The sequence below is a fragment of the Sus scrofa genome, chromosome 1 (assembly GCF_054392235.1).
Source record: "Sus scrofa isolate SSC_HxYL_T2T_F1_AM1 chromosome 1, Sscrofa_HxYL_maternal_Yorkshire_Landrace_v2.0, whole genome shotgun sequence".
In the NCBI taxonomy this organism is placed as follows: domain Eukaryota; kingdom Metazoa; phylum Chordata; class Mammalia; order Artiodactyla; family Suidae; genus Sus; species Sus scrofa.
The window spans coordinates 105,111,346-105,255,524 of record NC_139383.1 but is presented as its reverse complement, the minus strand read 5'-3'; the positions used below and the strand labels follow the sequence as shown (position 1 = coordinate 105,255,524).

At 41.8% G+C, this 144,179-nt stretch overlaps 1 protein-coding gene and 1 pseudogene across 17 annotated transcripts; both read right to left on the bottom strand.

Annotated features, from left to right (window-relative positions):
- Positions 1-54,827: 54,827 nt before the first annotated feature.
- On the bottom strand, positions 54,828-141,189 carry ARK2N (arkadia (RNF111) N-terminal like PKA signaling regulator 2N). Of its 16 annotated transcripts, XM_021092553.2 has the most exons (6): positions 140,413-140,670; positions 102,368-103,152; positions 83,567-83,749; positions 68,637-68,763; positions 65,005-65,072; positions 54,828-59,034 (listed from the first exon to the last, which is right to left on the bottom strand). In XM_021092553.2, exons 2-5 carry the CDS (start codon positions 103,080-103,082, stop codon positions 65,045-65,047), a joined length of 1,053 nt encoding a protein of 350 aa, XP_020948212.2. In that variant the 5' UTR covers positions 103,083-103,152; positions 140,413-140,670; the 3' UTR covers positions 54,828-59,034; positions 65,005-65,044. The 16 variants fall into 16 exon arrangements, 12 of the variants coding, with proteins under 12 accessions (XP_020948212.2, XP_003121464.4, XP_020948205.2 ...); XM_003121416.7 differs by lacking the exons at positions 65,005-65,072; positions 140,413-140,670 and adding an exon at positions 141,023-141,189; XM_021092546.2 differs by lacking the exon at positions 65,005-65,072.
- LOC146406266 (uncharacterized) lies at positions 88,919-94,247 on the bottom strand (annotated as a pseudogene). Its single transcript, XR_014842791.1, has one exon. The product of XR_014842791.1 is annotated as an uncharacterized LOC146406266 (transcript).
- Positions 141,190-144,179: the final 2,990 nt, after the last annotated feature.

Sequence of the window (144,179 nt, the reverse complement as noted above, 5' to 3'; positions counted from 1 at the left end):
GAAAAATGACTTCTAGGAGTTCCCGTCGTGGCACAGTGGAAGCGAATCCGACTAGGAACCATGAGGTTGCGGGTTCAATCCCTGACCTTGCTCAGTGGGTTAAGGATCCTGCCTTGCTATGGCTGTGGTGTAGGCCCGCGGCTACAGCTCCAATTGGACCCCTAGCCTGGGAACCTCCATATGCTGCGGGTGCAGCCCTAAAAAAAGACAAAAAAAAAAAAAAAAAAAGAAAGAAAGGAAGAAAGAAAAATGACTTCTAAGTGCAACTTGAAGAAAGAAGAGTGGGAGAGGTGTGGTCAGGCAAAGACAAAGACAGCAAAAGGAACCACAGCCTGGCTTTGCCAAGACACCTACCATATGCCCAGTGGGGACAGCAGGGCAGAATCGCAGTGTATACCTTTCTGTCTCTCATAAGCACACATATTCCTCAGGCCTCCTCCCACCCCCAACACTCCTGCTGCACCCCCCACCCCAATCCCCAGAACTCAGGGATGAACGTAGTTGGAGGAACATACCAACAATCCCAAGCCCCTCTCTTTTTTTATTTTTTCCAGCCACTGCACGAATTGACTTGATGTGGGATCTCAGCTTCCAGCCCAGGAATTGAACATGGGCCATAGTAGTGAAAGGGCCAAGTCTAACCACCAGACCACCAGGGAACCCCCCACCCCAAGCCCCACTCTTCAACCCACACCTGCCACCAGCTCTTTCCTTTGTTGATTATCTATCAAATAAACATAATGCCACCACTAAGAAAAATTTTCAAAAATGAAAAGTCCTTAAGAAACACCTAACTACTATAATTTTTCCCTGTTCTGTTTCAGGCTTTGCCAATATGCATATATATATATATAAATATGTAGATTCTGATGACAAAACTGATATATATATATTGTTGTCAGAATCTACATATTTTTTACCCTGCTTTTTAAACTTAACATTTTATCAGAAACATTTTCCCATCCTTCTACATAATTATTATCTTAATTTTCATTTTAAATGTTTTCATAGTATTCCAAGTGACTGTATTATGAAATTACTTAATCATACTCTATCCTTGTGTGCCTAATTTTCTCCCAGTTTTTCATTATCACAAATTGCACAATGAACTTTTTCATGCCTGTAGCTTGTTGCTTTTGTTGAACTATAACTTAGAATAAACCTCTAGGTTTGGCTGGCTTTTTTTTTTTTTTTCAGCTTTTTAGGACCACACCTGCAGCATATGGAAGTTCCTAGTCTAGGGGTCAAATCAGAGCTACAGCTGCCAGCCACAACCACAACAATGCCAGATCCTTAACCCACTGAGCAAGGCCAGGGATTGAACCTGCATCCTCATGGATACTAGTCAAGTTCATTACCACTGAGCCACAATGGGAACTGCTTGGCTGGCATTCTTAAGTAAACAAATATGGAAAACTCTATGTCTCTCCACACATTTTAAAAGCTTTATAGTAGTTCTCTGGAAGCCTAGCAGTTAAGGATTTGGCGTTGTCACTGCTGTGGCTTGGGTTACTGCTGTGGCTTAGGTTCAATCTCTGGCCCAGAACTTCTGCTCGCCACATGTATGGCAAAAACAAAAACAACAACAAAACCTCATTGTCAATGCTACTGCCAATATACAGTGTGCCAATTCCTCTGCAACCTGGTTAGCTTTGGGTAAGCATTCTTTATCTGCTCTTTATACCAGAGCAGCTCACAAAGGCTTGTGACTACCCAATCTGACCTTGACAGCAGAGTGGTTTGGGAACACACTCCAAAATCAGATTGCCTGGGTTCCCATTCTGGCTTGGCCACTCACTACCTTAGGCAAGTTATCTCACTTCTCTCAGCTTTGGTTTCAAGAGCTGAAAAATGATCATGATTATAGCAACCTTCCCCATAGGATTAAGTAAGCTAATAGTTGTGGAGCACATAGAATAGTGCCTGGCTCTCTGGCCCTTTGTGTTTCCCCCTTAACCTGCCCATCTCCCTTCCCCACCCCCCCCGCCACCACCTCCTGCCCTCCCGTTGTTATTTATGACTGCCTAGTAAACGCATTCGGTGTACATCATACCAGAACACATCCGTCAGACAGAAGCAATCATCAAGGAACAGACCAGCACTATAACTTGGGGAAATCCACTTACTAACCATACTCTTCATATTCACACATGAGAAAACTGCAACAGGCAGAGGCCCACTCTCACCAACATACCCCATTCACACACAGGCCTTCACCTCCCGCTAAGAGTGAATCACTGTGTCAGGAGGATGAGCTTCATCTGTAATGACACCTACCATCCGTCAGCCTCCATGCACCCGTCTGTCTGATGCGGGTAATAGTAAGCCCTGCCTGACCTACCTTAAAGGTTAGTTGTGAGGATCAAAGGTGAAGATAGGTATGGAGTCTGTAATTATTTACAGAGAATTCTAGAAGCATCAATACAGTAGTGTCTCCAAGAATGAAACTAGATTATTGCCTTGCCCATCTCCTTGGTTTACAGAGGCTCAGAAACAGGCTTATGAACGAGGTCAGAACCATTCAAGGCTGAGTTACGACCAGCATCCATATTTCCTGGCACACAGCCTCACACTCTCCTACTTCCTATCTTCTTCCCGTTATGCCGGGCTGACTGTCTTCACTCCCCCTGGCATTACGTAAAGTCCACAGAAGTGCAATAAAACAGATTCTTAAGAAGAGATTTGTAGAAATATCCCGTTCATCACGGTTTTATCTCCGTATGTGCTTCCTGCCCACCACCAAAATCAGTACTTAGAGAATGTTTGCAGGCTTAGCATTTAAGACATGGGAAGAAATATTAAAAATGTAATAAAAATATATAAAATTTAAAAAAATGAAAAGGAAAGGTCAATCTATAATTCAGGATCCAAAATGGAGAAACATGACTTTATTACAGTCAAAATACCACTGCCACCTTGAACCTTGACCCACCCTTTGATCCCTCACTCTCTTTGGTCTCCACTCTGGCCTCTTGCAGAAAGGGTTTTATATAGCATCATATTCTATAGAAGCATCCCTTTTGAGAACTACTCCTTTGGAGCCCAGTATCAGATCTGGGTTATGAACACCATTGCCCTTTTGTCAGCGAATGGAAACAAATCCACCTTGTCAGTCATAGGGACGTCAGTATTTTCAGGACTGATGACAGAACTGTGTTTCTCCAGGTTGTGTTGGCATCAAGTAGACACAGTTTTCAAAATCTGTGCAAAAGAGCTGTGCCTCCATTAGTGCACCCCCATGCTGGTGTTACAATAGCCCCTGTGCTGAATGAGACAGGAAGTCTAGATGCAGCCCGTGCAGATGGAGACCTGCCCCAGGCATTGACAATCACTGGGGAGTTGGTGCATTAAACACAAGGAAAGAAAGAGGGATTGATCCCATGGCCACTTTGCCATAGCTGTGGTGTAGGTCACAACTGCAGCCGGGATTTGATCCCTGGTCCTGGAACTCCATGTGGCAGGCAGTGGACAAAAAAGAATTTTTTAAAAAAGAGAGAGACTCATTTCAGCACTATTCACAATAGCCAAGACATGGAAACAACCTGAATGTCCAACAGATGAACGGATTAAGAAGATGTGGTATATATACACAATGGAATACTCCTCGGCCATCAAAAAGAACAAAATAATACCATTTGCAGCTACATGGATGGAACTAGAGACTCTCATACTAAGTGAAGTAAGTCAGAAAGAGAAAGACAAATACCATAATATCACTTATATCTGGAATCTAATATATGAACCTATCTACAGAAAAGAAACAAACTCATGGACATGGAGAACAGATTTGTGGTTGCTAAGGGGGTGGGGGGGAGTGGGATGGACTGAGAGTTTGGGGTTAATAAATGCAAACTCTTGCATTTGGAGTAGATAAGCAATGAGATTCTGCTATATAGCTCAAGGAACTATATCTGATCACTTGTGGATGGAGGATAATGTGAAAAAAAGAATGTATATATATGTATAACTGGGTCACTTTGCTGTACAGCATAAATTGACATAACATTGTAAATTAACTATAATAAAAAAAAATTAAAAAGAGAGAGAGAGCTCCCAGAGGGGCTTAACCAGGGGTGATGGTACGTCGGAGGGGGTTCAAGGTGGGCTTGAGTCCTGAGGGAAGCCTTCAGGGTAGAGCAGGGTAGGAGAGGAGCCTAAAGCCTGGGTCCCCTTCTGACAGGTTGATAAAATGGGGGAGGCATCTCACCGAGAGGCAAAACTCGAACAAAGGCCCAAAAGTAAACATAGAAGGAGAAGAAGCTAGAGCGGGGTGGGGAGGCAAAGAGGTGAAAGAGAGGAAGAGGGAGGGAAGAATAAGGAAAAGAAGGGGGCGGGGAGGGAAGGGGAGAGGAGCAGCCCAGCACTTGTGGGGAGTAAGGCCAAGGAGGCCACTCACTCCATGGATGGGAATTGGGCCGAGGGAGGGACAGGAGCAGTGGGGACTGGATCCCTCGCGCCTGTGCTCCACACCCACTCACTGAGTGCCAAGATCAGGTGAGCCCAGAAGGAAACACAGAAGATGCCCAGGGTCCACAACTCCTTCTCCTGAAGATCCAGACCCCCTGGCAGTGAGGTAAGGTCCTGCGACTCTGTGGGGTGGGGAGGGGGGCATCGAAGCAGGAACCGTGTGGGATGGCTTTCCTAGAAAACAGAGCTAGAGCTGATTGGGAGGATGCTCCTTAAAAACAAAAACAAATAATGGATAAATAGAATCAAGAATCTATCGTGCCTCTTCCTCTTCTTTTTTTTTTTTTTTTTTGTCTTTTCTAGGGCCGAACCCTGCGGCATATGGAGGTTACCCAGGCTAGGGGTGGAACCAGAGCCATATCGGCCAGCCACAGCCACAGCCACAGCAACACAGGATCCAAGCCACATCTGCGACCTACACCACAGCTCACGGCAATGCTGGATCCTTAACCCACTGAGCATGGCCAGGGATCGAATCCACAACCTCATCGTTCCTAGTCGGATTCATTAACCACTAAGCCACAAAAGGAACTCCCTACCCTGCCTATTCTTCTACAAATTCTGTTTCAGGATAATGAAATATTGGGTGTTTGTTTGTTTTTGTTTTGCTTTTTAGGGCCACACCCACACACATGGAAGTTCCCAGGCTCAGAGTGCTATTGGAGCTGCAGCTGCCAGCCTACACCACAGATCCCAGCAACGCCAGTTCTTAAACTGGATGAGTGGGGCCAGGAATCAAACCTGCATGCTCATGAATGTGAGTCAAGTTCATAACCTGCTGAGACATGACAGGAACTCCACAAGGGGAAGTTTCTTTCTTTCTTTTTTTTTTTTTGGTCTTTTTTTTTTGCTATTTCTTTGGGCCACTTCCACAGCATATGGAGGTTCCCAGGCTAGGGGTCTAATCAGAGCTGTAGCCACTGGCCTACGCCAGAGCCACAGCAACGCGGGATCCAAGCTGCGTCTACAACCTACACCACAGCTCACAGCAACGCCGGATCATTAACCCACTGAGCAAGGGCAGGGACCGAACCCGCAACCTCATGGTTCCTAGTCAGTCGGATTCGTTAACCACTGCGCCACGACTGGAACTCCGGAAGTTTCTTTTTATAGAAGTATTGACTAATAAATGAAGAAGGGATAGGAATGAGAATACCACTTAACAAGATAACAGTTCTAAGCTATGACTCTCGATGGCTGCTAAAATCACCCAATAAGAGACATAGTGCGTGATTCACCTCCTGGTGAAAGAACAGACCGCCACACATGAAGTAGTCATGTCCAGAAAACCTGAGTCTAATCCAATCTCTGGATCTAATTTCCAGTTGATATGAAGTACAGGAAATAGAGAAACATATTAAAAGATACTATTGCTGTGCGCTTAGCAAAATCTAGATCATAGAAAATCTATGGGACACTTTTTTTTTCCAAACTTAAATCATGAGAGGAAAAGGAGATGGAGGGGGACACTATAGAGGAATAAGGGATACAACAACCAAGTGCAATATTCAGACTTTCATAGGATGTGATTAGAACAAATTTATAAAAATAATTGGAGAAATGCAAACACTGACTACATATTAATGATATTAAGGAAATATTGGGGGAGTTCCTTTTGTGGCTTAGTGGAAATAAATTCCACCAGCATATATGAGGATGTGGGTTCGATCCCTGGCCTCGCTCAGTGAGTCAGGGATCCAGCATTGCTTTGAGCTGTGGTGTAGGTACCAGACACACCTCAGATCCTGAGTTGCTCTGGCCGTGGTGTAGGCTGGCAGCTGTAGCTCTGATTTGAGCCCTAGTCTGGAAATTTCCATATGCCTCAGGTGCAGCCCTAAATCGCAAAAAAAAAAAGAAGGAATTGTTGGGTTTTCTAGATGGACTTGTGGTTATGTTTACACAGCAAATCCTTATTTTCAGATGCTTTACAGATAATATTAAATGATATCTGAAGGTTTTTACTTCTCCCAGGGGAAGGCTATAGATGACACTAGATTGTCATTGAGTTGATAACTGTTGAAATTAGATGAAAGAGACATAAGGATTCGTTATAGTATTCTCTCTACTTTTGTTTATGTGATGGTTAATTTTATGTGACAATTTGACTAGGCTAAGGGATGCCCAATAGCTGACAAAACATTATTTCTGTGAGTGCGTTGATGGAAAAGACCAAGATTTGAATCTGTAGGCTGAGTAAAAAGATCACCCTCCATACGCACACTGTGGTATATGGAATGATTGGCCAACGGGGACCTGCTGCACAGAGAATTCTACCCAATGTTCTGTGATGATCGATGTGGGAAAAGACTCTTAGAGAGAATGGATGTGTGTACATGTATAACTGAATCACTTTGTGGTACAGCGGAAATGATCACAACTTGTAAATCAACTCTACTTCAATAAAACCCTTTTAAAAACAAAAATTTTTTTTAATTTAAAAAAAAGGGGGGGGGGATTTCCCGTTGTGGCTCAGTGGAAACGAATCCAACTAAGAACCATGAGGTTGAGGGCTCAGTTCCTGGCCTCGCTCAGTGGGTTAAGGATCTGGCATTGCCGTGAGCTGTGGTATAGGTTGCAGACGCGGCTCGGATCCTGCCTTGCTGTGGCTGTGGTGTAGGCACAGCATCCCTAGCCTGGGAGCCTCCATATGCCATGGGTGTAGTCCTAAAAAGCAAAAATAAATAAGTAAAATAAAAATTTAAAAAAAATTTTTTTTTTTTAAATCACCCTCACCAAAGTGGATGGGCATCACTCAGTGCACACAGGTCCCCAGTAGAACAAGAAAGCAGACGAAGGGCAAATTTACTCTCTGCTTGAGCTCGGACAGCCAGCTGCTCCTGTCCCGAGACATCGGACCTTGTGCTCCTGGTTCTGTTGCCGAAATTCCGTTTCTGTCCACTGGTGTTGAATAGAAACACGAAGGTAGAGTTTTGGGTGAAGGAGAAAATAGTTTTTATTGCTGCCGAGATTCTTAGGAGGTCCCCAGGGCAGGGCCCAGGAACCTGCATTTTAGCAACCCCCATGCCCCTCCCTGGTGAATCTCCTGCATCTGGGAAAACCCAGCTGTGAGACCTAGACCTTCTGCTCCAAGGCCTTCACTAGGTCTGCTTTGCTCTACTGGCACTAGGGGCTGCTCCAATGCTACTGAGATGGGAAAGCTGCTAAGCCATCCTGGGAAAGAGAGTGACTTTACTGTGGATGCAAACTGTTATATTTGGAATGGATGGGCAAAGCAGTCCTACTGTACAGCACAGGGAACTGTGAATGATGACTGGGTCACTTTGCTGTGTAACAGAAATTGAAGAAATCTTGTAAATCAGCTGTACTTTGTGTGTGTGTGTGTGTTTTAGGGCCACATCCACGGCATATGGAGGTTCCCAGGCTAAGGGTCGAATCAGAGCTATAGCTGCCAGCCTACACCTCAGACACAGCAATGCCAGATCCAAGCTGTGTCTGCAACCTACACCACCGCTCACAACAACACTGGATCCTACACCCACTGAGCAAGGGCAGGGATCAAACCTGTGTCCTCATGGATGCTAGTCAGATTCATTTCCTCTGAGCCATGACAGGAACTCCAATCAACTATACTTTAATAATAACTAACTAACTAAGTAAATAAGAGTGACTTTAAAAATCACTTCCAATGTGGTATATATACACAATGGAATACTACTCAGCCATAAAAAGAATGACATAATGCCATTTGCAGCAACAAGGATGGAACTAGAGAATCTCATACTAAGTGAAATGAGCCAGAAAGACAAAGACAAATACCATATGATATCACTTATAACTGGAGTCTAATATCCAGCACAAATGAACATCTCCTCAGAAAAGAAAATCATGGACTTGGAGAAGAGACTTGTGGCTGCCTGATGGGAGGGGGAGGGAGTGGGAGGGATCGGGAGCTTGGGCTTATCAGACACAACTTAGAATAGATTTACAAGGAGATCCTGCTGAATAGCATTGAGAACTTTGTCTAGATACTCATGTTGCAACAGAACAAAGGGTGGGGAAAAAATGTAATTGTAATGTATACATGTAAGGATAACTTGATCCCCTTGCTGTACAGTGGGAAAATTAAAAAAAAAAAATCACTTCCACTTCTCCTGGCTGTGCCACTCTGGGCCTGCTAAGGGAGAACAAAAGACATTTCTAATCCAAGAGGACTGGAGGATTTTCTTTTTTAAAAGAATCAGATTCTCAGGCCAGCATTTTGCTCTTTAACCTACTTTGTGACTTTGCAGCTGTTGTCTGATGGGCCCGCGGTGAACTCTGGTTAGACTTGCGTGATTCAGGCTTTGCGGGCAGGAAGAGTGGGCTGTGGGGTGAGGTTGGCTTGGGGCCTGAGGCCTCCCACTTGCAGAGCCGTGCTGGCTGGCTTGTTTGTTTTCTTTCTTTTCTTCCTTCCTTCCTTTCTTTTTCTTCTCTGCCAGCCTTTTCTGTCCTCACACCTTCTCATGCGGTGCTCCCTCCAACAAGGCACAGGATGATCAGCCTGTCCTCATTTCATGGGTGAAGAAGCTACAACTCCCAGAGCCTGGGTCACTTAATCCAGGCCCAGGGCACCAGATTCACACCCAGGTGTGCTGCCCAGCCCAGGCGGCTCCCCCACAGGACACTGCTCTTGTTGGCATCTTGTCACTCTCTGTTCCAACCCCTAAAAGCCAGGCTGGTCCCACACCACTTGAGAGATATTGGCCTCACTTTTCAGTGGGACTTGAAGGCCCAGAATTCCCACCTATCTTTTCAACATTTCTCCCCACATCAGGCACAGAGCCTTAAAATGTCCCCATTCCTCACTGCTTTGGCTTGGGGCACTGGTCCTTTCCTGCCTTGGAAAAAAAGCAGTAAATGTTCAAGTAAACATATGCACCAGCCCCCTCTCACCTGTCAGCCTTCTAGAAGCTGTGTCTTCTCACAACTCTGAGACCTGGACTTCAGCCCTCCTTAGCATAGCTTCCCTGCCAGCTGAATTTCCCTCTTGAGACTTTTGCCCCCATTGTCCCCTATTCTGGGGCTCCTGCCCCCACTTCTCTGGAAAGTCAAACTCTCAGAGTTTAATTTCCTCTTGGGCCAGGCAAAGGGATGGATTTCTGGCCTTGGAGGCTACTCCTGGGGAGGTAGAAGCAGGGAGAAAGGTTTAGGGCAGGGGCCCACGCTCTACCCCTTAATGAGGCCTGGAGGGAGATGGAAAGAGGTCAGAAGTCAGTCAAACTTCCTGGGGCTGTCCCTCTGCCAGGCAGATGTGGCCCAGGCTTTGCCCCACATGTGTTCAGGTTGCATCATTAGGGCTGAATTGATGGTTGATTACCAATAATAACTGCTCCAAAGCAAAGCCAGATGGGGAGTGTTCAAACTGAATGAAGACGGAAATGAGCTGCCATCCATAGGGAAAAGGGCTTCGTGGGGGGCCTGGGATCAGGGGCTCTCAGAACCAGAAGGGATGTTTTACAAAATCCAATCCATCCGCCAACTCAGAAAAAGAATGCTCATTGTCACATCACCCACGAGCCATCCCTCAGCCTTTGCAAGAATACTTCTGGTGACAAGGGTCCCCCACTTCACATTTCTGTCCTTCTGGGTCCCATATACACATCTGTACATTGAGGGGTTCATTCGAATGTTCTGAGGTGTCCCTGCCCCCTCCCTCAATCTCTGGCCCTTAGAATCTTTTTTTTTTTTTCCGTCTTTTTAGGGCCACACCTGAGAAATATGGAGTTTTCCAGGCTAGGGGTCGAGTCAGAGCTGTAACCACTGGCCTACGCCACAGCCACAGCAGTTCAGGATCCAAGCCATGTCTGCAACCTACACAGCTCACAGCAACATCGGATCCTTAATCCACTGAGCAAAGCCTGCATGCTCATGGATACTAGTAGGTTCTTAACCCACTGAGCCACAACAGGAACTCTCTCTAGGCCTCCCTTTTGGACTTCTGACCCAGAGGTCTGGCCCTTTCATGAGCTTACAACAGTCATGGTTGAAGAGAGAGTCTGCAGCATATTCATCCCAGTGCTTCCAGGTGACCGTGAGACATCTGGACACCATCTGAGGTGATAGCACAGGTGACCCTAAGCCATTTCCTGGCAGATCACAATCTGGCAGCCTCGTGATGCTCAGGGCGGCAGAGGTGAGAGTTTTGCAGGTGATGGTTCAGCCAGCAGAGCCCTGGTGTTGTTCAGCTTTTCTTGCAAACCTCCTCACCTCATAACTCCACTCCCAGGTCTTCCTCCGGGCCCAGCGTCACTCATGTTATTTTATTATATGCCCGCTACTGAGGGTGCTTGGATTTGGCATTCCTGGTCCATCTCTGCCAGGACCCCCTCCTAGATTAATACCTCCCACAGCTGGCCCTCCCCTGCCCCCAGCATGAGGCTAAGCCCACCTTGGGTTACTATTTGCATGTGTTCTTTAATCCCTTCCTCCAGGCCCAGGCCTGTCTGTATCACTTTTGTTTCTCTACCTAAATCAGTGCCTGGAACACAGTAGGCACTCAATAAATACTGAATGAATAAATTGTGAGTTTATCTTCAATTCCCACAAGGCATAGCTTTTGTTACAAACTGACTGTGTCCCTGTGCCACACCCCCCCCACCCCTGCCATTCATATATGGAAACCCTATACCCCAGTGTGATGGTATTAGGAGGTAGAGCCTTTGGAAGGTAATTAGGATTAGATGAGATCATGAGGGTGAGGCCTTCATAAATGGGATTTGTGCCCTTTAGAAGAATCACTAGAGAGCATGCTTCTTCTCTCTGCCCTGAAGACACAGGAGATTTCAGCCTGCTACCTGGAAGAAGACCCACACCAGAACTCAACTCTGCCACACCCTGATCTCAGACTTCCTCCTCCAGGACACTGAGAAATAAACTTCTGGTTGTTTACAAGCCACCTAGTCTATGGTACTTATTAATAGCAGCCCTAGGACTGTTTTCTCCCAAGCACCAGAAGAATCTGAGACAAGAAACATCATTTGTGAATGTTATTAGTCAGGCTGCTTTTAACTGTAACAAGAGCAGAAATCTTATTAATTTAAGGCCTAAACCATAAGCTCATTGACTGTTGACTTAGCAAGTCCCATAGTGTGAATAAATATGGTATTAAGATAGGTTCAGAGGGTCAACAAAATAATCTAAGGCCCCATACATTTTCTACCTTTGACTCCACTAACCACAGTGTACTTTTCTGGTTTTATTGCCTCATGGTTGCAAAATGGCTGCCTAGCTCAGGCATCATATCCTCACATGGTAGAATCCAAAACAGGAGGGAAAGGAAAAGGAGAAAGGCTTTGTCTCTGGGCGGCACTCTCTTTCATCAAAATGGAAAACTCTTCCCAGAAATTACACCGCACACTATACCATCCCCTAGCCTAGCCCAGATACAACTCATTGGCCAGAATTGGGTAGCATCACCATCCCTGGACCAGCCATGACACGGGAATAGGATTGCTATGACTGGCATTGACCACCCATGATCCATCCTGGGATTGGCCTAACACCAGTCATACCAATCAATATTCTGTTAGGTAGGAAGAGAGGCGTGACTGTGGAGTGGGCACCAACAGTGTCCCATGAATTATACTCCAGACTCCAGAACAAAAGTTGCCAACATATGGCGAGACGTTATCATCACCAGTGGCTAGTTAACCTAACAAGAAAGAGTCAGCCCCAGTTCTGAACAGAAGGATCTTGGGCCCCCAAAGTGATCAGACTTCAGAGGGCAAGCATTTGAATGAAAACTGGAAGAGCAATGTCAGTGTCTTTCCAGTATGTGGTCCATCCTCCCAGCCATCCACAGCATCCAGCCTCGGGGACCCAAAGGCAACTGTGCTGCCCACTGAGGCTGTTGGGTTGGGCTGTCCTTGGCCACACATGCCTGGGCTCCACCTCCCTCCCAGCTCCCTAAGAAGGAGCTACAGTTTGGAGGAGTTCTGAGAGATCTGGACAGGTTGGGGCTCTGTCCCTGGAGAAACTGGCTCCGCCTCCCAGCTGCAGCAATTTGAGAAGCAGCCCGTAACTGCCAGGTGACAGACAGGTGAAGTCAGCAGGTCTGAAGCCTCGAAAAGGATCTGATCACTTGGTCAGATAATTTGAACAAAGTAAGAGAGAAGGCAAAAAGGCAGACTGAACACACATGCCAAAGCTTTCTCCCTTCCAGAATTTACCAAAACTAATCAAAAGACTTTTTAAAAGATATAAATCTACAGGGACAGGGAAGACAGAGGAGATTTCAGCAACAAATTTGATAGGCTGGAAAGCAACTGGACAAATAGTAACTAGAAATGGGCAAGCCCAAAGGAGCTGATCCTAAACAACTGGGAAAAAAACGAGAAAGGACCTGATTCCACTGCAGAATTCTCAAAGGGCTCAAGAGCTGACCTCAGGGGTACCCTTGGAATTAGGAGTAGGTGAGTTAACAAAAATTAGGGGATTTGAGAAGCGGCCAGATCCTCCAAGTCCCCTTCCTCACTCCATAGTGCTTCTGTCCCCTTCTCCAGCAGGGCAGGGCATCTGGAGATCCCATAGGAAACTATGTTTTGGAACTGAACTTGGGTCCACCCAGCTGTGCACAGTAGAGCCACTCTACTGACACTGGAAAAAGGTTTTGTCTCTGGGCAGCACTCTATTCTTTGGAGCTTGGAGAAGGCCCAGGAGGCTAAAGTTTTTCTAGAAACAAGAAGTAGGAGAAGGACATGAGAGTTGAGGGGTGGGTTTCTGTCCTGGAGAGGCTCCTTGGGTCCTGATCAGTTACAGCTATGCTGCCAGAGTTCCTCCTACCAGGACATAGGGACCCCGAAGACAATCTGGTTTATGTTTGGCAACCCAGAGTAGGCTCCAGTGTCTTTTAAACAATTCTGCACCATAAAGACAGAATAGCCCACTGACCTTCTAGCCTAGCGCTGAAAAAAATCCCATTCTAAAGCACTTCAGGAGTTCCTGTCGTGACTCAGTGGTGAACCATGAGGTTGCGGGTTCGATCCCTGGCCTTGCTAAGTGGGTTAAGAATCCGGCATTGCTGTGAGCTGTGGTGTAGGCCGCAGGCTCAGCTTGGATCCTGCATTGCTGTGGCTGTGGCGTAGGCCAGTGGCTATAGCTCTGATTAGACCCCTAGCTTGGGAATCTCAATATGCCGCAGGAGCAACCCTAGAAAAGGCAAAAAGACCAAAAAAAATTATAATAATAAAAAAAAAAAATAAAGCACTTCAACAGGAACTTTTAGAACCCTGAGGATTAGAAGAAAATCCCACAGACTTCCAGGGACAAAAGCACTGGTCACACATGATGGCTCGGTGATCTCAGTGCATTGGAGCCCCTCAGCATCCATACTGGCAGAGAAAATGAAGCAAGGTCATCAACACTCTAAAGGAACATGATTTCCACCTAGAATTCTATACCCAGACAAATTATTAAGCAGGGAGAAGAGTCATATTTTTCAGCCATGTAGTCTCCAGAAATCATCACTCCAAACCCTTTCTCAGGAAGCTACTAGAAATTGTTCACCACTGAAAAAGAATGGGGGACATGGGAAACAGGAGAGCCAACCAAAAGATGAAAGAATGTCCTGGAGGATAATGTCCCCAGAGGGCAGCCAGTCCAGACCAGAGCAGTAGTTATCATGCCCTTGGCTGCTATACCACGTAATGCCCCTGGTGATATGCTTTACGGAGTCTCTAGTTCCATCCATGTTGCTGCAAATGGCATTATTTTGTTCTTTTTTATGGCTGTGTAGTATTCCATTGTGTATACATACCACATCTTCCTAATCCATTATCTGTCGATGGACATTTGGGTCGTTTCCACATCTTAGCTATTGTGAATAGTACTACAATGAGCATTCTCATACTGAGTGAAGTAAGTCAGAAAGAGAAAGACAAATACCATATGATATCACTTATATCTGGAATCTAATATACAGCACAAATGAACATTTCCACAAAAAAAAAATCATGGACTTGGAGAATAGACTTGTGGTTGCCAAGGGGGAGGGGGAGGAAATGGGATGGACTGGGAACTTGAGGTTAATGGATGCAAATTATTGCCTTTGGAATGGATATGCAATGAGATTCTGCTGTGTAGCACTGGGAACTATGTCTAGTCACTCATGACGGAGCATGATAATGGGAGAAAAAAGAATGTATACATGTCTGTGTAACTGGGTCACCATGCTGTCACCATTTGTAGAAAAAAAATTGTATTGGGGAAATAACAGTTTAAAAAAATTTTTTTTAATTGTACTACCCTGAAAAAAAAAGAAAGAAAGGGAGTAAAGCAAAGAAGAGAAAGCCATGAGGTCCAGGACACACACAGCCTCCCCAAACTCAAGAGAAAAGCAAATAAAATGTTAAGGATGACAGCAAAAGAATGTCTCAGGACAGCAACTGGATGGCAATTCTAGAGGATAGCAAGTCCAGACTAGAGAAGAATGACAGTCTCCAGGAAAGACAACTCTAGGGAAAAAATGAGAAAGGATAACTTACCTGCTATGGAGTTTCCGTCGTGACTCAGTGGTTAATGAATCCAACTAGGAACAATGAGGTTTCAAGTTCGATCCATGGCCTCACTCAGTGGGTTGAGGATCCGGCATTGCTGTGAGCTAGGCTGTAGGTCGCAGCTCGGCTCAGATCCTGCGTTGCTGTGGCTCTGGTGTAGGCTAGCAGCTACAGCTCCAATTAGACTCCTAGCCTGGGAACCTCCATGTGCCATGGGTGTGGCCCTAGAAAAGACAAAAAGAAAAAAGGAATTACCTGATATGATTGACCTTAGGGAGAAATACCATGGGGGGGAATATCCTCTTTCATTTTTATCTGTTGTGATTTTTTATAGGTTTTTGATCTATGGTTATCATGAATAGATAAAGAAATTGCAACATAGATACACAATGGAATATTACTTGGCCATAAAAAGAAAGAAACCTTGCCACTTGTGACATAGATGGATCTTGAGAGCACTATGCTAAGTGGAATAAGTCAAAGAAAGATAAATACCATATGATTTCTCTTATATGTAGAATCTAAACAAACAAACATTTGGGTTGTTTCCATATCTTGGCTATTGTGAATAGTGCTGCAATGAACATATGGGTGCATGTGTCTTTTTTAAGGAAAGTTTTGTCTGGATATATGCCCAAGAGTGGGATTGCTGAGTCATATGGTAGGTCTACGTATAGTTTTCTAAGGTACCTCCATACTGTTCTCCAGAGTGGTTGTACCAGCTTACATTCCCACCAACAGTGCAGGAGGGTTCCCTTATCTGTCACTTATGATGGAGCATGATAATGTGAGAAAAAAAGAATGCATACATGCATGTGCAACTGGGTCACCATGCTGTATGGTAGAAAAAAAACAAGGTATTGGGGAAATTTTAAAAATGGAAAATAAAATGAAATTAAAATGTTAGAAAAAAATTAAAAATAAACAAACAGGGAGTTCCCATCATGGCGCAGTGGTTAACAAATCCGACTAGGAACCATGAGGTTGCGGGTTCGGTTCCTGCCCTTGCTCAGTGGGTTAACGATCCGGCGTTGCCGTGAGCTGTGGTGTAGGTTGCAGACGCGGCTCGGATCCCGCGTTGCTGTGGCTCTGGTGTAGGCCGGTGGCTACAGCTCCAATTCAACCCCTAGCCTGGGAACCTCCATATGCCGCGGGAGCGGCCCAAGAAATAGCAACAACAACAACAACAAAAGACAAAAGACCAAAAAAATAAATAAATAAATAAATAAAAATAAACAAACAAACAAGCTCATAGATACAGCAGATTGGTGGATGCTAGAGGCAGGGGATGAAGGTGGGAGAGATTAATTAAAGGAGTCAAAAGGTAAAAAAAAGAAAAATTGAAAAATTCATGGGCAGATCTGAATAGACATTTTTCCAGAGAGGACATACAGATGACCAACAGGTACACAAAAAATGCTCAACATCATTAGTCATCAGAGAAATGCAGAACAAAACCACAGTGAAATATCACCTCACACCTGTTAGAACAGCTATTCTCAAAAAGATAAGAAAATAACATGTGTTGGGGAGGTAGAGAAAAGGGAATCCTCATGCACTGTTTTTTTGGTTTTTGCTTTTTGTTTTGCTTTTTAGGGCTGCACCCACAGCATATGGAAGTTCCCAGGCTAGGGGTCAAATAGTAGTTGCAGCTGCCGGCCACAGCCATGGCCACAGTGACAGCAACATGGGATCCGAGCCACATCTGTGACCTACACCACAGCTCACAGCAACACCATATTCTTAACCCACTGAGTGAGGCCAGGGATTGATGGACACTAGTTGGCTTTGTTATTTCTGAGCCACAACAGGAACTCCCCCTCATGCAGGTGAGAGAGCAAACTGGTGCAGACACTGTGGAAGAGAGTATAGAGGTTCCTCAAAAATTAAAATAGAACTATCATATGACCCAGCAATTCCACTTCTGGGTGCTCATCCAAAGGGAAAAAAAACACTAAAAAAAAATACATGCATTTCCATTATCACTGAGCATTATTCCCAATAGCCAAGATATGGAAATGACATAAGTGTTCATTGATAGATGAATGGACCAAAGAAGATGTGTGTGTATATACATATGTATATACATATGTATAAACATATGAAATACATGCACACACACAATGGAATACTACTCACTCATAAAAAAGAATGAAATCAATCCTACAATTTGCAACAACATGGATGGACTTTGAGGGCATTATGCTAAGTGAAGTGAATCAGACAGAGAAAGACAAACACCATATGATCTCATATGTGGAATCCAAAAACAGAAATAATGAGTTCCTGCCATGGCACAGTGGGTTAAGAATCCGACTACAGCAGCTCAGGTCATTGCAGAGGTGTGGGTTTGATCCCTGGCCTGTGGCTTGGATTCAGTCCCTGGCCTAGGAACTTCCAAAGGCTGCAGGTGGGGCCATAAATTTTAAAATACATACACATATACATAAAAAAATTAAAACAGAAATAAAAACAAAACAAAAGCTCACAAATACAGTGAACATATTGCCACAGGCAGGGAGTAGAGGGCATGTAAAATTGGGTGTAAGGATGTCAAAATGTACAAACTTCCAATGATAAAATAAGTCATGATGACTATGGTTAAAAATACTGCATTGCATATTTGAAAGTTGTTAAGAGAGAAAATCTTGTAAGTACCCATCACAAGAAAAAAAAAAATAAAGGAATCTATTGATAATGCCTAATGTGACTTCACTACCCTTCCCATCCAGGGGTGGCAAAATCTGCCCTGTGGATCTGACCAGCCTTGGGACTTATTTTGACCAGTAGAATATGGTAGAAGTGGTACTGAGTAAGTTCTGCAGCCAATGTCTAAAGAAGCCCTGCAGCTCTGCCTGTGCCCTATGGGAACCCTGTCTGGACCACCTCATAGGAAGCTGGGGAGGAGGATGAGCAGTCCCAGGCAGGGAGTGGAGGCAACCCAGCCAGCCACCAGGCATGTGAATGAAGCTGTCCTGGACCTTCAGTCCTGACCAGCCTCCAGCTGAATGCAGCTGCAAGAGGGAACTTTGGTGAGACCTGCAGAACCACACCAGCCAACACACAGAACCATGAGATTTAATGAGTTGTCATTGTTTTGCACAATGCAATTTTAGGATGGTTTGTTCCATAGCAATAGATAACTGTTATAGCCAGTTACTAGTAAGGACAACTAGAGCTCCACCCTGCTGGGAAATCTGGGAGACAGTATAGAACATGGCTCAGAGTTATCCCAATCAAGAGAAGAGGGAGCTGAGGTATTTATTCACCCACTTTCCATCTGTCATTGGTTGAGATCTGCTTCTAGGGGCATGAACTCTTCAGCACTTCTGTTTGCCCTGCAAACAGGCCAAGCAGGATCCCTGTGGCCGGAGGTCTGTCCGTTGTTGCAGTAAGCATATTTCCAGTGTTCATTTCCCTGGCAGTGAAGGCAGGGGGTCTGAGCAGGGCACTGACAGAGCTTGCTACAGTGTGTAAAGCCAGGCTGCTTTTCAGAAATGTCTTTTCTGTTTAATCAGCTAAAGTCAGTACCTATTGCTTGCACCCTGGTACCCAGACTGATAAACGTGTGTCTCTATTTCAGTCCTTCCTGCTGCCAGCTACCCTGGTGCTTCTCTATTCCACAGTCCAAATTCTGGAAGCAGCCAAATTGGTCAGCTCTGCACACCTCCATCACCCCTAATAGGCAAAGTTTCCTCCTTCAAGATGGTCACCAAGTGGCCTGCACCCAGGCTGCCTGCAATCAGGGGCCCTCTTGGACCAGTCAGGGTTCAGTTACTTCCTTGAGCAAGGCCATTGAATGTGTGCAGACACCATGACTGATCTGCTCCAACAAGGTGGGAGAGGCATGTGTGTCTGAATTCCTGCCCCTGCCCTATCTCACCGTGGGAACTTGGCTTATTGTTACCCAATTCAGAACCTCCGAGGCATGGAACCCACTATGGGGGAGAAGTAAGAATACTCACCCTGTTCCCCAGTCTCCCTAAGAAGTGCCCACCCCCTGATGCCACCTAAGAAGTGAGATGAATGCCTGCACCCCAAATTGGAAACTGAAATACATTTTCCCACATAAACTGCACTATGCATGGTGACCAAGTGCAGTTAGCACTGTACTGCTAATGATAAACTTCAGGAACATTATGAGTTAAATAGAAATTTGTGAACTGGCCTCAAAAACCAACCACCATTTATAACTTGGTTTCTATGGGAAAATGCATTCTGCGTTCCAACAACTGGCTCACATAGAGATTTCTGGAACACAGCCTGGTCACAAAGTAGGGAACTGTAGGTGGCTGCTCAGTATACCCGATTAACATGGTCATTGTAGGTGGTTAATAGTGGGCTCTTGCTCAAGGCTTGGAGACCCCTGGAGAAAGGTGTGGGAAATTCTGGGCAACTTTGGGGAGCAGCCCATACCTTCTTTCTGGAAGCCACTGGAGACAGCACAGGACACCTTGTCCTGTGTGTTACCCAGGATAAGCCTCCTGTCTCTGCTTACATGCTCCCAAGAGCAAGGAGCTCCCTGCTTCACAAACAGAGATTTTATAGGGTCAACTGTCATAGCTAAATAATTCTTTCCTATATTGCACTGAAATATGCCCTCCCCTCCTTCCACCCTGATTCTGCCTCTGCGACTCATCCTTCAAATCTTGCTTGAATTTTAATTTCTCTGTGAAACCTCTCCTAACCCCCACCTCTTCCAGGTTAGAGTGAAACTGGCTTCTATAACAAATAAACCTCAAACATTTCCAAAGATACCTCTCCTTATCAAAGAGTGGGGGTCTTAGTTTGTTTGGGTAGCTATAACAAAATATCATAGATTGGCAGCTTAAACAACAAACATTTACTTCTTACAGTTCTGGAAGCTGGAAGTACCATGATCAGATGGGAGATTTTGTGGCTGGTGGGCACCTGCTTCCTGACTCAAGGACAGCCATCCTCTCCCTGTGTGCTCACATGGCAGAGCAGAAGCATCTCTCATGTCTCTTCTAACAAGGGCACTAATCCCTTTCATGAGGGCACCACCCCCATGACCCAAATAACTCCCAATAGCTCTGCCTTCAAATGCCATCACATTGGAGATTAGGGCTTCTATACATGAATTCAGGGACACAAACATTTAGTCCGTAGCAGCGGGTGTTCCTGATTGAGCAGGCAACATTTCCCTTCTAAGGATTTAGGGCTCCAGCCAACCTGCCAACCTCCCTTAAGCTGGTAAGAATGAAAGAAGGGAGGAGAATTTTAATTTCCATTCTTGTCTTGGAAGGGAGCCATCATTTCAACTCAATGCCATTGGCAAGAACTCACCACATGGCCCCACCCAGATGAAAGCAAATGAGAGGCCTAGAAAATGTCCTCCATGGCTAGACAGGCATTTCTTTTTCTTTTTTCTTGTTTTTTTTTTAGGGCCACACCCACAGCATAGGGAAGTTCCCGGGTTAGCGGTCAAATCAAAGCTGCAGCTGCCAGCCTACACCACAGCCACAGCAATGTGGGATCCAAGCCACATCTGCAACCTACACCACAGCTCAAGGCAACGCTAGATCCTTAACCCAATGAGAGAGGCCAGGGATAGTATTCTTAACCCATTGGATATTAATTGGGTCTATAACCCTCTGAACCACAACAGGGACTCCTAGGCAGGCATTTCTAATGACATCTCCAGACCAAGGAATCAGAAGCACAAAGTTTTGATGGACATCAAGTTGTCTTTTAAACACATACACTCCAAGTCTCTCAGCAAGTACAAGTTCCCAGCCAATCTGCAAGTGTTAAGCTGTGCACTGAGTTCACCCTTATTTTTTAATTTTTATTTCTTTTTCTTTTTTCTTTTTACTGCTGTCGCTTTGGCACACAGAGGTTCCCAGGCTAGGGGTCAAATTGGAGCTGCAGCTGCTGGCCTATACCACAGCCACAGCAACTCGGTATCTGAGCCACATCTGCAACCTAGGCCACACGTTTCAGCAACGCCATATCCTTAATCCACTGAGTGAGGCCAGGGATCAAACCCTCATCCTCATAGGGACTATGTCAGGTTTTTAACCCACTGAGCCACAGGGGAACTCGTGAGCTCAGGGTTATTGAAGCAAAACATCAGTCCAATCTCCCTGTTCTAAACTGATCCATGTGTCCCAGGGTTCTATAGGATACCAGGAGGGGGAAAAAAAATTAATGCTCCAGGAAACCCTTCCTTTAATCGGATGCACAATAGGAATGAACAGAAGACTAGAGCTAGATCTACCTGCAAATGTACAAGCTTTAGAGAGGGCTGAGAGACCCCTGTCCTTTAAATGTCCCCTATTGGAGGTATGTCAGCAATTCCACCATTAGAGCAGTGCAGCTGAAGCCTAAGCCTCTGTATGTGGATAATGGGCAAACCATAATAATCGCTCCCATTTACCAAGCACTTATTATGTGCCAGCCTTGTCTTGAGAACTTAACACTATGAACCCAATTCACCCGCTTTCACCCTGTGGCTGAGTTCTCTTATGCTGTATATTTGAGAGAGACATTGAGGCACTGAGGTTAAGTCGCCAGCCCAGGGTCACAGAACCAGGACATGGAAGAGCTGGACGACATCCCAAACTCGGGCAGAGTTAGGAGTTAAATCACTGGTCTCTACTGCCTGCCTGGACAGCAGGAGACCCTTAGCCCTTGGCAGTTCTTTCTTTGTAAAGCCATCCCAGCTGCCGTCTGTTCAAGGGAAGGCGGGGAGAGGAGGGACCACATAGACTCGAGTTCTGACTCTGCTTGGGTGCCCCTCTTCTGGGGGAGAAAGCAAGTGAGCCTGGGGCTCTAGGCCCTCCCCACCCCAGTCTCTGTCCCTGCCCGGGCACATGCCAATCTCCCCAGTCAGCCACCTGTCACCTGAGCATCACAGCTGCCGCCTGGAGGCCCCCTGGCCCCTCCCAATGCAGGGGCCCCAAGGCAGGGGAAGGGAGGCCAACCCCCCTAATGGGCTTTTCTGCCAGGCTTACAAATCCTCCAGCTCAAGTTCACCAGGAGGTCAAGATGTTCTCCTCCTACCTCCCCACCTCTGCAAACCCCTAACTCCCCCACCCCCACAGCCAGCACCAGATGAGCTCCAGCCCCCAGGCCCCTCGCTGGCCCACAAGGATCCTCCTTCCCCACCCGCAGCCCTGTGGCTGAGAGACAGGAGGAGTGTGGGTGCCGCTGTCCCAGAAGGGGATGTAGCCCAAGCCGAAGCCTGAGGATCAGAGGTGGAGTCTCCCAGGAAATCTGCCTCCCAGAAAAGCCTCCCACGCAGGTGGTAGTGGAGAAGTTCAGAACAGCTGGATTCTAAACTCCTCGGCCAATGACAGAAACAGCTTAGAAGGCATGTCGCCATTGGGGAGGGGGGGGATCCTCGGTTTTCTTATATATTAAATGGGCTTACTGCTCTCATTCAAAACTTCGTGGAGTTTTGCATGGTGTCAGAGTCTTACTAACCAGGTGACCCCAGTGCATCTACTCTTAAAACCCTTTGCCACTGTAGCAAAAGAGCAAAAATGTTTGTGTGTGATATGCTGCAGCCAAGAAAACAAATAGCATTTGAAAAATACCTTATATTGTAGAGAAATGGACACCACATATTGTTAAATGAAAATGACAGGCAATGAGGCACTAGGTTCATATAATCCAAGCTTCATTAATAAATATATGACATGAACAAATATAAAACTAGGAAATATTTACATATCTGTATCCAGATATATAGATATATTAAACTTGGAGATATACATATTTTTTAAATTTTTTGTGCTTTTCAATATTTGTTATCAATTTTTTTTTAAATTTTTGGATACCTAAAGCTTTAATTTTACTCTGTTCACTCCCCTGCTTCCCAAAACATCAAAGGCTCTTTCCAGCCCACATAATTAAGTGAGTGAGAGATTCTTCTTGCTGGAAGCCTCTGGGGCAGTGACGTTTAACTCTTTGGGAACACTGACCTCTTAGAGAGTCTGATGGGAGTTGTGGACCTCTCTTCAGAAAAATACACATAGACAGAAATCTTACATGATTTGGCAGGAGGTTCTTCGACTCCATGAAATCTGTCCATGAACTTCAGATTAAAAGGTTCTGATCCAAGTAAATCTCATGCCAGGAGAGAGAAAGCAACTTATTGAAGGTTGCCACCAGGCTAGTGGCATTCAATTTCTTTTAAGGTGCCTATTGTCTGGCCCCCACCAACCTCCCAACCTTATCTCCCATTATTCTACTACACAGACAAATTGGCCTCTGGTGGGCACACTGGGCCATCTCTGGGCTTCTCCCAGGCATTGCTCTCTGCCCTTCTGTTCAATGCCTTTCCTTTTCTCTACCTTCCACATCCTCTTCATCAGTATCAAGGTTGGCTTCAGGTGCATATATGTGAGCCCACCCTCCCTCCAGTAAGAGTGACTCCAACAGCCAAGAGTATATTCTATCAGGAGTTCCTGTCGTAGAACAGTGGAAATGAATCTGACTAGGAACCATGAGGTTGTGGGTTCAATCCCTGGCCTCGCTCAGGGGGTTAAGGATCTGGCATTGCCATGAGCTGTGGTGTAGGTCGCAGACACGGCTCGGATCCCGCGTTGCTGTGGCTCTGGCGTAGGCCGGCAGCTGTAGCTCTGATTAGACCCCTAGCCTGGGAACCTCCATATGCCATGGGTGCGACCCTCAAAAGACAAAAAAAAAAAAAAAAAAAAAAAAAAAAAAAAAAAAAGAGTATATTCTATCAGCTAAAGTCTAGCGGTGAGCAATCCAAGACTGGTTCCTTCTGTCTTTTCTTTCTGCCATCCTCGCTCAGCATGCACAGTTGAAACCAAGCTTGCCTCAGAGACCAAGATGTCTACCTGAAAGCAGAAAGAAGGAAGGTGGGAAAACAGTAAAGACACACCTCCCCCAGGCTTCCCTTAAGGAGCTTTCCCAAAAGTCCCAGGAACTGCATCCCATTGATAGAGTCTAGACTCCTGACCATGTCTAATCGCAAGGGAGGCTGGGAAATGTAGTCTTTTTCACTGGGCACTGTGCCTGTGCTAGGGAAGAAGGGTGGGATGGTTATTAGCCAGGCAGTCTTCAGCCTCTGCCTCATCATCTTTAAAGCCCACTTCATTCGTACAGCCTTCTCCAGCCATTCCAACTGCCAGGGGTCTCAGCTTCCTGTGCAACTTTCTAGTTTGTATCTAAGCCTTTTATCTTCCAATTCCCATCTCCAACTATTATTTAAATATTTTATTACTATCACATTTGGGGGACTTAATACATTGTAAACATCATTTACATTTGCAACATGGATGCAATTTGTTTTTATAATCTAAAATATTCCAATTTTTTCAACTGTCCCAGTGTTCTTTACACCATCACAGAAAGCAAAGACCAAAAAAAAAAGTTGGTTTGACTAGTGGGGAGAGGGGGGTGGATTTTGTTTTTTCCCACTTTAGACCCAACTCTTCAGCTGTTTCAGGCAACTGGCCTTGCTGTCTTGTTTGGGCCTGAAGACATCTGTGGTGGGTGGGGAGGGAGTGGGAGTGGGGGCTGAGGGGGTGGGGACAGGCCCAGGAACACCCAAGAAAGATGTCATTCATGACCGAGAGGTCATGTTTCCCCCATATGCCTACAACCTGTGGGTTTGCAGTTAAAATTAGCTCTTGCCTTCCCTCTGTCCCCAGAGACTCCTACCATCCCCAGCCGTCAAGGGTTCACAGTCCTGTCTCCACCACCTCTCCACCCCGAAAAGCAGGATGGGACAATCAGAGACGTGGCCTGAAGTGGTCCAGAAGGGCCCTCAGGAAAATATGGGTTCTGAATCAGACTGGGAAAGTGGAGTTGGATTCAGAGAAGCTGGAGAGGCCGTGGGGAGTGTGAACAAGGAGGAAAAGCCACAGATCCAGTGCCTGACACAGAGGGCACAGTGGGGAAGGTCCAGAGCAGCTGTGGAGACAGAAGATGATACAGACCCATAGGGTAAAGACGCCGCAGGTGCAAGCCTGGTGACGCCAGGAGCAGTAGTCAGGGCAGGTGAACCATGGTTATGGACAAACCTGAGCTGCAGAAAGGCTCAAACATTGGTAGAAATCCACTTTTCTCTTTCTGATCTCTTTTCCACTGCCTCCTCTCTCCCTCTCCTGTCCACAGGGCACCCTTCTAGCAGATTTCATATTTTTTACACATGCACATTCTTGTTTGGGCCACATATAATTTTTTTTTTCTCTTTTTGTCTTTTTAGGGCCACACCTGTGGCATATGGAAGTTCCCAGGCTAGGGGTCTAATCAAAGCTGTAGCTGTCAGCCTACACCACAGCCACAGCAACGCCAGACCTGAGCTGTGTCTGCAAACTACACCACAGATCACGGCAGCACCGGATCCTTAACCCACGGATCGACGCCAGGAATCGAACCTGCAACCTTATGGTTCCTAGTCAGATTAGTTTTCACTGCACCACGACGGGAACTCCATGGGCCACATATAATTTTAATGAATGCAAATGGGTTGTGTTATGGATCTCACTCCTGGACTTTTTTTCTCTCGGCTCTGTTTTAAGCTGCTCCATTTGGCCGTCTGTACATCAAATCTGTTACTTCTGACTGCTGCGGGTGGGGACGTATCACCCAGATCCGAGGATAGAATGGGGAGGCTGGTAGCCAGCACATGGGGCTTGTGAGCGCTACCCCCTCCCACATCCCACAGCCCCCCACCGCCCCTGGGGGTGGGGTGGAGCCATCTGAAAGGGCACAGCCCGGAGGCCCTGGAACATTAGATTTGTTTCACCTAATCTCCAGCAGGACCTGGCTCCTTAGCTGTGTTATAAACAGGCGCTATGACTGCCATGCATCTAAGTCCATCCAATTAAGCTCAGATTAATTTCAGAGGTGCTGGCCTTCGTTGGGGGTGAGCACAGCAGAGATGGGGGATGTGGAGCAGGGTGGGGAGGAGGAAAGCAGGAGAGGAGGGGTGGGGGGGTGCAGAGCTCATCTCATCAGCTCTGCTGGGCTCTGAGGAGCTGCATGTAAAGCACGTTCTGTTCATCTCCAGCCCCTGAGCAGGGGAGGCAGGGGTATCAGGGTCACATCTTCAGTGCGTCTTCCTCCCTCCAGCTCCCAGCACCAGGATATAGAAACTTTCAGAGAAGGGCTGTGAACCCCAGGGTTTGGCGCAGAACTTGGCGCTGGGTTCAGGTCCAAGCATCCAGGAGGGACCCTACAGGCCAGGAGCCGGCTGGCAGGTGGACAGCAAAGAAGGCTGCTCCTCAGTCCCCACACTGCCCACCTGCCAAGGCCCCACTGGAGTTGGGGGACAGAATTCTGATTAAGTGCTGACTCTGCCCTCCAGCTTCCGGAGGAGAGGGAGTGGAGGAGACCCTCCCTCCTGGTAGTACAGCTCCTCAAAACGGGCTTCCCCAGCCCTAGGGCCATAGAGGTACCTGGGGGGTTGCCCATCCCCCAGTGCTTGCCCATCTGAGCACCTGACTGAGAGCTTTTGAAGAAACAGCTCTGCTGCCATTTGAAAACTACTCCAAGGCATCGCCTGGTCTTAGGTGAAATGCCTCTGATCCTCAACATCTTGATGAAAATGCATCCTCTGGTGGCTCCATGGGTTAAGGATCTGGCGTTGTCACTGCTATGGTTCTGTTACTGCTGTGACTCTGGTTACTGCTGTGGTGTGCGGTGTGGGTTCGATCCCTTCCATGTGCTTTGGGTACAGCCAAAAAAAAAAAAAATTTAAAAACAAAAGAAAAACAAAAACAGAAAATGAGTCTAAGCACTTTTCTCCTGACCAAGCAGTTTGTTTTTGGGGTTTTTTTGTTTGTTTTTATTTTTTTGTCTTTTGACCTTTTAGGGCCGCACCTGTGGCATATAGAGGTTCCCAGGTTAGGGGTCAAATTGGAGCTGTTGTCGCCATCCTACACCACAGCCACAGCAATACCAGATCTGAGCCGCCTCTGTGACCTACACCACAGCTCACAGCAATGCCAGATCCTTAACCCACTGAGCGAGGCCAGGGATCGAACCCGCAACCTCTTGGTTCCTAGTCGGATTCGTTTCCACTGCGCCACAATAGGAACTCCCTGATCAGGAAATTTTTGGTTGCATAAGGGCCAGAGCACCTTAGGGATGGGGGCTGCCAGATGGGAAGGAAAATGGGAGAGTGGGACACCTGAGAAAAACCACCCCCTTTTGCCATTCCCACGGCCCCTCGCCACCCAGCCTGGGTCCCTTCTCTGTTTCCAGGCTTCCCACCTGTTCCCTCTGAAAAGGGAAGACAGTCTGTGGGCTCTCATCCACACCCCCACCCAGCCAGGACAGCCCCCAGCTGCCCACAGAAGGGACAGGAATGGGTGACACCAGACACTTGTTCCCCCAACCAATCTCCCCAGCCGCAGAAAAAAGCCTGGTCCCAGGAGAGCCGAAAGGAGATTCCAGCTGGACTGGACTTCAGGATGAACTTCTGACCTCTGCCATCTCGCCTCCAGCCTCCTCGGTATGAAGGAGAGAGAGCCTGCCACATATACCTTTCTCTCCACCCATGGCTCAGGTCATCGTAGGAATTTATGAGAGCAATGGCTAACACTTTTGAGCAGTAAGTGTGCTAAGTGCAGAGTTCCTGTCGTGGCGCAGTGGAAATGAATCCAACTAAGAACCATGAGGTTTCAGGTTTGATCCCTGGCCTCGCTCAGTGAGTTAAGGATCCTGCATTACCATGAGCTGTGGTGTAGGTTGCAGACACGGCTCGGATCCCATGTTGCTGTGGCTGTGGTGTAGGCCAACAGCAACATCTCTGATTAGACCCCTAGCCTGGGAACCTCCAATATGCTGCGGTGTGGCCCTAAAAGGACAAAAGGACAAAAAAAAAGTGTGCTAAGTGCTTTCTGGGCATTATCAAATTTAAGGTACGGTGCTCCTATTATTTCCATTTTTTAGATAAGCAGGCAGATTCCAAGGTCAAGCGACTTGCCAGGCTCAAATGGCTAGTGAGAAGGTGGGTCAGGGGTTCACCTGAGCGCCAGTTGTATACGCAGCCCTACTCCATGCCCCTAAGGAAAAGGCTCCATTCAGTGTGAGCCAATCCAGCCCATCTTGCCCCGGCCCCCACCACAGTCTCTGTTACTCCCATGAGCCCCTCAGACTACGTTCTCATGCTGAAAGTGGCTGAATATCAGATTTGCCTGCAAAATTTTCCAAAACACACCTCTCCTCTCCCCACTCTGGCTTGTATCAGAATAGGCTGGGGTCAGGTACACAGCACATAATTGGAAAGAGTTCCCAGGGTGCCTCAGTCCCATGTCACGTTTCTTTCTTTTTTTTTTTTTTTGTCTTTTTAGGGCCACACATGGAGGTTCCCAGGCTAGGGGGTTCCCAGGCTAGGGGTCGAATCGGAGCTGCAGCTGCTGGCCTACACCACGGCAACAGCAATACAGGAGCCAAGCCGCATGTACAAAGTACACCATAGCTCATGGCAATGCCAGATCCTTAACCCACTGAGGGAGGCCAGGGATCACACCTGCATCCTCATGGATGCTAGTCAGATTCCCTTCTGCTGAGCCATGACGAGAACTCCCCATGTCACATTCTAAAGGAGCTACAAGGCTGTGCCAGTTTCCTGCACCTTCCCCATAGATCAGAGGTACTGTCCATTTCCAAGCCAGGCAGAAGACTTGTGGCCACATGATCACACATGTCCAGTGCCAGGAAGCGTGGGGACCAGCATGGAGAGAGAATTCTGCCCGCAGAGACTTAAATTCTGGCACCCACTGCCTAGCCCAGGGCACCCCTCACCTCACCAAGCCCAGTCTGCAGCATGGGCTGTGGTTATTCCACCTGCTTCTGAGTAAATTTGAACATGTCCATATTTTGTTTTCTTTTATTGGTTGCCGCACAGCCTATGGAGTTCCCCAGCCAGGGATCAGATCCAAGCCACAGTTGCAACCTAAGCCACAGCTGTAGTAATGCCAGATCCTTAACTCACCATTCCTGGCCACGGACTGAACCTGCGTCCTTGTGCTACAGAGAGGCTGCCAATCCCATTGCACCACAGCGAGAATGCCTCTGTAGTTTAAAAGGTTTTTTTTGTTTTTTTGTTTTTTGGTCTTTTGTCCTTTTAGGGTCACACCCATGGCATATGGAGGTTCCCAGGCTAGGGGTCTAATCAGAGCTAAAGCTGCGAGCCTACATCACAGCCACAACAATGCCAGATCCAAGCTGTGTCTGCGACCTACACCACAGCTTACGGCAAAGCCGTATCTTTAACACACTGAGCGAGGCCAGGGATCGAACCCACAACCTCATGGTTCCTAGTAGGATTTGTTTGTGCTACACCACGACGGGAACTCCTGGGTTTTTTTTCCTAATGGTTTGCAATAAGGATCAGATGAAATCATGGATATCACATGCTTTGCCTCTGTAGGCCTGAGGGATGATGGCAGGATTATGGGGCTCATCTCCTTAATTCTTCCTGGAAGAGGGTCTGGTGGAAGCTCAGGGCACCAGCCCTTACTGGGAGGGGAGACAGAGGCCCAGTGAAAGTGACCAAGTCACAGATCTGTGCAGCAGGGACAGAGGGGGCCTGAAGCTTATATGTGTGGTTGGTTGCTTGGTTGGTTTTGGTTGGAAGGGGGGCTCTGTAAGAAAAAGAATACAAAATGACAAATACAGAATTAAAATAAGTACAAATCTGAAAATGTATCTAGAATGAGGGAAAAAGCATATTAAATTACAAATATTAAAAAGCTAAGAGGAAGTTCCTGTGGCAGCTCAGTGGTAATGAAACCAATTAGGATCCATGAGGATGCAGGTTCGATCCCTGGCCTTGCTCAGTAGGTTAAGGATCCAGGGTTGCCATGAGCTATATAGGTCACAAACTTGGCTTGGATCCTGCATTGTGTAGCTGTGATATAGACCGGCAGCTATAGCTCCAATTCAACACCCATATGCCGTGGGTGTGCCCCTAAAAAGACCAAAAAAAAAAAAAAAAAAAGCAAAGAAATACCATAAATATCACAAAATCCAGAAAAATAAAATTTTAATTAATTTACAGCCCAATGCACCTCTATTCTACTTTTCTTCTATCTTTTTTTTTTTTTTTTGGCTGTGTACCCTTCAATTACCTCTTCCTGAGACAATTTTGTAACTGTTTTGTTTTCCCTTCCATTTTGAATAGGGGTTGATAAGAACCAAACTTCTGATCTTATGCATTTGGTGATCGGAAGAACGTTCCCCAGGAGTTCGCATTGTGGCTCAGATAAAATGGAAAGATAGTCTAGTCTTTCCTCCAATGTGCTTGATCCAAATTTCTTTTTCATTATGGATAGTTGAGAAAATGTTCACGTTCACAAATTATTATTGGTATTGTCATGTAAATGTTAGGATTGTTGCTAAACTCAAGGGGAAAACTGCCACCAATTTCTTTTGTATGTACACTATAGGAATTCAGGGCTTTTTATATTTTCTTGTTCAGATCAGCCAAAAAATTAAACACAAAAAAACCGACGAATTCTATTTTATGTGATTCCCATTTCAAAAAAAAGTATGATGTGTATTGTTTTTTAAAAAATCACACTGCTATATATAAAATAGATGACTAACAAGAACCTACTGTATAGCACAGAGAAATCTACTCAGTATTCTGGAGCAACCTATATGGGGAAAGAAGCTGAAAAAGAATGGATGTAGGTATACATATAAACGAATCACTTTGCTGTACACCTGAAATTAATACAGCATTGAAAATCAACTATAAAAAATTTTTTTAAAAAAATCATTCATGACACTTGTTAAAAATGGTAAGGAAGACTTTATTTAAGGGGGGCTGGCTACAATAATGGGGTTGGTATCAGGGTGAGGGAATCAGACTCAACTGTGAATACAAGGAAAATGAGAATTTACAGCCAAGGAACAGGGTGCTGGTCAGTGGATGGAAAATTACTAGGAGGAAGCATCGGGGGCGGGGGGGATTCTTGCTGAAAGCAGGCCAGGGTCATCATACATCACCTGAGTGATGCTGGGGGATGAAGCTGATCAGATACAGAGGGGGAGGGATTCTGGCTAAACTGACCAACAGAGCAGGATTCTTGCTAAAATTGTGCAATGCAGAGACCAACACAGAAGCCCAAAAGTCAGGGCCCATTTGATCAGAGAATTCAGAAGACCCTGACTAGAGTTTGTTCAAGGAGAGAATCTTTGTCAGTAATGGGAGTCCACTTCCATTTTGAATAGGGGTTGATAAGAACCAAATTTCTGATCTTTTGCATTTGGTGATCAGAAGAACGTTCCGCAGGAGTTCCCATTGTGGCTCAGCGGTTAGCAAACCTGACAAGCATCCATGAGGACGTGGGTTCAATCCTTGGCCTCATTCAGTTGGTTAAGGATCTGGCATTGCCATGGCTGTGGTGCAGGTTGCAGAGGCGGCTCGGATCCTGAGTTGCTGTGGCTGTGCGTAGGCAGGCGGCTACAGTTCCGATTGGACCCCTAGCCTGAAAGCCTCCATATGCCACAGGTGCCAACCTAAAATACAAAGAAGAAGAAGAAGAATGTTCTCCAGACAAGCTTCTGGCGTCATCATTTCAAAGTTCATTTCTCCTATGGTACCCACACATTCACAGCTCAGCCTCAGGAGACACACTCACACTGTGATATGATCTTTGGCCCTGCACCTTCTGCAGTGAGTGTGGGAATATTCCCAGAAGGCTTTCTACACTGGGATGACCAGCAATAAGCTAACTACAGCCAGTTCTCCATACTTTCAGGCTCTGCATCCATCCTCAAATCTAACCAACTGCAGATCAAAATATTAAAAAAAAAAAAGATTCCAGGAGTTCCCATTGCTGTTCAGCAGGTTAAGAACACCGCATAGTATTCATGATGATGTGGATTCAATCCCTGGCCTCACTCAGTGCGTTAAGGATTACAGGTTGCGGTGTAAGTCACAGATGCAGCTGAGATCTGGAGTTGCTGCGGCTGTGGCGTAGGGTGGCAGCTGCAGCTCCAATGTGACCCCTACCCTGAAAACTTTCATATGCCACAGGTTTGGAATATATATATATATATATATATATATATATATATATATATATTCCAGGACATTCCAAAAAACAAAACTTGAATATGCTATGCACTGGGCAACTATTTACATAGCATTAAATATATTGTATTTACAACTGTTGACATAGCATTTAAATTGTATTAAGTATTATAAGTAATCTAGAGGTGATTTAAAATATATGGGAGGACATAGAAAACAAATTTATGGTAACAAAAAGGAAGGGGCAGTGTGGGGAAGGGATAAATTAAGAGGTTGGATTGAACTATATGTACAATAGATAACCAACAAGGACCTCCTGTACAGCACAGGGAACTATACTCAATATTTTACAATAATCTACAAGGGAAAAGAATCTGAAAAGGAATATATATGTACATATATATGTATGTGTGTGTGTTTGACTGAATCACTGTGCTGTCCGCTTGAAACTAACACAATATTGTAAATCAACTAGACTTTAACTTAAAAAAATTTTTAGGAGGGAGTTCCCATCGTGATGCTGTAGAAACGAATCCGACTAGAAACCATGAGGTTGTGGGTTCCATCCCTGGCCTCGCTCAGTGGGTTAAGGATCTGGTGTTGCCATGAGCTGTGGTATAGGTCGAAGATGCGGCTTAGATCCTGCGATGCTGTGGCTGTGGGTAAGCCAGCAGCTTCAGCTCCCATTCGAACTTCCATGTGCTGCAGGTGCGGCCCTAGAAAAACAAAAAGACCAAAAAAAAAAAAAATTTAGGAGATCCCTGATGGCCTACTGGTTAAAGGATACAGTGTTGCCACTGCTGTGGCTTGGGCTTGGGCTCAATCCCTGACCATGGAACTTTCAAATGCTGCAGGCATGACTGGAATAATACTAATAGTAGGAGTTCCCATTGTGGCTTAGTGCTAAGAAACCCGACTAGTATCCATGAGGATACAGGGTTGATCCCTGGCCTCACTCACTGGGTTAAGGATCCAGTGTTGCTGTGGCTGTGGTGTGGGCCAGAAGCTGCAGCTCTGATTTGACCCATAGCCTGGGAACTTCCATATGCCACAAGTACAGCCCTAAAAAGCAATAGTAATAATAGCAATACAAATGTTAAAATAAATAAAATGTATAGAAGGATGTTCAGAGCTTATATTCAAATATTACACCATTTTATATAAGAGATTTGAGCAGGTCTTTGAATTCTTGAGGGCTCTGGAACCAGTCCCCAAGGATACAGGGGGACAACTGTATACATCAAGTGACTGCAAACCCTTCTTTTACCACATTCCCATTCACCTGCCAAATGTTTGTTGAGTGCCTGCTGTGCACCCTGCTCTGTTCAGAGTGTTGAAAAGAACCCTTGTCAACTGTGAGGCACGCAAAGGCTATCTTGAAGTATCACCAGAACTTCTATTCTCACTACCCCTACTCCTGAGACTCAGAACCTCTCACCTGGATTTGCAGGGACCTACTAATAGGCCGCTCTACCTTCATCTTATCTTCTAGTGCGTCCTACACTCAGCTCCCAAAGGACCTGATTGCATCAGGCAGGCAGCACAGTGTCTGGCATACAGATAGGGCTTAATAAATGACACTCAACTGAATGAATGGATAAGCAAACGAATATCGCCCTCTTAAGAGCCCATAAGGTTTCCTATTTGTAACATTGCTTTTCTGTGAGTTTTGCAGTTTCTGTTCTCTCATCCCCACAAACATGCTGGTATCTGTCAGATAAGAAGTTCTGAATTTGGTCAAATAAATAAGGGCATTTGCTGACCTTGTCACTGCCATTGTAGTGACCTTCAAACCTAAACAGTATGCCTGACTTATAAAATCAACCCCACCCTATATATTTATCTAGCCTATGTTCCCTCTAGCACCCTCCCTAGTTTATTGTTTCGGTAAGGAAAGTAGCCTCATACATGTAAGAGACACATTTATGTTTTTTATCTTCATCTCTTACTTTTTAAAAACAAATTTTATTTATTTATTTATTTATGTCCTTTTAGGGCCACACCCGCAGCATATGGAGGTTTCCAAGCTAGGGGTCTAATTGGAGCTGTAGCTGCTGGCCTATGACACAGCCATAGCAAAGCCAGATTCGACCCATGTCTGACCTACACCACGGCTCACAGCAACGCCGGATCCTTAACCCACTGATCGAGATCAGGGATTGAACCCTAAATCTCATGGTTCCTGGTCGGCTTCGTTTCTGCTGCGCCACAATGGGAAGTCCAAAAAAATTTAAATCAAAGAATAATTGATCGTGGAGTTCCCGTCGTGGCTCGGTGGTAATGAACAAAACTAGTATCCATGAGGATTCAGATTCGATCCCTGGCCCCACTCAGTGGGTTAAGGATCCGACGTTGCTGTGAGCTGTGGTGTAGGTAGCAGACACAGCTCGGATATGGCATGGCTGTGGCATAGTCTAGAAGCTGCAGCTCCAATTCGACCCCTTGCCTGGGAACTTCCATAGGCCGAGGGTATAGCCCTAAAAAGACACACACACAAAAAAAGTATAATTGATTTACAGTGTTGTGCCAATTACTGCTGTATAGCAAAGTAACATTCTTTTTCTCATATTATCTTTCATCACGTTCTATCCCAAGAGATTGGATAGAGTTCCTTGTGCTGTACAGTAGGACTTCATTGCTTATTCATTCTAAATGTAATAATTTGCATCCACTAACCCCAGACTCCCAGTCCATCCCACTTCCTCCCTCCTTCCCCTTGGCAACCACAAGTCTGTTCTCCACATCGGTGAGTCTGTTTCTGTGTTGCAGATAGGTTCGTTTGCGCCATATTTTAGATTCCACATGTAATATGGTATTTGTTTTTTTCTTTCTGGCTTACTTCTCTTAGCATGGTTACTTCAACATGACATTTGTTATATTTTATATAAGTCAATTGTAGAAAAGTTGGGAAAATCAAAACAGCCTAAAGAAGAAAAGCATCTCCCACAGTCCAAGCATTAATATTCATTTTCTTGCTGTCTTTTTCCAACAAGCATATACTCAACTTTATGCTTTCAGCAAAGCTGAGAGCATACTGTTTTGCAAATGCTCTATTCTCTTAGTGCTAACTGAACACATTTCCTTCTGCCTCAGCATCTTCACCTCCCGATACACAAATCTTAGAGTTGAAAGCAAGCAAAACAGGGCAAGGAATCCTCAGTAACATTCAGAGAAGAAAGTGGCTAAGGGCCAGCTTCTGCTTAAATACTCCCAGTTAATGGGAGCCCTTCCCTCCCAAGGCAGCCTGCCCTACTCATGGGCAGAACTGCTTCTTTGAAGGCGCTTTTATTCTCAGTGAGCTGAACTTGGCCTCTCGGAGCCTCTGTGTTCTAGTTCTGATCTCTAGAACAGCACAGGGGAGCCTACGCGTTGTTCCTGTCAGCCTGTCAACCCTTCCAAGACCGATACAGCATGAACCGTTTTCTAGGTTCAGCAGTCCTGAACTCCTCATCATCTTAGGCATCTCCTGAATTCCCATCCTTACCATCATTCTTCTTAATCATGTCTTTAAAACATGCCGTTCAGGAAGAATTAGAGGTATGTTTTAGGTACTTCTTCATGATCTTCTATAACTTCCAAATTTTATGAGCTCATATAATTCCATCAGAAAAAAATTAACATATAATGTTGCTACCCTGCTGTTCTGCTATTTACTTTTTGCTCTTAATTAGATGAGACCTTAAGTGCCACCGTGTGCACTTCCATATACTTCCACCATATACTTCCTCTGGCTCTTCATGGCTGGACCAGAGCCCAGGGTGTGCCACCAAGGACAGCTCTCCAGGTGGATATCCACCCACAGCTCCAGTTCCTGGGGCAAAACTCTTCCTAATGTTATAGACCTCACCTCATTCCCCATCACCCTGCTCTTATCTCTTTCATGTCCAAACGGACAGCATGGGAAGTTTCACTCAGTGCTTGCCAAGATACGCTTTGCTTTTCCTAACATGCTAACAATAAATATGTCAAGTGATTGGGGGGAAAAAATCCATTGACAATGGGAATTTGGTTTGATATAATTTAATGAATTAATTCTAGAATGAGCACTGTTCTCTATAAAGTGCGCCCTGACCATCCGTTTAATAGTTCTTTAGAATGCTGCTGAGTGACAGTAAGCTTACATCCCAGGAATCATAATCTCTTTTTGAAAATCAGGACCTTTTGCTCCCTCTGGCTGGTTCATCCTTCTCCTCTCGAACCCATCCTCCAAGTCCTGTCTCCTCGGGCCATTCAGGATCATTTGGTGGATTCACCTTTTCCTGAACTCCTGTAATGACTCATAACCAGCAGGAAACAGCAGCACTAGCAATAGCTACCACTTACTCAAGTTGTTCTGTGCCAGACACTTTGCTCAGGAACTTTACACACTCTGTCACACATATCAATTAATCACTGTGCCATACTTTTGAATATATATAATCAACATTTTTTTAATTGCTTGGGTAACAGGTGCTATGATCACACCCATTTAGCAGATGAGGAAACAGATTCAGAGAAGTTCAAGTTCCTGTGTTGCTTAATGCCCCTAGGTGGGTAATCAACCTCAGGTTTGTCTGGATCCAAGATCAGAGCTCTTTCTATGTCCCCAGGTATTAGCATTTGTGCAGCACAACTTAGCCCTTCATGTTGTACCATTCTCCTATTGTTTCTTGGGCTTTTGTCTTAATATTTCTGGCACCTCCTGGAAGCACCTAACATGGCCTTAGGCACTGTCGTTGGGTCCTTAGCAGATAAGCAGTCTCTCTTGAACACTGCCCCTGGTTCTGTCCCTGGCTGGGTGCTGATGCATTCATCACCTCCACCGCTAGGCACTGGGAGAAGCTGCCTTGGAGGGGGCTGGGCAGGGATAAACACAGGGCCCAGCTGCCTCCACCTCTCACTGCAGGATGAAGAAGGGAGCACATCACAGGCCCCAGAGGGATGTATCTGCCCCCCCCTACCCCCAGACCAAGAGAGAATGACACTGTCACAAGTTTCCACCTTCTGTTCTCTCCCACTGAGCCCCTGGGGGCTGAGGCCTCAGCTGACAATTCTGATAATTTAATTCTCAACAAGACCTTCCAAGCTGGTAATTGAATTCTGTGTTTTCCTCTCAACCCAGTCAGGGAGAGGGGAGCTTACTCCCACATCTGTTCGACAAAACACTGGGACAGGCATCGTGGCAGGGGCAGAGGCATGGAGACCCTCCTCAGCCTCCAGGCACTTACAGGTGCAGGCCTGAGGATAGGCCTGAGTGGCTTGTCTGGGGCACTGTCTTTTGCAGGACAGTCACTGTGCATAGGAGGGCTTCAGGAAGACAAGCCCTGGAGGGGGACTGTAGAGGAAGATGGACTGAAGGCAGGATTCTGATAGACACGGAGGAAAGGGGGAGGCACGGGCAAGGCCTCGAGGTGGGAAATGCATGACATATTCAAGTGACAAGACGTGAACCTGCCTGGTCAGACCCCACAGCCTTCAGCCAAGGAACGACTGCGAAATGGTCAAACCACTGAGGGAAGTGTGTGTACATGCTGGGGAAGGCGAGGGTTCAGTATTCAAAGGGCCACTCTGACCACCAGGCCTGGGTGGTCAGAATGAAGAGAAAACCTAGCAGGGGTGTGGGGGATAGAGGTTCTCCATCTCCGCACACAGACCCCTTGGTTCGTTGAGCCCAGAAATAGGCCATTTCCTCATCTCCAACGTCACCATTTCCTGCCTATTTCACCATCTTAACAGGCCTTCTAGCATCCCTCTGGCAGTCAGGCCACTGTCACATCTGATTTGTCTCAGGGTGCCCACCTCCTCCACCTCCCTGGATTAGCACTCTCCTCCAGCCATGCTGTTCTCCTGCACCTTCTCCACATGGCTCCCCATACCTGACACTCTCCAGTGGCTTCCCAGAGCCTTCAGATCCACAGCATGGTCAGAAAGCCGGCTGAGGCTTTGTTTCTCCATCTTTCCAGTGTCATCTCTTGTCACACTAAGCTCCCAAAATATAAGGTTGCAGTGAGGCTTTAAGCACTTATAAAAAATATCACTAGGAGTTCCTGTAGTGGCTCAGTGGTAAAGAACTCGACTAGAATCCATGAGGATTTGGGTTCAATCTCTGGCCTCACTCAGTGGGTTAAGGATCTGGCGTTGCCATGAGCCGCGGTGTATGTCGCAGATGAGGCTCAGATCTGGCATTGCTGTTGTTGTGGTTGTAGGGTGGCAGCTGCAGCTCCAATTCGACCCCTAGCCTGGGAACTTCCATATGCTGTGGGTGTGGCTCTAAAAGGCAAAAAGAAAGAAAGAGAGAGAGAAAGAAAGAGAAAGAAATGTAACTTACTACTGTTGGGATGATTTGCCCAGTCACACTAGCCAATATGCGTGCAGTGTGATTCACACCCAGAAGCCTTGCCTCCAGAGCCAAGCTTCTTCCATACTAGATTACAGTCCCTTTGGAAACTTCTCTGAGCACCAGAAACCCCCTCAACTCTCCAACCCAAGTTCACACCCAAGTCCCCATTGCATTTAAGGCTTCTGCCTGTACGGCACCCCCTCCAGCTTTCTCAGATGTCACACCCACCGGGTTTGGGTAGGGGCCATGGTTCCCCTACTTTGCTACACATTGGAATCACCAGGGGTGTTTTTTTTTTCTTTTTAGGGCCACACCTGCAGCATATGGAAGTTCCCAGGCTATGTGTCAAATCGAAGCTGCAGCTGCAAGCCTACACCACAGCCACAGCAACACCAGATCCCAGCCGTGTCTGCAACCCATTCTACCACTTACAGCAATGCTGGATCCTTTAACCCACTGAGTGAGGCCTGGGATCAAACTCGAGTCCTCATGGATACTAGTAGGTTCTTAAGCTACGGAGCCACAGTGGGAACTCCCAGGGCATTTTTTTTTAAAACTACTGATGCCTGACTCCTACTTCCAGACACTGTGATTAGAATGGTATGGGGTCCCCTCAAAAGCACTCTAAGTTACAGCAAAGTCTGGTAACCCCTGGTACTTGTCCTCACATTGGAAGGTGCATCAGCATCCCCAAGAGGGTTTATTAAAACAGCCAGGCCCACTCCTGGTTTCTGATTCTGTACACCTGGGTTCAGGCCTGAGAATCTGCCTGTCTGACAAGTTCCTAGGCTTTGCTGCTGCTGCTGGCCTCAGGACAGCACTTTGAGAGGCACTGTGCTAAGGAGTCCTCCAGCAACCCACATGCTCCCAGACCACCCACCACATCTGCTGTCATTGTCTGTGTGCTTCTTGGCCACCTTGGTCAGGCCGGGAACTTTCTGCTCCATTATCTTCAGTAACAGATGTTACTGTTGGATCAAGGAACCCACATGTAACAGGTATTACATGTAACACACATGTTACAGGTATTAACGTGTTAGATCAATGAACCCATGAGACCCCAGGCAGGCTTTCACTGGCATTCTGCAGCAAGCCTTGTTTATGAGTGAGAAGGGAGCTGTTATTATAACCCGTGCTGTCTTTTACTGAGCATAGAAGGGTGGAGTAGGTCATTCAGGCCACAGATGGAGAAAAGGGCAGAGCTGGGATTACGCGTGGCATCCTGGCTCCCAAGCCCTCACTTTCAACTCCTGGACTGAGAAGTCCTTTTCTAGGTGATCCCAAATCTCTCTCGCTGTCCCCACTCCTCCAGCTCAGATTCCCAGTGGTTTCAGAGTAAAGGTCTCCATCTATTGGTAGGTGTGAGCAGTATTTTTAAAATGACCTAATCTGGAACATAACTGAACAAATTAGATCAGCATGCAACCATGTAATAAAAGTAAGTATTGTTTAGCAAAATACATATGCATGTAAAGCTATACTGGGTGGTGAGGTAAAACGCATGTCTTACTGTGGATCCTGGTCCGAAAACTCTGCAAAACCCTTAGAAGAGAGAGCCTCCATCAAACCTCCAATCAGCCATTCGCAGCCTGAGAAGAGCTAGGACGGCCCCTGCTGGGCACCGCCAGTATTGCAGCAGGAGCCTCCACCGCAGGTGCTGGCTGGGTTATTAGGTGTAGGGAGGCGGCACCAGTTTCCTCATGGGAGAAGTTCAAAATCCAGAACCCAAAAACACTAAGCAAATACAAAATTTAATGGAATGTTCATTCATTTTAATTTCTAAAACAAGTACTGCTCTGGTCCTCAGCCCCACACTCAGTCTTCAATGCGGTCTGACCACTTGTCTAAACCTCTTGCCTCCGCAGGAAGAACTGAAGCTCTTGGGGGCACAGTGGGTTCTTATAACTCACCCGAGACACTGGTGAGGCAGCGCTCCACCCTTACTTGCCTTCCTTCTGCACTGAAAATGGAAGCTGTCACCAAACACTTTGTTTATAATTTTTGGAGTTCCTATCATTGCTCTGCGGAAATGAACCCGACTAGTATCCATGAGGATGCAGGTTCAATTCCTGGCCCCGCTCAGTGGGTTAAGGATCTGGCCTTGCTATGAGCTGTGGTGTAGGTCAGATCACAGTCTTGGCTTGGATCTGGTGGTGTTGTGGCTGTGGCGTAGCCAGCAGCTGCAGCTCCGATTTGACCCCTAGCCTGGGAACTTCCATATGCCATGGGTGAGACCCTAAAAAGCAATAATAATAATAATGACAACAATAATAATAATAATAATAATAATTCTGAGCACGTAGGCAAGACAGAAAGGTTCACTTTCTCTTGCTGCAAAAGCAGAGGGGAACGTGGCGTCCTGAACATATTAAGTCGCTACTACAAGCCAGGTATCCACAGATCCAATTTCATCAAATCTTTGTTCCTCCCTCATTATCCTCACTTTTCAGAGAACATTGAGGCTTGAGATTACAAAACTGCTGCTGATGAAACAGTTCCAGAAGCTGGGCCTGCTGACTTCCAGGCCAGCTCTCTGTAGACAGAGGGGAGAGTTGAAGTGGTTGGGATCCTTTACTCAGCTGGGCCTCCAGTTTGCCTCTAGCTTTGCTCTGCCTCCCAACATCTCCCCACACGGTTCCTGAGAGAATACTACAAGGTGGGACAATGCTCTTGAAGAGTGGAGCCTTGCTGGTTTAGAGTGAGTCGTTGCCATGAGTTTGGGCATAAATCATAGCCATGTCCAAACCCTAACTGCTGAATGTGTAGTCTTACAGAAACCACATTTTCACAAGGTTAAGTCATAACCACTTTGTGTTAGAGGATGGATCTAATAGGAAGCTTTCTTGGCACCAAGATGGTTTGGCCTAAGCCTGTTTGGGAGCTCGGGGGGAGAGAAGTAAATAGCAGAAGGATTTGGAGACGAAGGCCATTTATTTGCAGGAGACAGATGAGCAGGGAAGGAAGAGGAAGAGTGACGTTTTCACAAAATGCCACAAGTATGAGACCCCAGACCCGGCCACACGTTTCAATGTTGGGTGTGAGGTGGTTTTGTAGAACAAGAGAAGGATTTCACGTCCAAGTTGAAATCCATAGCAGAAGAGAGAGGGCACACTCAGGAACCAGGAGACTGAAGGGACCCCCAAACCCTTAAACCCAAGTCCATAAATATCCTGAAGGGAACTCGGGATTTCCATGGGCATTCTACCCAGGATGGTCTCGGCTGACAGGTGACAGCCTGGGCAGGAACTTGAGTTTCCACAATAGCCTCGTGCTCACCTCTGGAACATACCAGGCAAGAAAAACAGAACTACTTTCCAAGGAGACTTTTTTGGGAGAGCAGAGCAGTACAAATCACAATAGAATATAAACCCTCTACAATCAACTGACAAGTAGTATTACTCAATTACCCCCTCTTACCCCCACCACCTCTCCCCTGCAGATAGAAGTGCAAAGAATAAAGTCTCCAGGTCAACCCTCTACAGTCCACACGCCTTCTCCACCTCTATGCATTACTATGCCCACCCGCCACACACACACCCCACCTTTTTTTAGCTTCAGAGGAAGAAATTTTCCTTACCTGATCCAAGTTAATGCACCTCTGCTCTGGTTTTTAGTACCACCGATGTCCATGGCTCTCTCTTCCACCAGTCACCCCCCTTCCAAATCCCTACTGGTTCTTTTTTCTTTTCTTTTTTTTGTCTTATCTTTTTCAGGGCTGCACCCGCAGCACATGGAGGTTCCCAGGCTAGGGGCTGAATCAGAGCTGTAGCTGCCGGCCTACGCCACAGCCACAGCAACACCAGATCCAAGCCACATCTGCGACCTACACCGCAGTTCACGGCAACACCGGATCCTTAACCCATTGAGCCACTGAGCGAGGCCAGGGATCAAACCCACAACTTCATGGTTCTTAGTCGGATTCGTTTCCGCTGCACCACAACAGGAACTCCCCTACTGGTTCTTTTTAACCGGCATAGAGAATGCTTGTCTTTCCAGTATCTTATTTTTATTTTTATTTATTTTTTAATTGTAATCAATTGTTTTTTCCCCAATATATTTTTTTCTACTGTACAGCATGTTGACCCAGTTACACATACATGTACACATTCTATTTTCGCACATTTCATGCTCCATCATAAGTGACTAGACATAGTTCCCAGTGCTACACAGCAGGATCTCATTGCTGATCTCCTTCTTCTTAAGCTCTTCCTCCACTCCAGAGCTCCTTCTAGCTCATCCTAACACCCCTTCTTGTCATTCACTTCAAAGCTCCTGGAAAGAGTCTGTACTTGTCTTCACTAACCACCTCCCAGTCCTGCCTTCCCCGACTCCAAACTGACCTCCGCCCCACATTGCTGGTGAAACTGTATCAGCAAAGGTCCTTGTTGCTAAACTCAATGGACAATTATTGGCTCCTACGTCCCCTCCCCTTCTGAAGGGGGGATCTGCTGGCCCTTCTGGTTCCAGGGAACTCGCTTTCAGAGCACTGCTGTCTTCTGGTTTTCTTCCCTCTACTGCTCCTTTGCAATCTTCTTGGAACAGTTTCTCAACCTCAGCACTACTGACACAGTTGGATAATTCTTTGTTATGGGGATTTGACCTGTGCATTCTAGGATGTTTTCTATTTGTTCGTTTTTGTCTTTTTTTTGGGGGGGGGTCTTTTTTAAGGCCACACCCTCAGCATATGGAAGTTGCCAGGCTAGGGGTCAAATCGAAGCTGCAGCCGATGGCCTATGCCAAAGCCACAGCAACGAGGGATCTGAGATGCATCTGGGACTTACACCACGCTGGATCCTTAACCCACTGAGCAAGGCCAGGGATCAAACCTGCGTCCTCATGGATGCTAGTCAGATTCATTTCTGCTGTGCCACGATGGGAACTCCTGTTTGTTCGGCTTTTGTTTTGTTTTTTACTTTTTTAGGGCTGTATCCACGTCATGTGGAAGTTCCCAGTCTAGGGGTTGAATCAGAGCTGCAGCTGCTGGCCTACACTACAGCTGCAGCAATGAGGGATCTGAGCCGCATCTGCGACCTACACCACAGCTCACGGAAATGCCGGATCCCCAACCCGCTGAGCGAGGCCAGGGATTGAACCACAACCTCATGGTTACTAGTTGGATTCATTTCTGCTGCTTCACAATGGAACTCCTGCATTGTAGGATGTTTAGCAGCATCCATGACCTCTACTCACTAGATGCCAATAGTAGCATCCATCTCCCACCCCACCCCCAACATTGTGACAACCAAAAATGGCCCCCGGGTGAGAACCACTCACTCCCTTGAAAGGATGCTTCACTTCCACTGGCCTCTTAACTATGTTTTTGGGTTTTTTTTGGGGGGGGGGCTGTGATTTTTACTTGCCACCTTATGCTAATATATAAGTCTATATATATATATATATATATATCTCCGAAAATCCTGTGGCCACTGCCTGTTGCCTGCATGTCTCTTTAGCATGTCAAGCTCAGAGTGAACTCAGCCTCATCCTCTCTGTCTTAGTTTGGGTCCTCCCAGAAGCAGCACCTGAGACAAGTACTCAGGTATAGGCATTTTACTTAGGAGGTGTTCTCAGGAAATAGTGAGGAATGGAGGAGAGAGAGCAAAGGAGGAAAAGCCAATACAAGGTCCAACAGTACAATCACTGCTGTGAGCAATGGGGCTCAATCCCACTAGGCTCTCCTAGGAAGCACATAGAATGCCTCCCAGAATTGTCTAACAACAACAAAAAAAGTGAAGGTGAGGGAGTTCCCTTTGTGGCTCAGCGGCTAATGAACCTGACTAGGATCCATGAGGACGTGGGTTTAATCCCTGGCCTCACTCAGTGGGTTAGGGATCCGGCGTTGCTGTGAGCTGTGGTGTAGGTCGCATTCATGGCTCAGACTCTGTGTTGCTCTGGCTGTGGTGTAGGCCGGTTGCTACAGCTCTGATGCAACCCCTAGCCTAGGTAGGAACCTCCATATGCAGCAGGTGCAGCCCTAAAAAAAAGGCAAAAAAAAAGTGAGGCTGGGCATTTACCCCTCTCCCGAGACAGGCAGGTAAGATGGGAGCATCCTTTCACTGGCTCCCATTCTCCATCATAGAGGGTTGTCCCAGGGCCATTTACTCCCTTAACTTCCAGGCTGTGTTTGAGCTTTACAAGCCAAACAGAAAGAATCCTGTGTCTTTGAAGAGGCTCTAGAATAGACATTGGAAAGGGGCACCCCATCTGTCTGAATTGAGGGTGCTGTCAGCATGGGTCTCAGCACACAAAAAACCATCTATCATGGCCACAGCTGAAATCAGAAGCTGATGAAGGGAATGTGAGGTAGGGCACCCCCCAAAATCTACCCAATCTGCCCTATGCACAACTCGGATCTACTTTTGCCCTCACATGAAGTCTGTTCAGTCACGGAGTCCTTGTGGTAGTGGCCAACTTTAACTGTTCTGGTGACAATATCTTGTACGGGAGAGTTAGTGGGACAAGTTACAACCCCCGCCTCAAAGCTGCACCAGGTCCAGAGGCTGATGGTGCTGATCACTGTCTTCCTTCTCCACCTCTATTCCAGGTTCCCTCACTGTCAGCTGGTCCAGGTTGACTCAGACCCATGTCCCTGAGGGGGCTGAGCACTCAGTTGACTTGGCCTTTTCAGGCCATGGTTGTTGCAAGGGCCCATTCTGCTGACATCACCAGGCACGGAGGCCCCGAGTTCGAGACATATTCCTGAGAGAATCTCGTGAGTTCCAGACATCCTCTCACCCAGCACAAGTGGACACTGAGAGTGATGGAGAGCAGGACCAATTTTCCATTCACCCTTCATTCCTGGACCTAGCAATTGGAGACACAGTGCCATAGACCAGCTCTATTCTGCATGACAGCACCCAACCCTATTGTCACCCTTGAGCTGAGATCTTAGCTGAGGTTTTTTTTTTACAAACCATGCCATTATTCCATTAGGTCCACTGCTTCCAGCGACTTGGTATATACCAGACCAGGAAGTTCTGTGATCTTGTACCCATTGTCACACTTCTTTTGCCATAAAATGGACCTCTTAGTCTGATATTATGAAGCATTATATATGAATAAATCGGGCACTCCTTAAATCCTCAGATGGACATGAACAGATATCAATCCCAGTAAGGAGGATTCTCTGCTCTTTCCAAGGTGGAAGGGGCTGAATGCAATGAACTTCCCTCAAGTAGCTGGCTCCTCAAGGCCTGCTCTGTGCTGACAGACAGTCAACAATAGCAGTGACCAGAGCCACCTTGAGAGGGAGCCCGTGCTGTTGGGTCCATGCCTAGCCTCCATGCTTCGCCATGGCTACCCTACCCCTGGGCTCATCATGAAAGCCCCAAATGTCGAGGACAAGGCTGACCTCTACAGACACCATGCTGTCCACCTGGCAGTTCAGCACCTTCTCTATGCTTGGTGCTCTTCAATAAGCATCAGCATGCACAGAATAAAGACCCACACACTTTGGGCCCACTCCCATAGCATCAGCCACGCACCCCTTTCCCAGACCTCCTGTCTCTCTTCTTTTTCCTTCAGGCCTGATGGACCAATTGAGCCCCTTTGCCACTGCCCAAAATACATATCCTGATGGAATACATAGACTTCTCCCTCTAGGCCACTCTGAAGAACAGGTAGACTGCTACAAGTTCTGCCCGCTGTCTTTCAGAACTACCCAGACCGGGGCTTTAGAGAAACCAGCAGTCTGTTTTTGGCTAACACCAAACTAGGCCTGGGAATGTTTTTCCTTCAACAGCAGGTCACAAAAAAATGCTTGCTGTGAACTGAGGGGAAGTCACCTGGGTGCAACAGGGGGGTGTACCTTGGGGGTCTGGGGAAGAGGCATGTGTGTTAGTGCCACTCACCTGTGCCCTCTGGCCTTGCTCATGCCCAATCCTGGGTGCACTAGTTCCATCTTAGAATGGATTGCCGTTGGGCCTGCCTGGGCTCATAATGTGAATGGCACAAAACCCAGGTCATGATGAACAGTTTTGATGCCTTGGTCAATTGCTAATGCATGGTCGGGGCCCAAGAGCACACTGGGAACTGCTTTTCAAATGGTGAGTTAGTTCTCTGCTGCTGTAGGGTCCATGATATGCCCCTCCTATTGGGGCTTGCCAGAGACCCCATTCAGCACTCTAACCCACCATGAACACCTCTGGCACTACTGGATTTGCTGTGTCATGATGGTCCCAGCAGCAAGGCAGCTTGCACTGTAGGCTGGATTTGCTGCAGAGCCTTCCTTGCTCTAAGTCGCTCAATGAATGGGCTGGAGCAGTGTTTCCAAATATGGTATCTATTGTGTCCCAAAGCTAAAGAGGTTCACCAAATGTCGTCTTTTTTTGTTTTTTGTTTTTTTGTTTTCTGTTTTTGGTGTTTTTAGGGCTGCACCCATGGCATATGGAAGTTCCCAAGCTAGGGACTGAATGGGAGCTTCAGCCACAGCAGCACATACGTCACAGCCACAGCAATGCAGGATCCGTAACCCACTAAGCACGGTCAGGGATCGGTCCTCTTAGATACTAGTCAGGTCCGTCACCGCTAAGCTACAGCAGGAGCTCCTGTCTCCTTAATGGCAGAGGGTACGAAGGGCAATAACCTGTTCTCATCTTAGAGGGCTATGTCACAGCACACCCAAAAGCCTTTGCTACATGTTCCCAGTCTGACCCCTTTTCTGCATTTCCTACTCAGTAGACATAATAATCTGGGGGGGGCTCTCTTCCTGACTCCTTTTTCACTCATAGGCTCTGCACCACCCCTACCCTCCCACTCTGTCACCAGGTCCTGAAGAATGGATCTCTTAGACCGATTTCTTCAGTCCCCCCTCTCCTCCCTGTTCTCCTTCCCACCACCTGATTCAGCCTTGTTCATGTATCTGCTCAATTGCTGCAGAAGCTTCCTAGTCAAATTCCTACTTCCAATCCAATTCTCCTCTAATACATCCCCCCATTTTACTGCAAGGGAGAGCTGCTCTATTCCTCCCCCTCATACGATACCTTAGTACTCTCACCATTCCAGAGGTACATCTTCATAGCATTTATGTGCCTCACCATGCAGGCTTTTTGAGGGTACTGTACTTGTCCTATTGGTGGAGACCAACACCTAGAGCATCTGTAGGATGTTGGGGAGCATTCAAGGCCCTTCGCCTCAGGGCTCCCAACTATATCTCCAGCTTACTCGCCTCCACTCACCCCCTTTTCCCCAACAAGCAGTTCCTCTACTGACTTCCTCAAAGCCTCTATTGTGCATTCCTTCTCACCTCCATGCTCTCCCAGAGCTTTGTGCCTGGAGCGACACCCACCCACACCCTCCACCCTCCACCCCCTCCAATCCCAAAGTTCCTCTCCATCCTGCAAACTTAGCTCATATCATCTTCCTAACTATGTGCACCCCTCCCTAAAGCTGGCTCAGGAAGCCTTCTTTTTCTCCCCACTGCATTAAGCTCTGTCTTAGTGCTTGTCAGGCTTTGTGACAATAGTTTGTCACACCAGAGACAGCAAGTTACTTGAGGGTGAGGACTGATTTCCAGTCACCTTCATGTCCCTGGGGACTGGCCTGGTGCCTGGCACATAGCAAGTATTTAGTGTTTGCTGAGCCAGTGAAATTTGCACGGTACAGGGACAGCAGCCTGGGAGGCTGCAGGTTAAATCAGGCCTGCAGACAAGTTTTATTTGGCCCACACAGTTGCTGGCTGATAGGTCAAATAAGATTGATTTGGGTTACAGAGCTGGTGAGACTGATGACACAAAATTGACCTCTCTTCCTTTCAGTTGACTGTCTAGCCAACCAGAAAGATGCACTCAGGCAATACACCAGACCAAGGATCGAAGTGACCAGAGCTCTTGGAGGCACCCTCTGTCTTTACAACAGAGATGCACCAGGAGGAGCTTGGTACATCTCTTGCAGCCAGTACAGAATGAACGCTGATGCTCCAGGCCATCCAGGGCACATCACCTTTTATCCCATGCCCCAAGCACTCAGGGGAGGTGGGTGGGATGTGGGTGTGGGAAGGGACACAAGTCTAGCTTATTTTTATTTCTTCCTGTACCAACAGGTGGATTCAAGCTGTATACACAGCAGGTCCAACTGTTGGCCACACAAGAATGTCTACAAATCAGAAATTTCGCATATAATTTTTTTTTTTTTTTTTTTTTTTAGCTTTTTAGGGCCACATCCGTGGCATATAAAGGTTTCCAGGCTAGGGGTCTAATTGGAGCTGTAGCCACAGACCTATGCCAGAGCCACAGCAACGTGAGATCCAAGCCGTGTCTGCAACCTACACCACAGCTCACGGCAACGCCAGATCCTCAGCCCACTGAGCAAGGCCAGGGATCGAACCCACATCCTCATGGTTCCTAGTCGGATTCGTTTCCGCTGTGCCACCATGGGAACTCCATTTTTTTTTTTTTTTTTTTTGAGCAGCCTACAAGTTTAATTTGGTCTGCATGCTTCGTGTATGTTTCCTGCTAGCCACACAACACTGATGTCCCATTCATTTACTCCTTATGACAATTCCAGAAGGAACCTGAGGCACAGACAGGTAAGGTTAGCACCAGACTGACTTTGAGAGTATACACTATTTTAGTTATTTCAGCTGTTGCTAAAATAATGACTCAGTTGTGTCAATCTCAGGTGACAAACAGCCCCTATCATGAGCTGCATGGAGGATACTTCCCACCACCCTGGGTCACTCCCCAGGATCTGCAATCTAGCAACAACAGGGTTAATCCTGTACCTGCCACAGGATCCTGAAGCAGCCCTACTTCCAGTGCCAGTTCTGGAGGTTCTGACTGGCTGGCATCTATACTGACAAGATTTTGCATATTTCACTACTGAGTGAAAGGTTCGCACTTTTTTTAACAATAATTTTAATGTTACAACAAACGAATATACTCTGCCAAGAGCCTCAATCAGTAGAATTTAGCCATCTAACTTTCGAAAGTGGAAAATTACTAAGTGGATGAAAGAGAAGTGCTACCTAGCTCTGTGTAAAACTAAGGTGCTAACACATTTTCTGCCTCAGCAACCCTGAGGGACACCACAAACTCTCAGCAGTGGCAGTGATTTTCAGAAGCCCAAAACTGGAGTTCCCTTCATGGCTCAGCAGTTAACGAACCCAACTAGGATCCATACGGATGTGGGTCTGATCCCCAGCCTCCCTCAGTGGGTTAAGGATCCAGAGTTGCCGTGAGCTGTGGTGTAGGTCACAGAGGAGGCTTGGATCTGGCGCTGCTGTGGCTGTGGCGTAGGCCGGTGGCAACAGCTCCAATTAGACCCCTAGCCTGGGAACCTCCATATGCCGCGGGTGCAGCCCTGGGGGAAAAAAAAAACTGTCACGTTGGTCTCCTGAGTCCCTCTACATAGCCGGGTTGAAACTTCCTCTTATGCCACAACTACCTAAACCCATCTCCTGCAGTGTGGCACCCACTTATGCCAAGATATTAGTAGCTTAAAGCATGGTATCCTCAATTTCAAAGGCATTTGGTCTTTTTTAAAATAACAACTTTATTTAGATGTCATTCACATAGCATAAAACTCACTCTTTTAAAGTATGTAACTAAAGAAACAAAGGTAAAATATGTAACTCAGAGTGGTGCAGCATCACCACTACGGAATTTTAGAATATTTTCTTCACTCCCAAAAGAAACCTCTTACCCATTAGGAATCATTCCCGATTTTCGCCCCTCCCCATCCCCTGGCAACCATGATTCTGTTTCTATAGATTTGTTTATTCTGGACATTGTCTATAAATGAAAGAGTATCTGGTGGTATTTTATAACTGGCGATCTTTTATAACTGGCTCCTTTCATTAACGTTTTCAAGGTTCATCCACGCTGGAGCATAGAGCATCATCAGCTGATAAGACATCTGGGTTGTGGCCCCTTTTGTCTATTATGAATACTGCTGCTATAAACATTTGTGTACAAGGTTTTGTGTGGACACATTTTCATTTATTTTGGGGATATGCCCAGGAACAGAATGGCTGAGTCATATGGCTCCTGTATGTTTAACTATTTGAAGAACAAACTTGTTTTCTGAAGCGGTTGTACCATTTTACATTCCCACCAGTAACACATGAGACTCCTGATTTCTCTACAACCTCACCAACGGTTGCTGTCATTTGACTTTTTGATTCTAGCTATTGTAGCAGGTGTGAAGTGACATCTCATTTTAGTTTTAGTTTGCATGTCCCTGGTGACTAATTACATTGAGCATCTTTTCACATGTTATTGACCAGTTGTGTATCTTCCTTGGAGACACACCTATTTGGATATTTTGTCTATTTTTTTTTTTTTTGGTCTTTTTTTGAGTTGTAAGTTTTTATATTCTAGACACAAGTACCTTATCAGATACACGATTTACAAATATTTTCTCCTAATTCCCTGGGATGTCATTTCACTTTCTTGATGGTATCCTTTGAAGCACAAATTTAATTTTGTTAAAAGTTCAATTTATCAAATTTATTTTTTGCTGCTGCTTATACTTTTGGTGACATATCCAAAACATGTAGAGGGCATCTAAAAGAAATCTGCTTCATCTTACTCATTTCTACTAATCTCATTTGGAATGTCATAAAGAGCTTTTATTCGTTCTACTTGAGACAGAACAATTTTTAAATTTTATTATGAAATATTTAAAGGTACAAAGAATAACATACATCTGTGTCCCCACTACCCAGCCTAAGAAATTTTGCCAAGAAAGTTGAAGCTCTGTCCCCTCCCTACCTCTCCCCACCTCTGGGGACCATTACTCTGAATCTGGTGTTTATTATTCTCACGTATGTTTTTATATTCTTACTCTACATGTGTCAATCTTGTGTCAATATATGTACTGTTCTTTTTAAACTTCATGCAGTACATCTTCTGCAACTTGCTCTTTTCCTACTCCACATTGTTGAGGTTTATCCACATTGCTATAATGGGATATAAGTATATAAATATTGCTTATATTAATTTTCTCAGTGGCTAAAGGCTAAACGCTGAATAAATACACTGCTTATCCATCCTACAGATGAACGCCCTCACTGAAATAAGCCAAAAATTAGGGAAAGTGACACTAAACATTTTTAAGCACATAAAACTAGTTTCTCTAGAACCATGGCTTTCCATATCTTTTTTACTACAACCCACAGTAAAAATAAATAAAATATATTGCATATCTTGACCCTATGCACACAAGTATTTGTGTGTAGATGTTTATCAGTATATAACAAGTTTCATGTAATAATACTGTCTCCTGTTATCTTCTGTGTTGTTATATTTCCTTAAGTAAAAAGATAGTTTACAGACGCTGAACTGATCTCATGACTTCCCTACATAGGCTACCACTAGTTTAAAAGTTGCTCAAGGGTATTATTCCAGAGAGAGTAACTACTGGGTCATGGGTGTCTTAGTTCCAGCTGTCGCAACAAAATGCTAGAGTGGGTATCTTGAACAAGCCATTTTTTCCTCACAGTTCTGGAGGCTCCAAGTCCAAGATGAGCAAGGTCGGATTTGCATGAACCCTCTTCCTGGCTTGCCTTCTTACTGTGTCCTCACATGTAAGGCTGAGGTCTCCTCTTCTAGTAAGAGCGCTAAGCCCATCATGGGGGTTCTGCCCTTAGAATCTCATATAAACTTAATTACCTCCCAAGCGCCTCATCTCCAAATAACATCACATTGTGGAGCAGGCCTTCAACATATGAAAGGGGCGGGACAAACATTAAGTCCACAGCTTGAGGTTTACAGCTTTTTAACCAGACAATTCCACCGTTTTCCAAAATAGTTCACACAAGAGGGCAAGTGAGTTGTCCTTGTCCTGCCTCCTAATTGGATTTAAATGTATTCCTGTCTGATTCTGCCTTTGTGAAACGGCAGCCTATAATGTAAGGATGCCTTTCTATATTAGTAGTGAGCTCAAGCATCTTTCCTATGTTTACTGACCATCTGTATTTTCCTGTTTCACTAGGAGACAGGGAATCTATCTAGGAAAAACTTGCCGAGGCCATTCCTGAGCTGGAGCTGAGAGGCCTATACAGATGAGTGAGTCTGGTGTTTAAATCTGTGATCACTTAGCCCAAGAAAAAAGGGAACCAAACATGACCTTCTCAGAAAGACTTGCAATTCTTCTCAGGCTGGAACAAAGCAGAATCAGCAGCAATAAGCATGAAGGAAAAACCAGGTGGGGAAAAGAAGTTTTGTTTTTCTTAAAGCTCAAAAGTCCTAATTTGGATTACAGGGGGAAAATCTGCTCTTGCAAAGACTATGGAAATCTGGATAAGCTGTTATTCTTCTGTTCTCAGTCTTCCAATCTGCAATATCAGGATAACAATCTGTACCACTTTTTACCCCCATGTAGAAATTTTGAAATAAATACTCTTTTAAAACTCTTAAAAGAGTTTGTAGAAATTCAAGGTTTTGTGGGCAGCATCATCCAACACCTTCCAAAAGCTTAAGTGAGATGAAAGAACTGTCGTCCTTTGAACAGCTTTTTGGAGTGAGTTGCTCTCCTGAATTCCTGCCTGAAAAGCCATGGCGCTGCAGAACAATGAATTACCCCCTAAAATAACACAGCTCTACCTTTCAGTCTCAGAAAAGAAATCCTAGAAACTCTCCACTTTATAGGCATAGAAATCAAATCCCTCAGTGGTCATACAGTCCTTCTGGGGTCGCCTGTTCTCTGGTTCAGGCTTTTAAAACACCAGTCAACACACTCTCTGGTCTGCAGCAATGAGGTGTTGCAGATGCCAAGATCCATCCTAAAGTCAGATCTGTCTGCTATAGACTCAACCACAAAAGTGAGGGTCCACACCTGTGGCGTCAACAGTCCCCAACACGTCACGTTCCCATTCTTAGGCCAGAGCAATCACGGAAAGGAAAGAGAAATGACTCCTTTGAGGTGTCAATTATCAAAGCACAAAGGAAAAAAACTGGTACCAAAGAGTTTCCTTTAACAAAGCATATGAAGTTAAATCAATAGAATTTACAACCAAGGGGTGTTTCCAAGCAGCAGGCCAGGACCAAGGAACAGATCATACCAGCTGCTGCTGCCACTTTCTTTCTAAGGCTTGACCTCATCACCACCTTTTACGTACCACATGAGATCTTAAGACTTGGCAGCAAGAAAGAAATGGTGAATCTTCATCACATAAGAGAATCTTTGCCTAAAACCATCCCCAGCTAGAAGGCATGCTACCCCCACAGTAGCACAATGACAGCTGAATTGAGCCAACAGTGTCATGACCTTTGCTGGGCTAACGGGTGCTCTCTTCCACATCTCTACGATGGTCAGGAGCATCACCTGCATCTTTTCCTGAGCTCATTGCTCCTTCTGTATTTGCCACTGCCTTCTTTTGCTCCGGCAGATTCTCCCAGCCAAAGCTCCACTGTACAGACCAGGAACTTCTCTAATTCTGTAAATCAGTGTGCTCTAAACCATGGAGTTAAGGAAGTAAAGAAAATCATACCTACCAGGGATCTAGGAGGCTCACTCCTTCACAGATCAGTAATATGGTTCAAACAAAACCTAGAGGAAATTCACCTTATTTCACAGTTGCAAAATTGGAACTGAAGAAATATTTATATATTTGGTAAAGGTTATGTAATTTTTCTGTTTGGACTAAAGATATAAATAGCTGTCATCTACTGTGAAAAATATACAAATATGGGAAAGCAAAGCCAAAAGCCAGCAGAGTAAAGAGAAAGCCAGAGTAGGATTAAGTACTAGTCACAGATGATTTTACTTACTCATGCCTTGACTAGTCTTCAAAAGCAGCATCCAAGGGCAAAAGGGGCCAAAGGTAAACAATCTTCTTCTAGAGCCCAAGAAAAGAAGTTTCTCATAGGCACTAATATGTCTAGGTCTCAGATACAGGGTAGTATAAGAGAACCATTTCGAAAAACCGAAGACATTTTCTAACTGTTAAAGTATATTTTCTAATTGTTAACACATCTCTTTCCTGTGTAAGCAAAACTAAAAATCTGATGAATATGGATATTTTAATAAACACAAGCCTTACTCTCCTGAGTTCCCCAGTCTCCTTTATGTGAAGCTAAGTTACAAAAGTCTTAAGATGTTAATGTGGTGGTTCCTACCATTTTGATAACCAAATAAAAAACCTGAAAATAGAACCACATTAGGAGGAAATTTATTTAGGCTATTTTTGAAACATCCTGTATTTGCTTCAACCATGAGCAAAGTGCATGTAGTCACAGCATCACCCTGGCACGCTGGTCTCTGGGAAGTAACTGTCAGCTGAGCTTTGTTCCCAGGAGCAAAGAGGCCTAGCACTAGGGAGTCTTCAGCTTTCTCTGAAATCTCACTGGTCCTAACTGGAATGGGGGGTGGGGGCTAAGGAAAGCTCATGCAAAGCTATTTTTATCTAGATCTAATAAGCCAAAGCCCACTTGCAAAATATTCTAGGAGTAGGATACAGCTGTTGCTTGGAAAAGTCAGGGCAACACGTAACAATAAGATCTGTTAACAAAATATAATTCACTTTAACATTCAAAAGCTAACTTGAGAGCTGCTCCAGGCACCATCTAATTAACTGAAGCAGATAGAAAAAAAAAATCCTCAGAAATTATCATTGTTTAAATACACTCTATTTTATTTTGTCTTAAAATAGTTTAACCTTTATGCTACAGACTTATTTCAAAAAAAAAACAGAAAATCTTATCTTGCACCAAAAAATATATATATAACACTCTGTTTTATTATTTTTTTTCTCCAAAGACCATTAAATACTAAATGGAAACAAAAACTAAATAATGAACGTAAAGAAGAACCAAATTTTGTTTTAAAAACTAGAGTTGCACATTTTAAAACATCAATTCTAAGCAATGATTTGTCGTCACTGCATCAAGTCCACGCTCACACTCCAGCAACAGCAGATCTGTTAACCACCAAGTGCATTGGTTCCTAGCCATACAATGGCTAACATTTCATTCTTCACGGTAAGAGGAGCAAAAGGCTTCAAAATGACCTTTGTACTCTTTAAAAAACAAAACAACAACAAAAATATTTCCTAGTTATCCAGTGATTTTTTTTTTAAGATCACTACCCTTTAAAATTTGTTAAAAGAATTAGAAGTACGTAGTGTTTTAAATAAAATGAAAAAATACAACAGCATTGGACTAAAATACGTGATTATTTTAAACAAACAGTGCACAATCTGAGGAAGTTTGGTTAGGGCGCAATCATTTTTATATATACATGGAAGTCACATCACACACATACTGAAAAACAGGGATTAGGGCTCTTTGCCTTAAAAAAAAAAAAGTTTAAACTAAAAGATAAAATTGTGTCCCCAGCTTTTTCAAAAACCTTGTGACACAGTATAAAAAGCAGGCAACAAATTCATTTTTAAGTTACCTATACGGTGCTAATCTGCTAAAAGTAACTGACTAAACTTGCAAATTAGACAGTTCATATTCACAATTGATAATAATAAAAGCAGAGCTGATGGGATGCTCAATTTTAATGGCGTCCATTCAGTCTGGCCCCTTCCATCAAAATGAAAAGACAACTACTGGCAAACAGTAATCACATGTTACAGGGCAGTCCAGGTGATGCAATAGCTAATTTACTACTCCATGGTTTCAAATTGGGGAGGGGGGCACTTAACCAAGTTAGTGCCATAAAACTATCTGTGACCCAAGTGTACCATTTTAGCAGAGATATCACTTTGAAGAGACTGTGAAGCATAAAGAAGAATTTGTGCTACCAAATGTAAAACTCTGGTTTAAAAAGACCCCCTTAAAAGAAATTTTAAATGTCACAGAATTTCAGACAATTTTATCTTTAATATCTTGCCAGCAATCATAGCCTGACTCTCCTGGATCTGGCAACGAAAAAAGAATTGAAACATAGTCTCTCTATAGTTAGTAAGTGGAAAAGTCCCAACCTAGTAGGGAGAAAAAAGCTGACTTTCTAGCATCCCTTCCCCTCCTTGCTTTTTGCATCTTAATTTTTGTTCTGGTGCATCAAGCCAGGTAGTCAAGGTGCTGGAAAAGGGACAGATGAGGGCCAAGTGTATGTATATGGAACCCAATGTAAAAGCGAAAGGCCAGAAAAGAGCTTCGTTACAACTTCACCCTTTGCTCCCAATCCACAGTGCACACAGCACACCAAAAGAATTCTCTTTAGAGGAGGACTATTAGGGACCTAAAGAAAATTGTCCTGGAAATCACCTGCTATGTGGAATTGGACAAAACAAAACAAATCGTTATCATAAGAACAGGTAATGCGGGAATCCCTGTTGTGGCTCAGAGGCTTAAAAACCTGACTAGTATCCATGAGGATGCAGGTTCAATCCCTGGCCTCGCTCAGTGGGTTAAGGATCCGGTGTTGCCATGAGCTGTGGTACAGGTCACAGACGAGGCTCAGATCCTGTGTTGCTGTGGTTCTGGCGTAGGCCAGCAGCTGCAGCTCCAATTCAGGAGCTGGGGATGTCCATATGCCACAGGTGCAGCCCTGGGGAAAAAAAAAAGTATAGGTAATGCAAAAATGTTCTTTAAAATGGGACTCTGCCCTGATACTGGGGGGAAAATAAGCTGCAAAAAACTTCAAGTCATATAATCCACTCTATTTTTTTCCCAATGATTTTCCTGGAAAACACAGACCAGAAATTGTACATTTCTGCTTTGTCTAGCATTTTAATTCAAGTCAAAAACAACATGTAACAGTAAAATTCAATAAATTAATCCTAAAGTAAAATGTGAAGGTCCAAGGATACACCAGTAGTGAATCTGCAGAAGGTCCTATTTTGCTCTGGCCTCTAGGTCTTTGGTTTTTCTCTAGAATTGTGGCTGTGTGAAAGGCTTGGTATGAGGTGCTAAAACTGGAAGTTCATGATCATTTAAAAAGACTGGTCTATTAAATGTAGATTGATAGAAAAATGAAAAGTTGATGAAGAACAGAGGCCAGATCACATGAGATGTTATCAGAGAAGGTCAAAGAACACAAGCTTAAATACACTCCCATGGAAGAGGTGTACGGACAAATGAAAGCAGCAGGAAGAAGGGGAAAGGAATAAAAAAGTTTTTACAAAACACAGCAGAAAAGGCCAGGCAGGTGGAGCCAGGCAGACTCTGACACAGGCGCACGCGGGGGGTGTCTCTTTCACTTCAGCAGCCCCACAGTGCCACCTCACACAGTGCCTTTTGCACAACAGGCACTTGGTATATGCGTGTCAGCTGAATGGAAACTGAAAATGGTAGTTCTCATGCTCTTACGCTACGGAAGAGCCCCCAAGGCATTTGGGGAGGGAGGCAAAGGACTACAGCCACATTATACAGTAAAAATGGAACGAAAACATTAAAAAAGCAAATAAACTGTGAATAAACAAAAAGTGAGGTCTTCTAAGCCAGTATTACTTCACTCCTCCCTGTGCACAGTACATAGTGTTTCTAACTCTAGGTATTGCTTGTAAAATAATTCACCAGTAACTACAACGTTATAGGAAAAAAGGTAGTAGCTAATGCCACAAAACTCCAACACTGGCATTTCCTGAATTCCCTGAAGCTCCTACTACCCCTTGTTATTCCGGTTAGATGCTGTAAAACTTACAGTGCCATTAATGTGCTTGCGTCACATTTCTTATGGTGTATTTTGATTTTTCCACTTTTAGAAGGCAGAGGAGAAAAATACCCAAATATAGCATCAGGACGTCAGCTCAAGTGTCAAACAGTTGTTGTACAGCCTTTATAGAGAAACTGGCTATGAAAGAAGGCACTGTCCTCTCAGATCTGTAAGTGTCAGAGCCTTAGAAGCCACATAACTTTTCATATTCTACCTACGTAGCAGGTTCTATGTTCTCCCATTATATGAATAAACCGGGGGGAGGGGGGGAATCTCTTAATACTCCCTTCAGATGCCCAAACCTCATGGTGGGTATCTATCTGAAATGCCTCTGCCCCAAAAGGAGATGTTTTCCAAAGTTATGAATTATTGCAACAAGGAAATCAACTAACTCACCTTAGCAGTATTTATAAACACAAAGGGGCATATCAATTATTTGTGTTGTAGGAAGTCAGCCAGGAGCAAAGTCAGGAAAGAAGGCAGAAGACTTAAGCTAAAAGCAAAGTAACACTTCTGTCTTCTATTTTTAAGGACAGGTTTTCAATGCACATGCCCTACGAGGTACCAGTAAGGACCCGACTAATATGTGTGCAAACGCCCTAAGGTGGGAGTGCCAATGGGTGGGCTGACAGTGGTCAAGTCTAGATATTAATCTTATCACACAGAAAAATAAATACAAGATTCGAAAACTGAAATCCATTTCACCTGGTAATTAGAATATTATTCTAAACAGAAGGTAGAGTTTCCTAAGATTGAAAGTCACCAAATAAAATGAAGTTGTCTAATAACATTCATCATTCTCATATTCCTACTGAAGGAAAGAAGAAAAATTCTTTTCTCTGTGATAAGTTATTTTCCTAAGTGACTTCTTTTAATTTAAAAAAGGGGGGGGGGCAATTTTCCATGAGTTATACAATGCCACAAACAGCTTCTGAGGCTGAAGCTATGACAATGAACTTCCATGTCACAAAGAGGAGGAGGAGGAAATTGAAGGGAACAGTGCAGGAAACACAGTGACATTGTATTACAGTAGGTATTTACGTCTACTATCCTCATCCAATGTAAGGTCAACAACTTCTGCAGGCGAAGCCCAAGTCTGCTGGGGAGTCACAGCAGTCCATGACTGTGTTTGCCGGGTGCTAACATACTGTGCGCCAGAGCCATGCTTCCATGAAGAAACACTCTGAATCACACCTCCTCGAGGATGGACACACCTGCAATTGAGATGAGGAGCAAAAGCACGGTTAATCCTACCACAGGAAAAAGAGAAGACAAGATAGCTTCACCTGTACCGATCAATACCTTTACTAAGATAAGCCTACTCTGCAAGTTCATGAAACCCACAACCAATATATCCTTCCCCTTTTTCCTCCTTCCCTCCTTGTCTGTCTGTCTCCTCACTTCTCTCAGGTTAGCCGAAAAAAACCAAGGGTCTTGTCTCAGCCACAAACTCCTGAGTTATGTCTAGATCTGTTATAAGATAATGAGTAAGTTCATGTTTCTCTGAATTCACTTAAGCCTCTGAGGTCCTCAGATAGGGCAGTATATAAATCCAGACAAAATTAAGATGTCCAGACAATCTTAGTCTGAGCAAATGAAACAGTAAGAAATACAGGTGACACAACATTGTAAATTAACTACACTTCAACAAAACTTTAAAAAATGGGAAGAAAAAATTACAGATAAAATTTGTTCTTAAAATAAGTTCTGTGCCATATTTGGTAATAATACCTTCATAAACAGGAACAGTAATACCCCTTTTACAGGTCAGATTTCTAAGTATTAGGTCATGAGTACTAGATCAATTTCCTCATCCTGAAGGTTCACAACAGAAACAGTGGAAGTAGCAAGGCTGAAGTTCTCACTTTAGATTCTCTAAAAGTGTTCTATCAGAGGGACAGAACTGCTTTGCTGACAAATCTCACCAAGAGTTCACTGGGAGAAAACTGTTTCAGAAACATCTAAATACTGAATTATACATTCCAGTCACATGATAGAATTGTGAACCTCTAGGATGAACCACTGAGTTTTGATTTAAGTGAGAGGTAAGCAGGCAGCTCAAGCTATCAGTGCTCCTTATGTCCTCACATCTAAATTACAGATGAGGAGTTCCCACTGTGGTGCAGTGGATTAAGAATCTAACTGCAGCAGCTCAGGTCACTGTGGAGGTGCAGGTTCAATCTCCAGCCCAGCACAGTGGGTTGAGGATCTGGCACTGTCACAGCTGTGGCATAGCTTGCAGCTGTGGCTCGGATTCAATTCCTGGCCCAGGAAATTCCAAATGCCGTAGGTACAGCCATAATAAATAAATAAGTATATGTGAATGTGAATGTGTGTGTGTGTGTGTGTGTGTGTGTGTATGTAACAGGCAGGTCTCTATGCAGCATATGTGATAAGTGACAAGTGGCATGATTCTGGTCACATTAACTACTACAGTGGATCTTGAGCAGCTGTTCTGACAACCTGTACACAGTGAATGACACTGAGTCATTTGAGGACTCCAGCTCTGATCCCATGCTACCTCCATCACCAGGTTCAAAAGAAAACATGTGAGGACCAATGGAAAAGGTTTAGCTGCAGAAATGCCCCTAAAGGCCCTTAAGCTCATGGGAAAGGCCCTGTTTCTTCAGAGGCTATCCTGAAAATGACTCCCTGACCAAGAGGTGCCAAAAACAGGGCCCTTAAGGCCAGAGTAAGGATAGAATATAGATTTGTTACAGTACCAGGGGCCATCATCTTTTCAGAAATGGGCTAAGTAGCAACTAACCCACATTAGAGGCTACCACATTTTTTAAAGATTAGCTCGTAAAAAGCATTTAAATAAGACACATAAAGTCCAAAGTCTAATCCAAATCTGTCTAATCCACTAAATATACTCAAATTAAATGATCAAGTGTCATGGAAGAATGTCACCAACAGAGTCTGTTCAAATTTTAAAGAAATGATTTTTGATGACTAATGGCAAGAGAATACTTAATCAAGTTTAGATTAAGCAATTTCTCCTCATTTGACAATAACAGCAGGCCTATGAGGTAGATGTGGAAATTATTACCCATACTCTGACAGGGAAACTGAGGATTAAAGAGGTTACATGGTTTGCCCAAGGCCGTACAGTTTGAAAGTGTAGGTTAAGGAACTTCAGCCTAAGTGTGATTTCTGGTTTAATGCTTTCTACAACATCATTTTGTCACTTTACAGATGTGATTAAATTGGGTAAGGCAAACATACTAAGAGTCAGAAAAGTGAAAAGATAGGCCAAAATCAATTAATTTAAAACTATAAAGTTCTTCAACAGTTCAAAAGCTCATCTGTATAAGTAGTAATTGAAGTAAAGACGGTTAGAAACTTAGAAAAATTCAGAGAATAGTGGCTACCAAAAAGTCAATGTAATCTTTGACAGAATTCCTAGAAATAACTCTGCAATAAAAGTATATTTAGTCCCAATTGTTACCCTTCACTGCTCCCTAAGTATCATACAAAGTAAATCAGGACATAAGGTAAGAGCTCTAAAAGGGATCTAATCCAATCTTCGCATTTTGCAGAAGAGAAAACCAAGACTACATGAGAACTGTCCAGGGTCCTAAGAAAGTAAAGCACAGAACCAGAACAAATTTAGGTCTCCTCTGGAGAGTTTATTTCCAACTAAATAACTGTATCTTTCTCAGGCTACACCTGAAGTACTACATACTGTGTTTGATGGTAAGGAGCCTGGCCCCTGGGGGCCATTCAATACAGAGCAAAGCAGATTCTAAAGTGTCCAGAGGAGGAGAGTGAGAGGTTTAGAGATGGTATTTACTAATAGAGTATAGAAGATGAGGCACTTCTTCAGCTACCTAAGTTAAATCACTTCTGTAGTTACGTCACAAAGAATTCCAGTTACCAGAATCCACACTGTGCTACTTTAAGCAAAAAAGGAAATTTACTGGAAAGATACTCAAGAACCTAAGGATGATAGAACAACTAGGTCTCACTCATTTGACCCAAGCCCCAATTTTCTTCATCTGTTTCTCTTCAAAATTTTAGATTCTCGGAGTTCCCATTGTGGCTCAGCGGTAATGATCCCGACTAGTATCCATGAAGATGCGGGTTTGATCCCCGGCCTTGCTCAGTCAGTTAACGATCTGGCGTTGCCATGAGCTATAGTGTAGGTCTCAGACGTGGCCCAGATGCGGCGTGGCTGTGGCTGTGGTGTAGGCCACTGGCTGCAGCTCTGATTGGACCCCTAGCCTGGGAACCTCCACGTGCTGTGCATGCAGCCCTTACCAAAAAAAAAAAATTTTTTTTTTAGATTCTCTGGAGAATGTGATGAGCCCAGCTTTCCAGTCTCCTATTAACTGCAACTGGAAGGGCAGCTGCCAAAGAAGGAAGAAGCACCATGGAAAGCAGCTCCTCCACCTGTACAGAGATCTTGAGACCAAAAAAGAACCATGATTCAGTTTCTAGAAGGCAAATTTTGGATGACCATTACTACCCAACAAGTACAGCCAATCTGCCTTCTAAACATTCAAGCAATTGCTGGAGCATCTGTCAAGAATCTTAAAGAGTACTGTAAGATGACTTCTAAAGTATTATCAACTTCAGTAAGATTTTGAATACAGGCAAAACTATACTGTTAGAAGTCAGGTTAGTAGTTACAGGGGGCAGGGGCAGGGGTTGTAACTGAAGGTAGCACAAGGAGGACCTCTGTACCTCTGTCACCTAAGTATAGGTACACTTAACAACTTTTCTCTGTGTGTTGTAAGCCAAAAAAAATTCAAAAATGTTTAATGATTTAATGACCTCAACCACCTTGACTAAAATGGCAGTTAGAAGATGGATAAGAACAGAATAAGGTTTTGAACACTTTTTTTTTTTTTTTTTTGGCTACCCAGAAGTTCCTGGGCCAGGGATCAGATCTGAGCTGCACTGTGGACTATGCCACAGGTGCAGCAACACCGGATACTTAACCCACTATGCTAAGCCAGGGATGGAACCTGCATCCCATCACTCCCAAGACACCACAGATACCATTGTGCCATAGCTGGAACTCCCATATTTCTTTTAAGTATGGGGGAAAAAAGGTCAAACCCTTTTATAAGATGGTACATCACAGAATAACGTATACCAGATAAAGAGGGGAAAAATCGGAGTTCCCATCATAGCTCAGTGGTTAACAAATCCGACTAGGAACCATGGGGTTGGGGGTTCAATCCCTGGCCTCAATCAGTGGGTTAAGGATCCGGTGTTGCTGTAAGCTGTGGTGTAGGTCTCAGGCTCAGTCTGGACTTAGCATTGCTGTGGCTGTGGCATAGGCTGGCAGCTGCAGCTCCAATTAGACCCCTAGCCTGAGAACTTCCATATGCCACGGATGCGGCCCTAGAAAAGACCAAAAAAAAAAAAAGAGAGAGAGAGGAAAAATTCAGGAGGAAATAGGACTACCACGATTGCTATAAATCCCATGGAGATGCATATAAAGGATGTGAGACACTCACAACTGTGTAGGGCAACTAACATAAAATACAGCATCATGTATTATTATATATCCTTTTTTTACTATTAAAGATCTGAGATGGGAACATATTCAGGCTGTTTTATAACTGATCTAATCAGATTCTAGTGCAGATACAAGCTTTTTCTCTCACAAAATACTTAATCTGTATATGAATGGCAATAGGGCTGCACATATTTTGAATCTTATAACCAAGAAAAACTGTTTAGGCCTCAGTTCAATACCCCATTCCCTCTCTGAATCCACTACTTATAAAGAGTTAATTTTGACAGAATAATTTCCTGTTCTTCATACACTAAAACCAATAACAGAGAGAGTTAAGAGTAGAAAAAAAAAAAAAAAAACACAAAAAGAGGGCAGTCTCTGATGATCAGCTGTTGACATAGTTACCTTACTATTCTAAGAAAACAACATTAAAAATTAATCATTTTTGCTCTCATTTACAGATCCTGAAGGTGACCTCTTAGATAAGATTCCTACTTATTTTTCCTAACTAAAGATGAAGTGAATCCTTGCGGCTTCAGGAAAAGGCTCATCTGCCTTCCTTGCTTTTTCACGGATCTAGGAAACAATGAATCTTAAATGCCAAAGCCTTCTCAGAGTTCCCATTGTGGGTCAGTGGTAATGAACCCGACTAGTATCCATGAGGATGTGGGTTTGATCCCTGGCCTCATGCAGTAGGTTAAAAATCTGGCATTGCCGTGAGCTGTGGTGTAGTTTGCAGACACAGCTCGTATCCCATGTTGCTGTGACTGTGGTGTAGGCCAGTAGCTATAGCTCCAATTCGACTCCCAGCCTTGGAACTTCCATATGCCACGGGTGCCGCCCTAAAAAGCAAAAAAAAATAAAATCCTTCCCATCAATTCTTCTGATGAGGGGTGAACCAACATTAACCAATAACCACAAGACTGAGTGAAAGGAGGTTTAAGGGTCTGATTATTCATAAAAGCTTCAGATAACGGGTACTGAAGAACTGTTTCAACACAGTTCCATAACATAAAGATCTATAATACCATAGGCATTCATCTTCCTAGGTCAATTACCAATGAGGCTCATAAAAGAAAAGAAGGAAAAAGGACCAAAGATAAAGGAAAATATTGGCAAGAGGGCCATACATTAAAACTTCTGGTAAAATCAAGTGGGCACAGAAGAACTAGAAATATTTGAAAAGTTTCCATGTCATTGGCAAAGAGCATCTTGTGAAACTGGACTGTCCAAAAATTAACACCTGGAAATGACATTTAGGTAATGTCAGGAGTACATCACAGCAATCCAAGGCAGCCATAAAAGATGCATCCAACTATTAGTTGAGAAAGCATGCTTTCTGGTCTATGACTAGAAGAAAAACGGAAACTAAGTGAACACATCAAAATTCAAAAGGAAAGAGCAGGAAAATATATCAGCATGCCAAAAAGAAAAACAACCATTTTTAAAAAAGCACATACAACTAGAATTACTGAGTGTAAGGGTCAAACAAAACAAAATGCTTCCAACAGGGAAAAATGGCACCCAGAGCAAGTCAGAGCAATCCCAATCCCAAAGAGAATGACTCAAGGATCACGTCTGAGTGTTTTAAAACTCTCAGAAAGGCCACAAGGTAGAACACCAAGAAGAAAAATAAGAACAGGACAACTAAATCCAAACAAAACATCTATGCATGCAAATCAAATTAGAACAAAAAGATGTGGATCAAAACCTAAAACCTTCTTCCAAGCGATAACCCTGCCAGAAGCCCATCAATACTTCATAACTGCAACCCTAGACCTGTAAAAGAAATAAATTCCAGATGAGATACGGGCAGCCAAAGGGGCAAGTCTGAAGCAACCAACAAGAAAGCCTTTCCCCCCTCCTGCTTCTCAGCTTTTTAATCTCAACTTTTGAAAGATTACCATGCTTCTTCTAAAGGAAATGCTGAAAAATTTTTCTGAAAGACACAGCAGAGTCAGTAGGATTTACTCAGACCTAGACCCAAAGACCAAAATAAAAGATCCCCTCAAAATGATACAAGAATCCATACAAAGTACTCCAAAAAAATGTGTCAACTCTATATGCCATTGCATGAACTGTTATTAGCCACCACTGAGATTTCAGGATGGATCTGTCACTTTCAAGATATGATTTCCCCAGGATTCAAACTAAATGACCAGAATAAAACACATTGTTATGCTTCAGAGCCTGTAAGAAAAAGTCCTTGAAATTAATGTCAAAGCATGTTATTTAAAACGTACCCAAAATCACCTGACTTAGTTAAGAATGAAACAAATATGTTTATAGAGTAAAATGACAATCTGGAGAAAAGTCTTTGACAAGTTCAGAGAAGGGTGTACTAGAGATCACATGTATGTATGTGTGTGTGTGTGTGTGTGTGTGTGTGTGTGTACATGCACAGGTCCTGAAAGTGAGAAACTCAGAATTTAAGTTTCCAAATTTTAACAGAAATATAATAATTTCAATTCTATATACCAAAAATATTGGTAGAAAAAGTAGCCCAAGATTCATTATGGAAGGAAAGTTGAACAAAGAAGCTGAAAGGAAGTACAGCACACGTTACAGCATTTCTAGGCATGAGGAGACAATAAAGAAAGAAGAGTTGGTAGGAGTTAATAGAGAACTGGGGCAAGTGACATGTCTCTCCCAGCAGAGTAAGAGATTAGATAGACAATACAGGTAATTACCTATTCTTTCCTACTTAAGTGGGAACACATGACTAACAGTGAATTAAAATTTGAAATGTAAATCAAGAAGAAGCCAGTAACTGGATAATGTGCTCCTGGCACAACTGAAGATAATTTACCCAAATCAATAATTTACCCAAATCAATCTATTGGTCAATAGGTCCAATATATAGCTGTGTGTTTTTGTTTTTTGTTTTTGTTTCCACTTCCTTCATGTGGAGGTTCCAAGGCCAGGAATCGAACCTGCACCATAGCAGTGACTCGAGCTGCTGCAGTGATAACGCCGGATCCTTAACACACTACACCACATGAGAACTCCCAAAATAAGTTTTACAGTAAAGAGCCTGAAATGAAAAATACTGTAACATTTTAGAAACATCCTGACATGGGGCTTAAAAGTATAATAACTTACAATAACTAATGCCTTCTCTATTTATACAGTGATGAAATAAACTAATGGCAAACATATGCTAAAAAGGAAGAAGTCAAGAGTTCTTCTACCTTCTTAATTTTGATGGATAATTTAGCTTGAAGAGAATAGACTGAAAAGTGAAGAGAACTTCACTGGAAAAAGTTTTGATTAAGGCAGAAAAAAGAATAAGGCAAAGGAAAGACTAAAGAATGAAAATTCTCTCCCACCAGAATAGAAGAAATAACTATTTAGAAAGACAATGAAAAGGGAAGCCTCCATGCAGGCATACTTAAGGCATGTATACAGGATAGAGGATGAAATGCCGGGACAATACTATTACTGATAAAGAGAACCAGCCCCTTTGGACAAGATGGTATGTTAAGTTATGACTTAACTCTACATCCCTAAAGTCCTAATTGGTTAACGAATAAATGCTCTCAGAAAGTATAATCAGTTTTCCTTAGAAAAAAAAGGTATCCTCAATTTATGTGCATGCGTATTTTGCCCTCACTCTCCACTCCTAAGTTGACCTTTTAAATAAACAACAGAAGAAATGCTGGTGAATGTTTTATTACCTTGCTAACCAAAGATTAAAATCAGATCTAAAAATAAGGTCAGATACTATGTTATATACCTATTTGGGGAAATCACAAAATCAAAACTTCACTCATGTGGCATAAGAGAAAAACTGTTCACTATATAGAATACAGATTTTCCAAAGTCTAAATTTTGTCGTGTGTGTGTGTGTGTGTGTGTGTGTGTGTACGCTAAACATTCCTCTGAGAAGGCTGCACCTAATTCTTATGACCATTATCTTAAAGCAAGAGTCAGTAAGTTTTTTCTGCAAAGGGCTGCACATATCTTTGACTCTGAGGGCCCTAAGGTGTCTGATGAAACTTTTCAATTCTGCCACTGGTGTGCACTGCAAAATAACCACAAACAATACATAAGTGAACAAGCATGGCTCTGTTCCAACAAAACTTTATTTACGGATAAATTCTCTTTGAATTTTACATAGTTTTCACATGTCAAAAAACATCAGTCTTCTTTGATTATTTTCCTTAACCATTTAAAAATGTAAAAACCAGAGTTCCCATCGTGGCGCTGCGGAAATGAATTTGACTAGGAACCATGAGGTTTCAGATTTGATCCCTGGCCTTGCTCAGTGGGTTAAGGATCTGGCGTTGACGTGAACGTGAGCTGTGGTGTAGGTCGCAGATGTGGCTCGGATCCTGAGTTGCTGTGGCTGTGTTGTAGGCTGGCAGCTGTAGCTCCGATTCGACCCCTAGCCTGGGAACCTCCATATGCCATGGGTGCTGCCCTAAAAAGCAAAAAATAAATACATAAATAAAAGAAAATAAAAAAATAAAAATGTAAAAACCATTTTTAGCTCGAGGTCCATATAAAAACAGGCAGCAGGCCAGATCTGGCACATGGGCTATAGTTTGCTGACCTCCTACCTTAAAGAATGACAAGGTTCATAAAAGTAAAATTTTCATACTACTATACTACTAATTTGATGTCTTGTGGCTTTTTTCCCCCTGAATCATATGAACATCACTAGAAATCCACTATTAGGGAAGTAACCTGCAACTTTTCATGAAAGACAAGAAGTGCTCTAGGAAAGAGGTATGATGTTAGATGCAGATTTCCCAATTATTTGCTCCCAATACAATTAAGATAAAGTGAAAGGCAAGAAAATATGGATGGGGGGGGTAGGGAGGGAAATACATTAATACTTATGTCATAATAGGAAAAAAAAAATCTGTCAAGCCATCTAAACATTTGCTAAAAATAAGAGAAAACTATGAGTTCTGGTTCACATACATGTACGGCTGAGATAGTCTTTTTTTTTTTTTAATGTTATGGCAACACCCACAGCATATGGAAGTTCCTGGGCCAGGGAACGAATCTGAGCTACAGCTACAGCCTACACCACAGCTGTGGCAACCCCAGATCTTTAACCCACTGCACCAGGCTGGGGACTGAACCCGCACCACAACAACCTATGCACAGCAGTTGGATTTTTAACCCACTGCACCACCACAGGAGGAACTCCAAGACATTCTTGATATAAAACAATATGCAACACATTCTGAAGCTCATTATGCATTTAATCAAAACATATTTCTTAAACCACAGGAAGCTCCCACTCTTCATGCCAGTAATGCCGTGAGGCCTACCACTGTCTTCTGGTTAAAATAAAATTCACAATTTAAAATATTCCAATTAATATCCTACCTTGCATGTTCCTGAACTCCCACAATCTCTACTTCACTATCTGAAGAGGCAATATTAATTTCTTCATTGAGTGGTGCATTGCCAGCAGGTGTTTTGTCACTTGCTAGGAATCCTGGATCCAAATGACCTGAGAGAGAGAGAAGGGGGAAAAAAATAAGCACTACATTTTGACTCCTTACCAGCATCAGAAACAACCCATTGACAGATTTCTCATTGCATTTTAATCACTGAAGTGGAACTGCCTTGTGAGAGCTTGCCTCAGCGAAACTGTTACCTATGTCAAATAAGCCGGGGTGGTGTTCTATTAAAAAAAAAAATTAAACAGAATAACATGTTCACTGTTAAAAGAATGTTCAAACAACACAGAAGTACATAAAAATAAGAACGTCACATCTCCCACTTTCCCTCAGAAAAAAAACTTTGGAGTACTCTGACAAATATGTACATCTAAATTTAAGTATATATAAACTGCGGTAATAGTTTACGTTACTCTGTAATGTTTTCTGCATTCAATTCTAGTCTGCTTTTAAATGACCTGAAAGACAGGTCTGTCACCACTTAGAGGTCAATGGGGTTCTCTACTGATTATCACTTTAATAGAATAAAATTCTAAACCAAAAAATCTCAAAGGTACAAATGGAGTAAACAATAGAATCATTAATATCATATTTATACTGGGATGCCTTATGAAAGATTTAACAATTTTCCCTAAAGGAATGTAGACTTGACAAAATCATACCCGAAACCACATCTAACAGGGAAGGCTAGAAGCTAATCACAATTTTTGCTGTAAGCAACTGAAACATAACTTGTATGTTGCTGACAGTTCTCATTAGACAGAAACAAACCACATACTCTGGAAAGCAAAACAGTTTGTGGCACTGGAGCATGTTAAGAACTTTTTCACAAAGGTCTTCATAAAGCACCTATTCCTTGGTGCAATAAAACATATTTTCCAGCATTACAGAAAACATGAGCTTCACAGAATTGTCTCTCAATAAGGGCTAATGGCATAGCATCAAAGTACACAGTTCTATAAACAATTCTAGCAGGAGTTAAATTCAACCTATGTACCCAGCTCTTGAATGCTGTAACTTGAAAGGATGAATTTTAGAATATTTAGGTGTAAATAGGAAGTAAACACAGTTGCACTGGTTGTAAGTTTTCATTTACTATTTAAAGGGTATTTTTATTTAAATAAATTGTCATGTGATACAAAATTATTTCCCATTTAACATTAAAAAAAAAATCCTTTGTGACACCTCTTAAAAACCAAACAAGTTAAGATTTTATACACACAACTCTCTCCTCCTCCCTCTCACCTCACTCATTCCAATACTTCAAGGTCATTGAGAAACCTTATACTTTTCATTACTCCTGCCAATTTTTAGTGTAACCTTTTTGGAAAATTATGGACAGTCCCAAAGCAAAAGCCTTACGATATTTACACTCTCTGACCCTATAATCCCATCTCTGAGACTTTGGCCTAAAAGAAAAAACTTTAAATAAGCAAAGTGTTCTGATATCAAAAGACAGCCGCTACCATGCTATGTAGAAACTTGGGAAAAGTGTATATATAACATACAAAAGTGTTACACGTAACACTATAAAAATAAGTAGAAGCAAGTTCGAGAGATTTAAGATGGCAGAACAGAAGGCCTAGAGCTCAACTTCTCTCCTAAAAACAACAAAATTCACAACTAAAAGCTGAGCCATCTACACCCAAATGGACCTGAAACCTTAAAAAAGATACCCTACTCCAGAAGAAAAAGAGGAGGACACATCAAGAGGTAGGAAGGGCGATTTCACAATACAAACAACCCCATACCTCCCGGGTGGGAAGCCCCACAGACTGAAAACTAACTGGTTCACAGAGACTCACCTACAGGAGTGAGAGTTCTGAGCCCCACATCAAACCCTCACAAGCTGGGATCTTGGGAGAAAGGGCCCCTGGAGCATCTGGCATTGAAGGCCAATGGGGCTTGTGCCCAGGAGCTCCACAGGACTGGGGGAAATGGAGACCCCATTCTTAAAAGGCACACACGGACTTTCACGTGCACTGGATCCCAGGGCAGAGCAAGGTCTCCATAGGAATCTGGGTCAAACCTGACTGCAGTTCTTAAAGGTCATCCTGCGAAAACAGGGGTGAATGTGGCTTGTTGTGAGGGAGGGACATTGGAAGCAAAGCTCTTGGGAATATTCAGCAGCTGCCTTTCTCTGGAGGTGGCCATTTTGGGAAAATCTGGCCCCACCCATCAGTCAGTGCTGAGAAGCCCCAGGGAAACAACAATCCAGGTGGGATCACAGCCCCACCCCTCAGTAAACAGGCTGCCTAAAGACCCCTCAGGCACACAGCTGCCTCTAATCCCATCCAGAGACTAAGCCCCACCCATATAGGGACTAGAATCAGCTCCACCTACCAGTGGGCAGGCATCAGTCCCTCCCCTCAGGAAGCCTATAGCAAGCTGCCATACCGACTTCAGCCACAAGGGGTGCAGACACCAAAAGTGAGAGAGGCTACAACTCTTGTATCTGTAAAAAGGTCACCACACCAAAAACCTATAAAAATGAAAAGACAGAGAACTATAACTCAGATGAGGGAGAAAGAAAACCACCCCAGAAAATCAGCTAACTGATTAGGAGATTCTCAGCCTCCAGGAAAAAGACTTTAGACTGTTGATGCTGAAGATGACGCAAGACATTAGAAATAAACTGGAGGCAAAGATGGATAATTTACAGGAAACACTGAGCAGAGATACAAGATATAAAACTTAAACAAGAAGCAATGCAAAATACAATAACTGAAATAAAAAATTCACTAGAAGCAGCTAACAGCAGAATACAGGAGGCAGAAGAACAAACAAGCTAGGTGGAGGACAGATTAGTGGAAATTATGGATGCAAAACAGAAAAGAGAAAAAAGTTGAAAACAAATGAAGAGAGTCTCAGAGAACTCTGGGACAACGCTAAACGCACCAACATCCGATTACAGGGGTGCCAGAAGGAGAAGACAGAGAGAAGAGGACAGAAAAAATATTCCAAGAGATAATAGCCGAAAACTTCCCTAACATGGGAAAGGAACCACTCACTCAAATCCAGGAAGCACAATGAGTACGATATAAAATAAACCCAAGGAGGAATACACTGAGACACTTATTAATCAAACTAACCAAAATTAAAGACAAAGAGAAAATCCTGAAAGCAGCTAGGCAAAAGAAACAAGTAACATACAAGGAAACCCTGATATGGTTATCAGCAGATTTTTCAGCAGAAACTCTGCAGGCCAGAAGGAAGTGGCATGATATACTTAACATGATGAAAGGAAAAAACCTCCAAACAAGATTACTTTACTCTGCAAGGCCCTCATTCAGATTTGAAGGAGAAAGCAAAACCTTCACAGATAAGCAAAAGTTGAGAGAATTCAGCAATACTAAACCAGCCTTACAACAAATACTAAAGGAACTTCTCTAGGCAGAAAAGAAAAGACAGCAACAGGAAACAAAAACTCCACAAATGACAAGGCTCACCAGTAAAGGTATATATACAGTAAAGATATGAAATCATTCATGCACAATTATGCCACCAAAATCAGAAATCATGAGAAGAGGTGGGTACAAATGCAGGATACTGGAGATGAACTTGCAATTAAGAGAACAACAACTTAAAAACAATCTCATATATATATATATATATATATAGACTCATATCAAATCAAAAATCTACAATTGATACACAAACAAGGAATCTCTGGAGAAGAAATATATCTCATAGTAAATAAGTGTGTAATCCACCATGAAGGGGGTCATTTGACATCATTCTTGGAATGCTGAAGTCTTAGATCTGATTCTGATTTCCTCCCCATCAAAGAATTTATGATAATTATAATAATGCAACTGTACAATTAAATAATACAGTTCTACAATTGTATTATTAATAACCATTTCTCTCCATGGTACAATGTAAGGTCTATAATGTCTTGTTTATCACATCACCTAGAATGGTGTAATGCCTTTATTGAAGAATCAATAAGATGGAACAAATTGTGAGGACATATTTATATAGTTACACTGTTTTTTAACCAATTTATGCATTTTATATTTTACTTGTTTTCAGAGGGTATATTATTTTTGTTATTCTTACCAATTAAGTTATTCTTTTTATTATGCTATATAAAATATTTAATGATATATAAGGCTTTCTTCTTTACAAATTTTAGTTGCATAATATATACAATTTCAATATAATTCTAATTTTTAAAGAAAAATTGAAATGTAATAGATAATACTAAATAGTGAAGATGAAAGCCATACAAAATGGGATAAAGCATAGAATAAATTTCCTATTTGTCTCAGCATATTTTCCATTCCACTTCTCCAGAGGGAGACACTTAATCTGTTTCTTAAGATCCATGATATAATAATCTGTCTGAATGTAATGGTGTTTAAATATATGTATTTTGTTCTGTAAAAAAAAAAAATATTCTGTGATAATCTATGTGGGAAAAGAATGTGAAAGGGAATGGATGTATGTACATGTATAACTGAATCTCTTTGTTGTACAGCAGAAATTATCACAACCTTGTAAATCAACTATACTTCAATAAATTTTTTTTTAAAAAAATGAAAGAAAAAAAAAGAAGCAAGTTCTACCAACATTCAAGGGAAAAAAAAAATAAGTAGCTGCTGGTTAAAACCTATGAAAAGTAATCAAGTTTGAGTATGATTTGGGGCCCCTTTTTTTTTTACAATTCTTTAATATTACTTTTACTTTTTTCTTCAATTGAAAATGATGTGGGGATCTGCTGTATAGCACAGAGAACTCTACCCAGTATTCTGTGATAATCTATGTGGGAAAAGAATCCGAGAGAAAATGGATATGTGTATATGTATGACTGGGTCACTTTGTTATGAAGCAGAAATTATCACAACCTTGTAAATTAACTATACCTCAGTAAAGAAAAAAAAGAAAAAAGAAAAATGGGGCACATATGAGAAAATAGAAGATTTAAAAGGCTTCTAGATACAACTGGTGACAGATTATTCTACAGTCTACATAGGCTTGTTAACCTTGTGTATTAAAGGGTAATGTATATGTGCTTCTATGTGGTGTTGGCAGTGGGCACATATCTTTGAATTCCACAAGCCTACAAAACTCAGTGTTGTTATATCTAGGTTGCTTATGTGGGATTTGGTTAAGTCTGGATTTGGTAAATCTAGATCCTTGCTCTGATCAATACTTTACCTGTAGCCAAGTCTTTTGCCCAGTTTCTACTCCAATGTTATAATTAAGACCATTATCATGCACAGTTCCTACTGCACAGCTAGGGAGGAATACAAATTGTATACTCTCCCTTTTTTTTCAAACCTTCAACTTGTCCACATCCAATAGTTTGAGCAGCCTTGCCTTGTGTACCTATAACAGTCTACTTCATCTATTTGTTTCTAAAATAACTACCTATTTATGACCTGCTATGCACTGGGCTCACTGCTAGGAATAGCACAGGGAACAAACAAGGGAAGCATGGTTTCTATCCTCAACGAGCTTACAATATATTCAGGAATAATAAAAAGCAGTCCATTGCATTATGGCTTGAAAACTAGTCTGATATGGAGGTAAGAAAATGTCCTGGATGCAGAGAGAAAAGGAATGTCTCCCAGACTTGAGAATAATCAAGGACACTGAAGCTCTCGTGGAAGAGTTGGCACAGGTAAGGGAAGCAGCATTAGGAAGCCTGCGTTGCCCTTTAGGGTATAAAATTTGGTGAGATTTGGGGTAATGGTAGTAAAAAGAGTAATAAGAAATGAGCTGGCAACATCAGCAGAGGTCAGATCATCAGTAAGAAGTCTGGACTTGATCTTGAAAAGCAGGGAGTGAATAAAGGATTTCAGAGAGGAGTGACATGATTTAATTTTGTATTAAATTTTTTTTCCCTTTTAATGTATGGAAATGCAACTAATGGCAAGGCAGGAAATACTAGAGCCAAGGAAACCAGTTAGACTGCTACCCTGGTGAGAAATGACTGGCTGAAACACAAAGGATGAGGATGAGTAATGCTGGGAATCAGGCAGATGAAAGAACATAAGAAGCAAAAAATGATGCCTAGGGGAATGGTTCCTCAGGGCTACCTGAGATCCTGTCTCCAGGGCTTAAGTCCTAATTTCACCCCAAATAAAACTTAACTCTCAAAAAGGAAAAAAAAAAAAAAAAAAAGCCTAAGTTTCTGGTTTAGTTAACTGGATATAGTGCCATTCAGAGCAACAATGAACAGGTGAGGGCAGTTGCTTAGGACATGATGATGACAGGCTTCTGAGATGTCCAACAAGACAGCTGGAGGCACTCCTGGTCTAAAGCTCAGGTCAGAGATTTAGAGAGGAAACAACAGATTTGATTAAGTCCTCCCAATAGGTGGGATGATAAAGGTCATCCAGAGGAGTGGATTCCTAAAACGGAATCTTGACAAACACCAGTAATTAAGTGATGGGAATAACGGGAGGAGCTCACTAAGGCTAAAGTGAGAGACAGAAAGGAAACCCCTAAATATGAAGCCAGGGAACCATTAAAAGAGCATTTCTAGGAAGAAGTGCTCAACAATCCCGAAGAGAGGTCCACTGAGAGGAGGGAATAAGTAGAGCCCACTAGAACTGGTGGTAAGATGACCGTACAAGACCTTGGCAAGGGGAACCTCAGAGGAATGATGGGGCTGAAGCTAATGGAGCAAAGCAAGCTGAAAAAGAATGCAAGGGAAGGAAGAGCAGACACTTCCAAGAAGTTCACCTATGGAGGAAAAGGCAACAGCCAGTACTGAGAAGAACATGGGCTTGAGGGAGGGGGCACGTATGTACCTGTGGTATTTTTACTGGCCATATTTAGAAAAAGGCAGAGAACAAACAGCTTTCGTGGCAGAAACCTGAGGTAATACTGATTGGTAAAGAACACAGCAAGGCCATCTGCCGAGCACAGGTGCAAGCAGGGTAGCAGAGTAGAGAGAGGTTCAGAACAGTGAAGTACTCACTATGCAGAAAGAGTGCTGCCACAGGAAAGGGGCAAGGTGCTGGGCAGCACTGAGAGCCAGGATGAAGCTGCAGAGAGATTAGGAAGTAACACGACCCTTAACTCTCCCCAACTATGTGATTTTTTCCAGTGTGGATAAAGGCTCCAAGAGTGCATCAAGGGATCAAACGTGGCCAGCTGATACAATAGAAAAGCTAACTATACAAGGAGCTGAGGACACTGGCAAAGGAGAGTTAGGCTTGCATATGCTAGAGAGCAAAAGAAACGCAGTGAGGGGAGATGAAAAAGGATTGGATGATGGGTTCAATGAGGTAGAGAGATAGCGTAGTGGAAGTAACTGGGAGAGTATAGAAAAGACCCTAGTGCAAAAGGAGAAAGAATTAGGAAGAGGCAGGAGAAACACCAATGTGAAACACTATACTTCTACCCTCTTGGCCATCCACAAAATACAACCCTCTGGGACCATCCATTTGTCTTTTCCTCCACTCAGCTGCTATTCTCCTTTGCTCCAGCCCCCTACCATTGCCCTGCCCAAAGCTTTTCTACTGCCCTCTGGAATGCCAGCTCCATGGAAAACTGCACTGAACCTCCTCTTCAACCCCTCATGGAAACCTAACTTTCTGAAAGTGCTGCCTCCCCTGCAAACCTCCGACTCCTACACCTCAGTCTGGGGATCAGGATTCACTCATACATTGAGGATGTTCTCCATCCTCATGTACTGACAGCAGCAGCAGCCGTTATATTTCAGGAAGTTTCCCTTTCACTGTCATATACTGACTCCAGAAGTTTCACCCATTCATGAAACATTACTGGTACTCAGCTCAGTCTCCCTCCCTTTGTCGCTCCTCCTCCCTCCACTTTAAGTCCTGCTATCACTATAACCCATTATTATGAGTGCTCATTATTTATATGGACAACCGCCCCTCAACTCTCCATGCCTACTCACTTTTTAAGAAGCAAGGAGCAGAGAACCCCAAGAGACACTTAAAGCCCCCCATGGTGGACTCACAGCAAGGGGCTCAGCCCGTACCATCCTACAGATTAAAAAGCTAACTGAATTAAACCAAACCAAAAAAAGCCAGTTGTAAGGAGTCATGATTGCTACAACCAAACTCTTCCTCCTTGATTACACAATACTTTTAAACAGTAATTAAGAAAACACAACAAAAACATGACAGAATTAGTTAACGCTTTGTAGCTCTATGCCTAGTTTCACCTCCATGGCTCTAACTTATAATTCCAGTTTGTGTAATGTTCTGTGAAATGTCTCAGTCATCAATATTTCTGAATAACTAGCTTTCACTGAGGCCCCCCATGTTGACCCTATCACCTACACAGTCTCATTTCAGATTGGGAAATATCATCACTCTGCCCTTTTTCCAAAGGAAGAGATGAAAAATTACTATGCTACTTTTGCTCATAATTTTATAATATCATAAGAAAAGCACAAAGGTAACTATTACCAATATTTAAGATTCTTCTAACTTTATCCATTATGAGTTCAGAAACCAATAATTTAATACACTGCTTTCACATTACAGATCAACCCAAACCATTTTGGCAGTGTAATTTTGGCCATAAAATTTATAATCCAAACTTGGTGGCATTTAGTATTATTAAAGAACCTGCATGATGCTCTAAAACTGATCACTCAAAATCAGGGTGTACTCTTGTAGCCATTATCTTTATTGCTTAGTCTAAGAGTCAGTACAAAATAAAACAGGGGCAGGAGGGTAGGGCAGGGGGGTGGTTCCTGGTGAGTGAGTGTTAACAACTCTAGACTAATGGTGTGAGAGTTCTGCCGAATTTTCTATCAGAGCCATTAAAGGAAACCTGCCACTCAGATAACAAGTCAGCTGGGACCCATACCCAGTCTATGGGGCACCATGCTCTAAAGAGACACCCGGGCATTCTCCAGTAGACAGGACACATCCCCTCCTCTATTTAAGAGCCAGAACAATTAGTCCTTTTCTCTCAGTGTAACCTTCTTCAGCAAGTCACACATTGCTTTGGAAGCTCCTGTGCTTCAACCAAAGGCCCAACCCTCTCTGGCCTTTGGGCCATACCCATGCTGTCCCATCCCTTGACCTCAATAGGATCCAATGGCAGAGCAGTGCCTAAAGCATACACAAAAGTGAGTCAGTCAAAATGCTATGAAGTTCTTCACTGTCAGTGGTAACAATCTATTCCTATTCTAGAACAAGAATAAGCCCTTAGAAAAAGTGTAAATATCATAATTACCATATATTAAACTTAAAATAAAGCAGAGGGTTTATATTTAGTAATTGTGGCAGCTGGTTGTCTCTGTGGTCTTTGCCTGCGCTGTAGCTCTTTGGAAAAGTAACTTCTTTCACTCTGCGAAGAAAGTCTAAATGTTTGCCTCCTACTACAGACCTCTGAACATAAATAAGTCAGAAAGAAGAAAAGACAGATAGAAACTAAATTACCATGGCAAATACTTTCTTTTTAAATCACAAATCTACTATGACCCAGTCCTAGGCCTATGTGCAGTATATAAAATTACTACATACTGGATGACAGTGGCATGTTACATGTTAAAAGAGTTAACATCTTAAATCGCTACTCATTTAGCTTTAAAACAAGCGAATTACTACCTTGTGTTTGGTTTTTTCAACAAAAATATTAAAAGGAACTTTAGGGAGTTCCCATCGTGGCTCAGGGGAAACAAATCTGACTAGCATTCATGAGGACTCAGGTTCAATCCCTGGCCTTGCTCAGTGGGTTAAGGATCCAGCATTGCTCAGATCCTGCGTTGCTGTGGTTGTGGTGTAGGCCGGCGGCTACAGCTCTGATTCGACCCCTAACCTTGGAACCTCCATATGCCGCAGGTACAGCCCTAAAAAGTTTTAAAAAATAAATAAAAGCAACTTTAAAAAGTGGGAGAAGAGGAGATCAGTCCATATGTAGCAGTAATAAAAAAGGAACCTAACCAAAGTTGATCTCCTTCACAAGACTGATTTTAAAGTACTAATAACAGAAACATGGCCATTCTGATTATAAAAAGCCCTCACAAGGTTTGTTTCTCTTCACTATAACTAAGCCTATATTACGGACAAATTAAGATTACCATCCCTGGAGTTCCCAATGTGGCTAGCGGTAATGAACTTGATTAGTATCCATGAGGATATGGGTTCGATCCCTGGCCTTGTTCAGTGGGTTAAGGATATGGCATTGCTGTGGCTGTGGTGTAGGCCAGCAGCTGCAGCTCCAGTTAGACCCCTAGCCTGGGAACATCCATATGCCACAGGTGAGGCCCTAAAAAGAAAAAAAAAAAAAAAAAAAAAAATACTATCCCTATTTCAAGGATGGGGAAATGCTCATAGACCCCACTCAGATCTATTTACAAAATTTTCAGGGAGAAAACTAAGAGTTTGAATATTTATAAGCACTCCAAGTAATTTCTATGCCCAGGCAAAGTTTAGGAAATAATGCAGCAAGAGCAACTCATTCCAGGGCAGAACAATAAATGAGAAATCCACTGATTGGGCCCATTAATCACTTCCTTAGTTTACTTCAGCATATATGAACATAATGCTAGTTAGCACTGCTGTGGGCCTGCTGAGTACTGCATCCTGTACTAAGCACATTAGATATGTTATTTCATTTAACAGTGGCAATAACCTTTTGAGGTAGATACTGGTTTCATCCCAGTTTTGTAGATAAGGAAAACTGAGGCTTAACATAATTTACCTGAGCTCACACAGTCTGTAATCTAAGTGGCTGCTGGTCAAAATGAGGTTGTTTGCTGGCAACAGGTTGCTACCCACTACACCGTTCAATTCCAGCATCAAATAATAAAAGGTAGACATATGGCAGGAGTTGAAATTTAGGTCTTTTGTTGACCAGTGGCTTTCCAAATTTCAATTCTTTCACCTTGGTTGGAACTAAAACTAAACAGTAAAAATTATTTTGCATACGCGAATATCATCTAATTGCTTAGAAAAAGAGGCAAGCTACTCTATCGCCAATGACTGCTAATATGATCCTAAATAGAGTGGGACTGTAGATCTGGTCTAAGATGCTGCTATTAATCAGCCACTGTTCAGTGATGGTTTTTATTTAGTTGGGAGAAAGAAGAGGAGGACTCAGCTTAAGCACCACAACATTTATCTTAAACTCAAAACAAAAGAATGACAATCTAATTGATACTAAGAGTCCGTGTCTCAAAAGTATAAACTGGCACTCGATCATAAAATTCTATGAACAGTTTGTTATATGTAAGTATATTCAAATTCATAAGATGGGTTCCCACTATGATGATTACATCAAGACTAGAGTGTATTATAAGGTTTATTTATTACTCACATACTAATATCGGATACGTTTTAAAAGCTTTTGAATGAACCAACAAATGGTTTCATAAGAAAACATCATGGGGAGCTGTTGAACAGCGACCCACATCCTATGATGTACAAACATCTACACGATTTACAGCCCAATACATGTGCTTTCTCTATACATTATAGTCTAGAGAAATTATTACACACATACCAAGAGACACAGGAAATGATAATGGCAGCATCATTTGGAACAGCAGTCTTAATGTCCAAGAAGAGAATGGCTAAGTCAACTGTAATATATTCATACACTGAAATACGAAACAGCAGTGAAGAGTGAATGAACTATAGCAACACTTATCAACAAGAACAAACTGCACGAAACGCTGAATTACAAGTCACAAATGATTACCTTCTATGTAATACTAATTAATATTAAAACACACTTGTTTACAGATGCAAAACAAATGCAAGAGGAGAATGAAGGAATACACAGGAGTACCAAACATCACATACCAAATTCAGGACAAAATTTAGAGTGGAGAGAAGAAATGAAAGGGGAACAGAGAGTTCCCGTCGTGGCGCAGTGGTTAACGAATCCGACTAGGAACCATGAGGTTGCGGGTTCGGTCCCTGCCCTTGCTCAGTGGGTTAACGATCCGGCGTTGCCGTGAGCTGTGGTGTAGGTTGCAGACGCGGCTCGGATCCCACGTTGCTGTGGCTCTGGCGTAGGCCGGTGGCTACAGCTCCAATTCAACCCCTAGCCTGGGAACCTCCATATGCCGTGGGAGCGGCCCAAGAAATAGCAACAACGACAAAAGACAAAAAAAAAAAAAAAAAAAAAAGAAAAAAAAAAGAAAGGGGAACAGAGTGAAGCCATGGGTATTTCCTTCCTCACACGTTTTTGCCCTAGTTTTTGTCTCAGAATTTAGAGTTAAGCACCAAAGGCTAGTGATGTTTTAAATAATCAAGCTGACAATTACTTGAACCTGAAAATGTTCAAGTACCACCTCCCTCAATGCTAGTGACTTTAATGATACTGCAAAACCCCAAACCTTGCACTCTTAGGATGACTCATATAAAACTGCTGAATTCGTTGCAGATCAAAAAGTCAAATATTAACAATTCCATATAGTTCAAAAGATAGTATTAAAATTCTCTATATGAAAAGCAAAAAAAAAAAATTGTTCCTGTTTTTCTTAAGAATTTACTATAAAGTGGTTTACATTTAATGGCAAGATGAAGGAAAGACTAAAGTAAAAACTGAAGCAGAGGAGTTCCCGTCGTGGTGCAGTGGTTAACGAATCCGACTAGGAACCATGAGGTTGCGGGTTCGGTCCCTGCCCTTGCTCAGTGGGTTAACGATCCGGCGTTGCCGTGAGCTGTGGTGTAGGTTGCAGACGCGGCTCGGATCCCACGTTGCTGTGGCTCTGGCGTAGGCCGGTGGCTACAGCTCCGATTCGACCCCTAGCCTGGGAACCTCCATATGCCGCGGGAGCGGCCCAAGAAATAGCAGCAACAACAACAACAACAACAACAACAGACCAAAAAGACATAAAAAAAAAAAAAAAAAAACTGAAGCAGAAAGGATTACTTAATCATCAATGGATGAAAACAGAAGATAAACTATCCATTATATGGAGCAAATTATATAATTTAGAAACACATATTCCACAAAATGTAGTCAAACAACTCTCCTTTGATACTACTTCTTTTCAAAGTAATTGTACATATTAATAAATACTTAAAAGACCCTTGTTGAGCAAAGCAAGTATTTATACACATAAAAACTGAAGTCCAGTTTTAATCAAATTAAATAGGTAGCTACCAGTCACAATACAGTTAAAACTAAATCCAGGTCCTATTCCAAAATCAGCCACAATAACCTAATCAGAAGCTCAACAAATAAGAGAAACTTCTTTTTTCTTTTTTTTTTGGCTGCACCTGCGGCATATGTTCCCAAGCCAGGGATCAAATCCAAGCCGTAGCTGCAACCTACACCACAGCTGCAGCAATGCTGGATCCTTAACCCACTGCACTACAGCAGGAACTTCCAAGAGAAACTTTTTTATTTAGTTCCAATCAATAATGATCTGTGGAGTTCTGTCACCTCTTTCATTTCCAAAAAAATTCAATATAAAAAAGTCCTAAACAATAACCCACTGATATTTTTTATTTTTTAATTATTTTATTTCTTTATTCTGTCTTTTTTAGGGCCACACCCATGGCATATGAAAGTTCCCAGTTTAGGGGTAAAGTTGGAACTGCAGCTGCAGGCCTACACCACAGCTAAGGCAACGCCAAGCACAAGCTGTGCCTGTGACCTACACCACAGCTCACAGCAACGCCAGATCCTTAACCCACTAAGTGGAGCCAGGGATCAAACCCACATTCTCATGGACACTACTTGGGTAACCCCCTAAGCCACAAAAGGAACACCTGCCCATTGTTATTTTTATAATACAAAACTCACTTCCCATAAAAATCATATTTTAGATGGTAATTAGGCCAATGTAATTCAAAATTTAACTAGAAAACTATAATCCCTCTGTAACACTAAAGTAACAAATACATACTACATAAGCAATCTCTCAATCACCTCCATTTCTTAAATACTAGTGCTTTTAGCAAAAGTGTTTAAATTAGAAGGAATGTTAGAAGAAAGTTTTGGGTTTTTTGTCTTTTTAGGGCCACACCCTCGGATATATGGACGTTCCCAGGCTAGGGGTCTAATCGGAGCTGTCGCCACCAGCCTACACCACAGCCACAGCAACGCCAGATCCAAGCCACATCTGTGACCTACACCACAGCTCAGGGTAACAATGGATCCTTAACCCACTGAGCGAGGCCAGGGATCAAACCCACAACCTCATGGTTCCTAGTCGGATTCATTTCTGCTGCACCACGAAGGGAACTCCAGAAGAAAGTTTTGAGGAACATTGTAAAGGAGACTCGGAGGCACTGTGCAAGGTTTTCAAAAGTAACAGCAATGACATTCTTAGAGAGCAAATATCACTCTTAAGAATCATCTCAGAACCAAAATAAACACAATGTAAAACAGGGAGAGAGATTTTCCTGAGATAAAAAAGACAGCAACTGAAAGAAAGGGCTTGGAAAAGACAAAATAAGTAATTACTGCAGAGGAATTAACAGGGACACTGCATACCAAGAGGCAGAAGACAAGAGTGCAGCACTGTACTGAACAACTCTACAGGGCAAAGTGAAGTGGTTCCCACCCCAAACAGTAAGGTGGCTGTGCAGAGTCAAGTGAGCGAAAGCACTTAACAAGGGGGAATGGGAGCAGCAGGCAGTATTAGGTCATCTGGGTAGTTTTTACATATGTTAGGCATTTTTAACTTAAGAAATATGTCTACTGAAATCTACCTATAGCCACAGTTACCGTCTTAGATATTCTCACGTTTGCTTTCTTCTGATTAGGAAAGACGAATGACATGCTACCCAAATCTTTTCAGTTATAAAGGGGACCCTGAAGAGCCACAATCATCTAATGCCAGATGTCTCTATTCACCTGCTCTTCTCAGCAGGGTCCACTATACAAGGAAAATAGCTGCTGGGACACATGCACATTAAACCATCAGAGAAGAGGGGGAGGGAGACCAACCTGCCTCTGCATTCAGCTCCTCTAGAAGCCCGCTGGTCCTCCAGGTAGCTCCTGTGTCCTGGCCTCCTACAGAATTACTGTGCTCTTGAACTACTGCAGCCGCCAGTAAATTGTCCACATTTACCACTTCTGGCTCAGAGCTGGTGTCAGACAAATCATAATGAGCTACAACTGGAGGTCCATCTAGGGAGGAAAGAAAATGTATACTTGTATCTAGCTTGTGGGGTGAAAAATACTTCTGCAACTAAGAGCCCCCTAAATGCCAGTTGCTTTTATCTTGTTATTCTACCTGGTCAGAAAAGCTGCACTTTATTCAATCTAGTATTTTGTACATGATGTCAAAGTGAAAGAGATAACCTGAGCTTACAAAGATGAGTGACACATTTGGGAAGGAGGAAAAGGGGTGCTGTTATGAAGAACAAAGACAAGACTTTACTGAACAGAAGTTACACAGAATTCCTGCCATACTCCTAAAGAGCAAAAGATCAAGGGGAAAGATTCTATAGAGAAAGTGAAACTTCTTAAAGGAAAAAAAAACTGATGTGAACTATTAAACTCAACTCATATTTAAGAGAATGAATCTAGTTCTTCCTCTTAGCTAATACTAAAAATCCTCAGTAGATTCAGAGAAAATCAAATACATATTTCCCTACTTTAGGAGCTCTACTTGAGTGTCATCTATTTCCAGTAAAGCCCTTTTATAATATTAAGGATGTTATGCATTTTTATAACATTCTACAAAAATACTCATAAAATCCATGTTCAGAATTTTGCTTTGGATGTCTTTTGAGGGATATTTCTATTTTCTTTTCCCTGAGAAAAATAACCAGCTCACACTCCAAGGACAACCTTATGGGTAATTTTAGAGGAAGATATTAAAATTCTAAGTAGAAAAAAATGAAGAAATTCCCTCCGCCTCCAAATCACATTAGCTAGCTGAAAAAGGCAGCTGAGTTCTGAAGTAATTACACTGCAGTGATTCTTGTTAAAATAATTCAATATTCAGGCTTGTAGAACAGATACATGCTTTAAAATGCTAATGCTTTAGCAAAAAGCAAAAATAAAAGTTTTCAATCAGGTATGAAATACATCCCTTATAACTACCACCATTTTAGAATAAAATGCTGTTTCTTTTCTGCTCCCCAACAGCTATTTATGAAGTACAAGCAAATCATTTATCTCCTTAAGGATCTTTTAATATCATCCAAAAAACTAACACTAAACACACCTATTTTATGAAACTCTTGACTATGAAGGAATACATATGCCAATGGATCATTAAAATAAAACACAAGGATTACTATTTTAATACAAACATCTACTGCGTCAATTGTTACTAAACAAAACATGGGACACACTTAGAATATTTATCCCTTAAAACTGAGTTCCCAAACCTTAGGTTTATGTTGCAACATTTTTAAAATAAAAAATGACCAAACATAAAAGCAAATGAGTTGTTAAGTGCCACTATATAAAGAACAGACATGTCACAATATGAAATTCTGACGATCATGACAATTTCAGTTGGCTACTTAAAAATAATTTTCAATTCCCCCAAAAGGGTAAATCAAGTTCATAAAATTCAAGAGTGTGGCCTGAGAATCCAGTTGGTAATGGATTTTAGTTCAAATAGCAAAAAAAAACTGGTTCACATTTGAGGTTTTTCTTTTCTAAAAAAGAAAAGAAAGCTGTATCATTTATGGAGTTCTCGTCAGAGTTCAAAATGATTATTATGGAATCAAGATACTGTATGATGTCCAAATATTTGGGTGCCAAAGATATGAGGGTCAAGTACAATATTGACTATTTGACCAAATGTTCTGTTTTCAAAAGGGCTTTATTAAGTGCTTTGTGTTTGAAAAAAATTAGTGATTTTAAAATTTATATCACAAATACCATTCACAACCTCTTGTCCTCACACCCCACCCCCCATAACCAACGAATTGAGGCAACAGGTCAACAGTCAAGTCAAAATTGTACCACTCCTACATGTAAAATCATGCAAAAGTATAAGTGTATATGTACATGCAGAGTAACATCACCTACCCATGTAAATAACTTGTCTGAAAGTCTTCATCAGTAGGAAATACAAGCATAAGCTTGTTATCTGGCTTCAATCTTGTATCTTCCATATTTCCAAACAGCACACCTTATAGCTTAGCTTAAATTTAGTATTCATCATAAACAAAGACAGTAATATTTTCACATTTTAATTAAACTTAAAAATTAAAATAAATTATCACTGTCATTTTTCATATCCAGTATATTCAAACAATGACAAGTCAGTACTTTAATAAAGCAAAGAAAAGGTTGCCCTTCCAACTCTGCCTTCCTACAAGAAACCACAATTACGGATCTTGTGTTCCAAGGTCATCTTACACTTTTCATTATCAAACTAAAATTAAATAAGGTATGTTTAAAGTACTTAGCATCAAAAAATAAATACATAAAATACTTAGCATCAGAGCTTTGGACTTTGAACCACTAAGTGAATATTAGCTAACTGATGGGGACAATTTGTGATATTCTTTTAAAACACGATTCTTGCTCCACAACAGAATTAAAGAGACAGGTAAGATCCTTTTGACGTAAGAATCTCTTAAAGGAAAAAAAAAAAAAAAAAAATCAAACCATTAAAGAGGAGCTAGAAAAACTCAGTACATTAATAAGAGAAGCAGCTGTACTCCTAATCTGACTCCAACAATTCATTACAGGATAGAATAAACATAGGATACTACCCTCCCTCTTTCTTGATTGCTCCTCTGTGCTGTTAAAGCAATAGCACTTGTTACTACCATTATTCTGACTTGCGAAAACATCAAAACAGTCACTTCAAATAAAATTACACATGGGAACATTTCCAGCTTAAAATGTAGTCACTAAACATTCCATGTCTACAATATAGAGGTTACCCAACTGCATACTCTCCCATTTGGTGTCTGTCAATCTTAAAACATCAATTCATACCAAGGACTTACTCATTTTTCTATGATCATTAAAAGTGTCTCTATATAAAGGTAAACTTAACACAATTATTTAATACCTATTTGGTCTGTGGTTAATCCAAGCGCTGTTTCTCCTCCCGATTGAAATATTGTAAAAATTTTTATTGCTCATTACAAGGCAAGAAAAATAAAAGGTCAAGCAATCCTCTATGTTTATGAACATCAATTCATCTATTTTATGCTAGATAGGTTTGTATTCTCTCACTGACCTCCTAGCCTATAAACAGGTTCTAACTTTGCAAATACCAGCACAGATGAGTCTGTTCAATACACACTCCTGATACAGTGATGTTAACCCTTGTCAAAAAATGTTTAGTTTTTCTTTTAGAAAACTAAAAGTTGTTCTCTTCCACATCTCACAGAAACTATTTGAATCACAAAAACAAAAAAAAACCTTTATTGTGTTACATACTAACATCGTTTACTATGTTTATCACTGACAAATCCCTCTTTTCAAAATTGACAAAGGCACAGAATTTTAAAAATAAGATTATATGTAATTTACCACTCCCACTTTACAGGTGAGAAACTTGAGTCCTAGCAAGGTGAAACCAGAATAAATTACAGGTGTTCTCAGCAGTGAGGGAATGGGGAATAGCAAGGATGAGACTGGGACTGGGAGTAGCAGGGGAGGTATAGAATTATACAGATTTCTGACAGCAAATATACAGGTTATAATTCTGCCTACTTCTTAACTGTATGACTCAGTTTCTTCACAGAGCTGTGGTGATACAGTCCTTCTCTCCTCTCTACTACAGCCAATCTCCCAAAATCCCTCACTAGGGGAAGAAAAAAAAAAATCTGTCTTGCTGTCAAAGGACCCTAGAACAGGTTGTTGCCCCAGTCATTAATGGGCCCAAGTCCAATGCCATTATCTACATCTAGAGAAAGTGGGAGGGGGTGAAACCACACTCAACCTCAATCCAGATAGTGAGATTCAAAAAAATTACACCAAAAAGAAGAGTTCTTAGATATTACCCACCTAAAGAGTCTAAAAGGAAGGAGCATGTGTGTGGTGGGCAGATAAGGAAAAGAGGTGTAGGGAATTCAGTGTGGGCCTGAGGGATTGAGAGAAAGGGGCAAACCTCAAGAGTTGCAGAAGGGAATCTACATCTTGGTTAAAACCTACCCAAGAAAAATTTCCTTCTTCAATGCACACCTAAATATTTACCAAGATGAAAACTGATATTTGCACATGAGAAAAAATACTTGAGAACATATATCCTATATTTTATTACTATCGAAGTATATGTGTATACATATATACAGACAATAATCTGAATAAAGTCATTTTCAAAGTATGTCTTGGTAAAGATAATTACATCTAGCCAAAAGACAAAAATCTATAAAGAAAAGTGCCATCTCTAGAAAAGAATTTTTAAATACCAAAAACTCTGTATCTTTATAGTAATATCATAAAGCTATTTTAGTAAAAAGAAAAATGTCTGAGAAGACAGTGCTAAATGAAAATGAAATGCAGCAATATGCACTGAAACCTTATGTTTAGGAGGTAAATCATTTTAAAAATAAAACTGAATCAATGTCTATTTTGTATTTTTCCCATTATATTCATCTCAATTATTAAAAATTTAGATGTGACAGTTTCCAAAGTAGGAATAAAGCTTTAAGGGTTACGTCTGTTCGTATATCATACCAATAAATGACAGGTCATTCTGTCCACCCAGAAAAGTTACCTATGATACTGATAAAGAGTTAACTCTGAAAGTACCAAAGAAGAGGTAAAAGGAAATATTCAAGATTAAACACAGTAAACAAGGCACTTGAAGAGGACACCATTTTTTCAATTTATCTTTGAATTTCAGGGACAATTCCACAACCTACTTACTGCTTTGAGGATCGAGATCTATAGAGAACAAAACTAAAATATCTGAATCACATACACAAAAGAACATGAAAATTAGATTATGACTTTAGCTACATCCTCATGTCTGTGTACCCTGCTAGAGATACATCCATTTCAGCTTTTAAATTATTCTGTAAAGTAGTCTGAGTTTTGCTAGTTTCTAAATATTTCCCAATTTTTAATAGGTTAACTTGGAAGGACAAATAATAATCCCCACCTTTTATGTTAACACTGGTATTCTGTTATAACCTTTTTCAACATACCAACTACAAAAAAAAAAAAAACCAGAAAATTATCCAAAAAACATCATATAAAAACTATTATTAGTTACACCACCTACAAACTAATGCCATTCATTTCATTATGGAAAAGCAAGTTTCTTGACTCAGGTACACCTAATGCAAAAAAGAGTAACAAGAAACATTTCTCTCTTTTTTTTTCGGTGGTGATGTAAGATTAATTTTATATAAATCTCAAGAAACATTTATTTTTAAAAATTTTTATTTATCTAGGTTAGTTGATACATTTCAAATGCAGAGTTAAGATTAAAAGAAATGCAATAAAAACTAAAAATCACAATTTGATAGTATTCTTCCCAAATCTTAAAGTTATAATATGAATAAGACTTTGTTAACAAAAAACACCCTTCCTCATGGATGATTATTCTTTCATTTCTTAGAATGCCTTCTATTTTATGTTGTGGTAATTTAAGTTAACATGACAAGATCTACTCAATACTAGTAAACTAACAGTTTGCACTGTGTAAAACTTCAGAGAAATTAAAAATAGCAATGAAGAAAAAAATGAAAATGACAGTACTAGGAAGTTATTCATCTTGTTTACAATTAATGTATTCATACAACCACTCCAGACAACTTTAAAAGACAAGTTTTGTTGTGTACAATGATTGAGGGCATATATGCCATTTTGTTGAGATTTTGAGAATTATTTTTTGAGAACAATTTTATAGAGAATTTAATAATAAAATTTCAGCTTAACAAATTTGCTGCAATTGTTTTGATACTGTATTTTCTGACACGTGGAACTCCACAAAATCTTTCTCACTGTGTCCTCACTGTAACATATAAATAATACAAAGAGAAGATGCAACACAAGCTATTACTTTAATTACTTTAAAAAGTCACTTTCTGCAAAATACTTGCCTTTGTTATTCTAAACAAATAATGACAGTATGAAATCTATTCACCATCTTTCCTGTAACTTTCACATAATTGTACCATTAGGCAAATTTAGCTGTATATTAAAAATAAAAATTCTCAGTAATATCAATCTGGATGCTTTGTTTTCTTAACAAAAGGAATCACAACAGCATTTCTCTAATTAACAGCAGATTTAATCAATTTAAAATAATTTCATTTCTAATATTCTGGCTTGCATACAAATTTTAAGCAATAAATCTAATTAAATTGAGCTATACCTTGCCCCAGAGACCAGGGTCTCTTTCTGTTTTTAAATATACATAACCATAAGGAATGACAAAAGCAATGAAGCAAAATAAACTAGTTTCTATATATTCTTTGACTCAGTCTGCCAGTGAAACAAATAAGACACTCAAAACCTTTACTTGATAATCTAAGAAATAAATTAACTTCCCCCCCCCTCTAATTTAATCGCCCTAGCTGGTATATGGGCAACTGTTTTTTTTCTTACACATTTAGGAAGCAATGAATGGATATATTAATGACCTGAATCCATTAAAAGCCCTGTAGACTACTGCATAGTTATCTCCAGCAATTTGTCAACTATAGCATTACTTAAAAATAAAGAATTGGTCATTTCAGAACTCTGTAGGTGGGCACACATACATGAGCACACGTATACACATACTCCCTTGAGACTAGGCTTATTCATTTGACTTGATAACAAAAACAAACAAACAAAAAACCCAGGCTTTTCTCTTGGAGCCCCCAAATGACAGATCCTTTATTCTAAATAGAACAAAATTTTTAAAACACTTCATTTCAACATGAAAACATTAAGTCTTAAAATTTTAATTTTTCTGTATTACATTCTAAATTAAAATTTTACTTGAGCTCTTACTACACTCAGTTTTAATAATACACACAAAGTACACAGCAATATAATTGAAAGTTACTGCCTAACAAGTGGCTCAAATAACCTGATAAGTCTAACCTGCTGGTTAAATTCTCTTAAAATAATTAGGAATCTAATGTCCTAGAACAGTAAAAGTGTACAAACTAGGAAGAAAAGAGGCTGCAGACAGATTATCAAAAAACACATTTACCTTTAGTGACCCCTTTAAATACCAGCAACTAAATTCCATATATTCACACTAGGGAGATGACAAAATCCAGATATGGGATTATATTCTTAAATAAAAAGCATTTCAACCATGTCTCTAGATTAATATTATAGGTTGAAAGAAGTTTCTGTTCAGCATTAGTCCTTTATATACTACAAAAAAAGTTGAAACAGGTTATATTCCTTATTCTTAGAAGTTTAGGAAAATTAAGGGAATTAAAGGGAAATGAAGTGAAAACCACCAGGCACTTCTAAACGAATACCTATATAAAAATGCCACCACATAATCCAAAAATAATTCCCACTTCCTGGTATGGTTACATATAAGCACTATAATCTTAGGAACACAGACTTTGCCTTGGTGAAAGAGAATTCAATAATCCACAACAGCAGTCATGTTTTTAAAAAAGCACTAAAACTGCTTCAAATACTTAATACTTCTTTAAATGTCCATAATACAAAGACAAATTTTTCTGAAAGGAATTTTTTAATCGTGCAATCCAAAAACAGTGCAGTCACTGTAAAGCACAACTCATATAAAAAAAAACTATTGATTTTCAAAACAACACTCCTTAAGACAGCAACACATTTTCAAGGCACTGTGAGAGAGTGAACATCAGGATAAAATTTGTATATATGTTTCTGCTACAAAATTATTCTTAAGGTTAAACTCTCCAAACCAACAAAATGTCAAATTCTACTTTACAGTAAATTTTAATATTTTGACATATATTCTATGAACTAAATCAATACATTATGGTGTTCCTTTTCTATCAAAAGCTCTTTCCACAGTGTTATCCAAATTTATGTAGAAAAGCCTTCTCAAAATTATTGTGTTTAACACCTTCTCAAATAGTCAAAATATTTTTACCTTGAGTCAATTATTAAAACCTATGTTTGATAATTTCATCCCATTGACATTTTTCTCTTAAAGTCTCAATTATCTAACAATGAGAATTAGAATATATCCAGTCAATACTAGGAATAATGTCTATATGTTATTCTTAAAAGATGAATTCATATTTTCTACTTTAAAAGTAAAAAGCATTCACTACATGCTTAATATAAAATCATGAAACAAAAAAGAAACCTGTGAAGTGTTTCTAGCAGTTTATACACGCATCGAGAAACAATCATGTTAACATACTATAATTAAATTAACATTTGCTTATATCTGAAAGTGCACATCTAGTAAACTCTGTGATCCCAGGGAGAAGTTGAAGACAGAACAAACTTTCCTGAAAACACCTCAACCCTCCCGTAAAAATTACAGATTAGTTAAAAATCTGTCAGTCACCCAAAACCAACATGCTCTTCCTGTTGACATAAAACTTAATTTAAAAAAGAATTACTGGCTGAAGTAGTTTACAAGGGTTGCACTATCACTTCAGAGAAAAACCCATCAGTTATAATTTTCCCAAAGGTAACCTCCAATTCTCATACATCAAGTTCTAAAAAGAAAACAAAAACCACAACAGTTATTTTTCAGTTGAAAATTAGGAAAGCAAAATTAATTGACTATTACAGTTAATTTACAAGTTGTAAATATTTGAATATAAAACTAAATTTTAAAAGCAGTGACAATTTTTCTGACTAGTTATACTGATAAATAACTAAAATAAAGGTCTTTATTGTTTACGCAGTTGACCCTAGAACAACAGAAGGGTTGTGACTCCCACCCCCTGCACAGCTGGATAACTACATAAAACTTTACAGTCTGTGGTTCCACATCCATGGATTCAACCAAGCTCAGACTGTATAGAACTAAGTACATATTTAGTGAAAAAAACTGCCTATTTTCTTGTGTCAACTATACATGAAACTCCAAATACACCACCTTTCTTTTCTCTTACAAAATACAGAATTAGATCTTTTCCAAAGCTGCAACTTCATTAAATATGAAAATAATTAGCATTTTCATATTGAGAAGTTATAAATTTGAAGGGAAAGACTAAATTTTTAGCATAAATCCAGAAGGTAGAATTTTTTAATGAGCAGTTATTGTTGGCAAAGTTATATATTCCTATCAAAAATTTTCTTCCTGATTTATATTTTTCTCAAAATATTCTTAACAAGAATATTTCTCCAGAAAAGATAAATACTAGTATTTCCCAATCCTAGGCCACACATAAAAACATTTATCATATTGCAAAACTTTCCAGTGCTGTGCTATTTTCTCCCCTTTGACACACTCCAAGAGCCCTTTAACAATGCCATTTATTTTCAGTCTAGGGCTTGAAGACAAAATTAAATTGGTGGTACATTAGCTAATACACTTAGTCGTGAGTAATTTAAAAATCCATTCAATACATACCCTTCATAGAGTGACCATTTCATCTGTATCCTCCAGAGGTACCCTTTATATGAGAATATCAGACAGCTTTACTGGATGATGTCTGTCAGGTTAGTAGCTCAGGCACTGAGTTTTAAGTTAAAGCTCAAAATAAAAATTCATCCATGTGGCAATGAAAAATACTGTTTTTCTCCTGATGAACTCAAACTCCTGCCTAAGCTGCTTTCCCTAGAGTATCTTGCAGAGTAGGTACAGAGTGTTAAATTGTTCAAAAAGTAATTCATTCTTCCTGCATACAAATGCTATTTAATATTATAATTCATCAAAGACTAGCAACAAATTAGTTCATTAAATGACATATGAAAGAATAATATAAAAATGTTCATGCAATACATTCACTCATGACCTCCAGAGAGAGATTAATTACATTATTCCTCCCATTAGAATCAGAAGGGAGTCAACAGTGTTTGCAGAGAATAAATGCTAAGAGACTCTCAAGGAATTAACTACTTACCTATCTGGATTCACTAAAATTTTCTCTCTTTAAATCTTTGGCATGAAAAAAGCATAAAGATGAGGATCACTCCTACTATCATATAAATATGGTTCCATGTTCCAACCATATGTAACAAAACTCAAGCTAAAATTTTTCAAACTTGGTTCTGCATACCTAATTTTTAAAATAAACTGTTGACTATTATAATTTTTAAAACACCACGAAAAGAAACTTACAACGGGCAAAAGCATATTCTTTCTTATACAATTCAAAAAGCAGATAGTTAACACAATTTTGTGATAGATTTAAAGGTTGTTCTATAATATTCCCATTTTCAGCAAAGTTAACTAGAAAACTGTAGTACATCTTTGAGAATTCTAATATACTGTCAACATTTTGACAAGTCACGTTAAGAACTAAAACTGCTGTGGCAGTTCTTGGGAATAAAGCATCTGCGTGTAAGCACCTGATTGAGTGATAGGGGAAATTCTTTGGCCAACTAGTTGCATTTTAAGTTCTCTAGGTTCCAGGAGCTGCTTGTTTTCTTCGCAAGTGTCATGGTGAGTTAGCTTTTCCATCCACACTCAGAATGTCTCCTCTGTCTGCCTCTGCATCTCGGAAAAACAGCTCATGGCCTCTTCTAGGACACTGCCTATGCAGTTCCTATCACACAGAGAACCCCTGTCAGGTAATCCTGGAATTTCCCTGGGCGCTCCTTCAGATCCCCAGCACGAGTGAAGTCAGCTTTAAAGACATTGAGGCCATTTGATAAAACATCATTAAATCAGAAAATTGTATTTTTATTAAGACATGCTTATTCAGGAAAATGACATAAGCATTACTAAGAACAGCCGTGTAGATATAGCATCGATAAGGCGCACTTATTAATCAAACAAAAGTAATTCTGAGAAAAACAACATGACACTACCATTTTTCAAAGCTTCACTACATCTGCCTGGGATTATATCTTCTGTTACTATTCATCTGTAACAGTGAGTTTCAACCTTTGCTGAATATGAAAACCTGGACAGGTTTAACAGAAACCAAAACCTAGCTGGGCTCCCAGGCACTAGAGGTTTTGTTTTAAGCTCCCCAGGTGATTTTAATGTACAGCCTTGACTGAAAACCACTGTATCCTTGAATATTCTCACACTTCAACTTTAAATTTGACAGTTGAGAAATCAGTATATAATAATTCTCAGCTAAGTGATTTTTATCAAATGCTCTTGTTTTAAGTTAAAAAATTTTCTTTATGGAAAACCATATAAACAATATGCACAATCCATGTACGCCTCTTGGTCAATTTTTTATAAACCCTGGTCTGTGCAAGGTGCTAATAACGTATGCCTCAAAAAAAAGTTTTGTGGTTAAGCTTGAAGTATGCTACAAATCATAACCTTACCCCTCCAGAGAGCACACTAATGGCTCTGAGTTGTTTTGCAATATCCGTTTCCACACAATCCAGCCCTTTCCAAATGTGTGAATAGTGTACAGCTATTAATATCAAGTAGAACAGCGGTTTCATAGTACTCTAGTTTAGGATATGCTCCTCTACATATACTGTCTTATTCTTAAACTAGGCCAGATCAGTTTTGGTCCCATATACTCTGTGTTTCTAATAAAATTAAATTTATGAACTCTTCATTTCTTCAGAGAGCTATTAAAAATGTTACCTCCTCAGACCACTCTTGACTACACTATCTAAAACAGCTTTTCTACCCCATTCCTAGTCAATCTTTAACTCAGCTCTTATATCCTGCTTTATTTACTATTCATAGTGTATATTCCTACCTGATAGCATATGATGAATTCCTTTATCTGTCTCCTCAAAAAAGATTAAGCTTCGTGAGGGCTGGGACTTTTCATTCACTGTTGCATTCCCAACGCTGCATAGTGGGCGTTCAAATATTTGCTGAATGAATAAATGATTGACGAAATCAATCAATCTTGGTCTTACACCACCTATCTATATCATGAAGTCTTATAAGGAACTACCCTATGGGAGTTCCCGTCATGGCTCAGAGGTAATGAACCAGACTAGTATCCATGAGGACATGGGTTTGATCCCTGGCCTCGCTCTGTGGGTTAAGGATCCTGCACTGCTGTGGCTGTGGCTGTGACTGGCAGCTGCAGCTCCAATTCAACCCTTAGCCTGGGAACTTCCATATGTCATGGGTGCAGCCAAAAAAAAAGAACTTACCCTATGAAATGCTCTATTGTATTCACCCCAGGGCATTTCAGAAAATATAGTTTACTTATCTCATAGTGTTTTCTTATGAATATGCAAAAGAAAAATTCCCAGGTCTCAGTATCAGGAAAAGCAGTGTTTCTCCTAAACAATGAGAATTGTTTATGCCACCTCTTTCAATGCCTAAAAGGCTATCGGACAAATTTTTAGCCTAATTCCACCTAGCAAAAAAAAGTCTCAATTTATTGTTACCAACTTTCCCTATAAACTTCATCATATTCCTCTTTCCTTGATTACTGCATTTCATCCCTTTTCTTCACATTAAAAAAATCTTGTAAGTAAACTTCCTCAAGAAAGATTTAGATGGAGCATGATAATGGGAGGAAAAAAGAATGCATACATGTATGTGTAACTAGGTCACCATGCTGTACAGTAGAAAAAAATTGTATTGGGGAAATAACAATTTAAAAAAATAAAATATATTAAAAAAAAGAAAGATTTACCTTTCCCCAAAGTGTAATATGAAAGACTAAACGGAATTTAAAAAACACTAAACTTTCTTTAAACAGTTTATCCCCATCATAAGTGCTGGGTAAACTTTAGTGTATACAACAGGAAATCATATGGCTATTTTAATGTTTAGATTCTGGCACTGTTTATTTTTCAACAAACATTGAAAAATGGGCCTTTAAAAGCTGAATTCTAAAAAATGGTTGAGAATATTTATGCTAGAGACAGCGAGATAAGTTGCAGCCTCATAAAGATGAGTACTAGGATTAAACACTGACAAGCAAAATATTTTGAAATCTTAAAAAGAAGACCCAATTATACATTTGTCAAAACCCACAGAATGAACAACACCAAGCGTGAACCCTACTGTAAACTACAGACTCTGAGTGATAATGATGTGTCAATCTAGGTTCATCGATTACAACAAATATACCATTCTATAGGGATATTGATAGTGGAAGAGGCTGTACAGACGTAGGGACAGGAATAAATGGAAAATCTCTGTACCTTTGCTCAATTTTACTGTGGACCTCTAGAAAACTGCTCTAAAAAATACATTTTAAAAAAAACGGGGACCATATTCTCACCTTAAACATAATATGTCCTTTTATTAACACTAAAATAGATCCTACTTTGAGAAAGACATATCAAAAGCCAAGCTTATGCTTTTGCATACACAGTTTTTATAGGCACTCACTTTAGGAAGTTAGGAAAAGTAGGTGGAAAATAATATCTGTTTAACATTAGAGATTGCCAAAGGATACCCACCACTAAGATTTCAAAGCTTCTGAATTTTAGGTAACATATCCAGACATTATAGCATACAGAAAACCATATTTAAACAACACATGCTTTTTAAAATAATCACTTACATGGATGGAGTAAAACTTAAAAGTACTTATTATGTTTTTACTTGCAGTAGTTTTTATACCTAATAAAATTTTTAAAAACTAGACTCTATTACTGTTCAGAACTTGATACCTATTAACCAGTAACACAACTTAATTGAAGCAGACTACCAGTTTCACAATGATTTTTAGCTATGGTAGGCTTAACATGTCACTGCTTAAACTGAGTAGTTCTCAGCTTGGCTGCTCACTGTCATCACAGGGGAGCTTAAAACTGCTGATGCCTTTATGCTAAGTGAAATAAGTCAGAGAAGGAATACTGTATGATCTAACTTGTATATAGAATCTAAGAAAACTGAACTCAGAGACACAGAGTAGTCCGGTAGGGAGTGGGGAGGGCAACAAGGATGAGTGAGGGTGATCAAAGGGGACAGACTTCTAGTTATAAGATGAGAAAATTCTGGGGATGTAGTACAGCATGGTGACTATAGCTAATAATACTATAGTGGTTTAAGGATCCAGCACTGCCAGTGTGGGGGCCTGGGTCACTGTTGTCTCAGGGTTCAATCCCTGGCCTGGGAACTTCTGCATGCCACCAGTGTTGCAAAAATTAAAAAATAACTGTATTGTATATCTGGAAGTTGCTAAGAGAACAGTTGTTAAAAACCTCCCCACCCACAATTTATAACTACACGAAGTGACAGACATGTCAACTATCCCTATTGTGCTAATCATTTTGTAATATATACATTTATCAAATCAACATGTTGTATACCCTGGACTTCCACAATATTATGCTCAATTATATTCCAAAAAAGCTGGGGGGAAATTGGTGATGCCTGGGTCAGACCCAGAGATTCTGATTTTCATCGGTCTGGAGGGGAATCTTTGCTCCCCAAGTGATTCTAACATATAGTCAGACTGAAAACTGCACAGGTATTACCTGCTTTGTTTGCATTTATTAATCACTGTGTTCAGGCAGCTTTCACCCAATTACTCCATTTTGTGCGTCTCCTAAATAGCTACCAAAATACAATCAGATTACAGAGGTTTTAATTGGGGACGTGGGGCTTTTAGTTACTTCATATTCAATACAGGAAAAAGGTCGTGGGATTTCCAATGTAGGTTTGAGATTTCTTCTACCATGAGTCCCCACTGCTTAAATTAAGATATTTCGAGTAATTCAATCCCCAATAGGTTAGGAACCCTCACAAATCAGTAAGAAAAACAAGTGCAGCAAGAGGGAAAAACTGCAAAGAAAATGAATAGACTATTCACCAGAAGAATACAAATTTCAACTTCACTAGTGATCAAAGGAAAGCAAATTAACACTGAGACAATTCTTCCACCAAATCAGCAACATTTTTATAAACACTCAATAAAAAGAACATAATGCAACGAATATTCAATCAAGCTCCTGGATGGAATAAACTTAATCAAGTCTTAAAAAGTAATTTGCAGTATGTATCAAGAGCCTTAAAGTGTTCATATCCTTTCTCATGATGGCAAAAACTAAAATAGTCCCAAAAAAACCAGCATTAGGCAAGTTATTTTACAGTTAGCTAGATTATTCAAAATCCATACCTGGTTTTAGGGAGAATATTATTTTGGTTAAATGCTCAAAATGCAATGTCAGAGGGAAAGAAAGACGAATATGTAGTATGATAACTTTTGCTATATATTATGGAAGGCAATTTACTTAAATGTTAACAAAAGGACTCTGAATGATTTTAATCTTCTACCTCACATTTTTCCTATTTTCAGAATTTTCTACAAAAGACTTACTATTTTAAAAACTTTCTTCATTTCCAAGTAAGAGTTAATTGATCAAGCAGAAGTCTCCACCACAGAAAAACTGAGGATAAATTTCACTGCATAAATGTACGTGGTGAGCCAGTGATGCTAGTGAGCTGCTCCAGCCTGGCCACATGGGTTAAGGATTCAGATGATCTTAGACAGGTGTCCTCCCTAACATTCTCTAAAACAGACCAATTAGATTTTATTTTCTAAATGCAAACCAGCCAAGACAACTAACCCTTGCCTGCCAAAGTGCATACTATTTTCAGAACCTCAGTCTGAGGGGGTATTTACATGGTGGACTCTTAAAGCACAGAAAAGCAGGTCATTATAGCCAAGACAAAACGAAGCCACCCTGAGGTTTATTCTATGCTAAATATTTGTGAAAAAGACTGGACAAACTTTTCCCTGCTGGCCACCTATACTGATGCGTGTAAGTTGACCTGTTCAGAGAAATAATTTTTTAAATTGAATCAAGTCTGATGTCCATTACTCATATTCACTAAAATCAAAATTCCCTGCAAGAGCAGACTTTATTTATATATCTAGTCTCAAAGTGATTTTACAGAGAAACTGACCCCCTGACTCCAAAGAAATAATGCTCTAATAATAAAACTGCAAAGAGTGATTAACATACAAAAACATCATCTATAAAGATAAATGAGACACTGCATACAAAGCTTTGAATACTCAACACCACTATATAGTATTTTTACATTAATATCCACTACAAAATACCCTATTTTTGCCCATCTCTAAGTCCCCCAAATGAAAGAACTGCCAGAATTATCTTCATATGATACCTACAGATTCTTAAAACATCAATATAGTTTCAAAAGCATCAAGGAAAGAATGAACTAGCATGGACACTAAGCCACCTGTCAGTGAACTGTTAACTAAAACAACAACAAAAAAACACTTCATTACTAACTGTTCTCCAGGTATCAAACTCAATTATTAAGCATCACTATGCACTATATAAGTCTGCAGCATTATTTTTACTCTTTAAAAGAAAATGCATTAATTGTTCAATTATTTGGCAGCCGGGAACATTTTCTGAATTACTAAATTAGCTGTCCCTTGACGAAAGAGTAAATCAAGAATCTGTTTTTACTTTTCAAGGTTTCCAGTCTGTATAAACAGCTGGATTCAAATTTCAAACTCCAAGAGATTTTCTGTTAGGTTTGAGTTCGCCTGAATGTCCATGGAGTTGTACTTCATTTATTTAATTTATTCTTTACAATTTATTACAGCATAAAAAAATGAACAATGTCAAAATTTTTCAGGGCTAACAATATGGACAACTGAAATGAACTTCCTAATATTTTAACTTAAGCTGTTCCATCTTCACTGCTTTGCATAATTTCAGGAAAGGCCATTCATACTTGCTCATGTGAACAGCACCTTCTGAAACTGCATGAGCAGCCTAGGCAGTCATATACAGTGGCCCTGCACCTTGCCTACCACTTGCTTCTCCAGGATTACCACAGAAAACTATTTCCAAAAGCCACAAACTATTAAATGGTGGGAACAATGGAAACAAAATTTCAGATAATTAACTTTGGTGTTTTGGTTATTATACATTCAGAACAGACAAGAAATGGACCACTGGTGTTTTAGAAGTTTAGACACTGATCAAGATAGTCGATCACCTAACCTATGTAAGCCAAAAGAGGAGAATGTCCATGAAGATATTTCTTATGCCACCTCTACAACGGGGTCACCTTCAAAAAGAATTCTGTTCACCCACCTTCTTTTCCATTTCCATAAAAAGGCAGAATATGGGCAGTTACATAAAAATCTGTTTAGTGAGTGGAATTAATTAAGCACTATGTCAAAAGATCCATCATGACTTGATTAACAGAACACAACTTAAGAACACATAAACAATTATATAAACGTTAATAAAGCTTTCTTAAACATGAAATATACCTAGAACTTGCTTTAGGACAACCCCAAAGTCTGCTTCTTACATGCAGTCAACTGATGAGCTTCAATTAAATCCCCTCCCTGGTAATTTTAACACAAGGAACTACCAAAGGAATTCAACAGATATTAAAACATTAAGCATTTCTAACAACTGTTAAAAACTCACATTTAATATACCATATGGGTAGTATTTTTATTAAAATTTGAACCTATGAAATCATTGTGTCACTGAGTTTCTGTAAGTTTGGTTAGCTAGAGGTTTAATTAATCAGCGATTTTTTTAAGTATCTTTATGTATCAGCAATATGCTATCTCATGTATAGAAACAAACTTTTCAGAAAACTAGGATGAAAAAGTTACCTATAAAACTTTGAAAGACAAAACTTCCCCTTCTTTAATAAAGCAACAAACAATGCTGTCATGATTTTAAATGCCATGTAATTTACAGAATGTTACTAATTATAAGATTCTCTTCAATAACGAGAATTCACCCAATTAAGAACCACTCAGACCTCATCTTTCTTCCACTATGAAATCTCAAGACTGCCTTCGCAGTAAACAGTACCAGATGTGGTAATATGGAGAAAGCAGGTATGTCGAACATGTGACAAATTACAGATCCTTATACCAATGAGAGCTAGAATAAGCAGATTTCCTGCCTTTTTCTTTTTTTTTTTCTGTCTTTTTAGGGCCGCACCCTTGGCATATGGAGGTTCCCAGACTAGGGGTCGAACTGGTGCTGTAGCTGCCAGCCTACACCAAAGCCACAGCAACTCGGGATCTGAGCCATGTCTTTGACCTACACCTCAGCTCATGGCAACGCCAGATCCTTAACCCACTGAGTGAGGCCAGGGATCAAACCTGTGTCCTCATGGATGCTAGTGAGATTCGTTTTCGCTGAGCCATGACAGCAACTACATAGAACAAGCAGATTTCTATTGAACTTTTTAAACCTGGGGGCTAAGGGGGAACTTCTGCAAAAATCATTCCTTTCAGTGCAAGTGACAACTTAGAATAGAAAAATGTGCAACAAGGATAACTAGCTCATCATGCACTGTATGGGATGGGGGGGCAGGGAGACACATAAACTGCTATTATAGGAGGAACAGGTATTAGAAGCCTTGAACAAAAGATAAATATGTTATTTTAGACACCATAAGCTCAAGTGCACTGGCTATATAATAAAGCAAGGTGCCTATTCCTGAGGAAAATGTACTTAGTAATAATGCTGAACAGTGAGTATTAAATCTAAGCAGTGCTAAAAAGGCAATGATGGGAGTTCAGGTAATGTGTTACAGAATAAGACTTAGGAGAAATTCTATTACTTAAAAATAATTTTGTCCCTATCATTAACCTTTTATTTTTTGGGGTTTATTATTATTATTATTTTGCTGATGTGCTAAAGTGCACTGGAAACCTCAGAACAGGTTTTTCAAATTGGCCATGTCTTGTTAATACACTGCAGTCTTCAAATTTACAGAGCTGCAGGTCTCTTGGATTTTTTTTCAAGTGTCACTCATCTAACTGAGCCTGAGAGCTGGGAAATGCCATCAGGCGCGCTACAGTCAGTTTAAAAAACATCCTCTACCTGGTATCTCTGCAGTGATTGTCTTGCTGCTCCCTGAAACCTCTTCATCATCATCTGATGAGCTTGTGCTTGAGTCACAAGTCAGGTCACTATCACTGGTACTACTGTCCTGCAACAGGTTATATTTCTTCCGTGCAGCAGCCTCTCGTTTCTGCCTCAGTAGCCTGATTCTCTCCTTGTGCTTTTGGCTCCGATGACCTTTAACCTTGGCAACTCGGCCATTCTGTTTATCACTGGATTGCCGGTTTTTCTTGGCAGCCATGGTGGATGTTTCACTTTCAGATCGGGACCGGCGAGACTTGCGCCCAACTGTGGCACCAGACACTCCGGAAGGGTCTCCTTCCACCGCTGTTTCTGCCTGGGAGGGTTCATTCTCCTCTGCAGAAGACAATGTATCTGAATCGGCCAGGTGACCACTAGAGGAAGGGGAAAGCATGCAGTGGTTAGAGGAGTCACTCTCATAAACTCGGCCAGTTGTTGGCTTGTCACTCTCTGTGGATGCTAACTGAGACTCAGAAGAGTCCCTTCTCAGTTCCATCAACAAGCAGGGCATTGAAGAAAGCACTGCAGAATCCACCACACCATCTTTCTGAACTTGAGAGTCCAGTTCTACAGATCCATCTTCCTCCTTAGCTGTCTCCTGTTGAGAAGTTTTGGGTGGGACTTCAGACTCAATGAGTTCTTCAACTTTTCCCACTGCCTCCTCCATCTTCATTTCAGACTTTTGACTTAAATCATGGAGCAGAGTCTAGGAAGCTATATCAATGATGCAACAGGAAACCAACCTGTACAAAAACACACACACACACACACAAATCAATAAACAGAAATGGCAGATTTTTTAATCAATACAACATGCCTATCTTTCTGAGTAGCAAAAGTTACCATCATACGGGCCTTTAAAATATATGCATCTACTATGTACTTGAACAGCAGTCAAATTCAAAAGACTTAAGACAACCAAAATACTGGCATACAGAGGTACTAAAAATGGTACAATATTAACTGCTAATACTGGACATGGAAGGCCAGCATGCAACTAAGCAACCAGACAAGGATTTTCAACTTTAAAACTTTATTTAGGAGTTATTTTTGTGGTGCTACTAGATCTGTGGTGCTTCTGCAGCAATGGGATGCAGGTTCGATCCTCACAGTGGGTTAAGGGGTCTGATCCCTAGCCTGGGAACTCCATATGCCATGGGGCAGTCAAAAAAAAAAAAAAAAAAATAGCTTAACATAGTTTTTGCAGTTCCTGTTGTGGCACAGCAGAAACGAATCCAACTAGGAACCATGAGGTTGTGGGTTCAATCCCTGGCCTCACTCAGTGGGTTAAGGATCTGGCGTTGCCATGAACTGTGGTGTGGGTTGCAGACAAGGCTCAGATCTGGCATTGCCGTGCTGTAGGCCAGCAGCTCTGGCTTCAATTCGACTCCTATCCTGGGCATCTCCATATGCTGCAGGTGAGGCCCTAAAAAGCAAAAAAATAAAAAAAAAATTTTTTTTAATTTTAACAAAACTTTAGTGTTCAAGAGAGGGATCCTCAAAACTGTGATACAGTTAATATGTTTTAAATAGAAACAAAAAAGAAAGCTTCAAAAAATTAATCTAGAACAAGTTAACTGGAATGGTAACTTTTACATTCAAATCCTCAAAGAAAGGAAGTGAAGGAGTGAGTTTCAGTGGAGTGACATCAAATGTACACTTAGGTTAAAGGAAAAAAAAATCTGAAAAAAGAATGCATATAGATATACATGTATAACTGAGTCACTTTGCTATATAGCAGGGATTGACAGAACATTATAAATCAACTATAATAAAAAAATTTTTTAATCAATTACATGCATTTGGCAAGTGAGCAACAAAAGTAATTATATGCGTAAAACTTCTCTGCCATTCCTCTCAATAGGACCTGCTCCAGAGAAGCATTAAGATGAAAAACCTGAGGCGTTCCCACTGTGGCACAGTGTGTTAATCTGAACAGCAGCAGCTCAGCTCAGGTCACTGCAGGGGCATGGGTTCAATCCCCAGCCTGGTGCAGTGGGTTAAAAGATTGGGCATTGCCACAGCTTCAGCATAGGGTCACAGCCACGGGTGAGATTTAATCCCTGGCCCAGGACTTCCACATGCTTCTTGTGCAACCACTAAAAAAAAAGAAGAAGAAAATATGAAAGACCTGAATCTGCTATTTCCTCAGTTCTTTCTAGTTCCCACAAACCTCTCATCATGCTGAATATGAGTCTAGTGTTTAAACCTATGTTTTGTTTCATAAACGACAGCCACTAAATACAAATTAACTATTTTGTGAATCCAGAACACCTAGTACTCTATTCTATGACTGACTTAAGGGGTTTAAAAGAAAACACTCTACACACATTCCCCACCACCTATGCTAACTTCAGAACCTAATATCCTTCCCCCACTGTGTGTGCTACAACTCCACTTAATCATAGAGAAACAGGACATAATCTTTAAGCACAAGAGTTGTTATCTATACAGTGCAAACTTCATAAACTGGTGCTTTTAAGAGGATGATAAGAATGTGCAAGGCAAGTAAGTATCTCATCCTGAACAAATGATGTTAAAGGCGGCCATTATCATAATGTCCCATAGATCTCAGAATGACACAAACATTAAGCTAGACCATATGTTATGTGGGTGCAATAAAACATCTCAGTCACAGGAGTTCCCGTTACGGCAAATCAGAAAAAATCCGACTAGTATCCATGAGGATGCGGGTTCAATCCCTGGCCTCGCTCAGTGGGTCGGGTATCCTGAGTTGCTGTGGCTGTGGCGTAGGGTGGCAGCTGTAGCTCTGATTGGACCCCTAGCCTGGGAACCTCCATATGCTGTGAGTGCAGCCCTAAAAATCCAAAAAAAAAAGACATCTCAGTCACTTCACTCCATTGAGTTACTTGATAGTTCATTAAATGGTAGACAACAACTGAAGATATCTGAAAAATTCTTTCACTGATCTAACATGACATGACTACTTTTTGCTTACAATAAACATAAATGTTTTATATTACCTGGGTTTTTCCCCCCAGGTCCTATGCTCAGATGCTGATAAAACAAGCATTCATGAAAACCAGGACATTCACAGTCACTGAAAACATTTATAAATTAAAAACAAGCCCATATGTAAGTCTATTTTATAAGTATATTTATATCATTACTAACTTTTGAACTAAATGAAAATAAGCATAAACATCATTCCTAACACCACTCCAAAAAGGATGTAACACCACTGAGTGCCAACAGAGGGAGTAAAAGTTAAAGTAACAAACTGCCAGTGTTATAAACGAAGCATGCAGGAAAACAAAACATTCGTATATGGAATATACAAATACAAACAGCAAATAAAATATTCGTACATATGCAATATACTCGGGTATGAAGAATAAAACAGGATTCTCTGACTAAATAAAAATGCGTGTTGATTCTTTTGTAGAGAATGAAGTTATATATTCTGGAATAAAACTTTTCTAAAAGCTGAAATGTGAGACATATATGCAAATGAAAAGTAAATTTTTTAAAATGATCCTTAAAACTCTTATTTCTTCAAGTAAATAAATTATGTGGGTAGCACAAATGAAACTAGACTGTTTTTCCTTGAAAGAAAACATGACAATTATCAATGCCTTTCAATATGACACATCAATCGATTATCTTTCAACCTTAAATTTAAGTGTTGACATTTACAATGACTTCTGCTGCCTAAAAAAGCAACCAGTACTGCAGTCAAAACCACTTAAATATGCCCAAATCAATCACAAACACCAACATCAACCATAAATAGGACACCAGTTAGCTCATCATGGCATGTCCATACAACGTGGCCATTAAGAATGAAAAATTTCTCTATATACTAATATGGAGCAATTTCCAATACATAATGTTAAAATGAACCAAGAAGGTACATTATACCGTTTGTGTAAGTAAATAAAATGATATATGAGTATGTCTACAGATGCACAGAAATCTCTGGAGGATACCCAAGTGGTAATACCAGATGCCTTGGCAAGGAAAGACTGAATGAGGGAACAGGAACCAGAGACTTTTTACTGTACATAGTTCTGTACCTCTTGGATATTACACCCTGTAAAAAGTATTATCCGTTCAAAAACCCACTCTAACATAAAAATAAAAGTCTACTGAAAGGTCTTCTGAAGAAAAAAGGAGTTGTGCTTTTTCTGCTCAGAACATCAACCAATATTTAGGTCAAATTTAGTGATTTCTATTAGAATTTCACCCCATAGTGGAATTTCTTGTAATTCATAAAACACAAGAAAAAAAAAGTCACAGGAAGTGGAAATACAGCTATGACTAAACTCTGTGCAATGGGATAAAAATGAAGTACCCTAAACACAGGGGAAAAGATGTCATATATACAGATTAATCTTCCCTAACAACCAGATTATTTACTGCATATATTATTTTCACTCAGGGGAAAAAATGAGATGTTCCTGGTAGAGGTAGTTAAAATTAGGTGGCAGTAGAAATGGTCAAATGGGAGTTGCATCTTTGAGACAAAAGGCTCTCAAACCACTGGTTTAATATTCACAGTGAATTTATATTCGAGTTCAAAATACACAACAGACAGCATTTATCCTATTAGAACAGCACCGCCACCCCCGCCGCCATGAAGTTCTTCCCTCCAATCTAAAGGCATTCCCTTCCGTGTATATGTATATACGTGTGCATGTGTATATGTACATTAAAGCTCATTCCCTCACATCTCCCTAGAACCTTACACTACTGATGTAAGGCATTCATGAATTTCTCACACTCAATTAGACCATTCAGCCATTCATTCACCTGTTCATTGTTTAAAAATTCTCCTTCAACCTACTGCTTCAAACCTCATTATCTCCTCCTCCAGGTACCATTCTCTGCTTTCACAGCCAACTTCATTAAGAAAGTTGTCTAAACTCCCTAAACTCTTATTTCCTTACCACTCACACTCTCCCTTCAACCAAATTCCATCTGACATCTGCTTCCATCAAACCAGAAGAACAGTTCTTACCAGGGTCATTAATGACGCCGTATTTCTAACTCCAACAGAGTTTGGCCCTCGTCTTACTTAATATCTAAGCAGCATTCTATACCTAACCACTCCCCCTCCTTAAACTGCCCTTCTTTGGCTTTCAGGTTCCCCTCTTCTGGCTCCTCTTCTCAGTGTACTTTCAAGGCTTAACTTCCTCTACCAAACCCCTCAGAAGTTAGTCCTAGGGCTAGGTTTTTCCCTCCCACCAAAGCAACCTATTCTACACTCACAGTTTCCACTACCATTCCTATACTAGTAATTCTGTTTTTCCATCTTATCCTTCTCTGAGTTCTATACCAATCCACCCAAATATCCACTTGACATCATTTAGATTTACAAAGGCACCCCATCTCCCCATATCCAAAACCAAATCAGTCACCTCTGAACTACCCCGCTCTGCTCCCCCTAGCTCAGTTAGTACACCACTGTTACCTCAGTTGTTCATGTCAAAAACGTGAGGGTAGTTACCCTTGACAAGGCCTTCTCCTTTATTCATTACATCCCATCATTCACTAATTCCTATCAATCCCACCTTAGATTCTCTATCTCCACTGTCAACCACTCTAAACACATCATTTATTTTTTCAATAGAATGACTGACAATCAACTCCCATCTCTGAGTTCAGTCTTGCTCCTACGTGTCAACCATTCTCCATACAGCAAGCAAAACAATACTTTTACAAGGCCAATATGACATCTTTATATGAGAAAGAATTTTTTTTAGATTTCGCATACTTTCTGTAAGTATTTTTTAAATGTCCTATAAGGCTGGGACAGATAACCAAGATGAGAGTAGTTAAAGGCAACTAGAGTGTTACCTGATGTTTTTCTCTCCCCTTTAAAAATGCAATAATTTTCAAAACCTTGCTGTCAATTCTGGACAAGGAAAATGCAGTGTTTTATTAGTTCTGTACTAATTAAGAAACTAAGACAACAGAAGATGAGGACAGGTACAAGAGTTAAACCATGGAAAGGAAGGAGTATACTGCCCCTGAGAAGACAGGGAAGTGCTTAAGTATAAGGCTGAATGAAGCTACTGTAAAAATCTGGAGGGAGTTTTTATCTTATCAGAACCTCCTTCTTGGTCAGCAAAGCATAATGCAATGGTGAAAAAGAAGGCAGGTTTGGGGGTTTATGAAAAATGGAAAAGAGTTTAACATATGCTACAGAAAATATGACAGAAAATAAAACTGCTAAGTACAATGATTTACATAGTGTAAAAAAGAAAAATTCATAATACTCAATTTCTAAACTATGTAGAAATCATCACAGATTTCAAAAGCAATCTCATGGTTGCCATAGGTAAAACCATTAGGGGGAGGGAGGTATTGGGAGGGCAGGAATAACATATACACATTACTGTATAAAATAACTAACTAACAAGAATCTACTGCACAGCACAGGAAAATCTACTCAATAGCTTGTAATAACCTATATGGGGAAAAAAAGAATAAATACACTAATATGTATAGCTGATTCACTTTCCTGAAATAATACAACATTGTAAGTCAATTCTACTCCAATAAAACTTAAAAAAAAAGAAATTAAAATCTAATTTTTAAAATTCAAAAAAGAAAAAGGGGGGTAGCTAAGGAGTTTGGAGCTTCTTATAGTGACATTAATGAAATAAAAACTTAACAAAATCTTATGTAAAGCACTCATGTTTTCTATTCCATTCTATATACTTAAAAAATTAAGTGCTGGTCATGACTCAGTAAAATGATTTCACAACCAATCATTAGTAACCTGAAGTTTAAAATACATTGTTTAGAGAAAAACACAAGCAGCACTGTTTTTTGATAGACACAACAAAAACCAAGTATTTATTACCAAAAGAATGGAAAAATAAATTTGGTACATTCCTACAGTAGGGGAGCATTTAGTGGTAGAAGCAAAAGAAACACAACTATATCAACATGGATGAATATCAAAAACAACAGCAAGCAAAAAAATTTTTAAATCCCTTATAATATTTATAAAGTACAAAATCAGACAAACCAAAATGACCAATTATATATGGATACTTAGCTGTGCAGTTAAACTACTGTAAAAAGTAGAGGAGGAATTCTCAATGTGGCACAATGGGTTAAGAATCCAACTACAGGAGTTCCCGTCGTGGCGCAGTGGTTAATGAATCCAACTAGGAACCATGAGGTTGCGGGTTCGATCCCTGGCCTTGCTCAGTGGGTTAAGGATTCGGTGTTGCCGTGAGCTGTGGTGTAGGTCACAGACATGGCTCGGATCTGACGTTGCTGGGGCTCTGGCGTAGGCTGGTGGCTACAGCTCTGATTCGACCCCTAGCATGGGAACCTCCATATGCCACCAGAGCAGCCGAAGAAAATGGCAAAAAGACAAAAAAAAAAAAAAAAAAAAAACAAGAATCCAACTACAGCAGCAAAGGCATGGGTTTGATCCTTGGCCTGGGGCAATGAGTTAAAGGATCCAGCACTGCTCAGATACAATCCCTGGCCCGGGAACTTCTGTATGTCATGGTGTGGTCATTTAAAAAAAAAAAAAAAAAAAAAAAAAAGTAAGGGAATGGTTACCAAACAGAACAGTGGATAACTCTAGCTGAAAGAGATGTGATGGATTATGAGCACAGAAGGTTTCATAAGTATTGATAGGGAAGGACTTCTGGCTATGGCAATTGATGAGGTCAACAAATCTTCCCCCCAAAATATAACTATCAGGCAAGACAAAATTGACAAAAACAACCAATTTAGTGTTCTGGAAATCAGTCAAAAGCATACCAAACAGAAGTATTGATGCATGAAAACCTGCAGAATTTTCATTAAGAACAACAGTGAGTGAGTCTGTGCCATTCTCGCCTGGTGCTGCTCCCACCTCCCTCACTTCCCAGCTCAGTAGGTCTGCATACTGAGACAGGGAATGCTCTGAGAATCTGCCAGTTTGCACTAACAAAGGGAGTGATTTTGGATTTCCCATCGTGGCCCAGCGGTAAGGAACCCAACTAGTATCCAGGAAGATGCAGGTTTGATCCTGGCCTCTCTCAGTGGGTCAAGGACCCAGCATTGCTGTGAGCTGTAGTGTGGTGTAGGTCAGAGACTCGGCTCAGCTAGGTTCCCGCCTTGCTGTGGCTGTGGTGTAGACTGGCAGCTACAGCTCCAATTCGAGCCCTAGCCTGGGAAACTCCATAGGTGTGAGTGCAGCCCTAAAAAGACAAAAAAGGGAGTGGGGTGGCGCCACTCTCTTTTTTGTCTTTTTGCGGCCACCCTCGCGGCCTATGGAGGCTAGGCATTGTAGATGCAAGTGTCAATCTCAGCAGCAGTCAAGAAGGGCAGTCAAGGCTTCTATTAACCTGAGGATGCAATCAAAAATGAGTCCAGCATATTCTTGGCTCTGCCTGTATGATGATGCAGAAGAGATGCCAAAGGGTCCAACAGAAGTAAAAGAGCCTAGGCAGACTTTAAAAAGACCTTAACTTGAAAATGTGCTTTGGTATCCACATAAAAAATATCCAAACAGCAGAGAAGAAAAAAACCCTTTCTAGAATGAAGTGTTTCAGCACAACTCTGTTCAAGCATTGGCTGGCCAATAAGCTATGCTAGAAAGGATAAAAGTAACCATCAGAAGACCAGGCTTAAAATTTAAGGAAAAAAAAAAGCAAAAATATGGAATTCCCTAGTGGCCTAGAGGTTAAAGATCTGGCATTGTCACTGTTGTGGCTCAGAAAACTCCCCAGTCCAGCACAATGGGTTAAGAATCCAACACTGCCACTGCTGCAACATAGGTCGCAACTGCTGCTGGAATCTGATCCCTGGCCTGGGAACTCCATGTGCCTCAGAGCAGCCAAAAAAAAAAAACCAAACACTACAGGAAGATATTAACAATGATTCAACCAATAGAGAACTGCAATAAGAAGAAATCATTAGAAATTCCCACTGTGGCTCAGCAGATTAAGGACCCAACATTGTCTCTTGTGAGGATGAGGGTTCAATCTCAGGCCTTGCTCAATGGGTTAAGGATCTGGCATTGCCACAAACTGCAGATGCAGCTTGGATGTGACGTTGCTGTGGCTGTGGCATAGGCCGCAGCTACAGCTTCCATTCAACCTTTAGCCCAGGTACTTCCATATGCCACAAGTGAATACATAAAAAGAAAAAAGGGAAAAAGAAGAAGAAATAATTAAAAGAGGACCAAATGGATATTTTTCCATTTGAAAGGGAAAATTCACCATCAGGTTTGAAATGGCAGAATAAAGAAATCAGTGAATATGAAGCTCAATAGAGATTACACAATCTGAATAAAAAAAGAGATTAAAGAAAAATGAACAGGGTCTCAGAAACTTACAGGACAACATCAAAAATATGTGTGTAACATGAAGCCCACAAAGAGTAAGAAAAAGGTAGAAAAGGTATTTTAAAAAGTAACAGCTCAAACCTTCTCTAAATTTGATGAAAAACATTATTCCACATATCCAAGAAGCCCAACAAATCTCAAGTAGGATAAAGAGAGGTCCACAGAGACACATCGTAATCAAAAAGGTGAAAGAGAAAAATCTTGAAAGCAGTATAAGAAAAAACGGAAACCACAATGAGATTAACAGCTAATCTTTCATCTGAAACACTGGAACCAGAAGGCAGTAGAATAACACACAAAGTGCTGCTGGGAAGGAGGAAGAGGCTATTAACTAATAATTTTATATCCAGCAAAATTATTCTTTCAAAAGGAAGGCAAAGGAGGGAAGGAGAGTGAAAACAAAGAAAATTCCCAGATAAACAATGACTAGGAGGTTTCATTAATAGGAGACCTGCTTTATAAGACATAATAAAGGAAAATGAAAAGAAATGATACCATACTATAACTCAAATCCACAAAAAGAAATTCAGACATACAAAATGGTAACTACACAAGTTAGCATAAAAGATTCTAAAAAATAACTTTTATTTTTCTTACCTTCTTTTTAAAAATATACATTTGGAGTTCCCATCATGGCTCAGCACTAATGAACCTGACTAGTATCCATGAGGACACAGGTTCAATCCCTGGCCTCACTCAGTGGGTTAAGGATCCAGTATTGCTGTGAGGTGTGGTGTAGGCTGCAGATACAGTTCGGATCTGGTATCACTGTGGCTGTGGTGTAGGCAGGCAGATGCAGCTCTGATTCAACCCCTATCCTGGGAATTTCCATATGCCACGGACGTGGCCCTAAAAAGACCAAATAGGAGTTTCCGTCATGGTGCAGAGGAAATGAATCCGACTAGGAAGCATGAGATTGAGGGTTTGTTCTGGGCCTTGCTCAGTTAAGGATCTGACATTGCCATGAGCTATGGTGTAGGTCACAGACATGGCTCGGATCTGGCATTGCTGTGGCTGTGGCATAGGCCAGCAGCTATAGCTCCAACTAGACTCATAGCATGGGAACTTCCATATGTCGCAGGAGCAGCCCTAAAAAAGCAAGTAAGAGCGAAAAAAAAAAGAAAAAAAAAAAAAAAAGACCAAATAAATAAATAATAAAAACCAATATATGTTAAACTAAATGCAATTTATATAAAAAAATAATAAAAAATATAAGATTGTACAAAGCAATGATTATAACACTATGTTGCTAGGTTTATAATACAGAAAGATGACACATGTATAAAAATAATACCATAAGGAGTTCCCGTCGTGGCGCAGTGGTTAACAAATCCGACTAGGAACCATGAGGTTGCAGGTTTGACCCCTGGCCTTGCTCAGTGGGCTAAGTATCCGGCGTTGCCGTGAGCTGTGGTGTAGATCGCAGACGCGGCTCGGATCCCTCGTTGCTGTGGCTCTGGTGTAGGCCGGCAGCTACAGCTACTATTAGATCCCTAGCCTGGGAATCTCCATATGCCACGGGAGCAGCCCAAGAAACGCCAAAAGACAAAAAAAAAAAAAGAAAAAGAAAAAGAAAAAGCTTCCATTCAAGTTTAATAATAATAATAATACCATAAAAGAGGGAGTTTCCCATTGTGGCTCAGCAGTAATGAACCCAACTTGTATCCATGAGGATGAGGGTTCAATCCTGGCCTCCCTCAGTGGGTTAAGGATCCGGCATTGCCATGCTGTGGTGTAAATCATGGACACAGCTCAGATCTCACCTGGCTGTGGCCGTGGCTGTGGCTGGCAGCTCTGACTAGGAACTTCCATATGCCTCAGGTGTATGCCTTAAAAAAAAAAAAAAAAAAAAAACCCATAGAAGGGAAGGAAGAGCTGGAGCTCTCCCCCACTACAGTAATGTTTCTCTATCTTATTGGAATCAAGTATTAATTTGAAGACTATCATAAGTGAAGATACAGATGTAGTCTTAAGAGCAACTCTCAAGATACAGATGTAGTCTCAGATGTAGGAAAATAACTCCAATACAGTTAAAAAAAAAAAAATAGCACAAACATAACCCAAAAGAAAGGCAGTAGAGACAGTACAGAGGAACAACAACAAAAATAAGACATCAGAAAATAATAAAATTGCAAAAGTAAATCCAACCAATATTAATAATCACATTAAATATGAATGGCCTAAACACTCCAATCAACAGGCTGAAAGAAAAGAATGGGAAAAAAAATTTACTATGCAAAGGGCAAGTATAGGAAAGCTAAAACATCAATATCAGACAAAATAAACTCTGGGAGGAAATTCTGCTAGAGACAAAGATGGACATTACATAATGATACAAAGGAAATGATATTGGGAACATGTACAAATTATAAATGGATACATTACTTATAATAAATATGCACTTAGCAAAGGCTCAAAATATACAAAGCGAAACCCTACAGAATAGAAAGGTGATTAATTCAACACCAGTAGTTACAGACTTCAAATCCTCATTCTAAGTGGATAAAACCAAACAGAAATCAGCAAAACAGAAACCTTGAGCATTATCAACCAACTCAACCCACAGATATCTAACACTCCATTCCTTGGGTGGAATTTAAACGAGGTTCAGGGTAATTCACACTTAGATTTGGTCTATAGGAAGAGTAAAGAAAGTAAATTAACTTTTATTTGAATTAGTTAATGCTCACAGGAACACAGATCTCAGGGAGAAAAAAAAGAAATATAGATTTGGACATTCCAAATATAAGCAGAAGTGATAACTGAATATATCGGCTCATCCAGGGAGAAAGCATGCAGTGAAAAGAGAAGAGACTTTAACAGACTTTCTTAAAAATTGTGCAGCACTTGCTTCAGTGTATAAACTGATAGGGAAGAAATTTTCTTTGGAGGGGGGACAAAAAAAAGATATAAAGACATCCATAAAACACACCCAAAGGAAAAAAACTCTTCCCTCTTGCAATACATTTTTAGATGTTTAACAACTTCCAATAAACTTGTGAGAAAGGCCCATGATTAATGAGGCCTAAGATAAGCCACTAGAGGAAATCCTGAGGGTTTTGACATAGCAATATATAAAATCATTAAGCAACTAACATAAGAAAGGCTTGCCTTTTACACCTTTCAATTTTACCCCTTGTGAACAAAAATCATTAACCATTCTTTAACACCACAGTATGTAATGAGACAAAAATGAATGAATAAACTAACACTATGTTGTCCTTCCTGATGTGACAAATGCAAACTGAAGTCATCTGCTGTTACAAGTTTACTGTTGCTACAGGCACTTTTCCGTTGAAACCACAAGTTGACACAAGCACAGTCCATTAATTGAAACTGCTTCTGGGCAAGATTTTGCTCTATAGTGATATTAAATGGGGCATTCTAACTGCTAGCACTCCTGCATCTGTTTATTTCATATCACCACCCTAGAACTGTAAAAAATACAAGCAGCTAATGCCTCAAACATGATGTATATGAAACAGTTAACTTACACTGCTTCTCCACATGTACAAAACATATTATAGACAATGTATGAATTCCAACTTCGTTCTCTTGCATAAAACAACATTCTGAATTAAATGGCTTTTTTATTTACACAAAAAAGCAGCTTTAAAGAGGGTCAATGTTTTACTGACAAAACAAGAGTTTTTCTTCCCATATAAGTGGAGGCTATATTTCCATGTTATAGACACTTAAGTTTCTTAAATTTCTTAAAAAGCCTTTCAAATGATCCTGTCTATTCCCCTGCAATGCCAAATTAGTCTAAACAATCTAGCTTCAAATACTAAGTTGCAGGGTTTATACCAATCTCCCTTGAGAAATCATCATGTCCGAATAGAATTTATGACATTTTCCTTCCAAAATTTCGTCTACCGCAGTCTTTCATTTTATTAAAAATTGGTACTAAAAATCTTCTGCATCTGTGACCCCAAATCATCAAACGTAAAAACAGTCTATAAGAAACACATTAAAGATCAACCTTTCAGGAGTTCTCTTGTGGGTTAAGGATCCAGTGTTATCACTGCAGCAGCTTCAGGCGCTACTATGGTGTGGGTTTGAGCCCTGGCTTGGGAATTTTCATATGCTGCAGACACAGCCCGCCCCCCAAAATTAAATTAAATTAAAATCTACCTTGCATGCAAGTTTGCTCTTAATTTCAGTATTTCAACTTTTCAGTCACTTCCCTCCACACTCCTAAAATCTACACCCACAAATTTTCAAAAATAGTATGTGGGTATGAGACTACTAAAAAACAAACTTGGGTACTGGGTTCTCTACTCTTTAATTCAAAGTTGTCAGACTAAGTTTTTTTCTTTAAAAAAAAAAATGTGACTTAAATGTCATCACAGGAGTATACACACAAGCATGAATTTTTACAAAATGAATATATCCACGACCATATACAGAATATGCCCCCAAATCCCAGAAGCCTCCTTCATGCCACCTGTAGTCATAAACTGCTCCCCCAAATGTAACCATTATTCTGACTTTTATCACCACAGGTCAATTTTGCCTATTCTAAACCTTTAAGACAATATAAGTAAAAGGAGGAAATATTCCCAGATCGTGAATTGGAGGACTCACTGTTGAAATGTCACTTCTTCCCAACCTGATCCATAGGTTATGTGCATTCCCAATCAAAATCTCAGCAACCTATTTTGTAGATATTAACATACCAATCCTAAAGTTTATATGGACAGGCAAAAGACCCAGAACAGTCAACATAATTCTTATGGGAGATTGACACTGCCCAACTTTAAGACCTATTATAAAGTTACAGTAATCAAGACAGTGTAGTACTAGCCAAAGAAGATACACATAGGTCAATGGAATAGAATACAGAAAGCTCAGGAGTTTCTGCTGAGGCACAGTGAGTTAAGAATCTGACTGCATCAGCTCAGGTTGCTGTGGAGATGCAGGTTCAATCCCTGGCCTGTCACAGTAGGTTAAAGGATCCAGCGTTGCCAAAACTGCAGCATAGTTCCCAGCTGCAGCTCAGATTCAGTCCCTGGCCCAGGAACTTCCATATGCCATGGGTGTGGCCATAAAAACATTCTGAAGTAAATAAAAATAAAAAATATAGAAAGCTCAGATATAAAGCCACGCAAACACAGCCAAATGACCTTTGACAAAAGAGCAAAGGCAATTCAATGGCAAAAGAAGTCTATTCAATAAATGGTGTGGGAACAACTGGACATCCATGTGAAAAAAATTCTATAGACACAGAACTTACACCTGTCACAAAAGTTAACTCAGAATGGATCATAAACATAAATGTACAATGCAAAACTATAAAACTTCTAGGTGAAAAATCAGGAGAAAATTTAGGTGAACTTAGGTTTGGCAAAGGGTTTTTAGATACAACACCAAAAGCACACCCATGAAAGAAAAAAATGCTAAGTAGACTTTATTAGAATTTAAAATATCTGGGAGTTCCCGTCATGGCTCAGCAGTTAACAAATCCAACTAGGAACCATGAGACTGAGGTTCAGTGAGTTGAGGATCCGGCGTTGCCATGTGCTGTGGTGTAGGTCGCAGACGCGGCTCAGATCCTGCATTGCTGCGGCTGTGACGTAGGCTGGCAGCTACAGCTCCAATTAGACCCCTACCCTGGGAACGTCCATATGCCGTGGGTGCAGCCCTAGAAAAAGGCAAAAAGACAAAAAACAAAAAACAAAAAAAAAAATCTGGCCTGCAAAAGGCAACATCAAGAGAATGAAAAGTTTAAAAAGTATATCCAGGAGTTCCCGTAGTGGCACAATGGTTAACGAATCCAACTAGGAACCATGAGGTTTCGGGTTCGATCCCTGGCCTCGCTCAGTGGGTTAAGGATCCAGCGTTGCCATGAGCTGTGGTGTAGGTTGCAGACGCAGCTCGGATCCCGCGTTGCTGTGTGTAGGCCAATGGCTACAGATCCAATTAGACCCCCAGCCTGGAAATCTCCATATGCCGCAGAAGTGGCCCTAGAAAAGGCAAAAAGACAAAAAAAAAAAAAAAAAAAATATGTCCAAGTCTCATCTTTTTATGGCCACACTCGTGGCATATGGAAGTTCCTAGGCCAGGGATTGAATCTAAGCCACAACTGTGACCTACACTGAAGTTGTGGCAATGCCGGATCCTTTAACCCACTGCACAGGACTGAGAATCAAACCAGCACCTCTGCAACCAGAGCCACTGCAGTTAGAAATTTTTTTTTTGTACCTAAAGCATATGGAAGTTCCCAGGCTAGGGGTCAAATTGGAGCTGCAGCCACAAGCGTAAGCCACAGCCACAGCAACGCAGGATCCAAGCCAGGTCTGCAACCTACACTACAGCTCACAGCAATGGCGGATCCTTAACCCACTGAGAGGGGCCAGGGATCGAATACGCATCCTCATGGATACTAGTCAGGTTTGTACCCCTGAGCCACAGCAGGAACTCCTGCAGTCAGATTCTTAACCCACTGTGCTACAGCAGGAACTCCCAAGTCTCACCTTTAAAACAAAACAAAATCACACATCTTTCTTGCTCTACTTTCAATTCAACTGCTAAATTTTAAGTACCATCAGCACCTCTAAGTCCTTATCTTATACTACTTAAGCCAATGCAATCTAACTTTTGTTCCCCTTATTCTATTTAAAGTTTTCCTAAGGCTACCACTATGACATTTCACCAAATCCAAAAGACACAAATCCAAAAGTCCATACTCCTTACCTCTCAGCAGTATCTGACAGTGTTAACAATTCTCTCCTTGAAAATCTCCTTCTATGGATGACTCTATCACATTATTCTGAGTTTTCTTCCTTCCTCTCCTCTTCAAACTACTTATATCCCCTTTGTTGACTCAATGTTCTCATGTCTTTATATTTAGTTCTTCATGGAGGAGTTCCCCTCATGGCTCAGTGGTAACGAATCTGACTAGTATGCATGAGGACCCAGGTTTGATCCCTGGACCCCCCCCCCAGTGGGCTAAGGATCCAGCACTGCCATGAGCTGCACTGTAGGGTGCAGATGCAGCTTGGATCTGGTGTTGCTGTTGCTGTGGCATAAGCTGGCAAGTGCAGCTCCTATTGGACACGTAGCCTGGGAATTTCCATATGCCACATGTATGGTCCTAAAAAGAAAAAAAAAAAGACAAATTTAGTTCTTCATGGCCCAATCCTTGCCCCTTTTGTTTTACTTCTTTGTGATGTCATCCACATCCCAAGCTCCCACTGAGAGAGGCCACGGATCGAACCTGTGTCCTTATGGATCCTAGTCAGATTCATTTTCACCGAGCCATGATGGGAACTCCTGCGAGCTCCCCCAAATTTATACCTCATAACCCAAAAAGGCTCTTCCAAACATCTGCAAATCCAGATGACCAACACTCTACTTAGATTATCTCAAAAGTATTGCAAATTTAATTTTTAAAAAGTATCCAAACCTGCCTTTCCCCTAGCAAGCAATTAATGTGCAATTAATTTGATATCATTATCACACCCAAAAGTACACCCCAAACCTCATGCCATCACTAAGTCCTATCAATCTGGCCACCAAATATCCTTCAAGTCTTCCTCTTTCTCTTCACTGCTACTATTCTCTTTACTAAACTACTATTACCTACTTCCTGGACAATGTTAATAACATTAGTGGCCTCCCAATTTCCACTCCTGATCACTCAAATGCAGTCAGAAGTGTTTTTGTTTAAAAATGAAAATCTGGAGCACCCTGGTAGTTAAGGATTAAGGATCCAGCACTGTCACTGCTGTGGCTCAAGTCACTGCTGTAATGCAGGTTTGATCCCTAGCTTGGGAACTTCCGTATGCTGCAGGTATGGCCAAAAAACAATAATGATAAAAATAAAGATAAAAATCTGGTCTTACTATTCTTCTGGTTAAACTCTTCGAGATACAAAAACCATTTTAAGAAGAAAGACTAGGACAGATGTTATTTAATTCAGCTAATACATATCTAGTACCTAATTCTGTCAGGTAGCATGCTAGGTCTGAGGTTTCAAAATGAATAAATTACAGTACCTATACTCAAGTGTAATAAAAACCAGTATCTGTTGAAAACCTATTATTTAAGTGTTTTAGGGCAGTTAAAGACAGTAGCCCAGGGAGTTCCCAGTGTGGCTCAGCAGTAACAAATCCAACTAGCATCCATGAGGATTCAGGTTTGATCCCTGGTCTCACTCAGTGGGTTAAGGATGTGGTGTTGCTGTGAGCTGTGGCATAGGTGTAGACTGGAAGATGTGGCTCAGATCCTGCACTGCTGTGGCTGGGGTGTAGGCCAGCAGCTACAGCTCAATTCAGCCCATAGCCAGAGAATTTCTACATGCCGTGGGTACGGCCCTAAAAAGACAGCCATCAATCAATCAATCAATCCATAATAAAAACAAAGACAGCAGCCCACACAAATGAACTGGATGAAAACAACTAGGACAGAATTAGGTAATCACCATAGGAGAAGTAAAGACTCAAAATGTCCACAAAGCAGAACTAGAAAAAAAAAAGTGTCGGAGTTCCCATCGTGCCTCAGTGGTTGCGGGTTCCATCCCTGACCTTACTCAGTGGGTTAAGGATCCGGCATTGCCGTGAGCTGTGGTGTAGGTTGCAGATGTGGCTTGGATACCGCGTTGCTGTGGCTCTGGTATAGGCCTGCAGCTACAGCTCCGATCACCTAGCATGGGAACCTCCATATGCCACGGGAGCAGCCTTAGAAATGGCAAAAAGACAAAGGAAAAAAAGTGTCTATGAAGAGGATAATATTTTAACAGGGCTTGGAAAGCTAAGAAAGATTTCAATAAATAAAAATTTAAGAGATATGGAAAATATGGAATGATGATACGTAAATCATTCCATCATGAGAGATATGGGGGGGGGGATCAAAAGAAACAAGAAAGGTCATAGGTACTGGACTCAAAACCCAAGAGGGGATTTCAAAGTTTCATTTGAGTTAACTTAAAAGCTGGTTAAATTTAGACGAGAAGTCTAATTTAACACAGACAACAATCCTACAGAAATAAATCAATATCACTTTCAGCATTAATACAATATGGTAGTAGCCATGATACATGGTGATCCAGCATCTTTCAAAAATGAAAAGAGGAGTTCCCGTTGTGGCTCAGCAGAAACGAATCTGACTAGGATCCATGAGGATGCAGGTTTGATCCCTGGCCTCACTCAGTGAGTTAAGGATCTGGCGTTGCTGTGAGCTCTGGTGTAGGTCACAGACATGGCTCGGATCTGGCATTGCTGTGGCTGTGGTGTAGGCCTGCAGCTGCAGCTCCAATTTGACCCCTAGCCTGGGTAACTTCCATATGCCAAGGTGCGGCCCTAAAAAGACAAAAAGTAAAATAAAATAAAAATTCATAAAAACACCAGTCCTAAGGCTAGAAAAGAAAAGGAATTTGAGATGCTGCATCCATTGGCAAATTACTTATCTTCTCTAAGCCTCAATTTTCCCTGTTTGTAAAACTTCAGTTCTTGGTAGGATGAAATGAATGACACATTTAAAGCACCTAGTACATAAGAAGCAAGAAGTCAAATTTCAAGAAATAGAATTTAAATCTTTTTATTCTTTTCTTCCCCTTCACATCCATCACAGAACAAATAAGTCACCTCTCTACAACCAAAGTCATGCAGATTCATTTGTCCATTCAACACATATTTGTTGAGTACCTAGTGTTAACTACTATGTCAAGCACTGGGGAGAAAATACAGTACATCCCTAATGGAACTTACAGTCTAAGGAAGAAACGATTGAATAATCACAGAACTGAAAAAATCACACAAATATAACGTTTATTTCTGCAGTAAATCCAGCAGAGAAAAAGTACGTTGGCACCATGAAAGGAGAAAAAGAAAAGGAGTGTAACATAGTCTGGGAGATCTCAGAAGGCTTCCTGAAGAGTAAATAGGAACTCACTATTTCAAATAGGGGAAGGAGATAGAGATTTAAGCTGATTTGTACTTCAAACAGACCACTCTGGCTGCCTAGTGGAGATGGACAGAAAAGGAGACAAGAGTAAATGTCAGGAGAACAATTCAAAGGCAGGGCTAAAAACTTAGCTCTAGACTGAAAGTGATGGCAACTAAGCAATATGGATGGACCTGAGAGATCACAGAACAAATATTGCAAGTGAGAAAGGCCGTATCAAGGACAAGTCCTTGGTTTCTGGATTCTACAGCTAGACTGATAGTAGAACCAATCACTAAGGGAACATGAATAACCTGTGTAGTGAGTGGAGCAGGGAAAGGGACAGCAAGCGTTTTTTCTCAGGCATGGGGAGTTTCAAGTGCCTTTGAGACATGCGAAGAAATGTTAAAGAAGCATTAAGACAATATTTAGAGGTAATTCTCAGGAGATGATGAGGATGAATTTTCTTGCCAAAAATACCAAAGTATCCTTGGCATTCCTAAGAAAACGCCAAATAAAACCATGAACTAGAAAAATTCAAATCTCTGAGAATCAGTACCATTTTCTCTACTATTTCTCTGCTGATGTTCATCATACTTAAAAGTAATGACAGATTTAAAAGAAAGGCAGCAAAGTAGAAAAATAATCTAAGAAACTTGGGTTCTAATCTCAGTTTAGCCATTAATTGTATAAATTAGGATGAGTCTATTTTTTCCTTTAGTTTCTAATCTGTAAAACTTGAAGAAAAAAAGCAGGGAGTAAGGATACAGACTCTCACGGTTGTTAAGGGAAACAGACTTGTATACCTCAAACAATGCCTAAAGAATCCTTTAAAAAGTCAAAAGCACTGCACACAGCAATGTCTTGCTCAAGCACACAGCTCAGACACTTCTCAATATATACATATGTACGTAGGAAAGCCAAGCAGTTGTTTTAGCAGTATTTTACATTCTTGTAAAAATACTAATCTTACATTCTTATAAAAATAACTGCAGGAGTTCCCGGTGTGGCACAGTGGTTAACGAATCCGACTAGCAACTATGAGGTTGCGGGTTCCATCCCTACCCTTGCTCAGTGGGTTAAGGATCCGGCGTTGCCGTGAGCTGTGGTGTGGGTTGCAGACGCGGATCGTATCCAGCGTTGCTGTGTCTCTGGCATAGGCCGGTGGCTACAGCTCCAATTCGACCCCTACCCTGGGAACCTCCATATGATGCAGGAGCGGCCCAAGAAATAGCAAAAAGACAAACAAACAAACAAACTGCAAATAATTCAGCCTCTGGCATGACTGAATCAAACTGTTTGATGCCAAAGATACAACATATCTGTGTGTGTGTGTAAGTGCAATAACTATTACAATCAAGCGCACTCCAATTTCCAGAAAATCAGCTACACATTTAACTGTACAACCCATCCCCAACAATTCTATAAGGTAAATACAGCTGACCCTTCAACAACAGGTTAAGGGCACCAACCCTCCTCGCAGTTAAATATCCAGGTATAATATAGTCAGCCTTTCTTCCCTATGCTACTACCTTCCATATCCTCAGGACCTCTGTTAGCCTGACTCATGTAGTACTGTAGTATTTACTACTGGAAAAAAAAAAAAAAAACTCCCCATATGTGGATCTAGGCGGTCCGAACCTGTGTTGTTCAAGGGTGAACTGTACTATTATCCCATTTTACAAATAGATACAAAAGTTAAGGAATTTGCAAACTCACCAAGCCAATAAATCCCAGAGTTAGAGTTCTTCCCCACTTATCACTCCAAGGTATAACTCATCTAGAACTATACCTTAAAATAAAGAGCTGTTCAAAAAATATTTACTATTGATGACAGTAATAAAGAAAAAGGGTGCTTTCACTATAATTCTACTTTTAATGCTGTGAGTCAAAAATGCTACAAGACATACTGCCAAAACTTGGAAACAATCAAGATATCCTTCAGTAGGTAAATGAAAAAACTGTTATATCTGAACAATAGAATATTATTAAGCATTAAAAAGAAATGAGCTCTCAGAGTCCCTGTTGTGGCGCAGCAGAAACGAATCCAACTAGCAACTATAAGGTTGCAGGTTCGATCCCTGGCCTTGCTCAGTGGGTTAAGGATCCGGCACTGCCGTGAGCTGTGGAGTAGGTTGCAGACCCAGCTCGGATCCTGCGTTGCTGTGGCTGTGTTGCAGGTGAGCAGCTGTGGCTCTGATTGGACCCCTAGCCCGGGAACCTCCATATTCCACAGGTACGGCCCTAAAAAAGCAAAAAAAAAAAAAAAAGAAGAAGTGAGCTCTGAAGAAATGAAAAGACACTGGAGGAGTTCCCGTCGTGGCGAAGTGGTTAATAAATCCGACTAGGAACCATGAGGTTGCGGGTTCGGTCCCTGCCCTTGCTCAGTGGGTTAATGATCCGGCGTTGCCGTGAGCTGTGGTGTAGGTTGCAGACGTGGCTCGGATCCCGCGTTGCTGTGGCTCTGGTATAGGCTGGTGGCTACAGCTCCAATTCGACCCCTAGCCTGGGAACCTCCATATGCCTCGGGAGCGGCCCAAGAAATAGCAACAACAACAACAACAAAAGACAAAAAAAAAAAAAAAGGGAAGAAAAAGAAAAGACACTGGAGAAACTTAAATGCATATTACTAAGTGCAAGAAACCCATCTGAAAAAGCTACATAGTGGATAATTCCAATGATATGACATTCTGGAAAAGAGAAAACTATTGAGAGAGAGTAAAAACATCAGCTATCACCACAGGCAGAGCACAAAAGATTTTCAGGGCAGTGAAACTATAATGGAAACATGTCATTATAAATTTGTCCAAATCCATAAACTGTACACCACCAAGGGTGACTCCAAGTGTTCACTATGGACTCTAGGCGATAATGATGTGTCAACACAGGTTCTTCAGCTATAACGAATATTACTGGTGGGGAATGTTGATACAGACAGACTGTGCATGTACGAGAGAGGAGTACATGGAAAATCTCTTTACCTTCCGCTCAATTTTGCTGTGAACCTAAAACTGTCCTAAAAAAATTAAGTATAGGAGCTCACCTTGTAGCTCAGTGGAAATGAATCTGACCAGTATCCACGAGGATGTGGATTCAAATCCCTGGCCTCACTCAGTGGGTTAAGGATCCTGCAGTGCTATATGGCTGTCATACAGGCCAGAAGCTACAGCTCCAATTTGACCCTAGCCTGGGAACTTCCTTATGCCACAGATCAGCCCTAAAAAAATAAATAAATAAATTTGACTGCAGAAGATGGGATTGCTTCTGAGGCATGGACTTGACCCCCTGCCCAGCACAGTGTTCTGGCATTGCAAAAGTTCGGATTCAATCCCTACCCCAGTAACTTCCATATGCCAATGCGGCCATTAAGGAGGAAAGAAAAAATCAGAAGTTGCTAGGGTGTAGTAGAAAAGTGTGAGGAATTAATAAGTGGAGATCTTCAGGGCATTGAAAATGTTGACCGATACTATAATGATGGATAAGTATTAGTAAGTATTAGGCATTTGCCAAAAACCCACAGAACTGTTATTCTGTGTTATTCAACAGAGTATCTCTTTCTCAACACAAAAAGTGAGCCCAAACATAAACCTTAACTTTAATAACATAAACCTGAACTTCAATAATGTATCAACATTGGCTCACCAATTGTAACAAATGTATCAAGCTAATACACAATGTTAATAGCAGGGAAAACTGAAGAGGGGCATGAAATAATTGCACTTTCTGCTATATTCTTCTGCAAACCTAATACTGCTCTTAAAAAATAGTCTACAAATTTTTTTTTTTTTTTTAATGCTGAGGAAACTTGTTAACTTGGAGCTGCTAGGAGAGCCAACTCTGTCCTCATGAGAGAAAAAACTGGCTGAAAACAGAAAGCCCACCAAGAAAAGCAGTAAAGAACCAGTATACAAAGCCCACCAAGAAAAGCAGTAAAGAACCAGTATACAAAAAGAGAAAAATACTGCCCAGATGATATCAAATGATTCCTAGATTCAGCTAAGCCAGTTGCACACTGAACTTACCATGGTTAAATTAGTCTATTAAATTTTGTTTTTACTTTTTAAAAAATGCATGTGATCACACACACACTATTATTAATCATCTCCTGCATAATCATTTTCATAGGCGCTAGGATAAGAACACATAGAAAACCACTGCAGTTAGTGACTCTACTTGTAGACTTCATGGAAAAGGTAACATGAGAGCAATAGGCATTACCCTGGCCTTTGCTTCTGAGCATCAGAAAACTGGTGCCTCCAAGCAGCAACATGCTGCTGGTCAATTTCAGCCACAGCATAAATACTTCACTATGAATTAGTCAAAACCTCAAGGAATATTTTTAAAAGTTATAAGCAATCTGGAGTTCCTGTCATGGCACAGTGGAAACGAATCCGACTAGGAACCATGAGGTTGCGGGTTCGATCTCTGGCCTTGTTCAGTGGGATAAGGATCCGGCATTGCCATGAGCTGTGGTGTAGGTCGTATGCGCGGCTCCGATCTGGTGTTGCTGTGGCTGTGGCGTGGGCTGGCAGCTGTAGCTCCAGTTGGACCCCTGGGAACCTCCATATGCTGCAGGTGTGGCCCTGAAAAGACAAAAGAAAAAAAAAAAAAAGTTATAAGCAATTTCATCTGAAAAACCCATGAAATGAATGCTTTAGTCACTAGTGATTTCTAAAGGAGTTCCCCCATACAGTGGATGAAGAATCCAAGTGCAATGGCTCAGGTTACTGCAGAGGCTTGGGTTTTATCCTCAGCCCTGCACAGTGGGTTAAAGGATCCAGCATTGCATAAGGTGCAGCTCAGATTCAATCCCTGGTCTGGGAACTTTCATAGGCCAAGGGTGCAGCCATTAAAAAAAAAGAAAGAAACTGACAAGTGTTTTACTGCCTATTCGTAGGCTTTTATAAAAGCTGTAATTTTAAAAGATACACAGAATAAGTAGTCTACCCAAATGACAACTATCTAAACAATTTAGGTTTTCAGAACATTTTAATTATTCTTATTAATTATTGTTCATAGTTAACCTGAAATGTATAATCCTCATTTCTAAGAAAAGAATATGTAGGTCAGTGGCCAAGTTATATTTAGATATATTTAGATAGATATATTTAGAACAGTTTCTGAATTTCCAACCTGCTTTAAGACTAGATCATGCTACACAAGTAGCCTCCTTCAACCAAAATAAAATTGCTGATTGAATACCTGGATTTTTACAAAAGATAAGTTATATATTTAAAAAATAAGGCTTTTAATACAGATTCCTTTAAAATAAGTTTTTCTAACGTATCTTAAGTTCGATATTTAAAATTCAGTTTCTGTTGCTAAACCATTCACAGCTGACCTGCTTGCTTCTTCAGAAAGGCCTTCCCCCTTACCCATCACTCAACACAAGTTCATGGGAAACCTGATGCTTACATTTGATTTTGCTTAAAAATAGGCAAGAACGTATCTTCCATGGAAACCAAAGCATATCTACATTTGACACTGGAGAAGGGAAACAAGATTGCTCCTTGCTTAGACCTAGTTTCTTGATATACAATTCCTTACAATTAGAATAAAATATGGGAGTTCCCATTGTGGTTCAGTGGGTTAAGAACCTGACATGGTGTCCGTGAGGATGCAGGTTTGATCCCTGGCCTCACTCAGTGGGTTACGGATCTGGTATTGTTACTGCAGCAGCTGGAGTCACTGCTATGGCTTGGGTTCAATCCCTCACCCAAGGAATTCCACATGCCCCAGATGGGACCAAAAAAGAAAAAAAAAAAAAGTTTTATTAAAATAGAATCTTAAGGACATCTTGATTTTTCTTGTTTTTTTTTTTTTAAGTTAAGTTGATATTTTAAAATCTCACATATATGTTAGCAGCAAAATCATTTAAAATTTCTAAGGGCAAACTCTGCTACAAAGCAGTTACTTCAGTGCACTGACTTTAACTACAAATACATTTAATAGCACAACAAATGCCCTTTTGCTATGTATAGTAATGATACAAGGCTTTAGAAATGAATTATATTTTCAAAATAGCAGCCACCAGATATGCAAATGCATACTATATCCTTGCTTAGATCTATAGCTAAATTAGTATAAGCTAGTAATGTTTAAATAACAAATACCAAACCACTTCATAATTTGGTTTTGCCCACAAATATGTAAGAATTCATCTTTTGTGTAAATCAAGGCATATCTATATACTACACTTAAGGTACACAAGATTGTTCCTTTGATAATTTTGCCTAAGCAAAATATCCAGTTTTATTTCATTTTATAGAAACCCACACAACTACCATTTCTTTGCTACCTTTTTATTTACAGAAAATGGTATAGTTTTCTTAGGATGGAAATCCTGTGAAATTGGATTGTTATGTTCATTATACAACTACAGATGTGATAAATTCATTTGAGTAATGAAAAAATATATATATAAAATAAAAATTTTTAAAAAGAAAATGGTATAGTTTTCTATGCATACTACACTTAGTTAACATTATGCCCAAGGCATGCCAAATGGTTAGTCAATAAAAATAAGAACTATGCTATATAAGGAAGGAAAAGGAGTCATTAATCAAAGAAGATACAGTTTAAACAGCTTCCCAGCAATCTAGTCTAAACAGATATTTTTAAAGTTTTTTTAAAAAATAGACTTGGCTTCTGAGTTCCCGTTGTGGCTCAGTGGTAACAAACCCAACTAGTAGTACCCATGAGGACTAGGGTTCAATCCCTGGTCTCGCTCAGTGGGTTAAGGATACAGCATTGCTGTGAGCTATAGTGTAGGTCTAAGACAAGGCTCGGATCCCATGTTGCTGTGGCTGTGGTGGAGGCCGGCAGCTGTAGCTCTGATTTGTCCCCTAGCCTGGGAACGTCCATATGCCACAGGCGCGGCCCTAAAAAGCAAAAATGTATATGTATTATGTGTGTGTATGTGTATATATATACACATACACACACATAGTTTCAAAATCCAAAAAGTGTTAGCTGCCTTACAGTTTTAACATTCAACTATGCATGTTTAGTACTGAATTTATGACTCAAAAATGATGCACTCTCTTGGCACTAAAAATCAAAGCAATTGGACTAATTCTTACTTTTATAATTCTTACTATAACTCTTACTATATAATTCTTATAGGGAGCTCCCTTTGTGGCTCAGTGGTTAACAAACCCAACGAGGATCCATGAGCATGCAGGTTCACTCAGTGGGTTAAGGATCCGGTGTTGCCGTGAGCTGTGATGTAGTTTACAGATGTGGCTCAGATCCCATGTTGCTGGGGCCGCAGCTCCAATTCAACCCCTGGCCTAGGAACTTCCATATGCTGTGGGTGTGGCCCTAAGTAGCAAAAATAATAATTATTATTATTATTATATGCATGAGACTTAAAAAAAAAGTCATGAGACCACTAATAAGAATGTAGCTAACTCTAAGATAACAGAAGTATCTGCTTCCCAGAAACAGTTATGATATGAAACAGATTATAGCCTGATTCTACTGCTAACATTTTTTTTAAGTAGTAGTAACTTCCCTAATATGTAACTGGGACCAAGGTTTAAAAGAAAAAAAATCCATGACAATCAATCTTTGGTCTTTGTCAAACCCTGCCTACCGGACATGAAGAAACTTTAAAAAAAAAAAAAAAAAGTCCCAAGGTATTTTAAAGTTTTGCTTGGTTATGTTTTTGTTTGTTTGGGGTTTTTTTGTTTGTTTTTTTCTAGGGTTGCACCCATGGCATATGGAGGTTCCCAGGCTAGGGGTCTAATCGGAGCTGTAGCCACTGGCCTATGCCACAGACACAGCAATGCCACATCCTAGCCGCATCTGCAACTTACACCACAGTTCATGGATCCTTAACCCACTGAGTGAGGCCAGGGATTGAATCCACCACCTCATGGTTCCTAGTCGGATTTGTTAACGACTGAACCACAACAGGAACTCCAGTTATGTTTTTTAAATATGAACAAGAAGGAGTTCCCGTCGTGGCGCAGTGGTTAACGAATCCGACTAGGAACCATGAGGTTGCGGGTTCGGTCCCTGCCCTTGCTCAGTGGGTTAACGATCTGGCGTTGCCGTGAGCTGTGGTGTAGGTTGCAGACGCGGCTTGGATCCTGTGTTGCTGTGGCTCTGGCGTAGGCCGGTGGCTACAGCTCCGATTCGACCCCTAGCCTGGGAACCTCCATATGCCGCAGGAGCGGCCCAAGAAATAGCAACAACAACAACAACAAAAAAATATGAACAAGAACAGGAGACAGGGACCAAAAGAAAAACTGCACGTCATGAAGATAAAACTAAAATGAAGCAGGGCTTTCAAACTGTATTGTGTGCCTACTTCCTGCTGGTGTGGGCAATTGGCACAGAAAGATTATAAAGTGATTCTACCACGTTAGACAAGTTAGATATCAGAATAGATACTGTGAAATCTAATTCTGGTTGGTTGGTTTGTTTTTTTAGGGCCGCACACACGGCACATGGAAGTTTCCAAGCTAGGGGTCAAATCCCAACTACAGCGGTCAGCCTATACCACAGCCACAGCAATGCCAGATCTGAGCCACATCTTCAAACTACAACACAGGTCATGGCAACACCAGACCCTTAGTGACAATCTAATACTAATGGTGGGAGAGAATCACAACACTAGTAATCATTAAAAAAAAAAAAAAAAAAAAAAAAAAAAGCACCTAACAATTATTACCTGATTTTTCTGACACTGCTCTAAGAGGGTGATTTTTAAAGCAACCCCTACCCTCGCCTCCTCCCCAAACACACACACATAATGACTGAGAAAATTTAAGCTCAGGATATTGAAATTTAACCTTATACATGAGGAAGGAGGGCAATAACACATCATGAGGAAAACAATTAAAAAAAAAAAACAACTTATTTGTATAGCTGTTTTTTTACTCACCATCCCCAGCGCCATTATATTACAATCATCTCTGAAACCAGGGATTATGTTAATTATCTTCAGTTTAGATGCAAAGTTAGACACTATGAAGCCAAATATCTTAAGCCATATAACACAAATAATGTAAAAAGAAGTATCTTACTAAAAATCAAAATGAAGTCCCCCCTCTCCAGATGTTCAACTAGTTCCAGGAAGAGATTCTATCACATCTGTAACACTGATGTTCCTAAATCCTTTGAAATAGAAAAATTAACCTCTTTTCTAATTTGTACACACAAATACTAACAACTTTAAGGCCACAGTATTCTCTTGATAAGCACCAATATTTCAAAAATCCAATTTTGCTTTCAAAGTACTTCTTTCAATTTTTTGTTGGAATTTGGAGTAAATTTTTCCACTAAGAAAATTGTAGCATGGATAATGCAGATAGTGCAGGAATCAAAGATGGAGACTGGGAGTTCCCGTCATGGCGCAGTGGTTAAAAAATCCGACTAGGAACCATGAGGTTGCGGGTTCGATCCCTGGCCTCGATCAGTGGGTTAAGGATCCGGCATTGCCGTGAGCTGTAGTGTAGGTTGCAGAATGCAGCTCGGATCCCTAGTTGCTATGGCCCTGGCATAGGCTGGCAGCTACAGCTCCGATTAGACCCCTAGCCTGGGAACCTCCATATGCTGTAGGAGCGGCCCTAGAAAAAAGACAAAAAAAAAAAAAAAAAAAGATGGAGACTGACATAAAAACAACTACAGAATTACAATATAGTGGAAACAGCCTTTCTCCACAGCAACTCATCCCTTTCCTTCCCTTAGTTCTCAAAAGAAAGAGGTTGAAGAGGCTCTAACTATGAAAAAGATACAGTACAAAAGACTCAGAACTGGGAATGATGAAAGGCATTCAGAGTGAGGAAATATGAGTAATTAATTAATGGAGCTAGGTAGTGAATATCATCAGCCGCTAACATCACAGACAACCAAACATTACATGCCTTCTGATGCAAGTACTCAGCATTACCTATAAAGTATTTTTGTCCCCTCAAAGAAAAAAAAAAATGAGATACATTATAGAAGCCAAATCTAAAACCCCAAACCAATTAACAAGAAACCCAGGAGACAGAGGTATACCACTACAGCAATGTTTGATGGAAATTTAAACTGAGGGAAAATTTTCTCTAACAAATGATTTTCCAGGAAAAAGAAATAAGAGGGAGAATCTATAGATTACAAAACAATTCCCAGACCAGATTCCCACTGTGGTGCATCAGGCATTGTGGAGTTCCCGTCGTGGCGCAGTGGTGAACGAATCCGACTAGGAACCATGAGGTTGCGGGTTCAATCCCTGCCCTTGCTCAGTGGGTTAACGATCTGGCGTTGCGGTGAGCTGTGGTGTAGGTTGCAGACGCGGCTTGGATCCCGCATTGCTGTGGCTCTGGCGTAGGCCGGCGGCTACAGCTCCAATTCGACCCCTAGCCTGGGAACCTCCATATGCTGTGGGAGCAGCCCAAAGAAATAGCAAAAAGACCAAAAAAAAAAAAGACCCGGCATTGTCTCTGTGGCAGCACAGGTTCAATCCCTGGCCCAGGATAGTGAGTTTAAGGATCTGTGAGTTTAAGGATCTGGCAATGTCACAGCTGTGGTGTAGGTCGCAGCTGTGACTCGGATTCAATTCCTGGCCCAGGAACTTCTACATGCCCGCTGGTGTGGCCAAAAAAAAACAATGCACAAACCTTGACTCTTCATCTGAATAATGTAATAAAAATACATTTATGGGAGTTCCTGTTGTGGCGCAGTGGAAATGAATCTGACAAGGAACCATGAGGTTGCAGGTGCGATCCCTGGCCTTGCTCAGGGGGTTAAGGACCCGACATTGCCATGAGCTGTGGTGTAGGTCTCAGACATGGCTCGGATCCTGCATTGCTGTGGCTGTGGTGTAGGTCGGTGGCTACAGCTCTGATTCGACCCATAGCCTGGGAACTTCTATATGCCATGGGTGCAGCCCTAAAAAAAGCAATATATATATATATATGATAGAACTATGAACACTGAATATCATATTTAAGGAATATTCCTAATTATTTTTCAGTGTGATACTTCAGTACTTAAATACTTCGGTTTTTTTCCCTTCAATAGTGAAGCTAAGAAGCTGGAGTGCAAAAAGGTTCAAGTAGAGAAAGGGAACGCTAAAAATTAGTGCAGCTGAATAGATTTGACCTACCCGGAACCGAAATATAAATTGTGAGACTGTAACCACAGGAAAAGAGCAGCTTTGCATGCTTGCCAGCCAACCTTTTCTCCACTGATATAAGTTCTATAAATAGGCCAGGAGCGATAATGACTGCTCAAATCTCTTCATGTTTCAGATACTACCACTACTGACATGCCTCTGGCCCAGCAACAGGGTTGTGAATAAACTAGCATCAGGTAAGAAGCCAAGGAAGTGACCAAATGCAAAGAATGCACAGTGACTAAAGAGAGCCCCTCTAAGTATTCAAAAATACCATCAGTGAAAATCAAGAATAATTTAAAACACAGGTTCTAGATTTCCTCCAAGATTTCTGCTCCTGCCATTTTCTATCTCCCTCAGAAGAGAGTACACATAAGGATGGCTCACCACACACTGGTACCTGAGGTCCCCAAAATAAATATTGCCAAAAAACTTATCCATTATAGATGCCCCCAGACTCATAGCAAACTGTGTAGTGGATCATGGAGGAAATAATGGGAAACACTTGATGATATAATCCTGACTTAAGAATAAACTATGCTTCTATCCTAGGTTGGTGGGGTGGTGGCTGTTTCTTTTTTCTTCTTGCATATGCAAACTCCCAGGCCGGGGATGGAATCCAAGCTGGGGCAACACTGGATCCTTTTTTTTTTTTTGCTTTTTAAGGCCACATCAGAGGCACATTGGAGGTTCCCAGGCTAGGTGTCAAATCAGAGCTATAGCTGCTGGCCTGCACCACAGCCACAGCAACATCAGATGTGAGCTGCACCTTTGACCTATACCACAGCTTGCGGCAACGCGGGATCCTTAACCCCTTGAGCGAGACCAGGGACCAAACCCGCAAACTCGTGGTTCCTAGTCCGATTTGTTTCCACTGTGTCACAACGGGAACTCCAAAACCGGATCCTTAACCCACTGCACAGGCCAGGGATCAAATTAGGAACACCACAGAGATGAGCTGGATCATTAACGCACTGCACCACAGTGGGAACTCCCCATGCAGGTTTTTTAAAAGGCAGACAGGATACCGCTTAAAATCTTAACCACATGAGGTTTTTGTTCTTAATACAGAAAGGAAAACAGTCCTGTTTTCCTAGAGTTTTAGTCCACACCCAACTTCCCTGTCCCCAACAATACCTTTCTCTAATTATAAGGCACCTAACAAAATACTGACTCTAGCCATCATCAAAGTTATTTTCTTTAAGCCAGACAACTTGGTAAAAAATAACTTCTACTGATCCCTTTGGTCAGTATCTGATTTCCCCAATATTAACTATGCTAATGAAAACTTAAATTTCTAGATAACCCAAACACAATCCTAGTTTATCCACATTCTTGGGAATGGCTGCTGTAAGTAAGTTCTAACAAATTTAATTTTGTTGCTCTTTGAACAACAATCAGAACTAACTTCCTAATACACGACTTGAGTTCCAGGTTGAGGAATTCAAGTCTCCAAGAAATTTCTTTTAGACTTACAGACGCATTAAAAAAAAAAAAAAAAAAAAAAAAAATGAGGCATTCTCGTCGTGGCACAGTGAAAACGAATCCGACTAGGAACCATGAGGTTGCAGATTCCATCCCTGGCCTCGCTCAGTGGGTTAAGGATCCGGCGTTGCTGTGGCTGTGGTGTAGGTCGGCAGCTGTAGCTCCAATTAGACTCCTAGCCTGGGAACCTCCATATGCCTCAGGTGTGGCCCTAAAAAAAAAGGACAAAAGACCAAAAACAAAATTTTTTTTTGGTAAATTTACAAAAAAATATGATTGGAGTTCCCTGGTGGCCTAATGGTTAAGGATCTCACACTGTCACCACTGTGACTGAGGTTACTCTTGTGGCACAGGTTCCACCCTGGCCTGGACACTTCTGCATGCCACAGGCGAGGCCGAAAAGAAAAAAGAAAGAAAAAAATGCTATTTTCCACTACCTTATTAAAAACGCTTTTATGAAGGAAAAGACTCAACTCTATACTCTGGTTGTTATATTATACAGTACTTTTTTGTCCTACAGCCTACTTCTCCACATTTTAGGGCAGGAAAGAAACTTAGAAATCATCTGGTTCCCTAGATTTGAGTTCCCTGAGTAGAAATTTCTTTTATCTTTGTACCAATCTCCATCTTGCACCTGAGCACTCAGCAAATGGGTTGGTTTTTATTTTCGTTTTTTAACTAGGTATAACAACCCCCACATACAAACTGAGTTCTGCCAAGAGACTTCTATTTTTTTTTTTTTTTTTTTTTTTTTTTTTGTCTTTTTAGGGCCACACCTGTGGCATATGGAGGTTCCCAGGCTAGGGGTCTCATCGGAGCTGCTGCTGCGGGCCTACACCACAGCTCACGGCAACACCAGATCCTTAACCCACTGAGGGAGGCCAGGGATCGAACCCAAAATCTAATGGTTCTTAGTTGGATTTGTTTCCACATCACCACAATGGGAACTCCTAGACCTCTACTTTTGATTAACCCTCACTTAACAAGAAAATACTCATTCGGGTAGTTTTTAAATTAAGTTAAATTAATAACTCAGGACTTACATTATCTATCTATTGGCTGTTTTTTTTTCCTTTGGTCTTTTTGCCTTTTCCAGGGTTGCTTCCTGCGGTACATGGAGGTTCCCAGGCTAGGGGTCTAATCGGCACTGTAGCCACCGGCCTACGCCAGAGCCACAGCAACGCGGGATCCGAGCCGCGTCTGTGACCTACACCACAGCTCACGGCAATGCCTGATCCTTAACCCACTGAGCAAGGCCAGGGATCAAACCCGAAACCTCATGGTTCCTAGTTGGATTCGTTAACCACTGCGCCACGACGGGAACTCCTCTACCGGCTATTTTAAATAATAAAATCTGAGCAAAAGAGGTATGAAGTCCCATTTTGAATAAAGACATGAAACAAAACAGAAGCAAAACTTAAACACTGTAAATTAAAGCCATTAAATTACTAAATAAGATAACCATCAAATGAGTCATACTAATTACAGTATTTTTAAATCACATTTACTACTATCAGCTTCTACTAACATGTTATGATAAATATATACAATATATATAATAGAAATTTCCCCTCCTAGCAGTTCGAGAATATAAAAGAGAATAAAACAAGCAAGATAATTTTAGTTTCACCCTGCTCCTTCCTTTTATCTCAAGGACCTGTAGGTTGTGTGTGAGAGCTAACTGAACATCAATCCCACTCCTGCTGAGAGAAGCTGCCCACACAGAAGCAGAAAACACAGTTTATTTCCCTAAGTTCAATCATGAGTTCTGAAAGAGTAAGGTATATAGGTATGATTAAAGAAAAAGGTTAAAAGGATCTAGAAAAGTTTCATGACACAAATCAAATTTAAATTTAAGACTGGAATTTGACAACTCAAGAAAAATATCAAATTACTTAACACTGGTGATTAAGAATCAGCCCATAACAAAAAAAGCCAATAAAATTTCTACTCGGTAAACTGAAGGATAAAGAAAAATCTTTCAAGGAATGCCTATCTCATCCTTCATATTCCACTTGAGATTTTTTTCCTTTTAAAGAAAATAACTCACTGGCAGAAAAAGTTCTTTTACAACCTGGCCCTACCTTCCTCGACCTCATAGAGTTTACATCTATCTCTCTAAACTTAGGGCACTGGCTACATCATTCAAGATCAATGATACTCATCTTTGCTGAGGCTATTCCCTAGCCTGGAACGCCCACCTGGAAATCCCTCTCAAACTCCAGGTTTAAAAGTGTTAAGAGTTTCTTTAGCATCAAGGCCTGACAGTCTTATTCCCCACTACAGCACCAGCAACTAGAGTACAAATGGCACAGAGTAAGCAATCAGTAAATTAGCGTTGTGAGAATAAAGAGGATCCACCTGAATGTTTTGTCCTTTGTTTTCTCAATAGGTCTTCCCCACTTCTATAGTATCACAGATTTTTACTGTTATCAATGTTAATTATCTTTTTTTTTTTTTTTTTAAGGCCGAACCCACAGCATATGGAAGTTCCCAGGCTACAGGCTGAATTAAAGCTGCAGCTGCCTGCCTATGCCACAGCCACAGCAATGCGAGATCTGAGCTGCATCTTCGACCTATGCCACAGCTTGTGGCAATGCCGGATCCTTAACCCACTGAGTGAAGCCAGGGATCGAACCCATATCCTCATGGATACTAGCCGGGTTCTTAAACCACTGAGACAAAATGGGAACACCTATGTCTATTTCATTTTTATTTCTTAATTACCCAGGAAACTTTATTTGGCCCTAAATTCTTTTGTAAAATACATAATACCAAAATCAGTATGGTTCAGAAGAAAATACATTAATAGTAAAACACTTGCCATCTTTTACAGATTTTCTCAAGTATTATCAATTCAGTAAACATGAATATACAGTTTTCATGTTGCTAGTTACCTGTAAAAAATTAAGGAAGGTATAATATGATTTACCAAAGTTATAAACATAAGGTCTGAGTCTCTAATACATATATAACAGTTCTAAACTTTAAATAAAAGCATTCTAATTGCCCATATATGAACTCTTCAAGCCTACATCAGACTGAAATCATTAAGTTTGAAGATCCCGGCAAAACAATCCCTCGAATAATGAGTAACTACACAACCTCAAGAAGTTACTAGTTATACACTAAGGAAACTTAAGGTACCAACATTAAAATGTTAATCACTCAATTCTATCAGAACTGCATTAAGTTAGAATCTAAAGCTAAATTTATCTTTATTTTTTTCTTATTTTTTTCGTCTTTTTAGAGCCACACCAGTAGCAATATGGAAGTTCCCAGGCTGGGGGTGGAATCAGAGCTGTAGCTGCTGGCCTACACCACAGCCACAACCACACCTGCTCCTTAACCCACTGAGCGAGGCCAGGGATCAAACTGAGTCCTCACAGATACTAGTCGGGTTCATTACCGCTGAGCCACAACAGGAACTCCTAAGTTTATCTTTAACATACAGGTCTTAGATTAATCATGAAAACTCTGAGACAAAGAACATTCTGACACTCTTTCATAAATGCATTTAAGAGTAATATAAACTGAATTAGTAAGTAATGTAACAACTACGCTGTGAACTTAAAGTTAACAGGGAAAGTCTCCAGTGCCAAAAGCTAGCCCATCCCAATTTCCACAAATAGATGTCAGAAAAGAAAATTTCCCATTAAGAAGTCATATGTAGGGGAGTTCCCGTCGTGGCGCAGTAGTTAACGAATCCGACTAGGAACCATGAGGTTGCGGGTTCGGTCCCTGCCCTTGCTCAGTGGGTTAAGGATCCGGCGTTGCCGTGAGCTGTGGTGTGGGTTGCAGACGCGGCTCGGATCCCGAGTTGCTGTGGCTCTAGTGTAGGCCGGTGGCTACAGCTCCAATTCGACCCCTAGCCTGGGAACCTCATATGCTGCGGGAGCGGCCCAAAGAAATAGCAAAAAGCCAAAAAGCCAAAAAGCCAAAAAAAAAAAAAAAAAAAAAGTCATATGTAGCTCATATTTCAGGCATAATTACCTTGCAGTTTCTCCCTTCCATTCATATTGAACCACCTATTTTGAAGTTTACAATTATGTTAATATTATGAAAAAGATACAGTTTGGGACTTCCTGTTGTGGCTCAGCTGGTTAAGAGCCCGACTAGCTCCATGAGGATTTGGATTTGATCCCTGGCCTCGCTCAGTGGGTTAAGGATCTGGTGTTGTCACAAGGTGCAGCATAGGTCACAGATGCGGGTTGGATTCCGAGTTGCTGGGGCACAGGCCTGCGGCTGCAGCTAAGATTCAAGCCCTAGCCTAGGAACTTCTATATGCCACAGGTCCAGCCCTAAAAAGAAAAAAAAAAAAAAGATACGCTTTGAAGTTTTACAATTACAGTGATATTGAAAAGTACTCTGAAGGAATCTGATTTAGCAATGTCTAAAAATACTTTTATTTTCTATTTTATGAAACTGCATGAAATTCCACTAAGGTTCTTCTTAAACTAGCATATAGGTCATCACAATATATTCTATCTTAGTTTTCAGAGTTCAAATTTATTTATTTTCGTCTTTTGTCTTTTTAGGGCTGCGCCCAAGGCATATGGAGGTTTCCAGGCTAGGGTCTAATCAGAGCTGTAGCTGCCGGCCTACGCCACAGCCACAGCCACACCAGATCCGAGCCTCATCTTCGACCAACACCACAGCTCAGGGCAATGCCAGATCCTTAACCCACTGAGCCAGGTCAGGGATCAAACCCGAAACCTCATGGTTACTAGCTGGGTTCATTAACCACTAAGCTACCATGGGAACTCCCAGAGTTCAAATTTAATTCATAATGTCTTTATTTACTCAGCACCTACTGTGCATAAAGCACTCTACTAGGCATTGTATTGGCCAGATTATTTGGCCAAAATATTATACTTCCTACTAAAAAACCTCCGTGTTTGTGACTCTTCAGGACACCAGGTAATAACTATCAGTTGCAGGTCTCTAAAAATGCTTGTTAAACCAAAAGACAATGCTCTTATTGAAGAAATCCAGATTGCCAGGATCAGCAAAACCACATTAGAAAGTTAACAGCCTCCAGCCTTAAAATATCCCAGGAGAAGAAAGGGAGTAATTCAAACTGCTAACATGTGCCCAACACACTGCACAATAATAGGCTGAGCAAAACTGCCAGATGTATTTGTAATTAAGAGGTCCAACCTTGACAAAGCATCATCAGTGGGTTTTCATCCTAGAGGGGGAAGGATTCAGAAAGCAGACGCTCAGGCGAGCAACAAAAAGCACATCCAGCACAAACTGCTCAAGCGGTTCACTCTGGGAGAACAAGTACAGGCGTTCATTCCTTCAACCTGCGAGCATCTATTCTGTGACAGCGGAGATGATTTAAAAGGGAGCATGAATGACGTGAGCCTCCGTTGAGGGCTGTTGCCCCAACAATACACCGAGATCAGCGATATAAGAAATCAACTACAAAGCACTACGGGGCTTTGAAAAGAGAGGATCCTTCCTGAGAGAGTCCGAGAAGTCTGTGATCTTTAAGTTGAGGCTGGTCAGCTTACGTCCTCGCCGGGTTTTCTAAATAAAGTTGACAAACTTGCCAGGAGAGGTCAATTTGGGAGACTGACACATCCCTCCCATTGACCGAAGGCGTCTGCCGACCGAAGGTAGAGGAAGCGCCGAGACGCAGGCGGCGCCAAGCCGGAGAAAACCATCCTCCCTCCTCCTAGGCCTCCGCAGTCACGGCGCAGGGGCAGCCACCGGGGCTCTCGGGAGTCGGCGGGTCTCGGCGCCAGACTCCAGCTCGCGGGGCTGGCAGAGTTGGCAGAGCAGCCGCCGCCGCCGTTTCCCCGGCGGCCCGGGGCGCCGGAAAGTTGCACGAAGACAACTCCAGGGCCGCGAAGCCTCTCCGGCCCGCGGCCCACCGGCTGCAGCACTTCCATCCTCCTCTCTGCTGCCAGGGAAAGGGACCCGCCTGGTCCGGGAAAGGGAGGGAGGCGCCGCCGGCCAACCCGCCGGGCCCGGAGGACGCGAAGGTCACTGACCGACGGGAGAGCAAGGGGTCCCGCTGTTCCGCCCCTCTCGTTGGCCCCCTCCCGGGCCGCGCCTCTCGCCACGTCCGAAACGCTAAGACCCCGGCGCCCGGACGGCGCAAAACCTCGCCCGCGGCCCGCACCCCTCCGACTCAAACTGACCCCTCCCCGGGACGCAGCCGCTCCGGCCCTGCGCCCCTTCCCGCCTCACCTGCGCCCCGCGGCGGCTCCGCACCTCCTCGCCCGCTCCGCGCGCCCCGTCGGGGCACGCACCGACCCCCCGGGTCCCTCCGGGCCTCGGCGACTCGGAATGCGACGGCCACCGCCGCCTTCACCTTCTCGGCACAAGCCCCGGCGGCGAACAGAGGGCAGTGGCCAGAGCCCTGCCGGGGCCAAAGAGAATCTCGCCGCCTCCGCAGCCTCCACCACCAAGTCCCTTCACTCGTCCGCGCCGCCCGGAGAAAATGTCACCAGAGGCCGTTCCGTTCGGCGCCTCACTTCCGCCCGGAACCACAGAGCCCGCGCCGGTCGGCTAGAGCGGCCGTTGCGGCGGGGGGCCTCTAGGGACAGGAGCGGGAGGCCTAGAGAAAGCCAGAGAGCGCCATCTGGAGGGAGCCGACCCGTTCTCCTCCCTTTGCAGAGCGCCGGGCGCGCGGGCACTGGCTTCCCGGGTTTCTTTCCCGCGCTCCCTCCATCTGCTCAGGCAGCTCCCTTCGAGAAATGTCTTTCCCAGAGGGTCGGAAAGCCAGTCAATACAAGTCACGGACGATGCCTTAAGAAAAGGACTGCGCTCCCTTTCCCGTGCGCTGCTCAGGACTCACCTTTCCTGAAGCCTTGCCGAAGGAAGCTCGTGGCGTCTAAATCCTTGAGTCACTCCAGGAGGGAGTCCGCTCCCTTCTCTCCCACCTTTTCGCAGCTCGGCTAGGGGAGATTCGGCTATGCTCCTCTCTCGTGCAGTGGCATCAACATCCCGTTCAAGTTTCTGGATGAACCTTGCACGCCTTGCAGATAGATCGCCACCTGCTGGTGAGACAAGGTTCGCCAGGGAGATCCCGCTCCGCCCTTACGTGCGATGCCGACGCCCCCAAATTCCACCTCTGCCAAGTCACTCCCGATTGCGCTTTGAGTTTTCGAAGCCCTTCGTCGAGATCTGGGGTCCAGGAAACCGAGCTGGACGTGGGACCCGGCAGAAAGGTGAAGTGGGAGCGAGCCCACCTGGAGGGTACAGGGCTTAAGGAGGAGAAAGAAGTGCTGAGAACAAACCTCACAACCCAAGATCTGGTCAAGGGCTTGCTCTCCCTAAAAGCGGGGTTTTGACAAATAAACGAATACACAAAGACTTCAGGAGAAAATATGAAAGATATTTACCTTTTCAAGAGCCATGCTGGGACTTGGGATGACTTTTCCCAAGAGGAGATTCTGAAAATCACAGTGCTGGCTTCACACTCCCCTTAACATCTGTCTCCCTTTGAGATCAGGCCCCTAAGCTCCCCCAGTTCACTCATTTATGCTGACTTCCTACAAACAATTTTCCATCCCTGACTAAATGAATTAACTGATAAAATAATTGTATAATAATACCTAATTTCTTTGGATACCTACTGTGTGCAAGGCACTGTGCTATGCATCTGATCAGATTCATTCCTTTAATCCTCCCAACTCTTTGGGTTTGGTGGTTTTCCTGGCCCCCAGGGACAAAAGTGGAACAGGCAGAGTGGTAAAGTGACCTGCCCAAGGTTACACATCAGTAAGTGGCAGAGCACGGACAGCCCAACTCCTGAACCAGCATTCTTTTTTTTTTTTTTTTTTTTTTTGTCTTTTTGCCATTTCTTGGGCCGCACCCGCGGCATATGGAGGTTCCCAGGCTAGGGGTCTAATGGGAGCTGTAGCCACCAGTCTACCCCAGAGCCACAGCAACGCGGGGATCCGAGACACATCTGCAACCTATACCACAGCTCACAGCAACGCCGGATTCTTAACCCACTGAGCAAGGCCAGGGATGAAACCTGCAACCTCATGGTTCCTAGTCAGATTCGTTAACCACTGAGCCACAACGGGAACTCCCTGAGCCAGCATTCTTAACTGCTACCACCAACTGCCTCCTTAAAATTCACTGAGAACATACCATGTGCCAGATAAACATTTTGTCTATGTTATTTCACTCATTCATCATTTATTCATTTATTTCCCTGCTACCTTAGTCCTCAAGAAATTTGAGAGGTTGTGGGGTACTGACAAGAGCTCAGGCTCTTTCAGAAGAAAAAAGAGCAGAGAACTAACTACTAAGCTCATGGCTGTCAGTCCCTTCCCCTTCCCACCGCACCTCTGCTTTTTTAGGGTCACACCTACAGCTAGTTCCCAGGAGGGGTTGAATCAGACCTGCAGCTGTCTGCCTGCACCACAACCACAGCAACGCAGGATCCAAGCCACACCTGCACCCTACACCACAGCTCATGGCAATGCCAGATCCTTAACCCATTGAGCGAGGCCAGGTATCGAACCCAAGTCCTCATGGATACTAGTCGGGTTCGTTAACCACTGAGCCCCGACGGTAAGTCCTGGGCCTCACTTGTAAAACATGAACAGGGAAGCGGGGTTCAAAGTTCTCACCAGACTTCTATGGAGTGTTCTGGTCAAGACAAGCAGAAAGCGGATGTCCTGGCCTGCTAACACATGCAGAGGAAGGAGAGCATTGACCCCATGCTGACCACAGCAGGGGGAAGCCCCAAAGGAGCACAGGGAGGGGAGGAGGCTAGAACTGCCCACTGAGAAACAGAAAGGAAAGCAGTAGGAAAGAAGGGAAGAGTCCACAGCCCTAGGGACCTTCCCTGTATGTGGCAGTGGGGATACATTCCACAGACAGATGATCTGGAAGAAAAGTTTCTGAGCAACATCGGCTTTGAAGAGAACATCTCCAGTCCTCCGAAAACTACAGTTCTTGAGAACAACATCATCGGGGGATCCATGTATAATTAAAAACACATATTTCATCTTTGTCCCCAGCCTCTGGCACAGAGCTGCTACAATGCTTGGAATTTCCTGGGTGATAGGAGTGCCTTTTGTTCTTCGTAAGAAACCTGAGTTTAGGCAAAGGAAGTGATTTTTTTAAATTGAGGTATAGTTGATTTACAAATGAGGTGATTCTTGATGGGCCCCTAGGTAGCTTCAGGATGCAGGCTGGTCCTCTGAACAAACCATCGCTGGAGGAAAGACCAGGGTTGGAACTTTTAGCCCCACTCCCACCTCCGGAAGGAGATTGAGTTCAATCACCAATGACTAATGATTTAATTAACAATGTCTACCTAAGGAAACCTGGATAATAACAATACGTGATGCAGCTGAGAGAGCTGACAGGTTGGTGAACACTCTGAGCTGCTCCGAGACCCCCATCCCCAGAGGGCAGAAAAGCTCTGTGCCTGCTCCACCCCCATGTTCAAGGCTCTTCCTGAGGGAACAGTAGGGAAAGTGCCCTTCTGAGTTCTGTGAGTCATTCTAGCCAGTTACCAAACTTAGGAAGAAGTCACAGGAACCCTTGAATTTATAGTCCGTAGAACATAAGTATGAGTAGCCCAGGGACCCTTCTTGTGGCTAGCATCTGAAGTAGGACAGCCCCATGGGACAGAGCCTGTGGGGTCTGTACTAAATCTGGACAGTGAGTGTCAGAACTGAACTGGATGGTTGGACACTCAATTGTTGTTGGAGAATTGGTATCAAAAAAAAAAAAAAAACCAGGATCCTAAAACTTTGACTTTGGGGGGGAGGGGAGCCAAACCCGAGGCAGGCAGAAGTTTCTGGGCCAGGGATTGAACTCATGCCACAGCAGTGACCCAGGCCACTGCGGTGACAAGGCTGGATCCTTAACCTGCTGTGCCATATGGGAACTTTATTTGACTTTAAATAAATATGTTATATTTGTTTTACATTAAGCAAGTCTAGTCCCAGGGCAAATCGCTCTTCAGACTCCTCACCTCTCCCCCC

Bases quoted from the DNA above. Each gene is read 5' to 3' on its own strand.
- ARK2N (XM_003121416.7), bottom strand. From the start codon at position 103,082: ATGAAGATGGAGGAGGCAGTGGGAAAAGTTGAAGAACTCATTGAGTCT. The intron at 68,764-83,566 runs GTTGGTCTCCCT...TCTCTCTCTCAG, and splicing joins GGAGCTGAATGCAGAGGCAG to GTCATTTGGATCCAGGATTC. The intron at 59,035-68,636 runs GTAGGATATTAA...TCTCAATTGCAG, and splicing joins GGAGTTCAGGAACATGCAAG to GTGTGTCCATCCTCGAGGAG.